General features: G+C 34.0%; 9 protein-coding genes and 2 long non-coding RNA genes across 18 annotated transcripts; 7 read left to right on the top strand and 4 right to left on the bottom strand.

Annotated features, from left to right (window-relative positions):
- Positions 1 to 4,290: 4,290 nt before the first annotated feature.
- On the bottom strand, positions 4,291 to 10,462 carry LOC107484931 (extra-large guanine nucleotide-binding protein 1). The gene is given in 9 exon segments (XM_021126689.2): positions 4,291 to 4,929; positions 4,931 to 5,041; positions 5,597 to 5,760; positions 6,800 to 7,035; positions 7,804 to 7,984; positions 8,292 to 8,477; positions 8,593 to 8,697; positions 8,818 to 8,955; positions 9,057 to 10,462. Coding segments are annotated over 9 exon segments (2,454 nt in total). The 5' UTR covers positions 10,011 to 10,462; the 3' UTR covers positions 4,291 to 4,550.
- A 7,971-nt stretch (positions 10,463 to 18,433) lies between these two features.
- LOC107488991 (uncharacterized) lies at positions 18,434 to 20,796 on the top strand. Its single transcript, XR_001592049.3, has 4 exons — positions 18,434 to 18,552; positions 18,646 to 18,701; positions 18,780 to 18,911; positions 20,774 to 20,796. It is a non-coding gene; the product is annotated as an uncharacterized LOC107488991 (long non-coding RNA).
- A 5,401-nt stretch (positions 20,797 to 26,197) lies between these two features.
- On the top strand, positions 26,198 to 30,288 carry LOC107466730 (uncharacterized). 2 transcript variants are annotated; one of them, XR_008002705.1, is made up of 5 exons: positions 26,198 to 26,891; positions 27,053 to 27,174; positions 29,058 to 29,138; positions 29,305 to 29,395; positions 29,917 to 30,288. It is a non-coding gene; the product is annotated as an uncharacterized LOC107466730 (long non-coding RNA). The 2 variants fall into 2 exon arrangements; XR_008002704.1 differs by lacking the exon at positions 29,917 to 30,288 and having other exon boundaries at positions 26,199 to 26,891; positions 29,305 to 29,651.
- Positions 30,289 to 32,279: 1,991 nt separating this feature from the next.
- Positions 32,280 to 59,233, top strand: LOC107465902 (uncharacterized). The gene is given in 37 exon segments (XM_016085142.3): positions 32,280 to 32,574; positions 32,712 to 32,808; positions 33,205 to 35,396; positions 39,756 to 39,870; positions 40,977 to 41,816; positions 42,008 to 42,281; positions 42,353 to 42,774; positions 42,922 to 43,045; positions 43,122 to 43,246; positions 43,490 to 44,148; positions 44,310 to 44,427; positions 44,519 to 44,635; positions 44,888 to 44,979; positions 45,218 to 45,369; positions 45,812 to 45,867; positions 46,574 to 46,787; positions 48,865 to 49,284; positions 49,359 to 49,636; positions 49,768 to 49,853; positions 49,930 to 50,016; positions 50,147 to 50,405; positions 50,485 to 50,892; positions 50,992 to 51,088; positions 52,548 to 52,843; positions 53,713 to 53,829; positions 53,989 to 54,156; positions 54,360 to 54,482; positions 54,570 to 54,659; positions 54,762 to 54,868; positions 54,935 to 55,083; positions 56,513 to 56,595; positions 56,682 to 56,777; positions 56,875 to 56,997; positions 57,352 to 57,435; positions 57,636 to 57,779; positions 58,469 to 58,667; positions 58,670 to 59,233. Coding segments are annotated over 37 exon segments (9,333 nt in total). The 5' UTR covers positions 32,280 to 32,293; the 3' UTR covers positions 58,711 to 59,233.
- Positions 59,234 to 69,604: 10,371 nt separating this feature from the next.
- LOC107485018 (uncharacterized) lies at positions 69,605 to 70,624 on the bottom strand. Its single transcript, XM_016105583.1, has one exon. The coding sequence runs from the start codon at positions 70,622 to 70,624 to the stop codon at positions 69,605 to 69,607; it is 1,020 nt and encodes a 339-aa protein (XP_015961069.1).
- A 9-nt stretch (positions 70,625 to 70,633) lies between these two features.
- On the bottom strand, positions 70,634 to 71,257 carry LOC107485110 (uncharacterized). Its single transcript, XM_016105640.1, has one exon. It carries the CDS (start codon positions 71,255 to 71,257, stop codon positions 70,634 to 70,636), a length of 624 nt encoding a protein of 207 aa, XP_015961126.1.
- A 5,127-nt stretch (positions 71,258 to 76,384) lies between these two features.
- On the top strand, positions 76,385 to 82,138 carry LOC107467608 (wall-associated receptor kinase-like 14). 2 transcript variants are annotated; one of them, XM_016087116.3, is made up of 4 exons: positions 76,385 to 76,715; positions 77,025 to 77,828; positions 79,632 to 79,706; positions 80,728 to 82,138. In XM_016087116.3, exons 2-4 carry the CDS (start codon positions 77,084 to 77,086, stop codon positions 81,981 to 81,983), a joined length of 2,076 nt encoding a protein of 691 aa, XP_015942602.1. In that variant the 5' UTR covers positions 76,385 to 76,715; positions 77,025 to 77,083; the 3' UTR covers positions 81,984 to 82,138. The 2 variants fall into 2 exon arrangements, with proteins under 2 accessions (XP_015942602.1, XP_020982460.1); XM_021126801.2 differs by lacking the exon at positions 76,385 to 76,715 and adding an exon at positions 78,843 to 78,906 and having other exon boundaries at positions 77,579 to 77,828.
- A 434-nt stretch (positions 82,139 to 82,572) lies between these two features.
- LOC107469084 (thioredoxin-like protein HCF164, chloroplastic) lies at positions 82,573 to 86,288 on the bottom strand. Of its 2 annotated transcripts, none has more exons than XM_016089315.3 (5): positions 85,780 to 86,288; positions 84,727 to 84,998; positions 83,961 to 84,203; positions 83,240 to 83,343; positions 82,573 to 83,097 (listed from the first exon to the last, which is right to left on the bottom strand). In XM_016089315.3, exons 2-5 carry the CDS (start codon positions 84,895 to 84,897, stop codon positions 82,815 to 82,817), a joined length of 801 nt encoding a protein of 266 aa, XP_015944801.1. In that variant the 5' UTR covers positions 84,898 to 84,998; positions 85,780 to 86,288; the 3' UTR covers positions 82,573 to 82,814. The 2 variants fall into 2 exon arrangements, with proteins under 2 accessions (XP_015944801.1, XP_015944249.1); XM_016088763.3 differs by having other exon boundaries at positions 84,727 to 85,001.
- Positions 86,289 to 91,206: 4,918 nt separating this feature from the next.
- On the top strand, positions 91,207 to 94,295 carry LOC107470456 (uncharacterized). 5 transcript variants are annotated; one of them, XM_016091471.3, is made up of 3 exons: positions 91,207 to 91,485; positions 92,422 to 92,508; positions 93,110 to 94,295. In XM_016091471.3, the coding sequence occupies exon 3, from the start codon at positions 93,227 to 93,229 to the stop codon at positions 94,184 to 94,186; it is 960 nt and encodes a 319-aa protein (XP_015946957.1). In that variant the 5' UTR covers positions 91,207 to 91,485; positions 92,422 to 92,508; positions 93,110 to 93,226; the 3' UTR covers positions 94,187 to 94,295. The 5 variants fall into 5 exon arrangements, with proteins under 5 accessions (XP_015946957.1, XP_015945642.1, XP_015946269.1 ...); XM_016090156.3 differs by lacking the exon at positions 92,422 to 92,508 and having other exon boundaries at positions 93,107 to 94,295; XM_016090783.3 differs by lacking the exon at positions 92,422 to 92,508.
- Positions 94,296 to 102,635: 8,340 nt separating this feature from the next.
- On the top strand, positions 102,636 to 105,210 carry LOC107472812 (BTB/POZ domain-containing protein At5g66560). Its single transcript, XM_016092368.3, has 4 exons — positions 102,636 to 102,784; positions 102,868 to 102,937; positions 103,021 to 104,313; positions 104,474 to 105,210. The coding sequence occupies exons 1-4, from the start codon at positions 102,744 to 102,746 to the stop codon at positions 105,080 to 105,082; spliced, it is 2,013 nt and encodes a 670-aa protein (XP_015947854.1). The 5' UTR covers positions 102,636 to 102,743; the 3' UTR covers positions 105,083 to 105,210.
- Positions 105,211 to 106,133: 923 nt separating this feature from the next.
- On the top strand, positions 106,134 to 106,634 carry LOC107485184 (uncharacterized). Its single transcript, XM_016105730.1, has 2 exons — positions 106,134 to 106,230; positions 106,348 to 106,634. The coding sequence occupies exons 1-2, from the start codon at positions 106,134 to 106,136 to the stop codon at positions 106,632 to 106,634; spliced, it is 384 nt and encodes a 127-aa protein (XP_015961216.1).
- The last annotated feature ends 16,180 nt before the right edge of the window (positions 106,635 to 122,814 follow it).

The raw sequence follows: 122,814 nt of genomic DNA on the forward strand, positions 1-122,814 counted from the left end.
TGTAATTTTATTCATGTTTGCTACATTTTTCTCATTTTCATCTCATTTGTGGAGAGAAAATATTTTAGTGGACTCCACACTATTTTTTTTTCTTTCTACTCTATTTTTTCTTTTCATCCAAATAACAAAAAATTTACTTTTTATCTATTTTTTTTCTCCCATTTTTTTTCCCTTCAAATTCCCTCGATCCAAACATAATGCTCATTAACACTATGTTTGATTGTTGATGAAAATGAGAGAAAAAAATGAATGGAAAAAAAATGAGAAAAAAAAATGAGAGAAAAAGTGAATTTCTTTATATGTTGTTTGGATGAAGAGAAAATGAAAAGAAAAAAAATAAGAAAAAAAATTCTTTTGTTTGGATATAAAGAAAAATAAGAAAAAAGAAAATTATTATGAAGTAAAATTATTTTATTACCCTTACATATATTAATTTCACATAGAGATTGAGTTAGGAATTTTACTTTTTGTTGTTAGAACTGTAAATATAGAATTTTAACATTCTTTGGCCTTCTTTCTTCAGTTTTCTTAACAATGAAAATGGGCTTTTCCACCCATTTTCTTCTCTTTTATTTTCCTTCCTTTCAAAATCATTTAAATCAAACAATGTGTAATACTTGGACAGTTAATTTTTTCAAGTAAAAAGTTCGGACTATTAAAGAAAACTAAAATTAATTACATTTGAAATTTTAATTTTTGTATCTATAAATAAAGAGTCTGATATGAAGTATAACACACAATAATAAAATAATTTCCTCCCTCTTTTATATTGTCTTTCTTATTTATTTATCTATTTATTTTACAATACGTTATTGGTACGAAATTCTGATCAAATTTTAGAAATACTCAGGTAATAAATTTTTATTATGTTAAAACTCTCTCATCTTGAATTTAATGCTCTTGATATATCTGGAAACAAATATTTATCATGGATACTAGATGCTGAAATTCATCTTGATTCAATGGATTTTGAAGATACCATTAAGACTGAAAATAATACATCCCAGAAGGATAAAGTCAAAGCCATGATCTTCCTTCGTCGTCATCTTGACAAAGGATTGAAAAATGAATATCTCACATTAAAAGATCTTATAGATCTGTGGAAAGACCTTGAAAAAAGTATAATCATAAAAAGACAGTGATACTTCCTCAAACCCGATATAAATTGGCGCACTTGCGTCTATAGGATTTTAAATCTATAAATGAATATAATTTAACAATGTTTCGAATCACCTCACGAATGAAATTATGTGAGAAAAATATAACTGATAATGACATGCATGTTGGAGAAAACTTTCTCGACCTTCCATGCCTCGAATATGCTCTTGCAGCAGCAGTATCAAAAAAAAGAATTTAAAAAATATTCTGAGTTAATTTCTTGTCTTCTTGTTGCAGAATGCAACAATGAGTTGCTTTTAAAAAATCATAAAATGCGTGCTGCTGGCACCGTTCCATTTTCTGAAGCAAATGCGGCAAATCATTACCTCAGAAGAGGTAAATGGCAAGGTTTTAGTAACAAGAAAAATTATGGAAGAAAGAAGAATTATGTTCACAAGAAATGATCTCACCAAAAGTGCGATAAAGAAAAAAATACTAGGTAACAGAGAATAAATGTTTCCGTTGTGGTGGAAATGGTCATTGGTCACGTACATGTCGTACCCCAAGGCACCTAGTCGATCTTTATCAAGTATCTTTGAAAAATGACAACAAAGGAAAGGAGACGAATTTCGTTTCAAATGATGCTGAAAATTCCACCACTCATTATGATGTATCTGATTTTTTTGAAGGTCTTGAATGAAATATTAGTCATTTGATCAATGATGGAATAGTTTAATATGTGGGATTGTTAAGTATTCATGTAAATAAATAATGTAAGAAACTTATTGTTAAATTTTATTTTCTATGCATCTGAATTTCAAGTATGATGTATAATAAAATATTTATGAATTTCAAAATTATTGAATGTGCCAAGATAATAATGATAAAATTTTTAGTATATACTATATTTCTTAAAAAAATATTTTCAATCAAGAAATAATTTTACTGCGCAAATATTTCTACTCATTTTATTATTATTTGTCTTTGAAAAAGATGGCAATGATATATAGCGAAGATGTATGCCTGCGAATAGTGCAAGTTCGCACACCATTCTTAAACGTAATATATAGTTTACTCATCTTATGCCAAAAGAAAAATATATTAATACTATTATTAGCTCGGACAATGTGATAGAAAGCTCCGGAAGAGCTATAATTTTATTTTTCAGAGAAATAAAATTCATAATAAATAATGCAACTATTGTCTACCAAGTTTCTAAAAAACTTGTTGAGTTTTAAAGATCTTTGCCAAAATGGATATCATATTGAAACAATGAACGAGAAAAATCATGAGTACTTATGTATCACAACTCATGATTCAAATAAAAAGGTTATATTAAAAAAGTTACACTCACCTTCATCTGGGTTGTATTATAGTAGAATTAGCGCAATTGAATCACATGCCATAGTAAACTCGAAGTTTACAAGCACAAATAAATTCATAACTTGGCATGATCGATTGGGTCATGCGAGAACAACCATGATGTGGAGAATTATTGAAAATTCCTATGAATATTCACTAAAGAACTAGAAGATTCTTAAATCTAGTGAATTTTGTTATGCTGTATGTTCTCAAAGAAAGCTAATTTTAAGGCCATCACCAGTAAAGATTGGATTTGAGTCCCCTAAATTCCTAGAAAAGGATTTAAGGCGATATATGTAGACTTATTCATCCACCATGTGAATTTTTTAGATATTTTATAGTCCTAATAGACGCATTTTCGAGATAGTCACATATGTGCTTATTATCTTTTTGCAACCTGGTGTTTGCGAGATTACTTGCTCAAATTATTCAATTAAAAGCACGATTTTCAAAAAAAATCAAATTAAAGCAATTCATCTTGATAATGCTGGTGAATTTACTTCCCAAGCTTTTAATGCTTATTGTTTGGCTAACGGAATAAGTGTTAAACATCTAGTAGCTCATGTTCACACACAAAATGGGATCGAAATAAGACAATTGTCAATGAAATATTTACATATAATATGACATTAAATATCATGCATGAAAGTAAGGATCTTGAACCAAGAATAGTCGAAAAATGTCGACAAATGAATGATTGGCCAAAATAGAAAGAAACTATGATGGCTGAGCTAGACTCACTTGCAAAACGTGAAGTCTTTGGACCTATAGTCCGTACACCAGAAAATGTAAAACCTGTTGGATATAGATAGGTACTTGTGAGAAAACAGAAATGAGAGAAATAAAGTTGTACGCTATAAAACTTGATTTGTGGCACAAGGTTTTTCACAAAGGCTCGGTATAGATTATGAAGAAACATATTCCCTTATGGTGGAGGCAATAACATTGCGTTATTTGATCAGTTTATCTACATACCATAAACTACATATGCATTTAATGGATGTGGTAATAATCTACTTATATGGATCCTTAGATCGTGATATCTATATGAAAATCTCTGAAGGACTAAAGATATCTAAACCATCCAATGAATATTCACAAGGGTTATACTCAGTCAAATTGCAAATATCTTTATATGGTTTAAAACAATCTGGACGAATGTGGTGTAATTGTCTTACTGAGTATCTGACCAAAAACGGATTTAAGAATAATAATATCTGCCCATGTGTTTTCATAAAGAAATATGCATCTAGATTCATTATAATTGCTGTATATGTTGATGATTTAAATATTATTGGAACTCTTGAAGAGATTCCAAATTTTCAACAATTATAAAAACTCTAAAAAAAAGTTTGAGATGAAAGATCTTGAAAAGACTAAATTTTGTCTCGGCCTGCAGATCGAATATACAAAAAATGGGATATTTATTCATCAAACAACATACACAAAAAAGATCTTGAAAAGATTTTATATGGATAAATCACATCCATTAAGTACCTCAATTATCGTAAGATCTTTGGATGTGAAAAATGATCAATTCCATCCTAAGGAAGAAAATGAAGATATCTTTGATCCTGAAGTACTATATCTTAGTGCAATTGAAGCACTAATGTATCTTGCAAATAATACACGACCCAATATGTCATTTGCAATGAATTTACTAGTAAAGTATAGTTTTTCTCCAACCAGAAAACATTTGAATGAAATTAAATAAATCTTCGATATCTTCATGGAACGGTTGATATGAGATTGTTTTATTCCTATGGATCCAAGTCACACTAATTGACTATGCAAATACAGGATACTTATCTGATCTACATAAAAAGATATCTCAAACAAGATACCTGTTTACATATTTATATATCATATAAAAATGAATTTGAACACTACACCTTGATATGTGGTGGCATGTTTTAACACAACATATACTCTTAACAGATATCTAGTGTATATTACAACAGAGTAGCCTGTAGAAGGAATGTGCTTCCACGTCATTGGCACTGCTCCCTTGTAAACATTTATATGTACAGACAGAATGCAAGTCATACATGAGTTATGTATGGAGTATGGACTAACCACCATGAACTGAACTAACATTCAGTGAAAGAGAATGAACTGTCCTCAGTGCTATACATAGAGTTATCACTTAAACTAAAGTTTAGTCTCTCTTGATTCCATTTTACAATCTCTCTAGCATATTTAAGTGCTGCATCGACACTATCTGGCTCCAAGCCTTTCACCAGAGATACATACAACTTTCTACCTGTAATAGATGAATAAAGCCTCTTGAACTTAACTGCTATGTGATGGGACGCTAGCTGAGCAAGAGAAGAGTTATTATTAATGCTGTTTTTGTTGTTGCCGGAACATTGACGACTAATTACAGGGTGAAAATCAGCGAACCATTCGCACCGAGTCAGTGGAACTTGTTTTATTTTCTCCTCAAACTGATCTAGTTTGTTTAGTATCATCGTAGTCACTCAAGGCAACAGAGAAGACGACCATGCCAACATCCTCTAACATCTCTAGCCACTTGCAATTTTCTCCTATTCCTCTTGCATGCGCTGTAATTAGTTGATACCTGTAAACCAAACAATGAGTGAAAAGCACACTACAGATCAGAAAGCTTTCACATCCGCTCTGCACATGTCATTCTTTCCACTAAAAAACCTTTCATTTATGAGGGCATATTTAAGTTCATAAAAGTAACATTTTTCAGATGTTTAAAGGTAGTTTTCCAAACATTTGAATGCATCATTCTTGGAAACATGGGTCAACTTTTACACAATAAACCTGACTGTTGCATTTTGATAGCATGCCTCTGTGATCTAAGCATCAATGAAGTAAAAGAAAAAACCGTTCACCAGATGTCATTTGACTATAAATACATTCATGTTGGTAGAAAGAACCTCCATTTTGTTTGATAAACATAATAACAGCAATAGCAGAGAACCAGAGCATAACACAATCACTTTCCGATGCATTTATGATGGGGATAAACTTTCCATCAACTTCATAGACACCCTACTCCTACAGTAGGTACGCTGTATTATGCTAAAACATGATAACAGCAATAACAGAACATTTCTCACATATCATAATTGGCAACTAGTTAGGCACAAAACTTTTGGCTTACCTAGCAAAAGAATCATGTAAACCGATGGTATCAACAGTTTCCTCAGGAGCTGATGGGGGAAATGAGAACTCCACACAAGCCAGTCCATTGGATGAAGTAACTCCTTCAGCATAGAGAATATCTAAATCTGATGGCTCATAATCAGCCCTCAATATCTCAACAACCTTAACAAAGATTTTACATGTCATAAACATTGTCCTTGGGCAGCACAAGATTCTCAAGCCACTCATCAAACAATAATTTTCAAAAGAAAAGTAAAGAAATATATGCAATAATTATAAGAATAGATAGAAATATGGTGCAAGAACTTCATAGACACTCCTGATGAAAAAATATTCGCTTAAAAGAAGAATAAGTTTATTGGTTTGGCATCATATAGATTATTTAGCTAGCATAACTAAAAGCATAAAAGAAAAGGGTTGAGGACCAGCCAAATAATTGACCTGAGAAAGTATAAAGCATATGCTAGGCTCATATAAACTCCCTGTATGGAACTTAATGCTTTCTTTAGCACAACCATCACTTCCTTTGATTAAGGTTCTCTATAATAGAATGTTCTGAATGCAGTAACCAAAACCTTTGACTAGAATTAACCTAAGCAACAAGTAAAAATCATTGTCCCTACCCTCCATCAGTTTGCTCATTTTTTATTTGCACAGGGTCCTAATTGATCAAAGATAAATCTGTTTGATATAATAGATAGAATTTCCTAAACTACCAGAATCAGACAACATATTTATATATTCAAATAAATAATAATTACTCTTTGGAACAAAATAAACATTACAAAAAAGATTATGTTGTGAAAAGTCATTGACATTTTGAGATTTCTTATACCCAGAATTTTAACACAATATCATCCATAAGAAATTCTTGCCTAAGCACAAATTTACCAGCCTGGAGTTCTTAAAGAGTGCCTTAATTAGCTGTTCCCTTTCATTCATATCATAGAGTTAAATATTTATTTATCCTACTCAATAGAGGACTCCAGTATCTAGTCACAAAATCCACCTGTCTTTCTTAAAGTTCTCTCACCGCCACCAACTCAAAAGACATCCTGCTCTTAGCATTTTCATCCATAAGCAAGCAATTATATAAATATGTAAATGTCAGCCATACGATCATATGCAATCAAAGTGTCAAGAGCACATGTACACACTAAATATGTTAATTAAAAAAAAATACAAAAAAATGAGCTCATACCCGCTCTAAGAAATAACTAGCAACACTTGGTAGCATTTCTATTTCTCTTCTTCTTTTGTAGGTAGCCTTAATGGCTGCACTACTCCACATCTCCTCAATCAATGGTGCATATTCACGAGTAGCCGCAGGAAAGATGGCATCAAGTTTGCCTGAAGCCATAGTTCTCAGCAGCCAATCAGAGAAAGCTTTTAGCCTTGTGCCAATGGAATAGATTGTCTTGTTGTTTGAACTGACTCCTGTTGTTAACCACAATGGAATCATCCAATCTTTAGTACAAATGGACAAGCAAAATTTGATATTTCTCTGGTTGATATACAGTATTTCCTTTTTACAATTTTAAATTTAATTCGAGCAGCATCCCATAGTAATAAAGTCCTATGTGTGTGTGTGTGTGTGTGTGTGTGTGACAATTTTCAATGTTCAGTCTACAGTTGTCACTTTGGATGGAACAAGGTAAGATATAACTATTTCATTTTAGTACACACTAAAAGTTGTGACCCATAATGGCACTTAAAGACATTTTAGACACTAATAATAAACACCAATTCTGCACATATACAAGCTTGCTGCAAACCATTTTAATAGGGCTGAAGAAGGATTGAGTTGAAGCAAAACAGAAAGAATGTGAAATTGAGATAATTGACAGAATTGAAGATTTTGTATATTAAATTGAATATGGGTTTTCAGCATATGACCTAGTAAATTATGATGAGTTTATATACAATTAGAGGTTACACACTTCACACGCATATAGTCTTGCATAACTGAAGTAACTACCAATTGCTCAAAACAGAATTGATAACAGATTGAAAACAGAATTATGGAATTGGTAAGCCTCAGTTGCTTGTCTGTGAAGGAAGTCTCTAAGCTTCATTACATTTGGATGACCAACTAGATGGTGACCATTTGATGCATATTAAACCATGTCTATGGTGCTTTAGAAGGAAGAAAGCTAGGTCAAGTAGTCAATTTAGTAGAAGAAAAAGGAGAAATTGAACTCATACCTGTAGAAGAATCAAGTACATCAGATTGTCTTTTCTTCATATTCCACAGACTTTCTTCCTCAAAACGCTCACGACCTTCAAGTAGTAAGCCAATATAGGAATATACGTTCGTTTGAATGGTCAACTTTATACTTTCACGTTCTTCTTTCGAGAAAGGGATGTCTTTGTAAAGTATCTTGGCCTGCCATAACCATTTACATTCTCTAACTATATTTATTTCTTAGCTTTTAGCAACAGATATCTTATTCACGAAAGAATCAGTACAAAGTAGGAAACTGTTGCCCAATCAACTACACTACAACATATCACAAAAAGAATTATGACTAACTAAGTTTGTATTTATGTTTAAACTTTAGACTACTACTCCCAAAAGAATTTCACATGTCAGTTTTATAAGTTACATGAATTATCATTTTGTTGAGCACACTTACCACCCACATTTGTCCAACATAATCTTCCCAACTAGTAACTAACAAATGAAAAATCACCTGCTTAAAAATAGTACTTGTTCCAGATCCACCATAGCCAACTAAGAGGAGCTTCTGAACTATTCCATGCTCAAGGTAATCAGGAACTCTTTTGCTAACTGGACTGGAGGTTCGTTCCCCACACAAAATTGAACATTTAGAAGGAACTGGCAGGGACAGTAAAGCACATACAAGCTTCGTTCCAGACTATACAAGCATCAGAATAGTGGGTTATAATGGAAGAAAACAAACAAAATAAGACAAATAGTCCTCACAAAACAAAAAATAAATAAAGAAATAAGAAAAAAAAAAGGAACATCACCTTTCCCCATATATTCCCTCTTATATTTTTCTGTCCCTCTTCTTGGTATGAACCATCCTCATTAACCCAAAAATGTGGGTTACCAGCGCATTGAACTCCTGCCAACTGCCAAACAACAGCAATTTTGTTTAACAAGGAACAAGTTATTAAGAGTTTAAGGCACATCCTTCTAAATTCCTTCAAAAAATATTTTCCTATCATATAATTATGGAATATAATTTCAACCTGCAACATTCGGAGCTCGACTTTTGTTATTTCCCTGCCATTGATGTAAACCTGCGTGTTCCCATTGCTAGCATCCGGCTTGATTGGACCCCCAACATTCAGATGGGGACTGATAATTCTGCAAGGCTTCTGTCCTTCCTGTGAAATTCACAGAAAACAATCATGATCCACAACAAATCACAAGCAGTTAACCAATAATCAATGATACAAATGCATATAAAAAAACAGAACAAACATACCTCTCCCCAAAGACCAGATACTTTATCATACCAATAACTCCCCGGCTTAAGCTTCTTCGGAGGAGCAGCGCAGTTCTGCAACGTAACCAGTTCCTCAAACGAAAGTGGCCTCCCATTGACACAAATATACTCCGGAGGAAGTTGATTCACCTCACAAAACCTCTCAGCCTTCATTATCTGCCGAACCTCCAACTCATTAAGCAACCTCCTGAAAATCCTAGAGCACTTCCCTAAACTCTCTCTTTTAGACTCATCAATTGGATACCCAATACAATCAACACACTTTCTTCCTTCAGGCATTGAACCCATAGCATCAAGCACGCAATTCCCACAATACTTTGCAGAACAAACCAGACACACCTCTTTCTCCGTGAACCTGCTACCCTTGAAACACCGGTAGCACAAACCTTTGTTTCCTTTAGTCACAGGAGCCGGCTTAACCGGTTCACATTCATCGACCAAAGCTTCATTACGATTACCATCACCATCAACATCATCATTATCTGAATCATTATTAACGGTGAAAGTATGAATAGGTGCACGTTTAACATCACACGCATATTCACGTTCGTCGTTAAAATCTGCGTTCTTTGCAGATGATTGACTAGACGATTCGAAATCCAAACTCAATAAGGAATCGGTGAACGCCCAATTTGAATCGTTGAAATCTGAACTCTCCTTCACGCCATGCAAGTTTCTCAATTCGTGCGAGTGTTCCTCGCTGCTGAACTCGCCCGCGTCGTTGCTTCGACCGGCGCCGTCTTCGAAGGCGATCACAGAGGTCGGAGACACGGTGGTATTGCCGTCGCCGGAACCGGCGTTGCTGCTTCGGTTGAAAGCTCTCATGGAAGCAGGAGAAGACGCTGGTTCTGTGCCGAGCGGTTTGAGCTCCTTGGAGAATCTCGTGCTGCAGTTCGCCGGCGACGGCATCGGATGCGCCATTGGAATAGACATAATGTCGGAGAAACGGAGCCGATGGAGCGCAACCGCCACCGGAATCTTGTCGACGCTTAGCGACACAGCCCGGGGAATATCGAGCCACGATTGATGAACGTAACGGAACCGTCAACATGGAAAATAAAAAATGAAGCTCTTCAAGCACATCTAAGGTTCGAACCAAAACCACACATTAACATTTCAAAATAAAGGGAAAAAGTGTGAGTTTTCTTTCTCTCTTTCTTTCTTTCTTTCTTTATTTCTAAACCAAAAAAAAAAAGTCGCCTAGGAGTTTGGAATCTGATGTAAACAAAGAAAAAGAACACCGACTGTCGAGTAAGAAGAAAGGTGATGAGTGAAAGTGAGAATGAGATTTTCTCGAAAACGCGGAGCAGCAGTGTAAAGTATGTTTGTATATGGCATCATATATATACACGCTGGGTGTGAAGCGGTGAAGGCTAAGGTGACTAGGTGAGGCTCGAGGATTTGGGGTCAGCCATGAACCTGGCTCCTTTTGACTTGCTACTGCAAGTGGTGACAAAGTTTTTAGCACTTGTATATCTACTTTGACCACACAAGAAAATTAAAAATAAGGAAAACACTATTGAATCAAAAGTCAATATTGTTTTAGGATAAATTATCATTTTAAAGGCTCTGATTTGGATGGTCCAAAACATATCAGACTTTTATTGGTCTGGTTACAAAAATTTTTTTTTATTATTTATTATTCATTATTCAAAATTTCAAATTTTCCCTCCATTAGTGTATCAATTTACGCTATTAAAGGTGTTCATAGGTCGGGTAAAATGCAGCAATTCATTGACCAGCGGCAAACCCTTAAATGGAGCTCAGTACCGCGACGGATTAGTCCTTGACCTGTCGGGTTGGGGGATACCGTGGGAAACCAAAAAAAAAAAAATTGGGTTTGATGTGACTCATATTTGATCCGAAATATATACTAGGCATATTTGTTAGACCCGAATTCGATTCTAAATCCGATAAAATCTACACACTTTCGGGTCACAATTATACCGGATGAAAACTGGGTCGTTAATATTACTTTCTTGTAACCTAGCATGTGAAAATATCCAAATTTTTACGACTCCCACCATTATTTGACATGGTAAAATTCACTTAGAAAAATATAACAAGAACGAACCCTTCTCTAAAATTAAAGTATAACCACAATTAATACTAATATTGTCTAATAACACTAAATATTTAAATCAATACAAATAACACAATATTATGCATTAGCCTAAAGTCTTATGCATTTTAAACATAAAACATTAACTTATATTCTTATAATGACTAATAACACAAAATATTAAGGTTTACAATAGTTAAATTCCACATAAGAATAGTCATCATCTATCACTAATAACACAAAATATTAATTATGTATGATGACCGGGCCATCGGGTTGAGTTCGGGTGACCCGACCTATGGCCTGGACCCAATTCAAAATAATGACCAGATCTATTTTTGAGATTCTTACCCGATCCTAAACCCAATAAAATCACACCAAATTAACCCCTAAAAAATTCAGAATCGGACCGAATCATGAACAGCCTGCTTGCTATATCATTGATTAGTTTAACATGAATTTATGAAAGTCTTTTTTTTTCATTGCATCATTGTAATGGACATGGCCAATTCTATAGTGTCTATTAATTGTTGTCTAATTTTTGCCTAATTTATCTTTTGTGGTAAATTTTAAATTTTTAAAAATAATTTATTTTTATATCTTTTTAAATTAAATATTAATTTTTAACTTTTTTTAGTAAATAAACACTACTTTTTAGTCACCATAGTATTCACCCATTATAATACCAAATCATTATCTTTGTGATAAAGGTTATTTCAGGATAATAATATAAGAAATATAGGACCAACATTTTTAGTGGATAAAAATGAGAAATCGACTGGTATTGATTCATAAATATATAAATAAAAAAAATAAACTCTATGGTATAGAAATAATCTTTTTTTACACATGAAAAAGTTAATGTGACATGGATTTAAAAGTGATATTTATCTTTTACTATTATTGCTTTGTTAAGATCTGGCAGACAAATGTATAAAAACCTAGATTTTGTCTTTTTTAATTAAACACATTAATCCTAACAAAACATTAATTATAGATATATTTTTGTTGTATTGGGCCAAAAAAAAATAATTTTTAGATTGTAATAGATTGCTATTAAAAGAACATATTTTATTGTGTTTACATTATCAATAAAATTAATCAATTTTTATTAAATATTCTAAGTATACAATAAATAATGTAAAATATTACAAACAATAAATATTAAAAAAATAAACATTTTAATTCAAAATTTAGTCTCTAAATTATTGTGTATAACACTTAACTTTTCTTACATTTTGCATAAGAAACTAATAGGTATTATTTTTATTTTGTGAGAGTAACTTTAAAAATTTTTGTCATTTGATTTATGAATGGCTGATTTTTTTTTATATAGAATTATTGTTGTATTATTTTCAATTATAGAGAAGTGGTATGTTTTAATTTAGTATAGAGGTAATCATAAATTAGAGAGTCCCTTTTTGTATTTTAAAAATTTTAAAAAATTAAAATTTACATATCAGAGAGTCAGATTTGTGTAAGTTCAGGAGTAGGAGAATCGGTTTTATGTAAGTTCACAAATTAGAGAATTAGATTTGTATACGTTCACAAATCGGAGGGTCAATTTTGTGTTTTTAAAAATTAAACTTCACAAATGAAAAGGTCAGATGTGTAATCTTCATATGAAAAAAATACACCAAATTTTATACGTTATTAAAAAAATACTACTATGAATTCAATATCAAAATTAAAAATGTTTTACCAATTAGTTAAAAAAATCTTTAGTCCATGAATTATTTATTTTTTAAATTAATTTATAATATTTTGATTTATAGTATGAATGATAATTTATTTATAATTACAAATATAACAACAAAGTTAAATTTAAAAAAATAAGAAAAAAAACTTAAAAAACAAAGCTAAAGTTTGGAACATAACTAAAATTATTTGGTGCATATGAGTATTTTAAAAATGTTCAATATTTAAAATTATTTGGTGCGTATAATATTTACTTATGTTCCAGTTTTGCGTATGAATATTTTTTTCATTTTTTCAAATTTAACTTTGATGTTATATTTACAATTTTAAATAAATTATCATTCTTATTATAAATTAATTTAAAAAAATAAATAATTCATGGACTAAAGAATTTTTTTAACCTATTCATAAAAAATGATAAAAAAATTTTAAGCTACTCTCCCAAAATAAAAACAACACTTATTAATTTTTTATACAAAATATAAAAAAATTGGTATTATACACAATAATTTAGAGACTAAATTTTGAATTGGAATGTTTGTTTTTTAATATTTATAGTTTGTAGTATTTAACATTATTCATCTAATGCTTAGAATATTTAATAGAAACTAATTAATTTTATTGATAAAGTAAATACAATAAAATATATTTTTTAATAGCAATCCATTACAGCTAAAAAATTATTGTTTTTTCTCGGCCTAATACAGCAGAAATATATGTAATTAACGTTTCATTAGAATCAATATTTAATTGAAAAAGACAAAATCTAAACTTTTATGCATTTGTTTTGACAAATCTGAATAAAGCAATAATTGTAAATTCCATAAAATTAGTGAATAATTAATCAATTTATTTTTAATTAAAAAAATTAGGAATACTATTTTTATAAGTTTAATAATATAGAACTAATTAAAAAAAGAATCTTGACACTAATTTTAAAAAATTTGGCTCAAAATTCAATCAAACGAACCAAATCGAACAAACTGAGTCCAAAATAGGCCCAAGGCCCAATTCAACCCAGCCACTTAAGCAAACACAACTGCCCTTTTACCCCGTTCATCCTCATTTACGTTGGAAACATTTTGGAAAAGGGGGAGGAACGTGTGACAACTCCAAACCCTTGTCCTCAATTCAATTTGCTCTATCTTTCAATCTGGAGCTCAAATTGATGAGCTGTTTGTGGTCATGCGTTTGTCTCAAAGTCCTCTTCAATTCTATTCGAACAAAGTGGTAAGTCTTTCTCAAATTCATGTCCAGTTCTCTGTGCCCCTTTTATGTACAAAATTGGTTTGAGTTTTGAGTGAGTTTGATGATTTTGGTGGTTTAGGTGCAATCTAACATTGAATAATTGTTGGATTATACTCCAATCATCAATGGGTAAGATAAGAAAATTCTAAACCCTTGTGATTTGCCAAATTTTGTGTACACTAGTGCTAATTTAGTGAATTGTGTAAATTAGATTGAATTTATGTTAATTTGGAGTTTGAGTTGGTGAATTGGAGCTCTTGGAACAATCCTTGGTGGCTGGATTTTGGAAGTGGAACTTGTGAGCTTGCCTTGTGGGGTTGTCTTGGGTTGTACGAGAAAATTGGTCAAGGTATGGTTTAGGGTTCTCGTATTTAATATGTAAGGTTTCGTGAAAACTTAGGTTAGATGACCATAGGCTAGGTGTGAATGTTTGAATGTGTTAAATGTTTAGTACTTTGATAACACTTGTTGATTTTCGGTTGATTTTTAGCTTGATAACTGATGTTGGTGATGGAATATAATGTTATACGGTGAATTAGTGATAATTGGCAAGATATTAAGAAATGAACATATATATGTGATGAAGGATGATGATTTTGTTGTTTAGTTGAGTAATTTGTATATGGAATTGTGCATATAAGAGTAAAATTGATTAAGCTAGGATGTAGAGGTTTTGGCATTTTAAAGTGGTATGTTGTTGTGCTGGATACATGTATAGGAAGTGGGAATTAAGTTTGGTTTTAATGAAAATTGAGGTTTGAGGTTTTTGTGAAAAACTTATTTTTAGCCGAACTTTGGCGAGCCATAACTTAATTTTCGGACCCCCAAATTAGTTTAAACTTATTTCAAATGAAAATTGGATCCGTGAAGTTTACGTCGTTTGAAGAACGGATGAAAAATATTTTAAAACGAAAACATTATACACGTCGAAAGTTCGGAGGGCAAAATTGAAAATCCTGCATCATTCAGCATTTTGCTAATTCTGCACAGCTTGCGTAGGCGACCACTACACGCGACGCGACCAAACTCTTCGGGTTTGGCTGATTGCGTACGCGAATACTAATTTTAAGGGGTTGCATACGCGACCACCTGCACGTGACGCGACCAACCCTTTCGGGTTGGGATTCTCACGTACGCGAGCAGGGTGCTTGCGCACGCGAGCAAGGATTTTCGCACACCCACACGTACGCGTGGCCCACGCATACGTGTGACCCCTGTTTCAATAAAAATGGAGTTTTGTGTTTTAAAGTTTAATTTCAAATATTTAAACCTCTATTTTCATTCCTTTGATCCTAGATTTTGTTAGTAAGCCTAGTAATGAGTTGAAGCTAGGAATAGGTGGTAACTTGGGGATGAAGAAAGTTTGAGAGGTGATGATTTAGGTATTTAGGACCCCTTCTTTGTTCCTCCTGATATTGTAAAATCGCCCCCAGCGAAATGGTGGGAGGTTAGGATCCCCTCCTTTGTTCCTCCTGGACACATGAGAACGTACTTCCTGGGTAGACGCAAGGGTTGTGGTTTCGCCCTACTTGCTCCAGGTTGGTTAGCATAGAGGCTCCCCGGGTAAACGCAAGGGTTGTGGTTTCGCTCCACTTGCTCCGAGTTATGATAAACTATGTATAAAGATGCAAATATATGATGTATAAAGTGATTTTACAGCCATAATGAATGATTATAAAACGATAATGAATGAATATGAAATGATTATCTGAGATACGAGTTTCCCTGGGTAAAGTACCATGGCTTGCCACCACGTGTACCTGGTTGAGACTCGATACTCTGTTGACCCTACAATGTAAGTGTGACCGGACACTTATAAATTCCCAGGGATGTTGACCCCCATTGAGCAAGTTTATATATTTGAGAAAAAGCTATGCATAGACTCTTGGGGATGCGCGTCGAGGGACAGTCCAGGGTTTAGCAAATCGGGCTTGTCGGGTTGGCTTGATAACCGACAGATGAGTCTCATAAGCCATATGATAGGCATAGATCATGTGCATTTTGTTTGTTTTGTTTGCTATGCATTATTTGGGAGTGCATAACTGAATATATTATGTTAATTGCTATATTTGCTACTTGCACTACTTGTCTCCCACCTGTGCTTGCAATTGTCTATTTGTCTATCTTTGCAAACTCACTGGAAATAGAGAAACGGAGGAAAGGTGGACTGGTTTAGTATTAAGATTAAGTTTAAGCTAGGTTTAGAATTCCCTAGATAACCACCCTTTTATGGTTTCTGTTTAGTACTTTAAGGTTTATAATCTGAGTGTCGGCATTTTAGGATTGCCTCTGGCATTCCCAGGACCTTATATCTTATGTGCGTGGCACCTTTACCATGCTGAGAAACTCCGGTTCTCATTCCATACAATGTTATGTTTTTCAGATGCAGGTCGAGAGGTACCACGGTAGGCGTCTGGAGCTTCTGTAAGTATTCTCCGGCTAGCCTTAGCTTCGCAGGCTGAGTTAGGAGCTTGTTATTTCGTATTCTTAATCCTCTATTCCTATTTTCTGTTTATTTATGCCTTTGAACCTTAGTTTCTTCACACGCAAGTAATCTTGGTTCCGGAGCGTTGCGCTTTTTATTTTACGATTCTATTTTATCCGTTTTTTAAAGCTCCTCGTATACTGTATCTTCTTCAATATTATTATATATATTTTTTATTTTAGAGGTCGTAATACCACACCACCTCTATTTTACATCCTAGGTGTAAAACTCTGTGTGATAGGGTGTTACAATAATAGCAAGAGATAGGTATCACTCATAAACCCATGCCACGTTAATTTTCTCATGTGTAGGAAAAATTTTATTTCTACACCATAGAATTCACCTAAAAAAATGATTACTTAGAGAAAAGACTTATATATCATTAGTTTTTGTGTTAAATTCGATTCTTACACTTATGAATGAAAAATATATGGCCATCCATATATGGAAGAGAGTATATTATTTTGTTTATTAATGGTCTTTCATTTTGTAAGCTACTTGCCTGCATGTATCACAATAAAATATGTGTCTCATTTTATGGATGTTCTTTTTTTCTTTAGTTTTGTGAGGTATCAGAAACTGAGATGATAAAGAAATGATGAATAAAAAAACAAAGGAAGAGAGAGAAATGAAGAAGAGAAAGAGCTATTGTATTGAGTGGTTTTGAATCTGTATTTTTTAACTAAATTTTAGTTTATAAATTTGTACTATATATAGAATTACTTAACGGATTCTAATTAATTGTGCTGAGTTGGACATACAAGCAGACTTGCTAATTAACTTTTTGGTTGCTGCACATGCTTCTCACTCTCACTACTTCTATCACCAACATCTACCCGACTACTTGGACTTCTAACATTGTTGTTGACACTTCTATTACTAACTTCAGCCCTACTATTGAGACTTCTATCATTAACTCTGTCTGAATTTTCTATGCTCTTTTCACCAGTTTTACTCCTTGGGATCTTCACACTTCTTCCATAATTCTAAACTTTGATATGAAATTGCTTGACAGTGATTTTGTTAGTATGTCTGCAATATGGTCTTGTGAGGAAATGTGTGAAATGTTTACCTTCTTTTGTATTACATAATATCGAACAAAGTACAAATTATCCATGGTCAACAACCACAACACCACGCCAATCACTAGAGCTCAAACAAGCCCACTCAGTCAGAATGCCTTCGTTGCGTTCTCGGCCATAAAACTTCACGATAGCAATTTCAAAGCGTAGAAGAAGCAAGCGTTAGCATGCATCAAAGTTAACAAACTACGGAAATCACCTAGATCCAATAAACATCCCAGTCAAGTTCACCTCAGAAGCATATCAAAGTCATGGAATAGAGACTTCAAAATACACAGAATGGGAGATCCAGACCAATGGCTTGTAGCGTGTGTAAGAACCGCAACGAATCAACCGGTTAATTAAGTGAATTAATTGCCCAAATTAGATTCCGAAAGGTTAGAGAGAGAATTTGAGGATTTAAAGGTGATTTTTGGACTCAGTGGGTCTTTCTGAGTCAGAAAATGTGCTTTCTACGAAAAACCGTGAAAAATTGCGAACCGGCAATTGAACCGGTTGAATCGGTTCAAGTCTGCCTGGTACCGCACGAGAAAAGTGAAAACCATCAAAAACCTTAGAAAAACATTAGAAATGGAAAACCGGGCTTTAATTTTAAAGATTTGGCCCGAAGTTAGGCCAAACGGGCTAAAAATGCTAACGGGTTGGACCGGACCCAAGTTGGGTCCAAGCCCAACATATAAATACACTTAAATGAACCCATTTCAGCCACTTTCACCCTCATAACCTAAACACAACAGCATCTGAAGTGAGGAGAGAGGTGAGAGCTTTCCACCATTGTTACTATTCACTTCAAACTTCCCAAGCTCATATCTTGAGCTACGGAGCTCCGATCGCTGCACCGTTTGCGGCTACGCGTTCCTTGTGAAGAGCTCTACAAAACCCACCCAAGAAACCCTCAAGGTAATCACGAAATCCTTCCAGTTCTGCTCTTCAAAATTTCGGGTTTTATTAGAGTTTTGGGTTAAATGGATTTTTGTGATTTTGGATGTTTAGGTTTGCTCTAATCCTTTCTTAGCTTTGGATTTGTGTTATCAAATCTGTTGGGAAAGGTAAAAGCTCTTAAACCCTTGTGAGATTATGCTTATGTTGAACCTTAGGTTGATTTGTGGTGATTTATATGTATATAGTTTGATTATTGTGGCTTTGGGAGCTTTTGGAACTTATTTGTGCTTGTTGGAGTGGATTTGAAAGCTTGGATTGTGGTTGGAAGCTTGTTGGTACTCATTTTGAGCTTGGGTGCATAAAGGGAATCGGCCAAGGTATGGTTTCGGTTTCCTCTATGTAGTATATAATATTCATGGACACATAGGCTAGTGACCAATAGGATAGGTTAAACTAAAATGATGGTTGGTGTGTTAAATGTTGATGAATTGATGAATGTTGAGTTGATTGTGATGAATTATAATGATATGATGATGTTGAATGATTGTATGGATTGGGAGTTGGTTCATATGATAATTGTAGTGTTATGATTTATGAAATGGTGGGTTTGATGGTGATTTTGATCATAAGTGTTATATAGTTGATGTTGGAATTGAGAATAATGAAATAAGGAGGAAAATGTGGTGAGGTTGATGTATTATGCTATAACAAAGAATCAATGGATTCTATTCCGACATGATCGAGAACCAACAGATGATTAGCCGTGCTGTGACAGAGCATTTGGACCATTTTCACTGAGAGGTATGGTGAGATAGGGTGGTAATTGCGAAGTTGGAAAAATTGATTTTTTGGTGAACTTTGTTCGATCATAACTTTTGCCTCGGTTTTCGAAATTGATTGAAAATTGTTTAGAATTAAAGATGTTTAAAAACTCTTTGAATCAGTATAAAGATTGTGAAAATTGGAATTTTGTAGAGGAAGTTACGATCATTCAAAGTTGGTGTTAAAAACCTAGTTTTGAGTATTAGAACATGGGATATAAATTAAGGGCTCTAGTACATGATCTTAAGGTAAATTAGAAAACGGAGGTCTAGGTTTCTGGCGTGCTGAGAATGGTTTGACGTTAGGTGAAGGATAATTGGTATATGAGATGAGGAATGATGGATCTATGTATACTGAAATATTTTAAGACATTTGGGCCTAGTTTTGAGTATTAGAACATGGGATATAAATTAAGGGCTCTAGTACATGATTTTAAGGTAAATTAGAAAACGGAGGCCTAGGTTTCTGGCGTGCTGATAATGGTTTGACGTTAGGTGAAGGATGATTGGTATATGAGATGAGAAATGATAGACTTTTGGTATTTGGAAACTGAGTTATAAAGGGACAGTGGTTGAGATGAGTCGGAGACTCGGATTTAAGTGATGGATATATGTATGCTGAAAATACTTTTGAAAACCATTGAAATAATATTTTTACATGATATTTTGAAACGCTATGCACCTGGCGGGGACGGTGGTTAATCCCGCCTGTCGAGGTAGCGGCGGCGGCGTAAGGACGGTGGTTAATCCCGCTTACGTTGAGATGTGAGGTCTGAGGCAAGAATATCCCGCTCGCATCCCTTCGGATCTATAGGGCGAGCAGGCGCCGGTACCTGGACAGTGATCCGGGCACTATATCTCGGGGGTTCCCATATAAGAAATCCGAAGGGCGACGTCTCCATGGAGATGTGTCGGGTTGGCAGTTGAACTGACAATGTGATATCACAGCCAGTAGGGCAGGCATTCATCATATGCATTTCCTATTTGCTTGTATGCTTTGTCTACTTGTAATGGTTTGCCTAATTGAATAACATGCTTACTTGCTATCTGAATTATTTGCCATACATGCTACTACTTGTGCTTTACTTGCTTTGAACATTATCTGTGTTTTCTGCTGGGATTGAGGAGGTTCGGAAGGCGGTGGCGATGGAATCGCATAGAGGATCGGTTGGTGAAGGCTGTGGGACAGCGGTGTTTGGTTAGAATAGAAATTCCTTAAGATAGATAACCTGGTTTATTTAAGTCAAGTTGGTATATTATGCTTAAATGTTTTATAATGCTTTAAGTTGAATCTTGTGATGGATATGAAGCTTAGGATTGCCTTTGGCGTCCCGGGGTCTTATATCCTATATCACTGAGAACTGTTACCATACTGAGAACCTCCGGTTCTCATACCATATTGTTGTTGTATTTTTCAGATGCAGGTCGCAACCCATCTCGGTAAGAATATCCCGCTCACATCCCTTTGGATCTATAGGGCGAGCAGGCGCCGGTACCTGGACAGTGATCCGGGCACTATATCTCGGGGGTTCCCATATAAGAAATCCGAAGGGCGACGTCTCCATGGAGATGTGTCGGGTTGGCAGTTGAACCGACAATGTGATATCACAGCCAGTAGCGTGGCTCATAGCATCCATGGAGTCAAACTTCATCATTCGAGTAGTGGAGTATAAATAAGCATATCAGATCTGGAATGTTCTTGAAGAGTACTTTGAAGCTCAAGTCAAATCGAAAATTAAACAACTGAAAATGTAGTTGAAATCATTCAATAAGCAAGGTTCAACATTCAGTGAGTATATGGCCAAAATCAACCAAGTAGCAAACGCACTGAATGCACTAGGAGCACCACTTTCCAGTGAAAAGTACATTGAAGCTGCAATAGGAGGACTCAATGAATAATATAGTGCCTTCATCAGAATGGCAAACGGCAAAATTGACCAAATGTCTGAAAAGCGAGTTTGAATCACAACTGCTAACACAAGAAGAATTGCTAGACAGATTCAAAAGAATAAATATTGGGCCGGTTCAAGCAAAGGTAACACAAAGAGATGATAGTCAAGAAAGACCATAAGAAAGAAACTACAACAACTACAACAACTATAGCAGTAGAAGAGGATTTTAAGGTACTAGAGGCAGAGGCGTCTTGGTGGCAAGGCAACATGCCTCAATGCCAGCTTTTTGGAAAGGTTGGCCATATGGTAATGCAATGCTTTCACCGATTTGATCAGGAATTCATGAATCCAAAAAAGCAACCACTAAACATGACACAACCACCATTAATGGTGTTCCACAATGGCTCAATCTCATAAAGAACTCAACAAAATTACCCAGGAATAAGGCCACAAATGCAGAATTCGAGAGCATCATCTCCCATTCCACAAGCATTCCTTGCGCTGCCTTCGACAGTTCCAGATACGGTGTGGTACCCTAACTCTAGGGCCTCCCACCATGCACATCACGTTTGACCAAAAAAATCTCACAAGGGGATTTGATTATGAAGGTGCAGAGAAAGTCTATGGAGGTAATGACCAAGGTATGAAAATTGAACATGTTGAAAGTTCATTAATACATGCATCATTGTCAGATAGACCTTTTAAGCTGAAAAACTTTCTACATGTTCCTACTATTTCCAAGAACCTAGTTTGTGTAGCTAAATTTGCCTAAACAATTGTATGTTCTTCGAATTCTAACCTTACTTGTGCAATGTAAAATGCCAGATAACCAAGAAGATTCTTCTTTAAGGACTACTTAAAGAAGGATTGTACAAGTTTGAAGGAGTCCATATAATTTCCAAAAATATCAAAACCAAAGAAACCTTTCTTGATAAACCAACTTGTCACAATATAAATGTTGAAGATAGGAGGATGATGCTGCAGAAGTTTGCTTAAGTTCACAAGCAAATAAAGCTGCCAATTCAGAGTCTGATGCTTACACAAGCAAAATGAATAACAGAGTCTATTTGAGTGAAGTTGCTAAGCCTAAGCCTAATGGTAATGGAATTGTACACATAGAGTCCAAGAACACATAACAAATTAACAATTCAATTATTAAAGTTACTAGTTCAAACACTGTTGTTGAGTCTGTTAATAATGTGCTTTGTCCAGTTATTAGCATTGTTGCACATCTTAACTGTAAAAATGTAAGTCCTATAGCTCAATTATGGCATAGAAAATTAGGTCATCCATTAGAAAATGTGACTAAACTTGTAATAAAACAATGTAATATTTCTGATTCAATGAATAGAGAAAGCCTTGATCCATCTCTATGCAACACTTGCTGCATAAGCAAAATCCATCAATTACCTCACCTCAATTCACATACAACATATGATCCTTTAGAATTAATTTTTTCTAATATTTGGGGGCCAACACTTGTTTACAACAGAGCAGGTTTTAGGTTTTACATCTGCTTCACTGATGCTAGAACCAGGTATACAAGCACGTATCTGTTACAAGCAAAGTCCAAAGTCTTTAATGCATTTTAGCAATAAAAAACAGCCATGGAGCTGAAGACATGTGTGAAAATCAAGGCTCTACAAACAGACAATGGTGGTGAACATTTGTCTTCAAGCTTTAAATAATTTCTGGCAGCAAATGGAATATAACATAGGTTCACATGTCCCTACACTCATCAACAAAACGGCATAGTTGAAAGAAGACACAGACACATTACTGAAACCACTTTAACCTTACTAGTCCAAGCCAACCTTCCTCTAACATTCTGGGATGAAGCTACCCTCATAGCCACATATCTAATAAACACACTACTAACCTCAACTCATAACAACCTATCACCACTTGAAGCCATCACCAAAACCAAACCTGACTTCAACCTACTCAAACCATTTGGATGCACATGCTACCCACTTCTTAAACCCTATAATACCCACAAATTTGACCATAGATCTCAAAAATGTATCTTTATAGGCTATGCCATAGATTACAAAGGCTACAAGTGTCTTTCATCTAATGAAAATGAGTTTATCTCAAGAAATGTCATATTCAATGAGCATGAATTTCCATACAACCAGTTGTTCAACATTCAACCACAACAAGTATTAGCAACACCCCAAACCCAACACAAACATCCAACACTCCATCCACTCCCAGACCTCACCAACTTTATTATCTCAAACCCCCAACTTTATCAAGAACCTCAACCCCCAGTAACTAGACCTTCTACTCAACCAACACTAACCTAACTGCAAACAGTCCAACAACATCTTCACCCACCCAACTCACCTTACTCATCTCACAATGCATTACTTTCATTACATGAAACTTCTAATGATGCTAATCACATATGTGCACCATTATCTGTCATAACTAACTCTGATACCATGTGAGGTATCAGAAATTGAGATGATGAAGAGCCTGGGGTTTGGTCCAAGGCTTGGGTTGATGGATGGGCTTTCTTATGGGCTTATGTGTGGGTTGAGGTGTGGGCTGTGAGTTGTTCCTTTTTGGCTGAGGAGATTTTTTTGTGGTCTTACAATCTGGTTGAGACATTGCTTCATTGTGGTCCTTATTCAATTTTTCTGGAGGATCAAGGATAGCCTGCTGCATAAATTTAGGGATGGTTGGCAACTGTAGTACATCATCATCCTCGCTCATGCAGTCAACCATGTGTGGCTTAGAAACTACATGCTCAAAATAGATGTTTATCAGATGATGATTCCTCCTATAGTCCTTAACCAATGCCAACAAATCAGCATCATTTTCTAGCTCCTCAAGCCATCATCCAGACGTGTTCCAGGAACCTTCCACAAGCAATTGTTCATCTCAGCATATCCTAACTCCTTATAATATCCCTTCACAAAAAACACATCTAAAGTGTCTTCTTCTACACCCATTAATACTTCAGTATTATCTGGTTCATAAAACAGATATCCTGATTCATCTGTTTTAAACTTTTCACCATGGTGAAATACAAAGGTCATAGTGGGGCCTTCCATCTGCAACCAAAATAGCAACACACTGAACTATTGATTTTTTTTTTCAAAATCAAGCAAAGCAAAGTCATCATCAACGACAAAAATAAAAATAAAACACACACATGCAGCTATATAGAGCACAAATATTGTTCTCAAATATCGAAAAAAGAGTCATTCATGGGTCACCACGCAAGCCTTAAACCTAAACATATTTTTCAAACCCTAACATTACAAACAGTAACAATGGATTTCCAACGATCATAGAAACACGTTAACGAGGAGACAAGATGACAATCCCTCTCAGAAAATAACGAAAAAAAGGCAACTTATCTCTCCGCAAGGCAATGGTGTGCCCTCTTCGCTTGACCAACGTTGTCGCAAAACTGTCACCTTCAACTCCAACACAATGTCGTCGTCGGTTTACGCTGACGATCGCCGTTCAATGCTTTGTCTTTGTGGAGGTGAGAACCAAAGACGAATGATGGAATTAGAGAGATGTTTTGTTTTGAGAAGAAGGATGGAATGGATTATAATGAAACATGGTTAGAAAATGAAGCGTTGTAAGGGGTGACAAAAAAAAACGACGCCGTTGAAGCTTTTGCTGACATGTCACACTAATGGCTAGATAAGCAAATGGTAACGTCGTTAGTCAAATAATAGACAGAAGAACTAACGTGTCCATTTTTAAATCTTTTGGGAACAATTACGAGTAATTTAATCTTTCGGAACCAATTTGACACTTTTTATTTTTATTATTGTAATTATGCTGGTGTTTTTAAATAATGTGGAGAGTTGGTGTGTTTTTTTTTTTGTATGGATGATCACAAATCTGACCCTCAGATTTGTGGTTTAAAATTTTTTTTTGTAAAATTTACAAATCTGACCCTCAGATTTGTGCTTTAACATTAAAAATTTTTTGAAACATGTAAATCGGACCTTCCGATTTGGGGTATTTTAATTTTTTTTGTTTTTTTTACTCAAAACTTATCTTCGGTTTTCTATCTCTATCCAAAACTGAGGCTCGGTTTTCTACTCCTACCCAAATCTGAGCCTCTGATTTATAGTTTTTAATTTAAAAAAAAATAATTATCTTTATATCTATAAAAAATACACCAACTCTCCATAACCATGCATAACACACCTCTCCAATTCATTACCAAAATAATTAGCCCCAACTTGAAAATCAGGAAATTTTTTATGGATCAATTTAATTATTTATTAATTATCTTTTAATAGAAAAAGTAAAAGAATGCTTTTGCAAAGCAATTAAAACCAAATAAAAAACGATTTATCAAATTGCCTAAAACTAAATGTGCATGTGATCCTATAACATCCCTTAAAAAGAGGGTTCTTAGATAGTGGAATTCCAACGTGGCATCCACCACATTAATTCTCACAAGTTCTTTCTAAGGTGCATTCTAATATATGTAGTTCACATGGTCCATTCCTACATAAGTCTGAGTGTCTGACTCAGGGCCAGTTTGGCTAAACTTTTTAAATAAGTTCTTTTGAAAAATGAGTTTAAAATATAAGGACTTTTATTAATATTAACTTTTAAATAAGTTATTTTGAGTTTGGAAAATTATTATAGAAGTCCTTATTTTAAAGTTGTGCATTAAATAGGAGTGATAAAATAGCTTTTGAAAATAGGAGAAGTCACATTTTTTAACTTCTTCAAAAGCTCTTAAATAACTTTTTGAAAAGTTAAAAGTTTATCTAAAAAATTGTACCAAACACATTAATATAACTTTCTATAAGTCAAAAGTTAAAAAAAAGTAGCTTTTTGGTGTTTCCCAAACGGACCCTCATTCTTATGCATTTCCTTTTGTCCATTTCCCTTGCCATCCAATCATGTCTATTGTTGCCTAATTTCAAAATTTCAAATTTCAAATTTTAAAATTTTCAAAGTTTCATAATATGCAATGTCCAGATGATTATTTATTCAATTTTTTCTTCTTCACACTCTAGCTCTCCCTTTTCTTAATATGAAAAACTCATTCAAATGCCTCCATTAACCATAATACCCCGGCTAATAAATTCAATTTTCCTCACTTCTCACGCTTTGTGTCGTCGATGCTCTCCGTCGTCGATTTAGTCAGCTGTGGTTGCAGATGCTTTCGAACCGCCTTCATGTCGCCGCTGATGTGCGTTGATCCCAAACCTGCAATCGCGCTGCCGCCTGGGTTCTCGCCGCCTCGGTGATAGGTGGACTCCTCTGTCTAGGTTCTGAAGCTGCTTGTCCCCTCCCAAGTAGTGACCGCTCTGCCCCCGTATCCATTGGTTTGGTCTAGAGTACCGCCCCCAAATTTGGCAGATCGCCGGCAGATTCGGTGGAGCACGTAAAGTTTTTTGAGAATCCCTGACGATGATGACATCCCCTTTATCAACCTTGGCACCCTTCTCCCTCAACCTAGCGCTTCTCCGTTGTTGCCATAACAAGACCGACGCTACTTGGAGAAATAACCAGAGAGCGCTATTTGAAAAGTATTGAGTGTCGGGGCCACATAGAGCACATACAGCGAGACTATGAAAGCAGAGATCATAGCAACTGCGACCAGAACAGAGCGGGGAGATCTAACCGACGGCCAGAGCAGATTTTCATGGTTGTTATTTTTTGTGTTTTAATTAATAAATTAGATAAATTATGTGTATGATTATTATTTGTTTAATCTACAAATTCTAATTTTTCAAAATTTAAATTTTGAATTGAGAATTGATTTTAAAAAAATTCATTTGTATATATTCATTTTCATCATCCTCACAGATCATGTTTTCCAATTCGTGGGCACCCGGCAAGAAGGTTCAGCTCTTGGAGTCCACGATCCAGAGACATTTTCTTGCCACGGCCAAATTTATGGGATCTCCAAGCTCCCATTTAGATTTGTGGTACTCTAACTTCTTGCAATCCCTGACTCTACTGCTTTTTTTCTTAATAACAAGTGAATATGTACAATTTTGTGCATCTCTTACTGTACTGCTTTCTTTGTTGCAATCCCTTTTGTTTCGGTCTTCTTCCTTTTTGTTTTTAAGTCGGCACTTGATTGATGGATTATTGCGCTTATTTTTTATTTTAATTTTTTCTAATACTGGTTTTATATTGTTTTAATTTGAGAGTGACATTACTATTATGTTCTTCAATATGTTTTTTAAGCATATTTTAAAATTTTGATTTTCATTTCATATAACTTCTCTAGAATCTTATTTTTCCAATGCATTATTGACTAAGATTCTTAATATTCCTCCTTTTGAACACCATTTTTCTTTTGTTATCTTTTTCTTAGGCTTTAGTATGAGATTGGGGTCTATTCTGATATGAAGAATTTTGAGCACAAGGCGCTTGATAGTAAATTTGATTATGTTGAGAAGTTCCTTTCTGCATTCACAAGGGTTGATGAGAATGAACATTCAACCTATATCTACATTAATTTGAATAAACAAGTAAGTTTCCATAAGATTTTTTAGCGGTGTAACTTTGTGTATGTTCTATTATGTCAGTCATTAATTATTCATTTCAATTATCCCTGTCTAAATATTTTATATCTGATTTGATTAGTAACTATGGTGCCAAGACTTTAAATGTCCTCATGAAAGAACTGTGGATCGTTCTAGATTATCAAGTGACAAAAATAAAAATTGCTTTCTTTAGTGTGCATGCAGAAAATTTTTTATATCTCATTCAAAGCAAGATTCTACTTTTTAAAGAGGACAAGAAAACAGAACGAAGAACAAATAAAACACAGAATTTGACGGTCTTTAGTTTCTTTTTCCTCACTTGAGGGTAGATGAATGAAACAGGATATGACTGAACTTATTAATAAAATTAACAGATCCTCCATTACCATTCAGTTTATTAATAAGATTTGAAGAATTACAAATGGGGCCACTATTTTATTTGTGGGTGAGTTCGTTCTGGTTTGTTTCCTTCTAGATTAATGGTATATATCAATTGCTTTACAACATTAGTATTTGATATTCTTTTTTCAGTGGTTATGTTTTAGTTCGATGAGGTGGATCTGGCTGGTGCAAAATTTGAATATTTATGGTTTGAAGTGAATATTTTTTCACGAAACTTTTTATCAAAGCCATTGCTTTTTTACTGCTTTAACTTTCTTTAGCTTTCATTATTGTATATTCATGCTCTAACTACACATGCTATATTTTTTCAGCTAATTTTTGTTTTCTTATGATGAATTTGTCTCTTTATCTTGAAAAATTTATGTGTGGCAAATATATGCATTTAAACCATTTTTTCAATTTTTCTTTACAAAGCCTCTGTTCCTATAGAATTAAGATAGTTCTTTCTTAGACTCTTTCATTTTGAGAACCTATTATTCTACATAATGAGAGTTTAGAGATCAACCATTTTGCATTGTGTGCATTGTGCATCCTGTTTACTAGAAAAATAACTAAAGTTCTCAAAACACTTGCTTACGTGACTGATAAATCTGATAGGAGAGCCCTTGAGCAATTAAGTGAGTAAGAAGATTCAGTACTTTGTTGTACTTAATGTTCTATGCTCTTTTTTCTTTTTCATTTCTGTTGAAGTCATATGCCTTCTCTTGCTTATTTGCTTTTCATAGAGTTATGTGCTGATTTGCCTATATATTATGACTTAATTTTTTTCATTTGATGGATATAATTTTGTTTTATTGTTATTGTTATTGTTATTGTTATTGCAGCTTACTACTAATATTGGTTGAGAAAGCCTAGGATGGATCTATCTTAAGATTCACTTCTTTTAGTTTTATATAATGTGTTTAAAATTCCAGCGACATGGATTGAAGACCAAATGCAACAGATGAATCTGAAATTTTAACAAGGGTGTACTGTGTTTGAAGCTTGCTAATGAGGTAAACTATTGATGATTTATTATCTATTTTACAGGTATTTTATCGTTGTCATTGTAAGGTTTATGGGTCACGCTTCCAGTTTGGCTTATTACTTAAAGCCTCACCAATTGATTGGGTTTGTAGTTGATGATAATTTTCTTGGTGCGACTTGATTTTGATTTGTCAGAGAACCTCACTGATTGTATGGATGTTCAGATAAAGAGATGAGCTGCAGGAAAACAAAAAACCAATATGCAGTACTATCATCATTATAAGATGTATGCTCTTTGACATAAATTTTGTATTGCTCATATACCATTTCTCTTTAGGATTTTGGAATGCACCTTTACTACCCTATGTTCTGAAGATTGTCAAGAATGAAATTATTGTCAAGAAAGAAATTATAGGCAAGAATGATCACTGAAGATTGTAAATTAGAAAGAATGCACCATATATGTAAATGAATGTTGTTATTTTTTATTAAATTATTAACCATGTGGCATGTATCATATTATGCTATGTGTCTTTCTACTATTATCATGCAACCAATCATTATATAATTTAACATGTTATTTATAATGTTAATACTGCTTTGATACTATTCAAGCACATTTAGTGAGATAAACTTAGTTATATTGTTTATTTAGCTCCATTTGCCCGATCCTTAAGTGTTGCATCCAATTGCACAATCTTTCCTCATGTATGCAATTGTTAAATTTTGGATTCTGTCACGAATTCTATCATTTTTTTTCCTGTTTTAGTTAGTAATTTTCTTTCTTTGAATAATGGTTAATTTCAGGGATTTGTTTGCCATGGTAATGGATGCAAGAAGTTAAGAAATATGATATTAAGTGACTGTTATTTATTAAGTCACAAGGGTTTGGAAGTAATTGCTACCGGATGCAAGGAACTTACACATCTTGAAATCAATGGATGTCACAACATTTGAGCTTTGGGCCTAGAATCTGTTAGAAGATTTTTTTGTTTATTCTTTGTTATTGTTTGCTGTGTTTGTTTCTCTGTGTATTGCTAATATACCATTTCATTGCTTTTTGTTTCCTGTATAGCATATTATTTTTTTAATTTGTTCTCAATCTGGCTTATGTGTTTGTTACATATCTTTGGTTGCTACAAACATTAGCTAAATATATGTGATTCAGGCAATCGTCTATTTATTTTTTAATCTTTTGCTTTTTTTGGATTTATTGCAAGTTGAATAGAACTTTATATCATTGTTGGTTCTAACTTTTTTCTTTTTCTCTTTTCAGGTTGTTTTTTTTTCAGATTTTTTTTTATTATATGATTCATTGACTAAAATATTTGAGATTGCTTAGTGCTCGAGTTTTCAGACAGATTTAAACTATAAATATAGCTAAGTTTGAGTATAGTTTTGATAATTTAGGATTAGGTATATTTTGAATTGTACTCAAAAAATAAAAATAAGATTAATTTCGAGTAGTGCACCTTTATCTTATCATAATTGTTTTATTTTGTTTTAATTTTTCATATTAGTAGAATGATTGGTTTTATGCTTTGTTCAACTAAAAGATCACTTGAAATAAAAAAGATGAATGTTAATGAAGATAAGTAGTCTAAAGTAAAAGGTAAAGTGGTGTACAGAATAGAAAAAAACAGTATAAGAAAAAGCTAATGGAGATATATTGCTAATTGATTAGTAAATATTATACAATTCGTTATAGAAAAAGTAGATGTCAAAGATGAGGATTTAAAAGTGGTATTAGATAACAAGGAAAACTCAAAAGTCAAAGAACATGTAATTCGGAATTTGGATTCTTGAAGGACAAGACTACAAAATAATTAACCTCAAACATATAAACTCAAAAGCCAACTTAAAAAAAAAAGACTGAACTGGTTCTATTCTGAAAGAAAAATGAATGAGTTAGATGTTACGAGAATATATGATTTGCTAAGGAAAATGACATAATGTCGATCAAAACAGAATGTTTAATGTTAATGATTTTAGAGGCAAAATGATGAGATATGCATGAAGGGCATGAACATTAGGAGACTATTTTGGAACTGAATCCGTTCTAAAAGTAGAGTGATGTTGTTGGATTTTTTTTCTTAGTTGATTTGATTACTACACCCTATCTAATAGTTGGAAGAATTATTCTTCTAACACATTTTTGATATATATATTAATCACTTTACTGTTAAAAATTTTAGGGTGAAACGATAGTTTATATCAGTATAGAATTTATCCTTTTTGTATTTAATAATAGAATTTAAATTATACAAATTTTAAAACTAAATGCTTAAAACTTAAATCAAGAACAAATTAGTTGAGGACAATATAAGCTTATGTTTAAAGAGAATATAAGATTTTAGTTTTTTTTAATAGTCTATCTACTATTATAAAATTACGTAAATTAAATTATTATAAAAAATATTTTGTATTCTAAAAATTTATTATTATTAGCTATTAGTTATTTCATTATGTAAGTTAATTAAATACTACTTCTATGTATTACTATTTCAATTAACATATATAATATATTTAACGATTTTTTTATTATTTTTATGTCATGCCCGTGCAACGCACGGGTCATGCACTAGTAATTCTTTAAATGTAAGCTATAGAATCTGAACGACGAAATGAGATTCCCATTGAGAAGAAAGCGAAAATCAACTAAAGGAATCAGAAAAATTAAATGGAAAAAAAGTTTGAATTGAAGAGTGATTAGGTGTCAGTTCAAGGGAATGAATGGTGAAAGAAGGCACTTTCTAAGGGAAGTGGACAAAGTTTACCTACATATGATTAGTAATTAGGTTAAATGATTAAGAAATTGGTTCCAGCTATGTCAATAGGCAAGAAATCATTTGAATTGATAAAATGATTAGCTTTAAAATTTGAATTTTGTGTGTACATGCAGCAATTCATTGAAAGAAGATTGCAGACGCTTCCAAGCGGTAAGGATGCTGGAGAACTCCCCTTTTCTTTGCATAAATAACGGCAGATTGAGCATCAGACGTGTCGATCACGAGGAATGCATTGTCGTGACATTGTACTGTTAACTGCCAAATGCACGGTCTAGCATAAACTCGAGTCTTGACTCTTGACACAGCTGAACAGGCGATTGCCAAATTGACACGCGTTCCACTGGGTTGAGTCTCTGACAAAAAGATGTGGAGCCCATATCACTATCACACTCATTATGCCATTGAAAAGCTTCATCCGACGGAAACTACTCTCCCTGCTTCAGCCATGGTTGAGAGAAGAGCCCGAACTCGACATCCAGTTAGGGTTCCGTCGCTCCCTCGCCGTCGCCGAGAACATTCGTTTTGACGTCTCTGTTCTCAACCGGCTGTTCGACTCCCCTTCTTGCCTCTTTATCAAGGAGCTCACAATCGAACACCTCACTCTCAGATTCTCGCCCTGGCACTCCGCAGCCTTCGACATCGAAGTTCGCGGCGTTCGCGTTGTGCTAGCTTTCGAGTGTGTAGCTCCAGTTGAACAGTTTTCTGTTATTTGGCGGTTTCAATTTTTTTTTTTTTATCTTTCTTGTTTTATTTCTGTTTTTGTGATGCACGTACTTTTGTTAACTGGCGTGACTGTTTGGTTTGTTCTTGAAGGATGCCGGATGAGGAGGTAAGCGCCAGGAGGTTGCGTTTGTCGAAATTTGATTATACGGATTATCTTAGAAAGCGCCTTGAGATTCTTGATCCTGAGGTAATGGATGAATTCCACTGGAAGTTAGAGTTTAGGATACTATTCAATTTGTTTGAATTGGTGAAACTTCTTAGTTTTCAGTCTAATATTATAGGTACATGGAATATGAGTTTAATTTGCATGCTCGTGGCAATACTATTGGAATATATAAAGCATAATGAAAAATAGTACTGAAACTACCTAACGCGGAGAACTGTATAGTAGTGCGTGTTTCAACTTTCAAGCCATCGTCTTGACCGTTTATAGTTATATGTTGATGCTATAATGGTCATTTAGGTTTGATATATCATTTATGCTCTTTGGATTATGAGGGAGAAAGATGTCTTAGCCGCAAACTTTTGTTATGAGAAATTAATTTGTTAATTATAATGTCATTATTTTTTTGTTTGGATTTAGGGATGTTCTTTGCATCATGTTTTGGAGAGCATAGTTTTTGCTGACCCTGAAAGGAAAGATCTTACATCATCTTTCTTGAATCTTATTATGAAGTCGTCTCACCTAGAGGCACATGACATCAACATGGAGATTCAGTTTCCTATCTTTAATGCCGAGTTTATGTGTTTTGGGGAAGTAAAGAATTTTAGTGCAAGATCTGATAATCTTGATCAGAAATGTCTTTTTAGAGGTTTCCTTACTACAATTTTGATTCCAGTGAGAGAGGGCTCATATATGTTAAATTGCACTGGATTGAGAGTCGGATTTATTGGTAAAAATCAGCCTGACCGTGCTTTGCTTTCATCTGATGTGCACATTTTCATTACATTAAGGGATCTTCAGCTGGTTGATTGCACTCTCTCTTTCCCAGAACTAGGCTTTTCATTTACTCCAAAAGATGTTTCTGTATTTCTAGTTATTCACAAATTGCTATCTGATAAGCACAATGAAGCTAGAAGTGCTAGAGAATTATGGAGAATAGCTGCAAATAAAATTGGCCATATGACTATAATTCCTATGTTATCATTGCAAAGATTAGTTGGTATTATAGGTCAATGGAAACATTATGTTGATGCTTATGAGAATCTCTTGCTGCTAGTTGGATATTCTACTGGCCCAATGTGGAAAATGTCCATTTCTAAAATGTTTCAGAGAAAACAGGTTTTCAGTTCTGCTAGAAACAACTGGAAGGTTATATCTAACATTGAGAAGAAGTTACCCGTTGAAGGCATATCACTAGCGAGGCGAATAGCTCGTCATAGAGCAGCATTGGAAGTTCCCTCTGATTGTCATGAGGAATGTTTGGCCACGAGTAAATTTGTTTGCCCTTTTCTTTCTGTTTTGATGCTTATTTGGAAAGTGATCTCAAAGATAATCTGTTGTTTCTTAAACATATTTGGGGAAAAGATAGTGGAAGATTCAGATATTGACGGATGTTTGCGAAGCTCTAGTAAAGATCTTTATCAAAGGTGTTGTTTTGTGCTAAACTTTGGGAAAATCATAGTAAGATTGTCCCAAATTAATGAAATCCAACCTTCTGCATATGAAAAGTTGCATGCACATACTGGAATAGCATACTCAGATTTCCTTCCAATATGTTTCTGTATTGATCAATTTTTACTAGTAACCATTAAAGATAATTTTGGACAGAGAGTCTTTGTGTCATGTGGGCAAATGAAGGTTGAACCTGCACCTTTGACAGTGTTTCCAGAAGCAAGTCCAATGAATAAGCTTAATACAGATGAAGAAAATGGAGAGGAAGGCACCCAGGGATCAATTCTGTGGTGTGAACCTGCAAAATCATTTGTCCTGTCAGAATCTAATGTAGCCCAGGCTGAAGATACTTGTGATTCTCATGTTCATAGCTTTATGGGAAAATTGTCTGCTAGTTGGAAGGGAATTTGTAGTAGTTTTAGTGAAAGTGAGATTGAGTATTCTGAAAATCCATGCCTTCTCTGTAAGTTTGAGACATCTTCCGCATATCAAGACAATAAGAATCCCTGTTTTGGGTTTTGTGAATTTGGTTTTATGCTTGGAAAGATAAATTTATTTTTGACTCACTTTTCAGTATCATCTGTGTCTCTACTTGTTAGTCAGATACAACATGTTTGCACGGCGGACAGGAAGGAAGCATCCGATGCTCCAAACTTAGTGCATAAAGCAGAAAATGTCTGGGTCGACACATATGAGTATTATGCCAAACAAATGATTATTTACTTGCTTCAAAAACTACCACAGAATCATTTCCATTTTGGAGCATTTGTTGATGGTCCATTTGTAAGATTTTCACTCAAAAGAGAGGCTGGTCTTGATGGCCAAGACATTGATGACATTGCCAGCCATGATAACTTTGACATCAATTTTGATTTTCATGATATTGAAGTGGCTGTTGGTTCACCTTCATTATTAGATATGTCACCATTGACAGATCCGTTTGGGCTTGATGATGCCAAAGCAGAGTATATTACATTGGAACCTTGTGTGGTTGATATTCCAAAACCCGATAATGATAAGTACGTATCTTCAGGAAAGATATCAATTGGTTCCTATATTCATCAAAATGGCTTAAATGTTTATTTGGAGGAGTTAGAAGACAAACATCAGATTCAACTTTTAGTGGTAAAACCAATCATTGTACAGATATTATCAGTCAGGTAGATGTTTTATTTTGATTATCCATTTTCCTCAATTTATGATGATGTCCCAGCAAGCATTCTTATATCTTGATGAGTTCTTTCTTTCTTTAATATCCCCCCCTCTATTCTCTTGTTTATCTGCTTTCTGCAATATTATTTGTGGACTATTGTTTATTTGGAACTTAAATAATTCTGATGTTGCAATTTTGCACGTGCACATATCTTGACATTGGCATTGGCTGATTCTTGTCTTCATGTATGTTCTTCTTTTAGGCACATCTCTATTTAATTTCTTTTAATGAAAATGGGAATATCTTGAATTTTGAGGTAGCTTGGCATTTGCCATTTCTGGAATAGTTTGTTTGGTCCATTAGACAAGAATTGGATGTGTTATGTACCTTCCATGTCTTATATTCCCCTTTTTTTCAAAGAATTTGAGGGTACAGTTGGGTTTCTTTTTTCTTTTTAAGATGGGGCAGGAAGTGAGTCAAATTGGCTCGGAAGTTAGTTTGAGCTCAACTTATTGATAGCTTGGTAAGCTGTGCTCATGAGCGTGTGAACTGAACTTGAGAATGGATTTGAGCTAATATATTTAATGAGTCTAGTTTGAGTTTAAATAAGGTCTGGTCGTGTGTGTGTGTGTGTATATATATATATATATAGGCACCATAGCATGTACGCTGGAGTTTATGATGCCTATGGTTATGATGACTATGGTGGCTATATAAGTTTGGCAACACTTAAAGTCACACTTTTTTAAACATTTTAGTAACACTTTTTCCTTTTATTTTTTTTAAATTTAAAAGCTTTGTTAAATAGTAAAAAAGTGTTACTTTAATTTTAGCAACACTTTCTAAATGTTGCTAAAGTTGTATAGGCACCGTAGCCACCATAACCATAGGCACCATAGCATGTACATATATTAGTTATTTTATACTTTGAATTTTTATATATGACATTCATGTTTGTTAAATATATGATGGCAAATTATCTTTTATTTCTGCCATTTTAAAATCATAATAATTTTGTCTATTTTATTGTAAGTTAAATGCTTCATGTATGATAATATAAATAATCTAACTAGATTGTTTATGATATATGAGTGAAACATGATTATATTAATGTTTTGATATAAAATTTATAGTTATCATTATAATTCAATAAACAATATTTTCTGAATATGCATGCTGCATGCAACTGTAGTTAGGAAACAAGGGATCATTTGAGAATTGAGATCCAGTAGAGAGCCTAAAGTTACACTCGAGCCTCATAGTGGTCCCTCAAATTAATAGTATTTATCCTTGAAGTTGCACTCAGGACTCAGAGTCGTCCTTTAAGCAATTTCCGTCAATGAAACGCCATTGGAAAGTTGATGTAGACAGGATTCCGACACACTGGCAAGCCTAAACGACGTAGTATTTGGTTTGGTGCCTAAATTTTGCCAGACGACGTCGTTTCATTTGCGTAAGTACATTAACCCTTCCCTAATTCAACATTTTCTCTTCCTCACAAAACACAAACAGAGACCTCCTGCAAATATCATAGATGGCTTCATTGTCCAAGAGCACAGCGACATCAGTGTGCTCGAGGAGAGAATGACTGGAAACAACACTGTTGTATGGCGTCCAAACCTGAAATCAGAAATTAGAAAGGGGAAAACAACACTGTTAATTTCAAGCAAAGCAAACCCCAAAGTAGTGATTAGGGAATAAGAACACGTGAGTTAAATTCTTGAACAATAAATCTTCAAGTTATACCTGACGGGAAGGATAGATGGTGAAGCCGAGCTTGGACTTCTTGCGGTAATCGACGGAGAGGCACTCAAGGAGGAGGGAACCAAGGTCAGAGCTAGTACCGCCACCGATGGTGTTGAAAACGAGGAAGCCCTGGAGGCTGGTGTAGTTGTTGGCGAGCTTGCAAACGTGATCAAGGCAGAGGTCGACGATCTCCTTGCTGACGGTGTAGTGTCCCTTGGCAAAGTTGTTTGCGGCGTCCTCCTTGTCGGAGATAAGCTGCTCTGGGTGGAAGAGCTGGCGGTAGGTGCCAGCTCTGACCTCGTCGCTGACGGTTGACTCCAAATCGATGAAGACGGCATGAGGAACGTGCTCGCCGGATCTTGTCTCGCTGAATTAAGAATGCATCGTGCGCCACCCCAAAGGAAGTGTTACTGGCATTTACAGAAATTAGATTGAAGAATTGATGAATCGAAAAGCGGAATTGGAATTGAAATTGAAATTGAAACCTAGTTAGTTAGTTACCTAGGCATCGTACCATCAGGCTGGATGCCATTGATAGAGGAAGGCTTCGTCATCGTCATCATTCTTTCTCCTAGTGAAGAACAACTAAGAAGAGAAGGTCTGAAGCAAATTTGGGGATTAGGGTTTTTAAAATTGGTCCAGGGACTAAATTGCCATAGAAAAGTTTCGTCCTCTACATCAGCATCAGCTAGTTGTTATCTTGCCAACATGTCAAAAACGAGTCCACATCAGCTTTCTGATGATGCTTGTTGACGGAAATTACTTGAAGGACGACTTTGGGTTCCGCAGGGCAACTTCAAGGCTGAATATGAGTAATTATTAACTTGAAGGACCTCTACAAGGCTCGAATGTAACTTCAGGGACTACTTTGAGGCTTACCTCGATTCAATAATCTGTATGGCATTCTTGCTGCATTTTGGGTTTGTCCTTCAACCATGGAGTAGTGCCTCAAACTTCATAGCAGTTTTGAATCTATTATTTGGTATGGAATACATTTTTAAGGGAAAATAGTGGCAGTTTGATTGTTTAGGATATCATTTGTGTTTATAACATCTTTTTGGGGGTTTTTTTGAGTTCTCGTCCATGAGGCTGTGTTTGGTTAGTATGATAGTGTCCTCCAGCCATAAGGACATGGAGACACATAGACACAGAGATATGGTCACAAAAATACACAAAATTTTGAACATATTTGGTGATGATACACAAGACACAGCAGTCAAATAAAAATGCAAATTTCACCCATGCCATAACCACCATTTCACCACCACCATTGGTTTTTAATCTCATCCCAAATCAAGTCAATCACAAGATCAGTCTAGAAATTCAGATTTAACCCAAAAAAAGGAGGTGGCATGGATCTGGGAAGAGCGATGATGTGGGATATGCAGACGAAAATGAAGACAGGGCTGCGGGAGGGAGGAAGGAAAAGTGGCGGAGGCAGATAGGTGGTGAACAGAGGGAGGATGAGAGGTGGCGGCGGTTTGGGGGAGGGAGAGAGGAGGGTGAGAGGAAGGAATGGGAGAAAAGAGGTGTGTATTAGGGTTAAATGTGAAGGGCAATGTTAGGGACTTGGGTATTATGGGGTGCCCAAAGTCCCACGTCGAGTAGTATGGGATGCTTGATATTGTATTTAAGGAGAATGATTCTTCCCTCTTAACAACTAGCTTTTAAAGTGTGGTTTTCCACTTTCTTTAGATACTTAACAATGGTATCAGCTTGGTTGTTGGCGCCATGGAAGGGCTACCTATAGGCTGGATTAAGGTGAATACCGAATACTGGTAGCCGACCGTTGGATCAGTGTCGATAGGTGAAGCCGCCAAAAGAGTAATGCTACACATCCAAGTCTTTTTATTAACCAAAAAGCAAAATTTGAAATAGGAAAAGAGGTTAAGGGTAAAAGTGTCAAAATCTGTCTCGTGTCAAAATCTGTCTTGTCCAAAGTCTGTTAGCTTGAAGGAGAGACGCTGAAAATGTGCACTTGTATGGCACTGTGTCCATGAAAACTTTGTCCCAGCAAATGAACAATGGACATGTATCACCATGTCTATGTTTTCCATGGACATGGACACTAACCAACACAGCCTTAGTTACAGAGACAATGGAGAGTTTTGTTACTTGTCTGAGCTAGCTAGGCACACTGTTAAGGGATGGCAAAAAAAACCCACCAAAACGGGTATCTGCGGGGATTACCCTCAAATTAAATGGGGACCTGTGACGGGATGGAGCGGGAATGGGGAGCATTTTCTTAAACGGGGATGGGGAACGGGGGAGGGTTACCCGCCTCCCATGAGTACCCATTGCCATCCCACTGTTTTCGTTTTGTTTATCCTTTTTGAATAATATCTTATCTCCTTCCTCTGTTGTCCTCTGTCATCATTCCCCACTTCTCTATCCAAATTCTCTTCTATGATCTAGTTCTACAACTGAAACTTCTATACATGTCTTTTCTTTTTACACAGGAGTTGTATTACTATTAACATAATTGAGATTATTTTCCCTTAAGTTTTCACTGCATGATACCTTGCTTATATAAGTTGTGTTCTCGTGAGGCAGAATTATTTTATGGTAAACAATATCTGGCTGTGACTGGGATAGTGATTTGATTGTTAATTTACTGCAGGAATTACATTTACTCGTTGTGCACAACAATGTCTGCCTTTTCAGCTTCTTGGGACATAACGGCTGGAGGGTTCACTGTTTTCTCATTTTTAGATGAGGTGTATATGATTTGTAAGGTAATAAATTTTGATTTTCCCTGCTTATGTCAAATGATATTTATTGTTTTCTTATGTATTATGCGGGAATGAATTATTGCACATAAGTGTTAGGTATGATTAATGTAGGCTCTAGTACTGCAATTTGTATATGTTATGGACCATCTCTACCAATCGTATAAGCAATAGTCATATCAATAAATGATTATTTATTAGGGCACCCTCACGCAAGAACCCTTTGGTCTTGAAATATGGATAGCGTATGAGTCCACCATACCTTATATTGGAACTTGACTATAATTTAGAAGTGTGAGGAAAACAAGAATTTAACTCTTGACCATTTAGTAATAGAAGCTTTGACACCATGTTATGATCTATTTCTCCAAAAGCTTAGGATGTTTGATTGATGCACATGAATAGGGGATAAGTAGGGGAGGAGAGAGTTTAGGAAGGTGCAGGTGTGGTTGTGTAAGGTGTGGTGGATATGAGTTGGTTATGATGCTGGCAGTGTATGTGTTATTGATATGTGTTATTGATATGCAAAGAGAATTGGAAAAGAAACCGAATGTATGTGTTATTGATATGCAAGCACTCCGGCCAGAGAATATATATTGGGATAGGAACCGCCTGCTGAGCAAGCTACAACAGGGGTAGAATGGCCTTTTCATATCCTAATGCAGTTACAGGTAGGTTAGTAGCTGCTGTCACTAACAATCACTGCTAGAGGCAGTTACCTACTGCCATGAGAGTAAATATACCTACACTGGTATGCTGGGGCTGTGATAACACTTTCCGAACTCTCTTGCTTTTCCTCTTAATTTAGAATAGCCTAACTATTTCACGCATATGCTAGTCGTTTGATGATCTTTATTCTTTCATATTCATGCTAGCATGGTGTTCCTTGTATCCTTGGTGTCATAGCTTTAGAGGTGCTTTTGAGAATGGCTTTATGTAGAAGGACAATGCTCTATTCAAAAACTGAGGTGGCACTAGAGATAATTTTTAACAACCAGTTATTGTTGCTTTTTTTTTTTGTGTGCACAAAGAAGTATTTAATAAATGCAGTTCTATGGAAATTTGTATATGTTTTACCAAGTTATCATAAAGGGTCTTTTTCCTTATTACAGGCTGTTGCACACTTGTCATCTGTGGTATCTTATATGTTTAGTAGCTCTGAAGATGTTGATTGCTGGCATCCTGAAATCTTGAAGCAAGAAGCAATGTTTCCAGAACCTGATAGCTGCGAGCCAACCATAGAAGGAGCTTTACCGACAAATAATATCTGTTCATTTTTTATTAATGGAACCTGCAGATTTGAGTCTATGGATATCATTCTTCATAATTCTAGAAGTTATAACGGAGATGGTCGTACTCCAGTGGTTAACTTTTTGACTGGAAACAAACTGGCTGTGCAGAAGTTGCCCGACTGTGGAATTTGGATTTCCATTCAGCAGACCTCTGTTGTAGTTTCTGGTGAAGAAGAGAAGATGGACATCTTCACTGATTTAGCAGAAATCATATCTTTTCTTTTCACATACCAGAACTCTATTGGAAACAACAATGATCGAATTGTAGCTGAAAAATTGCTATTGCAATCTGTTGACTGCTTACATGAAGTATCTCTCTCTGGTTGCACATTTACTTTGTGCTTGGGTCTTTTTCAAAATACCTCAGTTGGTAGCTCAGATGCTAATGGTCATACTGACTTGGTGCAAGGAAACAATTTGACAGCCTCTGAAAGGTTAATCACTGAATCCCCTCATTCAATTACAGTGATGGGCTCTCCTACAATTTTCGGGACGACAGCTTCAGCAAGGCACTGTTTTCTAGTAAATGCTTCAGTAACTAATGTTGTCATAGGAAGATGCTCAACGAAAAGGGTTCTGGTTGAAGCACATCAATCGAATAAGTTTATGTGTATGCTTTCTGTTGGTGGAGAGTTTCAGATGGTTTCCTGGGAGATCCAGGTAATATTTGAGGAGCTAAAGATGGCATAATATTCTCAGGCATGTACCTGTGTCGTTGTTTTGAGCCATCTATTGCACATTGAATATCAAGTATATGTCTTTTAATTATGAAGCTCCTTTATGTTAATGCAAACATCTCAAGATCCAGAACTTACAACATTTTGTACTAAACTTTAAATGTTATTGTTCAGGGTGGACTTATTGCTCTTGAAACATCATCTTTGGCAATGGCGATTGATAATTATACTTCCTATCTGAAACATATCAGAAATCTTACATCTGATGTGATGCAACATAATAAAGCCATCAATCAGGCAGGGCATGGCGAAGAGAGCTGTGATGTTAATGATGAGATTCATCAAGAGATTGTTTGCACATCTCAACGGACTGAGAGTGAATCTCCCAATTCGTTTGACTTATCATTGTCTCACTTTGCTCTTGTTTTTGCACATGAAAATGATTCCGGTAATTAATCTCTTCGTACTTCTGTCCTGCAGCTGGGAATAAAAGTTTAACTTTGCAATCAATTACTGCAGGTGGGATTAGAGAAATCATACTAGAGGTTGACATCCATTTGAAATTTGAATCAGCAACTACTGGGAAGAAACTAAAAGCTGAGCTTTCTCATTTGTCTATCCTTTCCCAAATTACTCACGAGAATTTGGAACATGAAACTACAATTCCTCATTTTTCCTCTGTTAGAATGAAAGATTTTCCATCTCAGCTTGCCTTTTCAGAGTTTCAGAACTCTGTTGAATGTCATGCTGTTAGCGAGGGAAGTAGTTCAAGAGGCCCTGTTCCATTTCACCTGAGTCATCAGAATCAAATTCTGAAAGATTTAAGAGCTTCCATGTCACTAGAGAGGCCAGCTGATGGCTCATTGCATTTATGTCGATGTTGGTTTGGCATTGGTTCTATTTCAGGTTTTGACATGACACTTTCTATATCCGAAATTCAGGTAAGTTCCTATCATTATTGGTTTACTATAATTTTGCTGTTCCATACGTAACTCTTCTACGGTCTTGTATTCTTCTTATTTTTGTTAGATTTTAATGTGTAGAAATGCTAAAACTCTATTGCGTTTCATCAAACTTTATTGTTGCAGACAATTTTGTCAATGGCCTCTTCAGTTTCTCTGCTATCACTTCAAAATACAAGAGCATCAGAAAGAAACCATTGGTCTACTAGCCATAATGCTGACAATAGTTTGGAAGCAATGATTCCAGATGGTACCAAGAGTCAAGCTTTAAGTTAGCTGTTTATAGTCATTTGATTACATTTGTAATTAGCTTTGATATTTTGTAGGGGCTGTTGTTGCTATTCAGGATATCAACCAGCACATGTATTTTACAGTTGAAGGTGAAGAAAATTCTTTCAGTATAGGTGGCGTCATTCATTACTCTCTTGTAGGAGAAAGAGCTCTTTTCAGGGTATGAAATAAGTTCAGCATATCTTCTCTAGTGTTTTCTAAATTTGTATATCAATTGCGGCAAATTTTGCATGTTTCTTTGGCATAATAAATCCTTGAAGTTGTCTTCAAACTTAAGCTTATTTACTTAAGCAAATACAAAGATTTTCATGTAATCTGGATTCTCTCTTGATGGGAAAAATTGATTGTTCATTTTCCTTGTGTCATCTGTAGTAGCAATTTAATACTTAGAGCTATGCTTCAGGTGAAACACCTAATCCAAAGGAGATGGAAGTCTACAATTATGTGGTTTTCCTTGATATCATTGTTTGCAAAGAACGACATGGGTGTGCCTTTGAGATTGAATTCTAGTCCAGGATCATGTTTTGTTGACATCTCGTGTCCCAATGATGGAAGTTGTGCACTTTGGAGAGTTTTCCCTCCTGAGGGTGGAAGTTATGAAGGAGTTACTGACTGGGGGGAGGCTTGCAATCAACCAATAAAGAGAAGCTGCTGCCTTGTAAACAAAAAGAATAACTGTGCTATTGCTTTTGTTGATGGTGCTCCAGAGTTTGTCATGAAGCCTGGAAATCCAATCAAGTTCAAAATTTTTCATGATCTTTCAGTCGGTTATGATGCTTCAGATACAGTTAGGTACCCTAGAATGGCTCCACAAAGTCGTCCACAGACTGATGAAGAAAGTATTTTGTTGCAAGGAGGAAAACTTCCTCGTATCGATATTAATATTGAGAAAATTACTCTGCATATTGTTCATGAACTTTCAGATACAAAAGATCTTTTCCCACTTATATGCTTGTTTATCAACAATACACAACTTATTGTACAAAACTTAGCCACAAAATCCCGGGTCATAGGCACCTCAACTGCGGGTGTTCAGTATTATGATGCTCTGAGAAATCTATGGTTAGTCTTAAGTCTAAGTGCAAATTAGAATTGAAAACAACCCTTTTGTCACTCTTTTCTCATTTTTCCTCATGCCCTGGTGATCCTACCACTCACATTTTAAAAAAATATTGTTTGTTTTTCTTAAAAAATGATCCCTTTTTTTTGTGTTTGAATTGTAGGGGAGAACTTCTTCATCCTGTTGGAATCTGTATTTTTTACCGATCTAATATTCAAACTACGCTTCCTGAATATGCATCTCATACAGTTCCTGCACATTTCTTCTGTCGGGCCAAAGAGGTTGTTAAGAATTATATCTGATATGATGGTTCTTTGTTTTCATTCGAAAGTTATATCGTTATTTTCTGAAATTTCTCGATCATCTGGCCAGTTGGACATATCCCTAAGTGAGAATTCATTGGATGTTTTGCTCTTCATGATTGGGAAACTAAATCTGTCTGGTCCATATATGCTGCAAAGCTCCATTATTCTGGCTAACTGCTGCAAGGTGACCTCTATTTATTTTTAACTTGAAACAAATCGACTTAGTTTATTTTCTTTCTATCAGTTTGCATTATTAAGCTTAACCACAGTTTTTGGTTTGAGACTATCTTCATCTATTATGTCAAATATGTTAGTTTATCTTCTTTATCATAATTTCTTATTTGTTATGCAAATATGTTAGTTTCTTAAGCACAGCCAAAGTATTTGTTTCGATGGTTGTCAATTTGATTAACCCTTATATATTGCTATTTGGCAGGTGGAGAATCAGTCAGGATTAAATCTTCTTTTTCACTTCAAGAAGGAAACAGCAACAATACCTAGAAAACAGTCTGCCTCAATTTCATTGAGGTATGATATATATATATATATATGGAAGGACTTGAACTGAAGACTTCTTAATTATAGTTTGAAGTATATACTATCTTGATTAATCCCATATTTATTATTTCCACACACATAATAGATCAAAAGGTGGATTAAAAGACACTTTCCTATTAATACACTAGTCAGCATAGTCAACATCATATTTTTAGTGGGCAGTGAAACCTTTAATGATAATTATGAATTGGCCAATGTTATGTCACAGGAGGCATTCTGATATCAGAAGTGAGGACTCCGATGCTGCAACTTCTGTTTCTATTCAACTTGCTGATTTTGGTTCATTTGCAACTTCTTCAATTCCCCTCTTACTTTCACAAACACAGATAGCTTGGAGAACACGGATTAGATCAGCTGAAGGTCTTTTCACTCAGCTGGCCTCATTGCCCTATGTGAATTGAAATTATGATGAGTATCTAATAATGTGCTCTATAACTGTTAGATATAAAAATGAGTAACGATTCTTGTTCCTATTTTATATCCTCCAGTGTATCAACTATTAGAATCATTAAATGATAAATGACTTGCAATATCAGAGTCTAATCATTAACAACTTGCAATGTTAGGTTTAAATCATTCATGATGCTGCATCATCTTTGATCATTAATGACATAACAATATATCATATCATATCATGAAGGAGAATGTGTTAAAACCAGTAATTTTTTTCTGTGCAGTTCCACATAGCTAGAAATTGGGTGGTTTGGGATGTTGAACGTCCTGTATATTTGTAGTTGAATTATTGAAGGTATATATATGACCATAGTAAGCTGTCTTCATTCTCTGATAAATTTTTGAACAGGTTCACGAACTTTCCCTGGGCCAATGATTGTGATTAAGATTTCTAGAAATGCAGAGGTATGCTCAGTCCATTGTTTTTCTGGTTAAAACTTATTTTTTTCAAATTTGAATTTTGGCTAACATGAACTTTTAAAATAATATACAAAATTAATTATAACATCTAAATCTTGTCCTAATTGGTGGGGTCAGCTATGGACCAAACACTATATTATCTATTAGTGACCAAAGTAGGACTTTCCTCCGTCTAATCTACTCCCCTAACTAGGTCCATAGTGTTATAATCTAAACCTTATCCATGCTTATACCGTTTATTAGTGATTCCCCCCTATAGTTTTCTGAATTCTCCTACTACCTTTAGTTGTATGATTAACCTCTATTTGTTCCACTTTCTTTAGTGGGTCCTTCTGGCAGCACAATTTATATATAGTTGTCTTTGTCTGTAGGCTTTGGACACTATGCTAGTATGCTTAGATAAAGATAAATAACAGAAAGGCTTTCAAATCTCGTCTTAACTACACAGCAAGCCTGGATTAACATCAAACCGAGTAAAAACTACAAAGATAACTATATACAAGAATATACAATTTGCCTATATACATGATTTGACATTCTGGTTATCTTAAGAACAAGTTCTAACAGATTTTATGATTAACAGCCAAGATTTACTCTTTGTCTCTTACTGATTGACACAATTTATTTCGTTCAGGCGATCACTGTTATTTACATCTATGAACATTAACCGTGTCTGTTTATATTTTGATAGGTTGGTTTGTCAGTTGTGGTTTCCCCTTTGATTAGAATACACAATGAAACTGGATTTCCTCTGGAACTTCAGTTCCAACGAGCTGAACCACAGGGAGATGAGGTTGCATCTGTGGTATTAGAACCAGGGGATTATATTGATGATTCTATGGCAATGTTCGATGCCATAAACTTCTCTGGTGGAGTAAAGAGGGCTTTAATGTCTTTAAGTATTGGTATGCACTTTTATCCACAGTACATTATTTATCTTCTCTCCCATTATGTACTAGCCATGTGAAACCATCATACTTAGAAGTTCTAGTCTTACCTCAGATATTGTTCTATCACTACTTTTATAAATTGCCTTTTGCTATGCAACATATGAATATGATTTTGTTAGTACTCCTTATGTTTATGGATCTTGTTTGTTGATAATATTTCATTTTCTCTCTCTATTTTTTATACTTTTGTCAGTTATCTCAGTTAGCATGTTGGTTTATAGACATTTAGTTGGACTAGAACTCACTATGAAGTCTTGGATTAAGTTCCTTGACAAATGAAGGCATTGAAGCTAGAAAGATAAGAAAGAAAAAAAAGAGTGATAGTGTATGATAGGTTCCCTTCGGAGGATCTAGCTCTCTCAACTTGCTGTGTTTACCATTGTAACTGCCTAAGGATAGGTTTGTCTTTCTACATCTTTATAGCATGCTCATCAAGCTAATCAAGCCCAGCTCTATATATACTGTATTTTAAGGCCCTTATTGGTAAAATGGCTCTGTTCTAGGATAAAGTTTGCCCAATTTTCCGTCCACTCAATAACAAGGGACAATAGAGATAGGGACAAAGATATAAGTTTTCTCTGTTTTTGTATTTCTAAAATTCTCTCTAAGAATCTCTCCATGAATATAAAGTTTAATTCATGCAATCATATATGGAGTTTAGTTAATCAAAATAGATATAAGTTTGTAACACCAGACTCTCCCCAAAGTTTAAATGATTAGGTTACGACACCTAAATGACTTCATTATTTGTCTAAATGCAAGAACCTGTTGGTCTTTAAGATTAACCAATGCATATAGACCAATTCTTGTGAAAGTTTAAGATATTAGATAAATTAAAATATCATTAATGGTGTTATATGTGTCATATTCCTTGATGCCAGCATTTGGTGGACAATATTCTAAGATATGGTTACAATATTACTATATTGCTAGGTTACATATATTCTAGTACTCCCCTACCTTCACTCCCTATCAACTTCTCGTATGTTTTCATTGTTCATGCTTGATTGCCTCTCTCACTATTCCTTCATTAAGCTCCTTAGCATGGATGTTCCAATTAGCTTCACATTGCTTAGTCACAGTCTATTTCTGATTTATATGGCCATATGGGGCCTCCTGTAGTTATGCAAAGTTCATGCTATAGATGGCTAGTTATGGCATGTGGGGGTGAGTTTGGTCTTATGTTGCTCAAGGGTATGCTCAAAATAACTGTGATTGAAGCTTAGGATTTTCTCTTTTTTTCTATCTTCGTATCATGCACACTAGTTATAGGGGGTCTATTTATGCTAATGTTGGAAAGAAGGAAGAATTGCATGAAATAGAAACAACCTGCAAATGAAGAACATGATGAAAAGGTTTGGGTAGCATTTTTAAATTAAAGGCACATTTGAGTGGCAACGAAGAATTAAAGTCTTGTTTTAAGATGAGAAATTGAAATAAGCGTGTTAGAAAAGAGAAAGAATGCAAGGAATGTATGAGTTCATTTGATGGGGAATCCTTGACAATATGTCAAGAATCTTAAGTATATGCTTCCAGATTTAACCTCTCTTTCTAAGAGAGAATTGTAGAACCTCAGTCTCTCCACATTTTATTGCAATACGATAAATACGTCGCCTTAATCCGTACTCTCTCCCTGTTTACATCACCGCCTTATTGCCAGCTCCCTCACAACTTTTCCCACCTAAACCAGTAAGTTCCCTGAACAGAGTTAGTTGCTGCCGGCCAAGCTTGGCCTACGGGCTCTCCTTTTTGGGCTTTCTTCCTTTTCCTGTTATAACCACAGTAAGGGGGAAATAGGGTTAAAGGTCATTTTCTTGGCTTTTTTAGATATTATGTTTACAAACCATTTGTATGCCTCAGTCCAATAGCTTAAACTTTTGGAATAAATGGTTCTTGACATGGTATCAGAGCCTTTATGATCAAAGGTCTAGAATTTGATTCTTCTTGTCCCATTTTTCCAAACAAAATCTGAATTTCAGCTCAAGGTGGGCCTCTCCTCATGAGTTGATGTGGTTTAATCATTAATTTTCAGGTAACTTCTTATTGTCATTTAGACCCCGAATGACCGAGGAACTCAAAAAATTTGAACGATCTCTTTCTTTGGAATGGTCAACTTATGTTAAAGGTGGAAAAGCTGTTCGTTTATCTGGAATATTTGAAAAGTTAAACTACAGAGTTCGCAAGGCATTATTTTCAAAATCAGACAAGTGTTCCTTCAGCACAGCACATTGCATCCTTATGTCTGAAGGTGAAAGAGTTGCCAATATGCATTTTCTCATCCAGACAATTTCAAGAGATATTCCTGTTGCATCACCTGAAAAGTCTGCAGCTCTGTTAAAGAAAGAGAGTTTGCCAGTTTCATTGCAAGAACAGAAGGAAATATATCTCCTTCCTACTGTACGAATGACCAACTTATTGCACTCTGAAATAGATGTTATTTTAAGTGAAACAGGTAAAGAAATGCATGCTTTTGGAGGTTTTATTTCATTTAACCTCAATTAACTTTCAATTTTTGTTGTGCTGAAGATCAGTTAAGTACTGTTGGCTATGACAGTATTGGAAAGCAGGCGACAATAGCATATGGTTCAACAGCTGTCTTTTATGCCAATCCAGATGTTATATACTTCACAGTGACTTTAACTGGTTCCAATTCAAGTTCCAAGCTGCTAAATACTGGGGAATGTGTAAAGAAGTTACTAAAGAAGAACAGAGATGTCCAACATGTAGATCTGAATTTGGACTTCGATGGAGGAAAGTTTTGTGCAACCTTGAGACTATACCGTGGGAGCACGGGCATGCTGGAGGTTATCATTCTAGCATTTGTTCATTAACATTGAGTAGAAGTAATATTTGATATGGTGTAGGTTAATAGTGATGTTCTATTTTACATGTTTGCACAGTTAATCTTATTGTGCATCTGTGGAGGTTGTTGTAGGTTGTAGTTTTCACATCCTATTCCATGAAGAATAATACAGACTTAGAAATTTATGTTCTTGCTACCAAAAGGTGGCCTCTATCAAGGTGAGTTCTACATTTTTAGACTACTATTAAGCAAATGCGTACATTCTTGACATAATGGTTTGCTCTCCATATGCAGAATTGAATTAGACAATTTAAAATCTCACATTCCTTCAGAGTTAGGCTTATGCTTGCCTCCAAGAACAACTAGATCCTGGTTCTTAAAGTAAGATGGGTTATTATCCGTCACACTTTCATTTTAATATCTGAATTTTATCTTTTCCTGAAATCCTATCTAGATTTTTTTGTTAGTTTTCTTTATTTTTATAGTGACTTATATTTCTCTGGTTGTACAGACCCAAAAGCGTTCAGCTTAAATTGCTGGAGGACAACACAGCTGAGGCACTGCTAGACTTGGATTCATTATCAGGCCTTACGGAAATAAGCTTTAAGAAAGAAGAAGGATCTGGTGTCAAATCTGTAACAAAACTTGGCATGTCTATAGGTCCTTCAGGAGAATTTTGTGTTCCATCACAAATGGTGACAATTGTTCCACGATATGTTATTTGTAATGAATCAGAAGCATCTATCACTGTTCGTCAATGCTATTTTCAGGTATGCTCTCAGTTCATTCCTGATAAAGAGATCATCTTTTTCTTCAGTAATATGTTATAACAATTTAGCTGCTGTGAAGGATGAGATGGCGGGTGTAATCTCCATTGGAAGCAAACAGCGAATGCCACTACAGCTGAAAGAAGGATTTAGCAAGACAAGAGAGTTCAGTGTATTTGAGCATTTTATCAGAAAGCACCGATCCCCTAGTGACAATTCTTTGTTATATATTCAGTTTGAAACCGATGAGCCTGGATTGGGATGGTCAGGTCCAGTGTGTATAGCCTCACTAGGACATTTTTTCCTGAAATTCAGAAAACAAACAAAGGAAATTGGAATATCAGATAGCAAAATGACAGAATTTGCAGCTGTTCATGTTGTTGAAGAAAGTTCTACTCTTATTTTGAGTTTCTATAAGCCCCCCAATATAAGTCTGCCTTACCGAATTGAGAATTCTCTGCATAATCTATCAATAACTTACTACCAAAAGGTTGAGGAATAATTCTATATTTCTATTAATTTTTCACTTTTAGTTGATTTTTCACTGATTTTCTACTTGCTTCCCTCATATCACTGGATAAATTTCCAGGGTTTATTAGAGCCAGAGGTTCTTGGACCAGGATCAAATGCAGATTATGCCTGGGATGATCTGACTCTTCCACATAGGCTGGTTGTTCGCATCAATGGTGCTCATTTGATCTTCTTTACCCCTTCCTACAATTTTTTTTTTCAATATCCATAATGCCTGAGCAGTGCTATTGCTGTGAATCTAAGCAAAAGATTAGCAATTTAATAAAAATGGTTGCTGACGGGGTTAAGTGAATTGAATAAACTAATCACTATAAGCATTACTAGTCATTCAATAGTTTAATGTTCCTAAGTTGAATTGTTCTCAGACACTCAGACTTAACTAATTCATGATTCTTCTTTGGTGTTTTTCTATTTACCTAATATTAAACTTATTACTCTAGTTTTGAATTTCTTGTGATACTTTAATAGAGCTAAGAAGAACACTAAATAACATAAACATACTTGAATGGAATAGTTTTATTAAATTCGTCTTTGTTTACAAAAACCAAGGAGGGACAAAAAGAAAGTAAATGACTGAAAATATATTGCTGGAATCGGTAAAAACCCATAACACTGAGTAAAAATGGTATTGGGGGAAACCTGGTCCCACACTCCTTTCCTAAATGAGAAAAAAAAGTAAATGATCATCGTATAAGGGTACCTAGACCTCCCCCCTCTGCCCTTGGGTGACAAGACAACACCTTTCTGGGGCCATTACTTGATTCTGGGTATGTACCTTCTCTCATCCGTCAGCACTTCCTCCTCTTATAAACCTTGGTATATCCTAATAGAATACACTTAGCTAGCCTAAATGAGAATGTATACTAGTATCATAGGGCAAGGCAAACCATAGAGGATAGAATCTCCTCATGACAGTAGTGCCAACTGTGACCGTAACTGCCTAATGTCAAATGGCCAGTATACTTGTAGCTTGCTCAGCAAGCCAAGATCTTCCTCTAAATATTCTGTGGTGTAATAGTTTGCTATCATAATCAGAATATCATTTCCTAACAGAAAGCTGTTTTCTCTCTCACTCAATTCATCAGATCCCTTCATTACCCCATCATGTAGGATTTTATCACGATTTAGATGCTAAACAGTACATTTATAAAGCTTCTGCGACCCCATTTTTATACTTGAGTCACTTTTGTGGTTTCAATGGCACTCTATGGATGATGGGTTTCTTATTTTAATACATGCTTATGTGGTCTTACAAATAAGAAGAAAGAAATATAAACACAATATGATTTCAATGTTAAGTATTTAGGGTTGAATTGGATCCTCTAAAGTGAGGAAGTTAGTAAAGTGGTAAAGTGAAGGGTTAATCACCATTGATTTTGTAATTTTTATGAATGTGTGTCCCACTATCTTAATTTAAGGGTGATTAACTCCTCACTTTACCACTTTACCAACTTCCTCACTTTAAAGGATCTTGATCCATTTAGTATTAGATGTTTGGACCCTCCCTTATTTTAGTGTGTAGGTGAATCTGAAGTTCAAAGTAGGTTAGTAGTACTGCAGTGACCATTGTATATTAAATCTAATAGCATACTTGAATGTTGATTTTTCCTGTAGGTAGCCTACAATTACAGGAGATTAAATTGGACAAGGTGCGAGCATGGAAACCATTTTACAAACTTGGTAAACAAAGAGCTTTGTCTACACATTTGGTTTTAGACAAAAGGCCAGGCGATCATGCCATGGAGATGGAAAAAGTGGGGTATGAAATTTATGCAGAAGGGCCAACCAGAGTTTTGCGAATTTGTGAGATCTCTAATAGTTTCAGGGGAGATAATGTTCTCAATTTATGTGCAAAAGTTCAAGTTAGAGTTTCTCAGTTTGCAGTTCACCTGCTTGAACATGTGAAACAGGTATTCTTGCTTTTGTGGAGTGGTTGTATTCATCAATGTTTGATACCCATACATTTTGCTGAGGCTTCATCTTTATAATTTAAGGATGCTTAAATGAGTCTCTTGTGAAATCTAATAAAAACTACTTCAGTTTCGTAACTGATACATAGATTGTTACCTGTTGATCATTTTTGTGTTTCACACATTTGGAATGGCTTCAAAGTCTGTCCATTTGAAATAGAAATTGAATAGGGAATTTGACATGTATCTATAATTAAGGGTTTGACATGGATAATTTGTAAGCAACTCAATTTCAAACAGTGTCAATATTACTAGGTGGAAACTTGCATGCAGTTGTCTTTATGTGAAGTTGATCATTGATAACCTTTAGATGATAATTTAGTCAAATCTGTCAAATCATCTACCGGTTTTTGGCTATCAACTTTGCATGAAGACAATTGCATGTGAATTTTCACCATATTACTATATTAATGGTTTGGAAGCTTTATTGTCCTTAATTGTGTTGCTCTAGGGAGAGGCATAAGTTATAGAATCAGTTCATGACTAGGCATGGTAAACGTGGCATTCCTCTGTTTTATTTTTTTATTTTTCTCTAAAGGAAAGTTTTAAGCTCCAATTTTCTATGTGAACTTTTAGGTAAAGGTATAAGCATAGTTTTTATATGTAGCACAGAGTTCCATGCAAGTGCCCAAGTGTGGACAATGCTTAGACTCACCTTACCTTTATTAAAATTAACTTTCATCTAGAAATAAAGGGGGCAATAGGGATTGAACTGTAGGTCACTAGTACCATATAATAAATTGCGTAGAACTTGCTTATGTCTAACAACGTGCTAGTTGCTATTGATATATTTAAGTTGCTCTTGCTAGGAGGGTGATGAGAATGAGCTGCAAGATTTTACACCATTTTCAGTAGTGAAGCTTGGGAATCTGCACATGTTTATGGTTTCTAATAATGATCAGGTGTATAATCAGTTCACTGTACAGGTATTATGATTCATTATATTTTACTCGACTGCATGTCTGATTTATACTCTTTATTGCACAAAATTCACGTTTTCTTTTTCTTCCCTGTTCTTCACACACCAAGTCTCTGGAAAATTTTTAAGAACTATGTTGATCATATCTTGTAATTGATTGGCCCAGGACGTGAATTTTGAGCTTAAGTGGAATGGAGCTCCTTTCGCATCAATGCTCCGCAGACATCAGTTAGATTACAGTGGCTCAAGTGATAGTGTGCTGAAGATTGTTTTTATTCTACTTAACTCTAGTTCCAATCTTAAGCAATTTAGGTATTCATCAATTTTTCTTCAGGTAAAAGTTGGAATGGCCCTATCTCCTTTGGTTCATATTTATCTGGGTTAACCTAGTAGAATCCCTCATCTAGTGGGAATGCTTAACTCTTGTTTTTATTGGAATAGAAGAGAAAGCTATTCAATAATGGAGAATGAATTTAGCTTCTAAAGTTCATATGTTAATTGATCATACTCATCAATTTGACATTTTGGATTGTGTAGCCAATTGATTTGAATCTTGATGAAGAGACATTAATGAAAATTGCATCATTTTGGAGAACTTCTCTTAGTGACTCAGAGAGTCAAAGGTTTTACTTTGATCATTTTGAAATCCATCCAATAAAGGTTTCCTTCTTCAGTAACATCTTTCGTTCAGTTTGAATACTTTCCCTTAATTACTACTCAATGTCTATCCTATATTTTGTGTTGTAGATCATTGCAAACTTTATTCCCGGGGAATTGAATTCGAGTTATAGCTCTACACAGGAGGCTTTGCGGTCCTTAATTCATAGTGTTGTTAAGGTTTGTTTAACATGCTCCTGCAATAATTGTTTTTTTCCCTTGGAAACCGTGATGTATACTCAATTGATTAGTAATGTTAACCATTTACTTTTCTCCTTTCAGGTGCCTCCCATAAAAAATATGGTTGTAGAACTAAATGGAGTCCTTATTACCCATGCTTTGATAACAGTGCGTGAATTATTTTTTAAATGCGCACAACATTACTCATGGTATGTCTTTGGTATAATTCTATAACAATTGTGTGATTTATGGCTAAAAATTAAGGGCTTTTCCAGGTACGCAATGAGGGCTATATATCTCGCTAAAGGAAGCCCCTTACTTCCGCCTGATTTTGTTTCTATTTTTGATGACCTAGCTTCATCATCTCTTGATGTCTTCTTTGATCCGTCCCGCGGTTTCGCAAATCTTCCCGCATTCACTTCAGGTATCAGTGTCATCAATCATTCAATCATATTTTTGTGACTTATATTTTATAAAATGATTTAATTAAAAATCTAAATGAAGAAATATATTTTTATCTTTTTCTACTTCATTATACTCTTAACTTCTCATAATTTCCAATTTATTTTGAAAATACATTAAGGATAAACTGGAAATAAAATTGTGATAAAATGGAAGTTAAATTGTCTTATCCCCCTTTATATTGGAGTTGACATTGTGGATTTATATATTCTTTACCTTTATCTTAAATGCAATTGTTTAATATATTTCTTTTCTTAAGTATTTTTAAATCATTTGAGGTGAGCTTTGGAGCATCGATTAAGTTGTCTCCATGTGACCTTAAGGTCACAGGTTCGAGCTGTGGAATCAGCCATGGATGCATTTATCAAGTTAGGCAGTCCTGCTTAACCCAATCACACAGGATGCTTGTGCAGCGAGCTGCCCTTTTTTGTTTAAATCATTTGATAAAACCCAAACTGTTTCTAACAAAAAACTAAACAGGCAGTTGTAAGCCTCTGGTTATGATTAGAGTGAAACCTACAATTGGCCCTGACAATTCCTATATCATAGACAAAATTAACTTCAGACAAAAAAAGTTGACAAATTAGTCCCTAAAAAAATAAATGGACAAACTAGTCTCTTATCTTTTAAAATGTAAGACAGTTTAATCTTTCAATCACATTATTTTTTATAAAAAAAAAGGACTAATTTGACACTTTTTTCAGAACTCTTCATGCATTTTAAATGATAATGTTTCAGACAACCAAGTTTTATGGGATGAGATAGACTTCTGGCATCTTTTTTATGTAAAGTTCACGGTCTTTCTAGAGGAGTTTCCTTTTCTGAAATGTTAATAGACTTTCCTCGATAGCTTTCTCTTTTCTTATGTTTGTTTTCTTCTCTTGTAAGGAGACTATTATTATTCTCCTACCTAATAGCATTCTTCTTTTAGGGCCACAGACATATTAATGAATGAGTGCAAAAGGTTGTCCTAGATTTCAGTGAGTTTAAATTGAATCCTGAAAGTTAACTCATGGGGGAAGGGTTGCTCAACCTTTGAAACCAGCTCATGGAGGGAGGATTTCCCAAACATTTATAGAGGATATCATAGCTATATCCGTTAGTGGAACTCCTAACAAGTTTGTAACTTCTAATAGAGTTAAAGAGAAATGTCACACCATGGAGTTTTTTTAATTGACTCACATTCTAATAAAAATATTCAAAATTAATTAAAAAATATAACAGAAAAATAGACTTCAGTAAAGTAAAAGGAAAGCCAAAAGAAGCTAGTACATAACTAAATGTGCTGAATATGTTCTTTGGTTTTATATGACATTAAGGCAAGTTACTTTTTGTTGTTTCTTGTTTCTTCTGCTTATTTGTATATTTTTACCCTGTTTTATGTGGATCAGGTACTTTCAAATTAATAAGTAAATGTATCAAAGGTGAAGGATTTTCAGGGACAAAACGATACTTTGGTGATCTAGGGAAAACTGTAAGTCTGTAAAAATTTCCCCCTTTCGTTGACTAGCATGTGATTGTGCTGTATCAGTATATTAATCAAATTATGCCGGCTCGCAGTTAAGATCAGCAGGTTCAAATATAGCCTTTGCAGCTGTAGCTGAGATATCAGACTCTGTTCTGAAAGGTGCAGAAGCAAATGGTTTCAATGGATTGGTACAGAATTATTACCTTATGTTCCTTCATTTTGCTACTTGAATTTTAGCAGTCCTCTGTATCATTATGCTTTATATATATAAATTCAATTTTGCAGGTGAGTGGCTTTCACCAAGGAATTCTAAAATTGGCTATGGAGCCATCAGTTCTTGGAACAGCATTGATGGAAGGTGGACCAGATAGAACTATATTACTTGATAGAAGTCCAGGAGTCGATGAGGTATTGCAAAATATATTGCTGCATCAATTGTAGACAAGTAAATTCAATCACATTGATACTCTGTCATTCCCTTTGGTTCATCACTATACCATAGTAAAAAATCTTGGTTGTAAATTGGTTGTTGGTATTTTGATTGTCTGGAAAAATACAATGGTTGTGGTCAGGTGCAAGCTCTTTTTCACCGTGTCAAATAGATCCTCTCCTTGCTTATTGACTATAATGTTACTGCCTTCTTTTATTGTTGTGCTTTTATCCATAACAAAAGAAATATTCATCCTTTCAGTTCTCTCGTGGTGTTTTTTGAGAATATTGATTCTTTTGATAGTGACTAACTAGATATGTGGGCTGCTGCAGTTATACATTGAAGGATATATCCAAGCCATGCTGGATACGGTTTATAGACAAGAATACCTGAGAGTTCGAGTTATTGACAATCAGGTAATCATTGAGTGAAATATAAACTTCGGAGAACCAAGAAGGACTAAAAATTGTCTTGCAAGCTTGGCTTTGTTTGAAAGAATTGCTTGAGTGTGTTTTACTTTAATAATATAAGAATACACACAGCGAAATAATTGAACAAGATATCTGAAAGTATGCTCTTCTCTCTATGGTTGTGATGTTGTCCTGTACATATTTAGGTTATCCTGAAAAATCTCCCACCGAATCATACTCTTATATGTGAGATCATGGATCGTGTTAAGGAGTTTCTGGTGAGTAAAGCATTGCTAAAAGGAGATCCCTCAAGTATGGGTCTCCCTTTACGCCGCCTTCGAGGAGAAAGTGTAAGTTCTATTCTTGTGAGCATACTTATATTTAATTAATTAGAATGCATAGTGGCATGTGAACTTGACTTGAAGCCTGGTCGATACTCTCAACACATCTGTTGAGTCATAGCTTGTTATATGACATAAGTTTATTCAAAAGGTTATTCGATAGTATAGGTCATGCCTAAATATTATCAAGTAAGCCTTGATTATTATACTCTCCAGCTTTAAATAGACAACATTAATAATTTTTTCCCACTGAATGGAAATAGTTACAAGAATGAGAGAGCAGAGTTAATAAGTGTAATATTTAAGCCAAAGGAATGGTCTAGTGGAGAAGTGTTTGGGTAGTGTGCAAGAGGTTTGCCAGCAATGTACCGAAACAAAACTGAGAGGAGGGGGAATCAAAATATTTCTAATCAATTCCTTAATATGCATGTTTATAACTATACACATACTTGGACAATTTTTTATAACTATAATGCTTGGAGGTCCTCCAAATGTCACATGATATTACTGTGTTATGCATAATTCATATTGGGTGCTTTTTTTACTTCTAAGAGTGAAAAATACTTCTTGATGAATAATTCATATTTTAAGTGTGAATAATTCTTTATACTTCTTGATATGCAATCACTAGTTGCATAATCCTCAAGTACCCTTCCAAGTTGTACCTGAATTTACTGATTCCGGTATATCTGTGGCAGGAATGGAGAATTGGACCGACAGTTCTGACATTGTGCGAACATCTTTTTGTTAGCTTTGCTATACGTATGCTACGGAAGCAAGCAAACAAATTTGTAATCAAGATAAAGTGGGGAAAGCAATCGGAGGTCGACAGTCATAAGGATGCTCCTGCTGAGTCTAATAAAATGGGGCAGAAATTGGGTTTCATTCGAAAATGGGGCATTGCCAAATTTGTCTTGTCTGCCCTGTTGGCATATGTTGATGGACGTCTATGTCGTAGTATTCCCAATCCTGTTGCCCGTAGAGTAGTTAGTGGCTTTTTGTTGAGTTATATTGACAAAGATGATGATGAATAAAATCTGTAGTAGTTGTTCCTTCCATTTAAGAGAAACAGGTAGTGGCGCCGTGGCGGGTGAAATGCTGTTTGTGCCTCAGCATTTGGACTCAGCATCTTATGTTTCCGTATGAAGCTCATATTATATGATTTGTATATATTTTTGCATTCAGATCCAACCAAGCGGTATGTTTTACGTGCATGTAGATGGCTTTTGAGCCCCGTGTGGTCTGTGGTGTGTATTATACATCTGGACTTTGTGAGAAAACCAGAAGGGTGACGCAGTGCACTCCAAGGCTTGGTTGAATTGTTTGTGTGCCACCGTGGCTCTGTAGGTATTGCTAAGATGATAACTTGGGAGTTATAGCACTTTGTTCCTATACTTCTGGTCTTCAAAGTCTTGTATATATGTTCATGGTAGCATTTTAAAGAGTCGTTCAAAACCTTTTCTTTTTGCTGTCTCTTTAATTTGTTCTTCGATATGGCTATAAAAGACGCTTGCCATTTGAGTTGAAAATGATTTTCCTGTTTTGTTTTGTGTAGAGCAAAGGAGAGAAGCTCTTCAATAGCATTGGAGTCAAAATACACCGTTTACATGAGTTGACATATTTCAGATTAGCATTTTAGTGGGAACGTGACTTTGGTTCACTTCGGTTCATTTTTTACGCTCGGCAATCTGCTTTTGAGGTGGCCAGAGTATTTTAGAGTCGCATTTGAGGTTATACAATCATTACATGATCCATTCCAATTTTAGTTCTACCTAATTTGTTTTGGATTACTTAAGGAAAAATATTCTTTAATATGTTTGGACATTTGAGAAAATGTTAGATGAAATACATGAAAATTTTAAATTATATTTGTGCTTTTTAATCATCAAAATTCATTGAGATATATGCAGAGCTATCATAAGAAACGTTGAAACTAAAAATGATCAACATTTTCAAGAAGAAAAGGGAACATATAATGAATTAAATTTTAGTTCCCTTGTTTCTGATTTAAAGAGTAATATTCAAAAAGTGTTTGGGTAATCTATTAATTAAATAAGGACAATTATAGGGTACAGATGTATATATACAGATATTCTCTTTAGTTGAATACAAAAGTGACATGTGGATCTATGCTAATAATTAGGGGGACAACTTGATCATCTTTCTGAGCAGTTTGCAGTGTTTGCAGGGCTCGTTTATATAGTTCCATATTGAAGCTAAGCTGGTGGAAAGAAATATCATGGATGGGCTTATCATTGTTGGGCTATTATTTTGTTATTGAAATATTGTGTGGGTTTCATCACTTAAATCAAAATGTTGTTGGACATCACTTATTTTTGGATCATATTAACTGATGCTATGCATATCACTTTTTTTTAATTTTTTTTTTTTGCCATATGTATTTATATTTATGAATGTAAAAATTATATTTTGTATAAATATAAATTCTAATTTATTATGATATTTTATTGAATAAGTACTTATGTAATAACAATTATGTTATATTATAATTTTTTTATAATAATAATATAAATTTTAAATTTATTGTAGAGTCAAAATATAAAGTGTATATTACATTGTAACATTTAAATTAATATAAAATATTGAAAAAAGATTTATTAGGTTGTTTGAATCAACAAAATAAAATAAACATAACAGCAATACAATTGTTTTAAGAGACTTGTGTAAAAAACTAATATTAATATGCATTTACAGATAAAGAAATTCTAAATGAGTTTAACTCTCTTTAATTCTAGAAAAATTATGCTTTGAGTTAAAAAATTATGGCCTATAAATGAAGCGGACTTAAACAGATCAACCCATTTAATTCGCTCAGTTAATTTAATTTTCTTCACTTAACTTAAAATTTTGAATTATAAAATTTTTAATTTGAAATTTAAATAGATATAATTTACATGAATGATTAAATTCAAGGTTTAATTATTCTGTTGGTCTCTATAGTTTCATAAAATTTTTAATTAAGTCCCTATACTTTTTTTTTCTTTTTAATTGGGTTCTTGTACCAATTTTTTTTTCAATTAGGTCCCTCTTAGTAGTAATTTCCTTAATTGTATAGGGACTCATCTAAAAAAAATTGGTACAGGAACTCAAATAAAAGGAAAAAAATGGTGTAGAGACTCAATTGAAAAAAAATTAGTGCAAAGACCCAATTAAAAGAAAAAAAAAAGTATAGGGACCTAATCGAAAATTTCGCAAAATTATAGGGACCAACAGAGTAATTAAACCTAAGTTTAATTGAGTTAATAGTCAAATTAGTCCCCGAAAGGCGAGACATTCTTTAAATTCTGTAGAGACTCAATTGAAAAAAAAAATTAGTGCAGAGACCCAATTAAAAAGAAAAAAAAAGTATATGGACCTAATTGAAAATTTCGCAAAATTATAGGACCAACAGAGTAATTAAACCTAAGTTTAATTGAGTTAATAGTCAAATTAGTCCCTAAAAGGCGGGACATTCTTTAAATTCATCCCTAAAAAAATTTTTTCCATCAAATTGATCCTTTAAAGATTACAAATTAATCATATTTGCCCTTCAATGATTTCATTAACAATTTTCGTCAACAATTAATAATAAAAATATTAATTAACAACATACATAATACTTGACATAAATAATTAGATTTTAACTAGATATATTTATCAAATTCTATTAATTTAGTTCATTTTTTCAATTACATAAACTATATTTTCAATATAACTTAATAACTAAATTGATAAATTTTCATAAACATGTTTGATCAGTATTTAAATAAAAATTGTTAATGAAGTTACCGAATGACAAATCTATCTATCTATTCTATTATATAAAAATCGGATTTTTACACTTAATAATAAAGTTGACGTGGCATGCTTCTAAAAGTATTTTTTGATTTATTTCTTTTAACACATTAAATATAATTTATTATAATAGATTAATTATATCAATTAATTGATTTAATTAGATATTTAAATATTATATAATTTAATATTATGTATATCAATTAATTGAATATAATTATTAGAGTATAATTAAGATAATTATTATTATTATTATTATTATTTCCCTTCCCTATTGCTTATATAATTATATGTTAGTTTAATATAGCTTTCTTTTCGGACACCGTATTAGTATCAGTATTATATTTAGACATTTAGTTAATGTTGGAAATTGGAATGTTTTATTGGTTTGTTGGGGAATAGGATCACATATATGCTTCGGCTCTTTTTTTTTTTAAAAAATAAAATTTATTAAAATTAACTAAAAAATAATAATTAAAAACTTAAATATAAATAAAAAATAATTAAATTATAATATAATTTTTTATTATTTTTTAAAATTTTTAACTTTAATAAAATTATTTAAAATAATATTTCTTTGGCGGTACGGGTTTGGCGGATTTTTTTAATTTGGCGGGCTCTAAATCCTAGCCCGACCCACCCTTTTTAGCGGGTTTAGCGGATCGGCCCGACAGACTCGATTCGTTTTGCCACCCTTACTTTTGTCACAAGAAAGACACCTTGCGTGGATACAAGTTTAGTTTCGATCTAGTGTGGATACATATATTAGTATTTTTATTTTTTATTGATATAAATGATCATTTATTCAATAAAAGACTAATAAAACTATTTTAAAAAAATTAACACAATTAAGTTTCTTGCTATCTCATTAATCTCATACAAGTATTAGGATTATGTCTACAAACTTAATATCTTAATGTAGTAGATCTAAAAATATAGATCATTGCAAAGTTATATATAAACTTTATATTAATTTTTCTATTCTTGTGTTTCAATCTTTAAATTTTTTACAATTTAAATTAAATGTGATATAAATTTTGCTATTTTAAAATGAATTTTTTAAATCATTTCGATTTCTCGAGATAAAAATAAATAGTTCTAAATCAGATAAATATTAAAAGAATTAAAAAGTATTAAAAAAATAAATTAACATGAAGGCAGCATAAATTTCCATTTGAGGCTCTGTTATTACTGCTGATTGCTAAACATGGGCTGCTTTCTCTTTTTTTTTTTTCTATTAACAAAATCCAAACATTTGAGGTCCAATTCATTATTTAGAACATCTAATCCAATGCTGTCACAACTCAATCCAGAAATTCACCAACTAACACTAGCAATGGATAGGCTTGGCTCAGCCACAGTCACCATCATCCAGACAAGTCCTCACACTAATTTCTATCTGTTGATCTAATAGTGAACCAAAAAGAATATCTGTATATCTGTACCAACTTGCATCTGTACCGTAGAACGACCCAATAAATAATCTACTGAAACACATTATATTTAAAATTAGATTATTTTAAAATTCACTTCAAATATGATTATTAATGATCGCAGTTACAAAAAATTTCGTGGAGATCTTATAGTGAAATATTTAAAGTGTACTTTTGAACAAAATTTTTATATAAGATTAAATATATAAGATCAAATATTTAAAATATCGGGGGTTCGAATCCTGCCTTGTGCATGTAGCAATCCATTGACCAACAGTAAACTTTTAAATGGAACTCAGTACTGCGATGGATTAGTCATTGGTCTGTCGGACTAAAGGATACCGTGGAAAATAAAACCACCGTCCTTTCCGTGGGCGGGATGAACCACCATCCCCACAACATCAAAATATTTCATTTAAAAAAATTCTTATCGAAAAATTACTCAATTTAATCTGTTACAGTCACACCCAATTGTTAATCCAATCTACAAAAGCTGCACAAGCCCTTTTATCATAGTCACTCCACTATTTCTTTTTTAAAGCATCCTTAATTTCATTAAAATCGTCAGTTATCATCCAAGCTTCATTAATGTTGGCCACTAGTGATAAAACTTTTGGCCAGAATAATCTTCTAGTTTGGGGTTGAAGATTGACATAAATGGCTGTGAAATACTATTCCTCATTACTATCAATCGTGATTTTCGTGTGTATGAATTAAGGGAGACTGTGATGTCGTTTACTTGCAGAGACAACTGTGTTCTAAAATTGTGGCAATGTGATTTGGCAATGATAGAATTTCTTTAGCGGTAGTGTGAGGCATGACTGAGAGCTCACAGTGGTATGAGGTATCCACTAAGATGTATTTGCGATAGCTACATGAAGATGTTTTGGAAGAGGTGGTTGCAACTGTCCTTTTTATGGAAAGCAACAACTCTGGCTTTATAGGATTGTAGAAGGAGTGCAGTTTTATTTGTTCAAGTTGATTTACTTGAGGATGATGGTGGACTCGTTTCTTGGCATGTATTTAAAATTTAAAATTGAACAATTTTTTGTAGTGACTACCATGGATGGTGTTAACCAAAACAATTTGAGCTTGACTTTTAGTATTGTATGTTCTCCGAACTTTTTTCTACTTTTATTGGCATTAATGGCAAAATATTAGTAGTTAGTCATAGGGAAAAAAAAAGCGATCCTTGAATGGTGATGTTCTTGGTAATCAAATAGGGTACAACTAACAACAGCAATAGAGGCGCATCCGTGGTTAGTAACACCGAGGTACTGGGCAATGATATATGTTCCACTATTGTTCGATGAGCAGTATCAAAAAATTGAGTTGCCATGAATTTTGGAATTGAATAATTAGAATAGTTGAAACTTTAGGTATCTCCATAAGGATTTGTGATGTTGTCAGTTGTTATCATAAGTAAGTGGTAAAAATTAACTCGAAAAAGAGAATTACAACAAGCAATTATGTTCTCAACAACCGCGCCAATGTTTCAAAAGTGGATTTAGGATTACAACTTGTAGTCATAGAACATAAATTTGTAGAATAAGGACAAAATTATGATAAATCTCCTTGTTCTGGGTTGTATCTCTGTGTTGACATTTTCACATGGGTGGGTACTTGCAAAGGAATTTTCACGTTTAAGTCACAAGAATCTTTGAGGTGAAATAATGGTAATATGAATTATGTGGGTGTGAGAACCGTACCTGAAAGGATTATTATTGTTTGTATCGTAGATTCTATTTGGTTTTGAGAATAAAATAAGGCATCACATTAAAAATAAGATACAAAGGATAGATATACTAAAATTAATGTTCTTATATTTTATTTAGTGATAAATTAAATATTAAAAAATAAAATTATGAAAAATTAATAAGAATAATTAAAAAAAATAATTTATGTTTTTTTTTAATTTTTTTGTATCTTTTCTATTAAGAAAAATACAAAATATATTAATTGATATAATGTGTACGTTCATTCATGTCTTGTTTTTTAAATATAATTTTGTATTTATATATTTTTATTTCAGTATTTCGTTTTTATAAACAAATACAATTTTAGTGTAGGTGATGAATTTAATTATTTTTTTCTTATGTTTGTAAGAAAGTTTAGATAAGATACGTAAATATAAAAATATTATTTCATATCATTTGAATTATAAAAATCGTTAGTAGTTGTTATTCAAGATCTTACAATCATATCTAGTTTGTACTATGAATTAAGTGATTTTATTGGTTCAAAAGAAATGTCTGAAACACTTATAAATTTGTTTGGTTCTACCACTGCTCTCAATAATCATTATATAGTAAATGAAGCTTATTAATACATTGGGACTCATCAGTCTCTGCCTACAAGCCACGAGATTAGTGTCGTGATCAATCGTGAATAACTGATTACGAACTAAAGAATTAATTAGTTTGTACATATTTTTATCTTTATAAATTTAATTGCATATATTCTCACATTAGCGAATAAGGACGCTAGGAACAATATTTAATTTTATGCTTTTGAAATTTATAAATTATAATCGTTTCCTTTTATGTGCTTTTGGTGCAACTGTTTGGCCATAACGGTGAATTTAATTAATTAATTAAAGCTTTTTCATTTTTGGTAGTGAATTTGATACATGATTAGATAGAATGATAGTGGAGTTGAAAGATGACAAGTCCAATAGCGAATTTCCATTGCCTCAGCCAACCGGTCCCAAAGACCAAACTAAAACGCGTCAGTGTTAATGTCCTGCTCCTTTCTTTTTATTTCACTTTCATATAATTAAAGAAGACTAGAAAGGTGAGGTAGTTAAGTCATTGGTAATTAAATTTAATCAAATTTTGTAATACTGTGCTTTTTAATAGAATTACGGTTTTTTTCTTATTTTTTTCCTCCTCTGCGTTGCCTTTTTTTTAATATTATTTATTATATTTTGTGACTTTTTTTTCTTTTTTTATTTTTTTTTCTTCTTTAACATCTTCTTTCTTATTATATGTTGTGTTCAGTCATCCATTAGACTGGTGATGAAAAGATCGTTAGAGACAGTGACAGATTCAAAAAATTTTGGTAGTGGGGATAAAATTTATATACCATGATAATAATTTTTATAATAAAAATAGTATGTATATATAAAAAATTAAATATTAAATTATCTATTAACTATTATATATCTATATATAAATACATGTATTGTTTAACTTATTTTAAATGTGTATTTTATATTTTAATATATATTTTATACAGATAATTATTTTTTATATACATATAACATGATTATTGTTATGATTATATTTTGTTATTATAAAATATGACTAGCCTTCAAAATATCTAATATGCAAATTAAAACACTTACATAATAATTTAAATAATAATATATAATTTAAAATTCTATTTTTTTAGGTTTTATATTTTTAAAAAATTAAGTAATTTTTCTCTTAACACTACCATTAAAATTTTTCTCTTTCCATATATATTACTAAACAATTATTTAAAAATTCACTTCTTAATACAATTAGAAGCAGACTCTTATTGATATTCATAGTTAAAATAGTTTTTTTCAATTAATATAGTTATTACGCAAAAATTAAAGCTAATTTAAAAAGAAGATAAATAATATTCTTTTGAGTTGATTTTTATAAAAGAACATTAATTTCGTTTAAATTTGAGAATTGATCATTCTAACGAATATCTAATATAAAATTTTTAAATTGACGATTAAGTACCAAAAGTTGAATAAAAAATTATTATGAGGTCAAATTTAATAATCTAATAGAAGCAAATAAATATTATTATCATATACTACTCAAATAAATATTATTAAGTAATTCTTGTTGGAATGATTTTGAATAATAAATTAATGGTTCAACTTAATTAAATTTAATTACTAAAATCACTTGGTTATATATAAGTATCTTTTAGAATAGTTCGAATTTTATTGCTAAATTCAACTGTACTTATAGAGTTTTCATTATCCATTCACGTTATTGCATCACAATTATATTATTAGAGTTGGTCTTAGGAGTAAATGACAACATAAATTAGACAGTTAATGATTAGCATGCAATATGATAGAGTTTTTTTGTGTAGTTTTTTCTTTTCATTTATTTATGGGTTATACTAAGTAACTAATATTTTTTTTAAACAATATAAACAACCATCAATCAAATAAAAATATATTATATTTTTAAATTATTTATCTAAATTTTAATATTAAAATAATTATCGCCAGCCATAGTAAAAATAAACATCCGATAAAAAAATGGCACACAAATATAGAAAGAGTCAAACTACTAACAACGGAACAAATAATAGACTAATAGAGCCTTGTATCTTATTGGTACTATTATAAATTATGCTTGCATTAAATTCATTTATACTTAAATATTTATTGATGAGTTCACTCGTAATCTTCTTAGATTTTTCCTTATTTTTTATGTATCTTAGTCATTGGATTATCTTTCTTTTGGTTCAACTTTTCAACTGTATACTTTTCTAGCATTATTTTCCTAATAAAAATAATCTTAACAGTCACTTTTTTTGTGATGTGGGGATTTAAATATCTTGATGTGATATTATTTTGGGAGGAGAATATAATATTAACCAGTTTAGAAGGCGTTGATATATATATATAACTTCTTTACAAGCTGGGGTTGGACATGTTTACCCTTCATCTCACAATGAAGTTTTAGAGAAAATTATGATACTTACCGGTTTGTTACTCGAGTTTCATTAGCGTATAGTATGATCCTTACAAGCGAACACAGCTTCAGAAACCCTAACACATTTTCAAAAATCTTATTTGCCATTTGGATCTTATATATTGTCATGAGTAATTATTAGCTTTACATATTTCAATTTATAATGGTTAGAATAAAATAAAAATTAAATGATTGTAGATATTTAGAAAATATGTATTAAATTTACATTAAATATATTTTAAAAGTATTTAATAATTCTCTCAAATAATTGCTTGTTTAAATTTTGACATGGGCCAAACACTAACTAATAAGATACTTTCAATTATTTAGTATTCTATGTACTTATCTAAGTACCCCCTCGGTTTTAAATTAATTGTCTCTTTTTAGTTGCTCATAAGTATTAAAACAATCATTAAATTTTATTAAAAATATAAACAATAAAAAAGACCAAAGTATCCTTAATACTATTTTTTCTCTTAACTTTTAGTCTTTTAACTTTCACTTTTTATTTAATAATAAAGGGCATAATAGATAAATTAATTAATAACTTCTTAAAATTATAAAGCGATATTTAATTTACAATAAAAACAAAAATGAAAAAAGATACTTATATGAAACAGATGAAGTATAATTAGACAATAATTATATGTCATATGAGAAAGAGAAGTGATGACTTTTTATTTAAATAAAAAAAAAATTTTTATTTGTGTAATTTTTTAAGGATTTACCCTTTTATACGTTCTTTCTGTATTTTACTTATGCGTTAAAATTTAGCCTGTAAAATATGAGAGAATTAGTTGCACAGCTTATTGATATCTTTTTTATGTGAGTTAAAAAAATGATTTAATTATTCTGTTGGTCTTTATAGTTTTGTAAAATTTTTAATTAAGTTTTTATATTTTTTTCTTTTTAATTGGGTTCCTGCACCAATTTTTTTTTCAATTAGGTTCCTCTTCACAGTAATTAGTTTAATTGTATAAAGACCCAATTAAAAAAATAGTGTAAGGACCCAAATAAAAAGAAAAAAATATAGAAATCCAATTAAAAATAAAATTTGGTGCAAAGACTCAATTAAAAGAAAAAAAATATAAAAACCTAATTAAAAATTTCGCAAAATTATAGGAATAATTAAACCTAAAAAATTTTTAGGTTTGAATTGTTATACCATTTTAACAGACTAATTAGATATATTTTTTAAAATAAAAAATTCCAATATAATTCTTAGATGCTCAATAAATCAAAAGTCCCATTAATCTTAAGTATTGCACGACTTCCGCTTGGCTCGCTAGTTCATTGTGATCACACTTTATTCTCTAAAATAAAATTCAAACTTTAGAAAATTCAAATTTTTATCCATTATTTTATATATTATAAATATGAAAAGATATAGTACATTTTATAATTAAATACAATATATAAATACAAATTTAATTAATTTCGGTTTAAATAGTTCAATCCATGATCTATTGGTTGTTCTATTGATCCAATGATACAGTAATGGTTGATGCTCGACTTGATTTTGATAACTCAGGTCTCAGGATATGCCTTTGTAAGAATTTGTTCAACATATTAGACTAACTATAATGTGGAACCCAACTAAACTGTGTCCACTTAAAAGAAACAACTTGAATTGATTTTGGGAAGATTTTTTTTTTTGGAAACTTTGTAATGTTATTAAATGGATTATTTAGAAACTTATTGATCCCAAACGTGATGGTTGACCCGCATTTTTTTTTTGAATTAAAAAGTACTCAACACAATAAGATAGAACAAACAGAGACAAGAAACATAAGAACAACTTAAATACAAAGTCAACAACTCCTTGTCATCTTTGGCATTGCTATTAACAACTAAAGAGAGTATCACCAAATCACTCGTCGGATAGCGAAAAGGACCTGTTAATGATTTCCAACACTCATGAGCCATGATTATTGAAGACACGATCATTCCTTTCTAGCCAAATTGCCCAAATTACAGCAAAGAATTCAATCAACCACCTCTTTCTCTCAATCTTTCTCTGTGAAGCATGCGTCCAGCTCTCAAAGTGTTGCTTCAGTGTTCCTAGTATGGCCCAGGACCTTCCAAAGGCGAATAGCCATGCACACCACACCTGCCAAGTGAGCTCACAGCCAAGAAACAGATGAACAGCCGACTCAACAACCTTGCAACATAAAGCACACATATTATCGAGCTGGCCAATAACACCTAGCCTAGAGAGTCTTTCTTTAGTATTCATCCTCTCAATAAAGACAAACCAAGAGAACAGTTCAACCATTTGCGGGACGAAGCCCCTCCAAATAACACTAGTGAAGTTATAGCTAGTTATTTTTTCTGAGAGGACTGCTTCCTGCAACCCCTTCACAAAGGAGTTAGTTGAAAAAATACCAGTTCTATCAAATTTGCAAACCACCTTATCCTCTCTCTCCGTTGTTAGCTTAACTGAATGTAGTATCTCGTGGAGGTGGTTCAAAAGTTCCAGCTCCCACCGAAACAACTGTCTACTCCACTGGAAGCTCCATATCCACTCTAACCCATCCCAAAACCCGCAGTCCCCTACAACAAATCCTTTAAGGTTCGAGTCCGAGAAAAGTCTTGGAAAGAGATCTTTCAAGACCCCATCAGGGAGCCATACGTTCTTCCAGAACCGGGTTGTTCTGCCGTTCCCAACCTCCATTGATAGGCCTCTGATCATCGTCTCTCTAACTTGCGGCTCTCTTATTTGAAGCTGACAAATATCCTTCCAAGGACCCCCTCTTGGGGGAACAGGTTGCCCATGCACCATCTCAAAAGGATTCATGCTATTATAAGAACACACCACTTTCTTCCAAAGGGAGCACTCCTCTTTCGAAAACCGCCACCACCACTTAAACAGAAGAGCTGTATTCCGAAGCACTGCATCTCCTACACCCAAACCACCTACCTTTTTAGGAGCCATCACTACCTCCTACCTCACTAGTGGCATCCCTATCCTCCCATCCTCTTTACTCCACAAGAACCGTCGTTGTAAGAAAATCAACTTCTCTGCTACTGCCTTTGGCATCTTGTACAAGCTCAGATAGTATATAGGCAAGCTATTAAGGACAGATTTTATGAGCACCAGCTTACCCGCTTTATTGAGTATCTTTGCTTTCCACAGGCTCAGCTTGTCTTCCACCTTATCAATCACTGGTTGCCACGTTTTCACAAGCCTTGGATTCGCTCCCAATGAAATGCCCAGGTACCAAACAGGGAGGGCTGCCTCCTTACAATCCAGCAAGCAACACATCTTCTGCGTCCATCGCTGGTCACAGTTAACCGGAATGAAACTTGACTTCTCAAAATTAATACTCAACCCAGACATCAGCTCAAAGCACCGCAGTAGACGCATCTTCTGCAGAACGATGTCAACGAAGCTCCATTTGACCCGATCATACGCCTTCTGAAAATCCAGTTTAATAATTGCTGAGCTTCTTCTGGACTTTAACCAACGCACAGTTTCACACGCTATCAAAGTCCCATCGTGGATTTTCCTGCCCTGCACAAAAGCACTATGGGTCTCGCCTACTAAACCTGGCATCACATGCCGCATCGTTCGAACTAACACCTTAGATATGACCTTATAAACGCACCCACCATACTAATTGGATGAAGATCTTTTATCTCTGTAGCTCCGATGAACTTCGGTGCCAGTGCCACCAAAGTGACGTTCGAGCCCCTAGGTAGCATAGCTGATTGGAAGGACCCCAACACTGCTTCCGTAAATTTTCTCCCAACCTCTGCCCAACACTTCTTAATGAAATTCATGTTATAGCCATCACTTCCAGGAGCTTTTGAAGACTCACAATCCCACACTGCAGCCTTTATTTCTTCAGCACATGGCATCAACTCCAGCTCTATTGCCTCCTTCCCAGTTATTCGCCTAACCAGCTCATCCCGGATCCCTATATTAGGTGAAGTTTCCTGGTGATATAACTCTTTATAAAAATCTCTTATAGCTACCTTGATTCGTGCTTGATTCCTTACTAATCTCCCATGGATCCGTAAGGCATCAATCCGATTGTTCCTCCTACGAGCCGAAGCGAGATTGTGGAAGTATCTAGTATTTTTATCCATCTCCTTAGCATGCCTAGACCGTGACATCTACTTCTAATGGATTTCCTTCCTGATATACCATTTCTTACAAGAGCTCACAAGTGCCTTCCTTCTCGCCTCCATTGTTCCATCATATACTCTATGACTCACCATATCATCTACCTTCCTGATCTCCTCCTCAAACTTGTTAATCCTTATGTCCATATCACCAAACTGCTCTCTATGCCATCTCCCCAGCGGGACCGTCATAGCCTTCAACTTATCCATGAACTAAATCTTCCCGAGGCTCCTCCATTCCTTGCTTACCATCCTCAAAAATTCATCGTGAGTAAACCATGAATCCAGGCTCCGAAACAGTCTCGGCTCCCCTCCCAACCTAGTTACATTCATAATCATTGGACAATGGTCTGACAACCGTCTTGGACCTCCTCGTAACCTTGTTTCAGAAAATTCTTCTAACCACTCCAAACTAACCATGACCCTATCAATACGACTACATGATTGGCCCGCATTATTAATAAGAAATTAACGGTATTATTATGTGTTATTTTGTATTCCTTCATGATATAATTATAGATAAGATTAATGTATTTTCATTTCGATCATTTTCATTTAAAGGAGAAAAGATATGATATGACACTTAAAATTGACATGAGTAAAAAAGGTATATAATAGAATAGAATGAAATTTTATTTCATTTATAATAAAAAATTAAATTTCTGTAATGAATAAATAGGATGGATAAAGGACTGTGTAACTATAATTTCTTATTTTATTATTGTAAAAAAAATCTCTACTAATTTTTAGGCCAAAAAAGTGGCTCCAACAAGAAGACCCTCTTTTTTCTCTATTTTTTTTGTTTGTGTAAATTTTTTTTCACAAAAAAAAACAGAATAACTTATTACAAGAATTTCGATTGAATAATAGATGTTCTTTCATTAATTAGCTACCTATTATTCGTAGATGATTCTATTCTTTTTGGAAGAGCTAACAGACAAGCATGTGACAATCTCCTGGACATTTTATAGAAGTACAGTGAGCTGAGCGGCCAACTTGTTAATTTAGACAAGTTGGTTATTTTTTTCAATAAGAATACACCACAAGAAATCAAGGCAGAGGTAGCTAATTCAATTGGGATTCCTAATATTATTGAATAGAACTGTTATTTGAGAATTCCATCAATTATCAGTAGATCTAAAAGAAAAATCTTTTCTGTTATTAAAGACAAGGTAAGAAAGAAGCTGTAGCACTGAAAAAGAACAATATTCTCAGCGAGCAGAAGAAAGATTTTAATGAAAGCGATTGGATCAGTGATTCCAATCTATTCTCTAAGTCGTTCCAAGCTTTTAGATACTCTTTTAGATGAATTCCATAAAATGATGATGCAATTTTGGTGGAGACAAAAATAAAAAGAGAATAAAATGTATTGGATATATTGGGATGCAATCAGCAGAGATAAAAATTTAGGAAGTTTGGAATTTAAAGATTTCAAAGTTTTTAATTTATCTATGCTAGCCAAATAGAAATGGAGACTCCTAACAAAAACACACTTATTGGTATATAAAATTTACAAAAATAAATATTTTTGATATACTTCATTTTTGAAAGCAAAAACTGGAAATAGGTCCTCTTAGGCTTGGCAAAGTCTCCTTGAGAGTAGAAAGATCTTGAAAAAAAAAAATCAAATTCAAAATCACCACCCATAGCTCCACCATAATAAGAGAGGATACATGGTATGAAAATCATCCACCATTTCAGTTTTCTACAGTAGAAGGCCAAATTTTGAAGATGTATTGAGTTAGACAATTGTTGAATTAAGATATTAACTAACATAATTGATTATAACAAATATTAATTTTATTAGGCTAACCATCCAATTTGTTTTTATTATTTTGTTTTAAGTGATGCATGCCAAAATTCAATAATGCAGCCGCCCAAATAAATGGAACAAAAATCTAAAAGTTACATAATGTGCAACACTTACAAATAAAGCCCAATCGAATTATAACAAAGAAATAAAACGGGCCAAATGAATCATAGCCAACCCAAGCCTAAATTGATCTCACTCAAAGCTGATCCCTGCAAAGTACTTTCACCAAAGCCAACGTTCCTTTTCCATTTCTGTCAGAACTCAGAAAAGAGAGAGAGAAAGAGCTTCATTCTTAAGTCAGTCACCAAAGAAGAAAGAAAGAGAAGGGTTAAGTAAAAAAGGTTGAAGTTTAATCACCCACATCAAACCATATCAAGCTAAGTCAGAAGCTAAAGGTGATTCATTTCTTTCTGCATGCAATTTTACTTTTTTCTCTTCTTCCATGAGTCTCTGCCAATCCAATTTGGAAAATATGGAATGATCTCTGATAAATACTGTTGTGAATCAAAGGCCAAAATTATTTCTTGGAGACAAAATTATAGCTCAAGTGTTTAGATCTGGGTTTACCATTGAAAATATTTTTCTTTGCTGTTCTGATGCATTCGGTCAAGCAAAAAAGATTTGTTCCAGAATTCCTGAATTGAAGATTAATGAAAGAAAGTGAAAAGTTAAGTTGGTAGCACACAGCTTAAGGAGTTGACTTGGAAGAGAGCAACTTAGCAACATGCACGGAGATACAAAAGAAAATTTTTCATCCTTCTAAGGTAAGGAGAGAGAACCAGGGTTTGAAGTTTTTGTTCTGAGAAATTTTCTCTGAAGAGTTCATCAACTTGGACAGTACTCTCTAGTTAAAGAAGCATTCCGCCAGAATGAGAAACTCAAACAAAGTTAAGTAAATTCGGTTCAACACATAGCAACAGAATTTGTTGAAGCATCAAACAGAGTTTGTAATTTTCATTTTAATGTATATCTTTGTGTAATTTTTTGAGTGGTAAAAGGTTGAAAGAGAGAGCTTATGAAAAAGCCAAAGAGTGATAAAAGGATGAATGATACACTTGAGTGAAAAGGCTAAAGTACTTCAGATTTCTTTAGGTTGTTTCTTTTGTCTTGTATCTTGTACTAGTGAAGTATACCTTTCTTAGTTGGGTAAGCACTAAAAGTAAAGAGTTAGATATTAGTATAGCCAAGTCAAGTTAGGTGAGAACTTGAGAGGTAAAAGATTGTGTCAATCCTGAAGAATTGGTGTATGTAATACCTTAACTATAGTGAAAATTCCACTACTGTTGTGGTGAAGACTGGATGTAGGTTGCATTGCACAAGACAATTGAACCAAGATACATGATGGTGTCAGATTCTCTCTTTCCTTCTCTGTTCTATTTTCTGATATTCACGAGACATCAAATGCTGTTCAAGCTTTTTCAAAACCCTTCTGCTCATCACTATTTAATATGTTGAACATTAATAATTTTCCTCATAAATCGTGGCAGCTTACGGAGGGTTTATGAGTTTAAAAAACTCTTCATAAATATAAGATTTTCTGGGTATATTTCTGCATTGCTATACCGTTGTGACCTACCACGATTTATGTTCAACGCCATTGTATGCTACGATTTACATGTAAATAGGAAAGCGTGGTTAGCTCCCACTAATTACATAATAACAAAAAAGGACGTGCAGGTAAGGAAGTTCTAATTGTTGCAATCACGTAAAGTTTTCTCTTCTTTTATTTATTTGAGTACATTGTCCTAAAAATTTAGTCAAATTATTTAATAGCTCTCAATTATAAACTTCACGTTAAATTGATTGCACTTGAGTTCCACCTAACTTGTTTTAGTTGTGTTTTTTATTTTGTAGCGAGATAGTTTTTTCTTTCTTAATTTTGCTATTAGAGTGTGCGGAATTAACTAGAAAAGTTTGTATTATTTATTTTGCTCTCCTTGACTGTGCAATTGAGATTTAAGAATTGGTATTGCTTTTTTTGTAGCCTATAATTGTAAAGTAGTTTTACGAGACAATTTTAGACAATTTTGCTGTCATAACCAACGAAAATAAGACTGAGCAAAATTGTCGTAAACTACACAAAACCTTAAATACTTGTAATTTTGTATTTCATCTAAACTGAAAAATAAATATTTTTTATTTATTAAAAAAAAAGCCTTGCACTCCTTCTATACAATTTTACACGGGAAATTACCCATCTGAAACTTTTAATTTGATCAGTTCGTTCCCATACCTTACGTTAAGCCAATTTGGCTTGAGGGGGTGGGCCATTTTTCTGTGCGAAATAAATTAAAATATAATAAAATAAAATAAGACTATACTTAGGGGTGTTCAAATTTAAACCGATTTAAATTAGACCGCTGATTCAATTCAATCCAAATCGAAAATCGATTAAAACCGCACTAATTCGGATTTGATTGGATTCTATTTTTTGCAAATCGTTGGATCGGATTTCGAATCTAATTTTTATAACCGATCCAATCCAATTTAAATCGCATAATGTACTATAATATTATTATTTTATTATTATATTTACAATTATACTTATAATATGTTCAATTTTTTATTAGTGTTCAATTTTTTTATAATATATCCAATCCAAACCACATTACAAATAAAATTAGTATTCGAATTGAATAAATTTTTTGACTCAAAACCGATCCAAACAGCTAGGAAACACCCTGGCTATACCTATACTACTTGTCATTAAATTAAGAAAAGAAAAAAGTGAAAGGAGGACATGTATTTTACGTTCCAGTTAACAGGTCAACCCCCTTGACGCCACAGAACATAGAGCATGAATTTAAACTTTGAAAGAACCTTCTCAGAACAACACCTCAATTTGCTCTGCTCGCCATGCTTCTCTTATGAAACAATTTCGTTTTATTATTTTCTTGTTAATTTCACTTTTAGCTAAACAACTCTCTCTTCTTCTTTCTCTATATGAATATTCGAAACTCTATTTACAATATATATCCATATCACCAACCTGGATCTTCAAGTTTTTCGGTGAATTACTACTACTTATCATCCCACTTATAGCGTCATTAATGTCAACGTTGAAGCTATGCACATGTTGTTATTGGTATGGTTACCTTTACAAGTTACAAACCATATGTTCAATTTTCATTTTCTTTTTTTTTTTTTTATGGAACAAACTTAAGGCTTTTATAGCTTTTTTCACCTGGCTTGTTGGGCATTTATTGAGATAGATGGCTCCCCAACTGCATCAATTACAAGCCTTTAATTTCTCAATTAATCCTTCAACCTCATGCTTAGAAACATACTTATATTGTTTTCTTTCTAATTTCTTAAAAGAAGCTCAAAGCTTTCTACCTATGAGGATGTTTATGAATCTATCTATCTATCTAACCATTTTTTTTTTTATTTGCAGAAGGGTGATATTATTGATTAAAGATTCCCACATACCCCAATTTGAAGTTTCGTAAAGAAATGTTTCATTTCCATACAAACCTTTCTATTCTCCTCCTTCTCACAACAATCTTGGTGTTGTTCAACACAACAAGAGGCAAGAACCACAATAACTGCAACCGTAGTTGCGGAGAATATTCCTTGCCGTACCCTTTTGGTTTCTCCGATGATTGTGAAATCAAACTTAACTGCACCACCACCAACAGAAACAAGAGAGTCCAAATTGGAAATCTGCAAGTCCAGAACGTAACATCTGAAAGCATATTCATCACTCTCCCGGCCGAATGCAACCGGGGAAAGGATTTTATAGAACCCCTCTTCGGAGAAAACTATGGTCCAACATGGAACAACAGCTTCCTCGTACAAGGCTGTGAACACGAGCTTGGAGGCTGCAATATCCCAATAGCTAGTTTCGTTGGGAGCCAGAGTGAGATTAAAGGGTGTGATAGAAGAAGTGAAAACATTAGTTGCTTCACAAAACCGCCGCAACAAAAGGAACGTGCCGATGTTGTGAGTGTTACGGATTGGCGAGGAATTGGGTGTAGGTCGTTGTTTTCTGCTTTTGCTTTTGATAAGAGTAAAGAGGTATCGCTGCAGTTTCAGGTGGTTGAGTTGGGGTGGTGGCTTGAAGGGTCGTGTGGGATTTGTTCTGAGAATGCGAATTGTGATAAGGTCAATGTTGGAGCAAGTAAGAACGGGTTCAGGTGCCACTGCCATGACGGTTTCAGAGGAGATGGCTTCAACAACGGTATCGGTTGCCAGAAAGGTTAGTCCACTCAATTTGTTTTTTAATGAAATTTTTTTTGTGGAAACTCAGATGCAGTCGACTTTAAGTGAAATTGATATTTGAGAACCGGTAGATAATTTATCTGATTTGACTAAATTTTAATCTAACGACTTTCAGATATCAATTTCACGTGAAGTCGACTTCACGTGAGTTTTCACCAATTTTTTTTTATAATTGTAAATAGAGGAGTGTTAGAGCAGCAAATTTTGTAATTTATAGTCATTAATTAGTTATTATTAGTGTTTTTAACAATGTGAGATTACATCCAATGATATGAGATTACTTATTTTTTTTTATCGTTAAATACTAGTCAAATTTTAATAAAAATGTTGGTTTTTAAATTTTTTTTTGTAAATATTCAAAAATTATTATGCAGATATTTTTATATAAAATTAATAATTAAATAATTTAATTAAATTATTATTAACTATTAATTTTATATAAAGATAATACAGTTTTGATTAAAATAAATTAAAGTAATAAACATTATTCATTATGCTAAAAATTAGATTTTGCGACGCACATCCTGATAAATTGTTTTATGGAAATTCTGGCTTTTTAATAATAATAATAATGGTGATGATGATGACGATGATTAATGGATTTCAATGATGAAGTGGTTTTTGGCAACTGGATGGTGCTTTATCCTCTGGCCTACCAAGCAGGAACACTTCAATTTTGAATTTTTCTTTTTTAAATTTTTTTCTTAACTTTTAGTTTTGGTTGGGGAATAAAAATTAGTGTGTGCTTTATATGCTCCATAATGGCGAGCTTTAATTTTTTTTCCCCTGAAAGGAAGAGAGGGGTGGACGTTTGATATATATATATATAAAAAAAAAAAATACTTAAGCATAAGATTCAATTTTTTTTTAATTTTTTATTTTTCAGTGGAATGGAACCACTGAATAATCATGGCTCCTTTCTGTGTGCCAGTGCAGCAATTATTTATTTAGAAACAAATTGAAGCTAATTGGGTTACCCTGGATTTTGCAGAGATTATGGAACCAAAAGCAACTGTTTGTTTCTTCTTTGTTTAATATGATCCTTCTTTTGAATGGTAACTTGCCAAAGAAAGACTTCTTCAAAAGTCAACATGTATTTTGTTCCTTTCCATTATTTATAGATCACTATTAGGTATAGCACATGTCTTGTTGGATGCATTTGATCTTTTTCCTTTAACTTTCATTTTATTATTAGTAGTCAGACTCAAAAGTGGAGAAATTATTGATAAACTACATTCACCAAAACTAGTTATCTTTATATGTGATTTAGTTTTATACATACACTTAATCTTTAATTAAAGGATAAACCTTCGTTTTATTATGAGTAGTTATTATAAGGGGGAGAAGTTAGGGATAAACTAGTTCACCATATCACCGACACATTTTATCATTTTATTTAATTATTTATTATTGTTGACAAATTGACTGTGGCATGAGTTATTCGAAAACAAAAAATCAAGTAAAAAATATGCTTTGACTCAATCAACAAAGAACATTGAAGATAATGCAGATCCAGTTGCACATATGGTGGCAGATGTGGGATATGAACTCCCTGACTTTTTTGTTCAGATGTGAATAAAATATAATGATAGATAATGATTAATATGTACACATTTTTTAATGTGCGTTGAATACAAAACTATAAGACGTGTAAAACTCAGCCGCATCATATAGTGACCTATGCTATGTTCTAACTACTTGATTTACTTGAATAAGTGAACTCTAGGTTTTAAAATATGTTTGTTCACATTTCTAATTCTGTGTATTGTTTTCTCATCAGTTTCTTATTGCAAGGGCTCAAGATTGAAGTTTGGAAGATGCGGGGAAGGAATCAAAATTGGTGTCCTTATTGGAGGTAGAATCTCACTAGCCTTCTGCTATATATAATGTTGAACATACCTAAACAACGGTAAATAGACAAAAATGCACATAAAATAATTTAAAATGAATAAAAATACACACTATTTGTTCATCCATTCTAACTTGTTCATGTTGAGTTAAATCTCAATTTGCCCCCTGAAATTTAGTCAGAATGACTCTCACAATTTCATTGGCCTCAATTAGAATCCTAAATTTGTAATTGTGGCTCCAACTTGCCCCCTGCGATCATCTCCGTCACCAGAATGCTGATTTGATGCAATTGCATGACACGGTGGACACTACTTAAATGACGGCGCATTGGTTTCGCGCAGAAACCCTTTGGAAATAACGTCGTTTCAGTCTTTTGTGGGTTAAAACTCTCTTTCTTTCCACTACGAGGATCATAAGTTGCCAAACATAAAAAAAAAACCTTATACTAGGTGGTTTCCAAAGGATTTGCACGCGAAACCAATGCGCCGTCGTTTAAGTAGTGTCCACCATGACATGCAATTGCGCTAGATCAGCATTCCAGTGACGGAGATAATCGCAGGGGCAAGCTAGAGCCACAATTATAAATTTAGGGGTTCTAATTGAGGCCAACGAAATTATGGGGATCATTCTGAACATGAGACCAAATTTTAGGGGCCAAATTTGAGATTTAACTCTGTTCATGTTATTTTTATTCATTTACAGTCTAAAGTACACTTAGACCGGGTGTAAGTGAATTACATAATTGCGATCTTGACTTGGATTCATATAACTACATGCCAATTTGAGTTTCTAAACAATTATGTACAAAGAACCATTCTATAGTTGGATTTGGATTTTCTACCATCACTGCATCAACATAGGAACTGAAAAAAAAAAGGGAGAAGGAATCACTAATAATTGGAAGTCATAGTGGATTGCAATTTTCTCCTTATCTTGTTTACAAAGTCACACACTCTCTCTTTCGAAAAAGATTTTCATTATCAAAGATTTTAACCAATTCTGCATGATTCTTTCTGTGATCACAGTTGGTGCCTTCCTGGTTGCAGCTGTGTCTCTGGTATGTTACTTCACCAGGCGCCGCGCCAATTGGCTGCGAAAACAAGTTCGAGCAAAGCATATATTACAAGAAGCTGCAGGCAACAACAGTGTCCCTTTCTACCCTTACAAGGAAATAGAAAGAGCCACAGATTTTTTCTCTGAGAAAAACAGGTTGGGAACTGGGGCTTTTGGTACAGTTTATGCTGGAAACCTTCACAATGATGAGTGGGTTGCTATAAAAAAGATCAAATACAGGGACACCAATAGTATTGACCAAGTAATGAATGAGATCAAGTTACTATCTTCGGTGAGTCATCCGAATTTAGTCCGCCTCCTCGGCTGCTGCGTAGAGGAAGGAGAACAGATACTTGTTTACGAGTTCATGCCGAATGGAACTCTATCACAACATTTGCAGAGGGAGAGAGGTGGAGTACTTTCTTGGACAGTAAGGCTCACAATTGCAACTGAAACCGCCAACGCCATTGCATATCTCCACTCTGCAATAGATCCTCCAATTTATCACAGAGACATAAAATCCAGTAACATACTCTTGGACTATAACTTCCAATCAAAAGTTGCAGACTTTGGCCTTTCCAGGATTGGCATGACAGAAACCTCTCATATCTCGACAGCGCCGCAGGGGACACCTGGCTATGTTGACCCTCAATACCATCAGAATTTCCATCTTTCTGATAAAAGCGATGTGTATAGCTTTGGAGTGGTTCTTGTTGAGATAATAACTGCCATGAAAGTGGTTGATTTCGCAAGGGCTCGTAGCGAGATTAATTTGGCTGCACTTGCTGTTGATAGGATTAGGCGTGGATTGGTAGATGAGATCATTGATCCCTACCTTGAACCACATAGAGATGCTTGGACTCTCTACTCTGTTCACAAGGTAGCCGAGCTTGCGTTTCGATGCCTGGCTTTTCATAGCGACATGAGGCCAACCATGATGGAAGTTGCCGAGGAGCTAGAACACATCAGACGAAGCGGTTGGACGACTATGGAAGAAACCATCTACATGGCTTCACCGGCCGTGTCCGCCTGTTCGTCGCCTCGAAACAGAAGCCAGAAGTCAATGAATAGTGTCCATTTTGAGAGAGCGGGACAAGAGAGTGAGGCATTTAGTGTTGTTCCATTGGAAGAGGTAAGGGAGAGTTCCCCAGTTTCTGTGCATGTTGCTTGGTTAAGTGGACCTAGCTCACCCTCAACTAATAGCTTGTTGGGAAATGTAGTTCAGTGAAAGTAGTTAATAGTTGTGTTCTCTTTGCAGTTGTGGGATATAGCCCATTTTTGTGTGTGTGATTTCAGTTAGGATCTTGGTTTCCTTTCCTCTCTGAATTGTGCTAACGATATCCAATGAAATTCTTCAATTTTCGGATAAGCAAACTTTGAATAGTTGTTGTGTGCAATCCTTATTAGAAAATAGAAATATCCAAATCCAAGCCGCCTTTGATCTTTCTTTGTATTTTCTTTGCTCTTGAATAGAAAATTGTTAGATAAGATAGTCGGTTTTGCTATATTGTTGGTTTGAACACTTGTCTGATGTCTTAATGACGTGTCACTTGCTTCTAAGGTATTGAATTAAAAACTTCACATCTTCTAGGGTGGGTTGATCATTGTCTTTTTTAATCGTTGTCTTTTAATTTGAACTTTTAGCTTATTATAAGACAAATAGAATTAATTTATTATAAAAATAACAGATTAAGTCAATATTAGTATGAATTTTTACATCAGTATTATTTTTTAAAAGTTTGTACCTTTTAAGTAATATAAAGAATAGCAAATTTTGTTCTCATATATCATAAGACTAACTATAATAGACTAACTACTAAAATAACATGTAAGCATATAATTGTTAAGACTGAGATATCATGTATATACATATCTAGTCTAGATGGTTTTCTTGGATACAAACATTTGCCCCAACAATTCGGCATTTGGGTTGAGGAAATTATGTTCATGATACAGTAAACTTGTTATGAACATGAATGCCAGCATACAAGAGAAATGAACTGCCTCTTCAGAAGCAGTTTCTTAGGAACAACAACAGAATGTATTTTACCAGGGAAATTTAGCCATGACTTCTAGGATCAACAACTTGGTGCACCTTTCTTGCTTCAGCACTCGAATATTGTCCCATAACACGAGCATGTGGCACTGAATTTTCGCCACGAGCAAGCGCGTCAACATTTTCGAGCAGGTACTTCCTTGGGAGCCTCCCTACCACATTCCCCTCCTCATTTCCATCTTTGTCAAGGAAGGCAAAATGTGGAATACCCTCAACACCAAACTCATCAAGCTCTTGCTCCCACTTGGTATTATCCACATTCAACATAACAAAATTCACTTGATCCCTGATGCCAAGGTTCTAAGTCAATAATAGGTATACATGAAAAATTACGAGCTGAACAATTTTATGAAATTACGCAATATATCTATTTTTACTGACGAACTAGCAAAACAATAAAAGTGCTCAACATCAATAGAACTTATTACTTGTATTGCTGCTCTACTTTGTACACATCTGGAGCTAATTCCCGGCATACTTCACACCAATCTGCATAAAACTCCACTACAGTGGGCTTTCCATTGGACAGTGCCTGATACCCAACAAAGTATAAATAATACAAGAAAATTTGTTTCTATATATATTACTACAGAAAGTTCATTGGCAGCTGCATACTTTTACATAGTTGCTAATTTATCTTGTTATGTATTCTTAAGAAAATTACTATTTTGGTTCCTAAAAGACAGTTAAATAGGTGACTTCAGTCTATACTCTATAATATATCCATGTACTGTTCAAAACAAGTAAAAATTTATGTGAATCCCCATGTGCACATTTGGAACGAGTTAAAATAAAAACTGAATTGAATTATAAATCAAGCTTAGTGTTAATCGTGTAAATGTAAAGGGAAGTGAATTGATCTCTAAATCCATGGCATTTAGCCAGTTATGTGTTTTCAAATTCAAATAATTTTTCCCCACTCTTAAACACTCCCTATTATTGAGAGACTAAATTGGCCCTTCTTCACTGTAATTAGAAATTAAACTTATGATTATTTTTTCAAGGAATAACTCAAACAAGATTGGTGTCACATTGTTAGTAGTCATTACCCATCTCTCAAGAAATAAATTGATGTCAATTAAACTTTAACTTTTATTCTTTTTATTGCTGGAATTAGAAGACAAATAGTCTATAATGGAGAGATCAAACCTCTTCATAGGGCAATGCAAGGGCAGTGAGATCCTTCAAGGAAACACCAAAATCCAACCTTGAAGACAAGAAAAGACCCCAAGCAGCTAAAATAGAAACAATTGCTATCTTCCTGTTAGTATCTTTGTTCGGTAATTCAGGAAGGCCAGGAGGGGAAGAAGAAGAAGAAGAAGAAGAAGGAGGAGCAGCATCTTTGGGGGAACTCGTTCCCTTACTATTGCTTGGCTCAACAACCAACCTTTCCTAACAACAAAATTTTAAAGGGTATTCTATTATTTTCTTTTTGATAAATAGCAAAGGTTTCAACAGCAAGCCTTAAATTGGTCCCTAGACCTTAGTATTGGTCGCCGACATTAAAATAGTCAAATCTCAATTATATCAATTTTGTTTCTGAGATTGACAAAACTGCTTCATGTTAGTACCATGGTAACATGAATTCATCGACTAGGTAGCATACTGCGTACCAATTCGTGCGTACACTAATTCATATGCGTACCGGAACGTCATATGTATAAAATATTTTACATATGGTCCATGTAACTATGGTTAGTACTTCAGCCCAAGTGATTCATTTAGCTGTTAGGATTAACATACTGCACGTAATTGGTACGACTAGAATATTGAATGCTATTTTAATGCACGTGACCAATCTCAAAGATCAATGTGGGTATTTAACTCAGCAAAAAAAGTTGCGCAGGGAGTACCTAGTGTACTTAAGTTCATAATAATAAATAGATAAACAAATAATAGTAAAAATAATGAATACCTTTGTAGAGGTATCGTCGAGGTTTGGATTTGTTTGGCAAGCTAAGGTTATGAATTTCCGGGTTCTCTTGAGACGTTGCTGAGGATTTGCAATGATTCGAGGAGGTTGAGGGATTTGAGGGCATGGTCCAAACCTGTTGAGGCTGATGGGCCTTGGGCAGAAGCAAGCCATTGAGGGAGAAAGACAAAATAAATCCTCTTGTTTCTTTTGGCAGGTTACTAGGCTCCAAGGAAGCAGGGAAGCACGAGGTAGAGACCACCTGCAAGCAACTACTACTGGTGGTAGTAGCGTATAAGGAAGGTGAATTTGACTGAAAATCTATTTCTACCAAGGTTGAGAGAACCTAACCAGTCAGTGAACCGATCAAGTGACTGGTTCAATAGGTTAATGGTCCAACAGGATCAAACTGCGTTAAACCGGTTTAATTAAATATAAATAAAATTATTAAAAATGGAATATATAATTTCAAATATTTAAATTCAGTGGTTTCTATACTAATAAAATTTCATACTTCACAATTTCATCTAATAACTTATCTAAAATTTATAATTAAAAGTTCATAAAAAGTTCAAACATAATGACAAACACACTAACTCAGAAAACAGAAAACACACTAAACTAGCCCATGAATCATGATGCATATAATCCTTTTGTATTTGGAAAACAAACATTGAAAAGTCATCCTAATCTTCATTGTGTTTGACTTCTGTTCCTATAACTACGCATAAACTTAAATCCAATGTCAAATTTCAAATTTTGAAAAAAAAAATGAATCTGAAGAAAAATAAACAGATACTTGGTGAAGCATCACTCCCAAGAATCATGATGCGTGTAATCTTAAGCCAGCCCTGAGAACAATTTCAAGGAAGGATTTAAACCCCCTGTTAACTCAGAAAACACACTAAACTCAGAAAAATTAACAACAATGAACAATAATTAGTTCAGAAAACAATAACTCAGAAAAAATCAACAATCAATATTACATCAGAAAATTAACATTAACTCAGAAGTCAGAACAAAATTAACATTAACTAAGAAGCAGTAGAGGCTTACCAATGGTGAGAGAGAGTGAGCTCGGATGGAGAGAACTTGAAGAGAGAGAGACGCGGAGGAGAGAACGAAGGTGACGGCGAGGAGAAGACGGCTGGGCGCAAGCAGAGACGTTCGCGGTGAGAGAGAGTGAGCTCGGAGAGAGAGAGCGCTTGAAGACAGAGAGATTCCGAGGAGAGAACGAACCACCGCTACGCTGAGAAGAGGACTGGGACGGAGAAACGAAGAGCGCCGGCGGGAAAATGGATGACAGGAGCGATGTGAGAAACGGGAGAAAACAAAGGACCCCGTGGGTTCTGTGCACGTGAGCGACGCCGAGAGTAGAAGGTGGAGGCTCGATTGAGGCTAGGCCGACGGAGACGACACCCTCCCGCAGATAGAGAGTAGCTCGGCGATGAAGAAGGTGGGGGCGTGGGGTTGAGTGGTACGGTTTAGGTCTCCAGTCTCAGGTGTGTGGGAGATAGGTGAGAGACTGAGAAGTGAGAACTGAGAATGAATGGGTGAGAGACTGAGCAGCGTGGAACCGTGGGATTTTAAATTATTTTTGCTAATAAAACGACGCTGTTTTGGCATGGTAGAAACCAGGCGCAGGCGCAGTTGGTTTCTCGTAAAGTTAATAACTGAGAGCTGTTAAATTAATTTAACTGATTTGACTAAATTTTTCATCTAGCGACTTTCAGTTATCAACTTCACGTGAAGTCGACTGTACCTGAATTTTCATCTTTTAGCATATACCGGACAATCCGAAAACGAACCAATTCACACGGTTCAATAGTTAGCTTCTGATTTGATCAATTTTTTAATTGGTTATTTATCAGACAGTTTTTAAAATCAATTAAATCTCTCCAAGAATTGATTCTCGATTAAATGGTTAAATTGGTCTTTAAAATATTATTGTTTTTTAATTTAGTCTTCAAAATATTTTTAATTAAATTTATTTTTTTAAAATTTTAAATTAATCATGTTAGTTTTTTTGTCACTTTTTTTGTTATTGATAATATTAAAATTTGTTAAGGTGGCACGTTAAGTGACACTACAATACATTCTTAGGAGTCTCAATTGACTATTAACATAATAAATTTATGAAATTAGATCAAATCAAAATCTAATTAAGAGGAGAACTTGAGGTATTAGAGTTCCTCAATTTGGAGTTAATTTGATCTAATTTCTTAAATTAATCATGTTAATAGTCAATTAGAAATATTAAGTGTGTGTTGTGATATTACTCAAGGCTGCATTTGTTTGCTTAGACATGGACATTGGTACATAGACACGGTAGTATACGTCCACTGTTTGTTTGTTGAGACACGAATTTTGAAAGACACAGTGGTACACAGATACACACAAAATACATGTTTTCAGTGTCTCTTCTTAAAGTTGAGGTACAACTTATGAGACACAATTTTTTTCACTTTTATCCCTAGTTAATTTCAAAAATTTCAGCCTCATCCCTACTTCAATCATATCCTAACTCCTTTCTCTACTCCCTCTTCCTTCTTCGTCAGTGTTCTACCTCTCTCCAGATTCTTCTCCTCTACCATAGATTCTGTTGCCGCCGTCATGCCTTCATCCTTCGACTGTCCTCTCTCTTTCCATCGTCGCACTCTTCTTTCTTGCGTTCTTAAATTTGTGTCTTTTTCGCGCGCTCTTCTGTCGTCGCCTTTCTCGGGTCTGCACCGCCTTTGCATCGCTGCCGCCACTCGTCCGGATCTGTCGACTTCGCTGTCCATCCCTCACGATACAGAGGCACAGCACCGTCCAACCCTCTCGACACAGCAAGTTAGTGTCACCATTTAATGCTCGTGACCCATAAAATTACAGCACTTTTCTCTGCTCCTTCTCTCACTGTCTCTCTCATCTCTTTCGTTCTCCTGTGATATTTTTTTAATTTTAGTTATGGTTACTGTGATTATTGCCTCTGTCTTTTTTGTCTTTTTTTAGATAAATGGTAATTATTAAAAAATTTATTAGTGATTTTTTGGTCATTGTAAATGATGATGAAGATGATAAATTTTATAGTGGTAGTGATGGTAGTTGTAGATGGTGATGGTGGCTGTGGATAGTGGTAATTGTGGATACAGTGGTGTTATTGGTGAGGATAAATTTGTTATTTTAATAAATTTATGTATAACAATGTACTATTATGTATAATGTTGTCAAATAAGATAAAAAATTTTGTGTATGTTCATATCTATGTGCTATTGTATCTTTGTGTCTTTATCCATTGCTGATTAAGACAGCAACTAAACAGAGCCTAATGTACCACATCAATAAATTTTGACACTGTTAGCAATGAAAGTGATAGAGATTAACATGATTAATTTAATCTTTAAAAGACAAATTTGATTAAAAAAAATCTTTCGAAGACCAATTTAGAGAATGAGTATTTTTCAAGGACTAATTTAACTATTTACTCATTAATTCTCAGATAAACCAATTGAATCCTACGGTCCACTCCAATTTTCAAAAATATAATTTCTACTTTTTTTAAGTGAGAAGGAGGAAGTCAACACGGCCATAAATAAGAGGAACAGAATCGACCATAAAAGAGTTAGAGTTGGAATAAAATTAATTTTAAATATTTAAAAAGATGGTTTTACCAACTTTCTAATAAAAAAATAATAAAAAAGATAATTTATTTTAATAAAATGATTAGCTAATAAAATTACACAAATGTCTTGATTTTAATTTGACTTGTCTTAATTGAATCTATGTACATTAAATTGGTTGAGCTGGATTTATCAATTGAGAAAAGCTTAGTATACAAGCGATTAGGGCTTGTAACTATTACAAGTTCATTAACGCCTAATCCACTAAAACGCGCTGCAACTCCTACGTCACTTACACGCACTATACAAAGATCCCGCGTTTGTATAACTACCAAATTTAAAAGATTTGTTTCCTTCTTTGTTTTCTTTCTTTTCAAATTTCATCGTTCTTCTTCTCGCGCGTCTTCTCCTGGTTTTTTTATCGTTCTTTTCCTCTCCTTTCTCATTGGTTTGTTCTTCGTCATTGACGTTAGTTTTTCTCTCTGTAACTCCAGCTTCGTTTTGACATGGTGTATTTATAGTTTTTGACATGGTGTATTCTGCAACCTCTCTGTTGTTGATGACCAGTTTGTTCTGAAGGTTGGAATGACCTTTACCACCATTGAAGATGCTGGAAAATTTTACAAGAACTATACCAAGGTTGCAGGTTTTTCTACAAGAGTTCGGAGCACAAATAGAAAGGAAAACGAGATTAAGAATCAATTGATTACATGTAGCAGAGAGGGAAAACGAAACTCTCATAGCAAAGACTCATTTGATAGGAATTGGAATGATTTTCTGCTAAACTTTGGTCTTGTGGACAACAAGTGGCTTTCAGGTAGTGTTGGGTTAAAATCTGCAGCAGAGGTGTAAATTTAATTTTTTATCGGGTGTATTTATAGTCTGTGTTTGTGTGTATTATGTAGATCTCTATGCAGACCATCATATATGGGTTCCAATCTATCTGGATCACCACTTCATATTATAGTACCTGTAAATCAGACATTTTGAATACACCAGAGAGAGTTTAATTAATTTTGGTCTTGTGGACAACAAGTGGCTTTCAGGTAGTGTTGGGTTAAAATCTGCAGTAGATGTGTAAATTTAATTTTTTATCGGGTGTATTTATAGTCTGTGTTTGGGTGTATTATGCAGATCTCTATGCAGACCGTCATATATGGGTTCCAATCTATCTGGATTACCACTTCATATTATAGTACCTGTAAATCAGACATTTTGAATACACCAGAGATAGTTTAATTAATTTTGGTCTTGTGGACAACAAGTGGCTTTCAGGTAGTGTTGGGTTAAAATCTGCAGCAGAGGTGTAAATTTAATTTTTTATCGGGTGTATTTATAGTCTGTGTTTGGGTGTATTATGCAGATCTCTATGCAGACCGTCATATATGGGTTCCAATCTATCTAGATCACCACTTCATATTATAGTACCTATAAATCAGACATTTTGAATACACCAGAGAGAGTTTAATTATGGAAAAAAATTTACTTATAATTGGATCAAATATATTTACACCATGTGTTCAATTTCTTAGAACAAGAAGATCAATAAAACCTAGAAGAACATAGAAGAACAGTAAAGCATAGTTCTTCGATTTCAAAATCAGAAACAGAAATGTGGAAAATGTACAAGATGAGTAAAACAATAACGTACCTTGAATAATATTTTGTTGATGGTTTCTGCTATTATTCACGACGAGTTCAAATGTCTATTCAGTTTGGAATGTTGCTCGAAACTTGAGGATTTGTGTTATCTTTGAAGGAGAAGAGGAAGAGTGAGGCATAACGAGCGGTTTTTTCGAAGCGTAATCGTTCGAGTGACGCGCGTAAAATTGACGCTCCATTTAAAGGGAGGAAGTGCGCGTGGATTAAACCTGAGTTGGGCCAACTTGTAAGGATTGTATGCGTTATTTGCTTGTATGTGTAGCGGGGCCTTATCAATTTATACATAAATTAAATTAGTCAAATTTAATTTATGCTCAAAAGCTCAAAATGTGTAAATATATCATTTTAAATATATCTATTTTTTAATCTAAATCGACCCAATATGTATTAATATGTTCTTTATTTTTCATTAAAACGATATAAATCGAACCTTAAATAGGCAATGCAAGATTAAATCGAATTAACCTATGCGGATTTATGTATACTATTCTTTATGCATATTATTCTTAAGCGAATGCCACAATATATTTTATATAACGATGTCATTTTGGTTTTTGCACTTAAATAGTTCAAAAACAATTTCGTAAAGAATTTTATTAAAAATTTTCCTTCTAAGTAAAATGATATCGCGTATTTTTTAAACTACATAATTATGGGTTTATGGAGTACTACATTAACGTGTGGGATAACTTTTACTCAGTTTCAGTATAAAAAAATTCAGACAGTGCGAATTTTTTATATAAAAAAAGTGATGATCAAATCAGAGGGTCCGATTTATATTTTTAAATTTTTTTATTTTTAAAAATAAAAATCGGAAGGTGCGATTTTAACATTAATATTTTTTTTTATTTTCTAAACCATAAATCGAACCGTCCAATTTATGATTGTTTGTTTAAAAAACCAAAACAATATAAAAAAATCGGAAACACATAATAGTGTAAAATACTTCTCTTCTCACACCATCCTGCCATACACGTCTCTCTCCCACGCGAAAAAGAATTTGCGTCCCAGTGTATTAAAATGAGGTGAATTATATGCTAAAAATGTAAGTTTACAGATTTTTTTTTAATAGATTGAAAGAGAGATTAATAATAAAATAATAAAAAATAACTATACAAAAATTATATTTTTTCTCTATACCACTCCAATCTATTCTATAGAGTACCCTTAAAATTAAATTGTTTCCTTGGAACGAAAACATACTTTCGCCCAACCCAACTTCCCCTTCCCCAACCCAAAAAAAAAAAAATAGTTGGGTTTTGTATAACCCCAAAATAAGCACAAATTCCTCAAGAGGAAGGGATTAGAGGCAGGTATTGTCGTCGCCGATGAGGTTGCTGCCGCCGCTGTTGTTGTAGAAGTTGTGTTCTCCGCCGCGCAACACTCTCAGCTTCACCACCACCGTCCACCCGGAGCAACCCCTTTTTGTACTTTATTCAAACAGCAGTGAAGCCCTTGGGTCGCCGAGTCGCCGCTATTACTTTACAACAATCACATTGTAATTCTTTTCCTCTCTAATATTTGTCTTCCTCGCCATATATAATTGACAGAACTTTCGTTCGTGTTTATGTGTTATTAGGAGTTGATTTGGCTGTGTTTGTTTTCCATTTTGAGTCTATTTGTTTCTGTGATTATTGTGTTTGTTTTGTGTGCCTTGATAAATTTGCTCAAAGATCAATACTGGATACATCTAATCCAATTGAATTGTCTTTCTTATCTTTTTGTTATGTTCTGTAACGTTTTCTAATCCATCTGCATTGCAAGTAAATATTATATTATCATGATCCAGTGCTAGTTAGGGCCTGATGTTACTGATTCAAGTAAATATTCATGTTCTATTGCTGCTTTTCTTAGGAAATTGCTTTGTTATCTTTTCTTCAACCCTGAAGAGAACTACTGCATAAGATTGCTCTCTTCTTGATTTTCTTAATAAGTTGGTACCAAACACTGTAAGTGGTTAGAGACCTTTTTAATTTGAGATGTTACAATTTGTTTTTTCATTAATTCCCCTTCTTGATGTTCTATTTAGAAGTTATAATGCTACTCTTGTAGAATTACTTTCTTTCTTTCTTCTTTTTTAAAGCAATTTAACATTTCACTTTGTATGTTTCTCTGTTTTCTAGCACTTTTGCTTCTATAAAAATTAAGTTTCGGATTCTTTGTGTTGAAAAAAAAGGAAAAAAAGAGCAAGATCCACATCAGAGAAGCCACTGGATGCAAAGGTTTATTATATTATATAATAATATAACAGAAAAACAATGTTATTGGTACAAAAATATTATATTCCAAAGTCTCTTATTTTTTTTTATTTGAAAATTTGAATATTTCCTATCATCCCCTCAATCTTTTGCAACATTATTGTGTTCTCTTTTACCCTGTGGCAACTATTTGTGATCTTAACGCTACAGAATTGTGTTTAATGTCATTATTTCAGCCTAGAAACAAAATTCTTAGACAAAATCATATTCATCCTTGGTTACAAACTCAAGTATATGATTGAAAAGAGGGACTTATAGCACAGGTACTAATGATGATGCAATCATGCAAAACAAAGACTCTTTAAAAAAAAAGATGATTTTGCAAGTAGAAACTTCTTTCTCATCTTTCAATTCTTTAACCTTAGAAACAAGGCCGCATTTTATTGGGTGCAACAAGCTTTGTTAACCCTCACATCCATGCCTCTACAATAGCAGACCGTTATTTTTATCACCACTAAAAAGTTTTCTGTTATTTGTTGAGAGCTTTCTTTTCTGTTTTCAAATGAATGTTGGAATGCAAATAGTATGGTGTACCTTAAACCTGTGATATTATAAACAAATGGGAATGATTAGAAACAGTGAGGAATAACAAATGGGAAATGATTAGGAATAGTGAGGAATAAGAGTAGTATGGCGTACCTTAAACCTGCAACCATTGCTCTCCGCATCTCTCTATATTTTGTTTGTCCATCACTTTTATTGGCTATTGGCATATTACATTCAATGTCATTGGTCTTTTGTTTTACATTGTTGATAGGTTAATTGCATATATACCAAACTACAAACATTCCATGCATTGTGAAAATATAATATTTGTATAGAAATGATTAATTTTGATGTGTAATAACTTCTATTATGTAGCAGGAGGAAAGGAGCTTCTGTGCAGATATTTGGTACCAGGAACAAATCGTAAACCCTGGCTTTTGTATAGGGTTCATTATTCTCTATTCCTTATTGCTTTTCTCTCTTTATTAGTTCCTCATGAAGCCTGTGCAAAGCAGCAACACTGCAAAAAGCAAATTAAAACTATCCCAAAGGGCTAAAAGCAAACGGAAGAGAGATCTAAAAGAAAAAGATGTTGTATTAGCGGAGACCCCATCTCAGTTCTCATTTGCTATAGCCAGAACTGCAGTTGCTCAGATCTGTCAGTCAGTTGGATATAAAAAATCTACACAGGGTACTCTTGAAAACTTCACCAATGTTGCTATTAAGTATCTCGAAGCAACAGCAAGAACAGCTGCCTCTTTCGCCAACACTTCCAATCGGACTGAAGCTAATCTATTTGACCTCATCAATGGCATTCATGATCTGTACTCTGTTCAAGGGTTTCCCAGTGGCTCAGAGATGCACAAGAATGACTTACTAAGGTCTGGAGCTTTGAAAGAGATTATGAACTTTGTAAAGTACTCTAATGAAGTACCTTTTTCCAAACCAATTCTACCCAAAAATGTCTCAGGAATTCCAAAGTTAGAATCAATCACTGATTCTAGCTCCTCATGTTCTAATAAAACAAAAGGTCAAGATTTTCATATTCCAAGATGGCTCCCAGATTTTCCCGAGGAAAGGTTGTACAAGAATTGTCATAAGGTTTTGGTTAAGGAGAGGAAATTCGGTGAGAAACTCTGGGAACATTCGCTTGGAGCAGAACATTTCAGTGGTAATTTGGAAGAAAATAAAAGCGAATCACAAATCAATGGGATTAATGGGAAAGAAGAGAAAGATACCAGGATTGGTTTGGCACAGGGAAGAGGAAAAGTGAAGTTTAGGATGGGTGGAGTGGGTGGGGAGGAAGAGAAGTGTGTTGATTTAGGTGTGAATATGATGAATCGTGTCTGCAAAGGAAGGAAACGAGTTTCTTGGAATCTTGATAAATTAAATAACTGTATGGCTGTGGAAAATGAAGATGACATGAGTGCATGCAAGAGAACGAAGATTGCATAGCTTTTATGTGATGCTGAAGGGTGTGGCTGGGCAATGAGTGAAAAAATTTTGATAGTAATTAGAATGTAATGTAGATAGCATTTACATATAATAGATTTTGATATATGGATTTTCCTCTGTCGCCTACTCAAGGAGTAGAACTCGTTTCATTGCAATTGATGCAAAAGGAATATTAATTATTTTACTAAAAAAATATGATATAACAAAGTTACAAAATGAGTTAAGTACTCTGTATTAACTAAATCATTAACGAGATATAAAGTGATAATTTGTAATTCTTCATCCAAAAATATTTTAAGTGAAGTTGTGTCAATCATGACATCAGTAAAAAGAGACATAATTTTATTTTATTTTAATAATATAAATTAGTTGTTATAATTTACTGTTAATAACTAGTTTTTTTTAACTTGCTATTTTATTAAACCACTTAACAAGTTGATTCTTGACAACTCATGTTTTTTTGTTGTTGTTTTTCGTTAGAATCAACCATGAAGAACCATTTATTTTTTAATTAATAATAATGTTTAAAATTTAATATTTTTAGATTAATCTAATTTTTATATTTTTAAAAGAGGTGAACAAATTTTAGTTGAAAAAATTTAGTTAAAAAATACAATTTTTTAATTATTTAAAAGTTTGTGAATGACCTATAGAAGACGGGTTGAATTTATGGCCTCTTTTCTTCAATTCTTTTAGCTTTTTGCTTTTGTCTGGAATTGAAACTTAGTTGCTGATGCATCTGTAAGATAAAATTCATGAGACAATTTTATTTTGTCTCTTTACAAAGCGTTCAGAAATAGAGCAACAAGTTACTTTCGAATAGCTATGACTTCTGAAAAATATGTAATGTAAGAGACACTTTTATTTTATCTCTTAGTGAAGTGAAATAGAAGAAGGGTAGAGAAGAGAAAATCACACATCCATATATCCTGGTTTAGCCATCATCTGCAATGTGACCTATATCCAATTTTTTCCACAACTATGGAAAAATTTTCATTATCTTTCACAAAGATTACAAACCCCAATTTTTTTATGATTAAACACAATCCTATCTGGAACAAACCTAGCTTCTACCTAATCTAGATTTGACTAGGTTCATTTCCTAAATTTTTAACCACTAAGTGTTCACCCAACTTAGTAAAGGAATCCCCTCATGATCATGTGTACAAAACAGAAAAACATACAAAAAAAACTTTGACATAAATTTATGGCTCTTTCTTATATCTATCTTTGCCTTTTCTCCCAATGACTTTTACTGATTCCTCACTTAATGCCTTTTTTCATTGAGAAGAAACAAAGAAAAAATGGACATCGAAGAACTCTGAAGGATAAAAAAGGGATAGCTTGTAAGTTATGAAAACCCAAACAGTGTGCTCACTCCTTGAATCAATCTTTGGTCGTTTACCCCTTTAATAGAGGAGTAAAGTTTCCAAAGCTTGAAACTTGGTGAAAACTTTTGACTTCTTTCCCAAATATTACAGCAACAACACTAGCACAAAAGACAGTAGCAATGATTAAAGCCAACATGCAAACAAACCTTACTGCTTCTCTTTCATTATTTTTCAATCCTTTTCAAGGATCTCAGCCGTATATCAAAATTTTGACTCTAAATTTGATTGTTGATCCTTGATATATAGAAGAGTTTCATAGCCTCCACTTTCTTCAATTTTTCAGTTCGGTACTTGAGGGAGAATAGCCTTCAATAAGTTATCAATGAAGTACCAAGTTAAAAAAAAATTTTCAATTTACCTCTTGAATTGATCTTAGCTTTTTGAACCCTAGATTTTGACTTATTTGAATTTGGTAATCTATTTTTTTTTTATTTGAAACTTAATCGGACTTCTTTTTTCTTGCTTTCCTTTTGGAGTGTTTCATCTGGATGAGAGAAGAGAGAGGAGAAAGAATGAGTTTGGTCACAAATTTGCTTTAGATAGGAATGTGTTGTTTCTTTTCTTTTTGGATAGTAATATTCAACAATTCCTTGGGCCATTAGTTGGTAATTGAGTGTTTATGGGCCTGAACCATTTTAGAACTTTGTTAGTTTATTATTGGGCCTTATTTAATTCCAATAATCTTCTGCATAATAAACAAACTAATCACCTACATAATTGAGTTTTTAATCCAATAATAATATTTAGTCATCATCACTTAATTTATTATTTTTCTAAACTTAACAATCTCCTCTTGATAACAAATATTATAAAATAAATTTGTAAATAAAAGAAATAAGAAGAGTTTAATAAATTTTCCTTTGATGTTTCAATTTTCAAGTTGAACTCTCCCTTTTTTTTTTATTTTAAAAGCTCCCTGAATGTGAGCTTTTTCTTAACTTGTGATAATTATTTAAGCAATTTCCATACAAAAAATAAATTCACAGATAAAGTTAATTATCCAAAACAATGCAACTAGCCATCTCTTTTGAACCAGCTCAATAGCTTGTTTGTCAGAAAATGTTACAAAATTTTTTAGTTCTCAAAAATAATTATTCAGCATCAATCAATCATAAAGCAAATATCAATAAGAATAATGATCAAAAGTATTTTAATTAAATTTCACAATCAGAGCATTAAATTTCACAATCAGAATTACAATAATTCAATATTTTCAAAACAGCAACCTCAACCAATTAGTATCAAATAATTCACAAATAATTCATACTAAAAACTACCGTACTAATTGTTCATTAATTAAACATCCTAACAATTTATTTTACTCACTCCCTCTTTTATTATCAAGGAGGAGTAGTATTTTCTGTACAAAAGTTTTGTTAAGCATCAAAAAGTGTATAAATTCAAGTTAAAAACCTACGAGTAACTATTACAGTTATTCAAAACAAACAAGAAAGTATGAAAGTAATATAATGGAAACATTAGACAATAATTTTTTAGAATTAACATCATCAGCAGCATTTGACAAGGAGCTAGACATTAAATTTATCATCCGTCGTTCTTAATATATTTTATTTTTTCTCAGACATCATTTAGTCATCTTCTAATGATTCAACGTACTTGAAAAGTACTTCAATTCTGCTTTGAGAAATTCTTAAAGAGCTTTCATTTTGAATTGCAAGTCTCCTAACTTGTTCGCTAGAGTTAATCATATGCTTGGTCAAGTTCACAAATTCCTGTAGTAGAACATCTTTCACAATTCCATTGACCAAGTATTTATTAGAAGTTGATGTACCAGCAGCAGATAGAGGAGGGTTACTTTTATCTTCTTCTTTCGTAACTGTATTTCTGGCAGCCTTAGTCTCTGTTTTCTTGTCTGTTTGACTAGCTAGTAATTTGTCCAAGTTTTCGAAACTTTGAGCAAATTCAGCTATGTCTTAATTTAAACCTCTAATCACTTTGTGCAATCTCTCATCTTCATCAATTTGGTCCTGTAAATTAATAACTAAATGCTTTCCTTTAAGTTTTTCAATTTCAGTTTTAAGCCTCTTATTTTCTTCAAGTAAATCTACTGCATTTTTGGCTTTACTTAATTTTTCTTTGAGGTATGTATTTTCAATTTTTAAAGACTCAATATTACTTCAAGGTCATGACATCTATCCAAACCATTTCTAATGTGTTCAGTTAATTCATCAATCATTTGACATATTTCATCATTAGTTAGGATAGGATGATCTACCTCATCAGTTAGTTCTCGGTCAGTCATGAAGTAAGCATGAGCTTCATGTTCAGATTCTTCTTCTTTTTCAGAATCGTTCTCCAAGTCCTTCCAAGATGCCATCGGAACATTTTTCTTGTCCTTCCTAGTTCTGTCTTCTTTCTTGAACTTGGGACCGTCATACTTGTAATGGACGGTCTCCTTGCAGTGATGACATATTATTTTGCTGAGGTCTCTCATTTGTTCTTTTGAGCTCGATCCTTTACTTCTTCTCTTGCTTCTCATAAGTCTCCTTAGCCTCCTATCAAAAAATACAATTTCGTCATTTAATAAATCATCATTGAAATTATCTTCTAATGATTCAACATTAAATTTCAAATCACTCCTTTCTTTTTTTTTTCATCACAGTTTAGGTATGTGATTTTATATGCAAGGAGTTTTTTACTCAAGTCATGATAAGACATTTGTTTTAATTTACCACTATCAGTAATGACTGTAGCTTTAGTTTTTCATTTTTTTTAAGGCTTCTTAATATTTTTCTCATTAGCACTTATTCGGTGTGACTCATCCCCATAGTATCCAAATTATTGATGATGATCGAGAATCTCTTGAATATTTCATCAATGATTTCTCTTTTTTTTTATAGCAAACATCTCATATTCTTTTTTCAGCATGTCGATCCTTGTTTTCTTCACTTGTTCAATGCTCTCATAAGTGACTTAGATTTTATCCCAAATCTGTTTTACTATTTTGCACCTTGATACCTTCTGGTACTCCTTAAAACTAATTGAGCAGTGGATCATGTTGATTGCTTTGGCATTTAACTCCACCTTGTTCTTGTCTTTATCAGTTTATTCAACTTCTTCTTTAGGTGTCACCACTCCTTCTGCACTTATTTTTGTTAGAATCTATGGATCGTTCATGTGATATTCCAGATATTATAGTCAACAGATTGGATAAATATCCGCATTCTTTCCTTCTAGGAGTTGTAGTTCTTGCCGTTGAAGAAGGGAGGTCTGTTGTTAGACTGACCTTCAGTGAGTGTGTAAGCCACGACATTAGAACTTATGTTGTTGGCCATTCGGATCTTTTTTCTAAGCTGTGAAGCTTGATCTCGTGAGACTAGACTCTGATACCAATTGAAGGTTTGTGAATAATTTAGAGAAGGGGGTTGAATCTATGGCCTCATTTTTTTAATCCTTTTAGCTTTTTACTTCTGATTGGAATTGAAACTTAGTTGTTGATGCATCTGTTAAGATGAAATTTAAGAGACAATTTTATTTTGTCTCTTCACGAAGCGTTCAAAAACAGAGCAACAAGTTACTTTCAGATAGCTGTGACTTTTGAGAAATATACAGTGTAGGAGACATTTTTATTTTGTCTCTTAACGAAGTGAAATAGAAGAAGAGTACAGAAGAGAAAATCACATATCCATGTATCCTAATTCAGCCATCATGTACAATGTGACCTATATCCAGTCTCCCTTACAACTATGGAGGAATTTTCACTATCTTTCACAAAGATTACAAAACACCAATTTTTCTAGAATTCAACCTAATCCTATCTGGAACAAACCCAACTTCTACCCAAACTAGATTTGACTATGTTCACTCCCTAGATTTTCAACCACTAAGTGCTTACCCAACTTAGCAACGAAAATTACGAAATCCCCTCAAGATCATGTGTACAAAACAGAAAAACACACAAAAGGGCTTTTACATAATTTTTTTATTTTTTTATATCTCTCTTTGTCTTTTCTCTCAATAATTTTTACTAATTCCTCACTTAATGTCTTTTTTTTTTCATTGAAAAGAAACAAGAAAAAAAAGATGAATATTGAAGAACAGAAAATTCAATGTAAAACTCTAAAGGAGAAAAAAGGGATAGCTTATTAGTTATGAGAACCTAAACAGTGTGCTCACTCCTTAAATCAATCTCTAGCTGTTTACTCATTTAATAGAGGAGTAAAGCTTCCAAAACTTGAAACTTGGCTAGCACTTTTAACTTTCTTTTTTCCTAAATATCACAACAACAGCAGTAGTGTAGAAGACAACAACAGCAATTAAAGCCAACATGCAATCAGACCTTGCTACTTCTCTTTTATTCTTTTTCAATGTTCTTCAAGAATCTTAATCGTATATCAAAATTTTGACTCCAAATTTGATTCTTGACCCTTGATATGTAGTAGAATTTCATAGCCTACGCTTTCTTCAATTTTTTAGTTTGGTGCTTGAGAGAGAATAGCATATTCAACAAGTTATTAATGAAGCACCAAGTTGAAAAAGGTTTTCTAATTTACCTCTTAATTTAATCTTAGCTTTCTAAACTCTAGATTTTGACTTGTTTGAATTTAGTAAACCCTTTTTTTCTTCTTTGATTTGAACCCTAATCAAACTTCCTCTTTTTTGCTTTCCTTTTGGAGCGTTTCAGGTGAACAAGAGAAGAGAAGAGAGAGAATGAGTTCGGTCACAAGCTTGGTTCATATGGAAATATGTTGCTTCTTTCCTTCTTGGATAGTAACATGCAACAAGTTTTTGAGCCATTAGTTAGTGAATGAGTGTTTATGGATCTGAACCATTTTAGGGCTTTGTTAGCTTGTTATTGGGCCTTATTTGATTCCAATAATCTTTTGCACAATTAACAAACTAATCACACAAATAATTAAATTTTTAACCCAAAAATAATGTTTATTCATCATCACTTCATTTATTATTTCTTTAAATTCAACATTATTCATATAATTTAATAAATAAATATATTTATTATTTAAATACGATGTTATATTAATAAAGGATAAAGTTGTCTATTATAAAATTTTAATTCATTTGATAAATATTCTAAACACTAGGATTCAATTCAATTATATAATTTTACTAATTTATTCCAAACGCTAAAATTCAATTCAATTTTGATTGAAATTCAATTCTTGGTAGAATTTAATTTAATTCTATACCATTAAAATTTTTTAAACCCTCTATAAAATAAATAATTTAGTGAGTAGATATGAAGATTTTACAATGAAGGAAGAAGAAAGTATAAATGACATTTTAACTAGGTTCATGAGTATAATAAACTCATTAATGTGTTATTTTAGTGTGAAATCAAGAATTTTTTTTTTGGAATTATTGAACAAATATTCCTCAGTCAAATTATCCATGATTGTATTATCCAGCCTAACTTTTCTATTATAAAAGCTGCATTAAATAAGTTATCCAAATTATTGTTGTCTTGATAAGTGTTTTTAGTCATTTGTCGAAATTCATTTTTGAGTAGTCATATAGTGATATAACACAATTTCTTTCTATACTAAATTAATGACCAGGTCTTATTTGCCATGGCCTTTTAAGATTTTCATTTTCTCTCACTTTCCAAGGGTGTAGAGATTACGGTCTCTGTTCTTGGACTGTTATCATGACAACTTGACATGTTTTATTTTCATTTTTCAAACGTCCCAAATTTGAAATCTTGAATTATACCCTTCATTCACTTTTAACTCGTGATTGGTATTATAATGTACCTTAGAACGGCTGTCTACACATTACAGGCAGCAATAAATTCTAAGAGAGGATGAATTGAGGGGGTAGATATGCTAACATAAATGAAGGCATGGTCACTACATTTTAAAATTTTCCTCTTGTCCAAAGTCACGATTCTCACGAACCAATCAAGGACCAGAGCTTGAAAGCTTCAGAAGATTGAAAATTAATAAAAGATCTCAACAAATTATGATTACCATCAACGTTCATATCAAGCAACTTGCTTTAAATGATGTGTACTACACGTTTGTATATATATGGCCACTTGATAAAGGAGCAATTTTTTGAACCAAAGCTACATGAAAGATTAATGAGCTGTTGGTGTTTGGTAGTGGTCACCGAATCAAATTTCCTATACCCAATGAGTCACTTTTTAACCTCTAAAAATAGATGTGTGCTGTGTTAGGTTTCCCAATATTGTAACAATCTTACTATGATCAATTCTTAGTTGACAGTTAAAAAGTGAACAGATCTTACTACTTACCAATTACAAGGGATTTAATATGCATAGTTGCATACTAGTACCTCAATTTTGTGATCTTGAAAAGGCTATTTATCACTACATTGATTAACAGAGACAGTTATCTCACCCGTTCAGCTTAATATAACGCTAGTGATTTATTAAATTACATAAACTGGGTCAACAAGTCAGCAAATGAGGATTCCACATATAAAATATAAGATAGGATTATTTACTTAAGTACAAGAACATTGTTGGCAAGCAATGAGATATGGGGTAATGGAGGATTATTGTCGGATTTCAAGAAAAAAATAATTCAAACTCTTTAGTGACTAGACACATCGGAGCAGTAGGTGAGACCAAGATTCTGATGTGTTTCATTCAAATAAAAGAGATAACAAGAAAGGGCAGAAGGTTTGGTAAAGGAAAGTTTTAAAAAATAAATAAAGGATCCAATATATAATCCCCTTTTGAGGAATTTGCTCAAGGTCCATTTGTCTGCTTTGAGTTTGTGGATTCCATTGATCTATTCTGTTTCGCGTCCTTTATTTAATTATTTATTTTCTTTTCTAAAAGTTTATCCGTTGTTTTCTCTCATAAAAACCTCAACGAAAAAGCACAAACAAACAATTTCTCTCATTCTCATTTTCATTGTTTTTCCAACTGGTAGTGCAAGTCAAGTCCACTTCATCCTCAGCAAAACGCACCAATTCTGGGTGTTCCCAAAATCCAGTCCCCACTTTCATGTTTCCTTTTTTTTTTAAATAATTCCACACACCCATACTCCAGTAATTTCTTACGCAATGAAACTTGCCAGTGTTTTCAAACTCCTGTCCCAAACCGAAAAATCATGTGCCCCCTTCGCATGGTCATGGATCTGAGTTTCCAGTAACCAAGCCTAAGAGTCTCCCAGAGATAGAATCATCGGATAAACAACTAACAGAAAAGAAAAAAAATGTTATCAGCAGAAAAGGGCAGCACAAAAGGACAAGCATGGTTAGAATTATAATACCTTTCTTTCTCCTATTTTGTTTCGTAAATTCATTCTCTTAGTAGATTTCACATACCTTACTTTACAGGTTCTGCACCACTGGATTGCCAAGCGACATTGTAGTAGAAGTGGATGACATGACCTTCCATCTTCACAAGGTAATCTTCTCATGTGCATACATTAACAACATTGTAGTTAAACTCTTTCTTTTCTTTATTTTTTTTTTCAATGCCAATTTCAGTTCCCTTTGATGTCAAAAAGTCGAAAGCTACACCAACTTATAACCCAGCAAGAAGCAATTTATTCCTCTGTCGCAAGAACCCAAACAAAAGATGAAGACGACTACGATGAAGACGAAATAGTGGAAGAACAATGTCACGTGACTTTCACGGGGTTTCCTGGTGGCTCAGAGGCGTTCGAGACGGCGGCAAAATTCTGTTATGGCGTGAAGATCGACCTGTCCCCTTCCAATGTGGCTTCACTCCGTTGCGCTGGCGAGTTTCTCGAGATGACGGAGGATTACTCGGAGGATAACCTGGTGTCCAAGACGGAGAGGTTTCTCTCTCAGCAGGTGCTCAAGAGCCTCAAGGACTCCGTCAAAACCCTAAAATCATGCGAGAGAATCGTACCTATGGCGGAAAACCTCGGCATCACGCAGCGCTGCATCGACGCCGTGGTTTCAAGAGCATCATCTTCGGATCCCACGCTGTTTGGATGGCCGGTAAGCGACGGAGTTGGCGAAGCCGCTCGTGGATCCGTGTCCAAACAGGTTCCACGGAACGGAATCGATGCTGTAGCTGGTGGGAGAAGGAAAGGCGGTTCTGGTGGAGGTGGTGCGGATTCGTGGTTCGAGGATCTCGCGGTTCTTTGTTTGCCGTTGTTCAAGCGGTTGATTGTTGCGATGAGAAGCGCGAATCTGACTCCTGAGATTATTGAGAGCTGTGTTATGTTCTATGCGAAGAGACACATTCCCGGCGTTTCGAGATCGAACCGGAAGCCGGTGCCATCATCGTTGACGGAGGCGGAGCAGAAGGAGCTTCTGGAAACGGTGGTTTCGTACCTTCCTTTGAAGAGGAGTTCGAGATTGCCGTCGGCGACGGCGACGAGGTTCCTGTTCAGGTTGCTCCGAACGGCAAACATACTGAACGCTTCGGAGGCTTGCAGAGACATGTTGGAGAAGAAGATAGGATTGCAGTTCGAAGAGGCCACACTCGATGACCTTCTCATACCGAGTTATTCGTACCTCAATGAAACGCTTTATGATGTGGAATGCGTAGAGAGGATCTTGAGTCACTTCTTGGATGGCTTGGAAGCGAGAATCGAAGCTGGAGAAATCGATGGTGGTGGTGAAGGCAGTGCCGCGAGGTCACCCGCGCTTATGCTTGTAGGAAAACTCTTCGACGGTTACCTTTCCGAGATAGCTTCGGACGCGAATCTCAAGGCTGAGAAATTCTACAACTTCGCGATCTCACTTCCGGATCAGGCCAGGCTATTGGACGACGGTCTCTACCGTGCCATTGATGTGTACCTCAAGGTATTGAACTTGGCATTCTGCTATAAAATTCAGTTTCAGATTTAGTGTCACTCAATTTTTAGGGGAAGGATTCGGTTTGATATTTCTATTTCTTCATTTGCTTATTCGGATTCGGATTCAGCTAAGGATAACGAAATTCGATTACTGTTTTGATTTTTAGGCACATCCATGGCTATCAGAATCGGTGAGGGAGAAGATTTGTGGATTGTTGGATTGCCAGAAACTCACACTCGAGGCGTGCACGCACGCGGCGCAGAACGAGAGACTCCCACTGCGAGCAATGGTTCAGGTGCTGTTCTTCGAGCAGCTTCAGCTACGGCACGCCGTCGCCGGAACACTGATAGCGGCGGAAGCGGCGACAGTGGAGCCGGGGAGGCTCTCCGCGGCGGCGCTGGAGAGAGAAGGGGAAGAGGAAGAGGGAGTGGAAACGATAGACTTAGAAGATGGGGGCTCACAGGTGCAGGAGGAGAGGAGTACGTGGCGGGCTGCTGTGAGGGAGAATCAGGTGCTGCGCCTCGACATGGATAGCATGAGGACGCGGGTGAATCAGCTAGAACGCGAGTGCTCCTCTATGAAGAGAGTGATCGAGAATATAGACAAGGCGGGCCCAAATGGAGGCGGAAATGGTGGTGGTTGGAGGGCGGCGCTGGGAAGGAAGTTCGGTTGCAAGTTCAAAACGCAGGTTTGCGATTCGCATGAGTCGACGGTGGTTGATGCACGCAAGGGACGCCACCAACAGCAGCAACAGCATCATCCCCATCATGAATAGGCAGCACGCTAAACTTGCTGTTTGGCTCGTCACGTGAGGATCTTATTGTTGGAGTAAATTTGATTTGATGGGATCCCCCTGTAATTTTGATTAATTAATATAAATAAACTTATCATATATTTGTTCCATTCTGTATAGTACACAGTTATGAGAATCGAATATATGGAGGTAAGCACTCGAATCTTAAAATGATCCATAAAATTAATAATTTTTTAAATTTGTCCGAAAAATTACCCTTATTTTTCATTCATTATAATTTTAAAACAACGTTATTTTGAACCAACAACAATAAAAAAAAAAAAAGACGTAACATAGACCCCCAATTCGAACGAAAAAATAAAAAAAGTGTAGCGTAGAAACCCCCTCCCTCCCAATTCCTTTCTGTTCCATTCCCATTCTCATCCCCAACCTTCTTCTTTCCCTTCTCCTTCTCCTTCTCCTTTTCCTTCTCCATCCCTATTCTCTTTTCTTTCTCCTCCTCTTTCTCCATCTCCTTCTCCTTCCCTTAGCGTAGAATCACTCTCTTCCCAATTCCTAATCTGTTCCATCCCCAACCTTTTTCTTTTCCTTCCCCTTCTCCATCCCCAACCCCTTCTCTTTTCTCTTCTCTTTCTACTTTTCCAACCTTCTCCTTTCCCTTTCATATAATCATATATATCTTTTGGTTGTTGTTGTTAACGCCGCTAGATGAGAAGGTGAAGATGAAAGAAGAGGAAGAATTAGAGGCCGGTGATTGTTGGTGCTGCGCGGCGAAGGTTAAGCGATGGACAATGTGAGAGTGGAAAGAATAGTGTTCAAGATTTTATTGATTTCATAAATTTTGTTAATAAATTTGCTATTTCTTTTTGGTTTGCAGTGATGGTTGTTGATAGTAAAAAATTTTAAAAGAATTTTCGGTCTGAGACCCTAGATGGCGAAAGTACAGTAGCCGAAAGTATCACTAGTTTACGCTCTGACGCGAGTAGCATGGGGCACATAAAATCCCAGATGAGTTGAATGTTTTGAAAATGAAACTAGTTGCATGACCCGTTTAATTAGAAGAGGAAGGAGAATGGGAAGGAGAAGGAGATGGAGAAGGAGACGGGTAGGGGTGGAAACAGGCCAGGCCAGGCCAGGCTTTGCTCTTAACAGGCCTGGCCTGTCATACAGTTGATTGGCCTGAGCCTGCCTGACAGGCCTATAAGGCTAATTAGTAAGCCTGGACCTGGCCTATTAATGTATTAAGGCTTTTAAAAGAGCCTGGACCTGTACTTATTTTATAACAGGTCAGGCCAGACCAGGCCAAACACAGGCCAGGCTGCAGGCCCCTGGCAGGCCGCCTGGCCTTTTTCCACCCCTAGAGATGGGGAAGGGGAATGGGAAGGGGAAGGGGAAGGTTGGGGATGGGGATGAAACATTAAGAATTGGAAGGGAAGGAGAAGGAGAAGGAGATGGAGAAGGAGATGGGGATGGGGATGGGGATGGGGATGGGGATGGAGAAGGGGAAGGGAAAGGGAAAGGGAAAGGGAAAGGGAAAGGGGAAGGGGAAGGTTGGGGATGGGGATGGGGATGAAACAGATTGGGAATTGGGAGGGGGAGGGGCTGGTTCTGCGCTACACTTTCTTTTTTTTTGTTCAAATTGGAGGGTCTACGCTACGCTTTTTTGTTCAAAATGACGTCGTTTTAAGGTTCTGATGAACAGAAAATGTTTCAAGCAGAAAATGTTTCAAGCACTACTATGAGTTTTGGAGTACAATTTCGAGGACGAATTTAAGGAATTATTAATTTCAGGGATCACTTTGAGATTCGAGTTAAAGTTCAAAGACTACTTTAAGACTTAACTCGAATCTACGATCAAACTATCAGATTATTAGGTGATTAAACTATTAGATTATTAGATCGCTGAATCATTAGTTCAATTAAAATTTGGGTCATTAGTTGATTCGATTTTATATAAATAAAATATATAAAATAATAAAATTTAAAATATATATTTTTATTAATATTTTAATTAAAATTAAATTTAAAATTAAAAAAACTAATAATATTGATAATCTAATCGGTACACATTTTTACTAATATTAATACATCACTTAATTAATACAAAGTGTATCATCTAACCATAATATATGTGATTTTAATACTAATATCAAAATAGATAATCTTAATCACAACACTAGCATTAAAATAAATCAAATAAATTAATAATTTTTTAATAAAATTTATATTTCTATTAATAATGATACATTATTAAAAATAGGGTTTAACTAATATGTGTCTTAAGATGGTTAAGAGTACAATAATAAGCTTATTACTAGTGAAAATTTTTAAATGTTTGTATTTAATGAATATGAAATAAATGCATTAAAAACTTAAATTGTTTATGTTTTTAATCAAAAAATTATTTTGTAATATTAATATATGTTCTTAGGACACATAATAAATCCTTAAAAATACAATTAATTTAAAAAATAGAGAATATAAAATTAAAATTAAATTAGATATCTATAAAATTATTTAATTCAAGGTTTACTAAATTAAATTAGCTTATTATCAGCGGTCTTACTTAATCTTAACTAAATTTTGTGCTGTTATGCTCTAATTTACTCCTTTTTCTAGAACTTTTTTACTCTCTAAAGACTCTGCTAAATTCATGAGAGTTTGTTATCTGCTTTTACTTCTAAGAATAATGAGTATCTAAAGTACTTATTTTTATGGATTTTGTAAAAGAGTGTGTGAGTGCTTGTGAGAAGCTCTCAATCCTGTTTGTCTAGTATTGCCAAGTTGAAAGTTTTGAGATCTTTGAAACTCAATTCTTATATTTTTTTATCTCGGCTCATGATATTTCAGCTTACCCAGTATATTTTCTTTTTATTAGTTTTTTTGTTGAATAAATCCCCAAAATGATCCTCGAGATTGGGTTCGTGCACCAATGTTGCCCCTCAGTTCCTAAATACTCTAAATGCACCCTCCAATTTGAGCTCCGTGCGAAATCCTGGTCCTTCCACTCAATTCCGGCATGACTCAGCAGCTAGAGCGTTGAGCTGGCGGTTCCACCACCTCCACGTAGGCTTCATCACCCTCCACCATCTCCATTATTCCTCCAATTCTCCCAACGGAGCCATTACCCTTCTCTTTTATTCTAATCTTCCTTTCTCTTTCTCCCTTCCTCAAGCATTGTAGCCCTTTCCATTGGTCTAAGGCTGAACCACCACCGCGAGCCACCATAGCCTCCATCATTTGCGACCACTGCGTCCAACCTCCTCCCTCTATCCTCTCCTTCCCCATCAGGTCCAGAGTCGTCGAGCTTTCTTCCTGGCGAACCACTTCCGTCGGGCCCGAGTTTACTATCGCCGCCAATCTGCCATCTTCATCACCCTCTTCCACGCACCGAACCCTAGTCCTATCGCAGCTTCCAGCATCTCCGTTGCCACCACCATCACCTCCGCGGCCTTTACCCAACACCGCCACATCTTCCTCCCCCATTTCCTCTTCTCAGCTAAAGAGTCAGGTACCTTCATCTTTGTTCCTCATCACCGAACTACTGCTACCGCAATAGCCGCTGCAACCACTACTCTGCCGGTGTCCTCCCCTCATCTGCTTCTCCTTGTCATTTCCATCACCTATGATGACTAACCCTCCTCTCCTTCCTCACGTTTCAGTTTGCCTTCTTTTCCTGTCTGACCACCTCCAACTTCCGCTATTAGTTTAGGTTTATTTAGAATTTAGTTTTAAGCTTAGTTTAGTTTAATTATATGTTTTAATTGATTTTAGGTGGTTATGATAGGTTAATTTAGTTTGTTGGATTCTGATTGTTGCTGAAAGTATATGGAAATATTCTCCAAGCTTGAGGAAGAAGAGAAAAGAAGAGAGAAAAAATAAAAGAGAAAGGGTTGCGGCGGTAGTTCTGAGGTAGTGATCTGAAGGCTGGTGAACTGAGAAAAGGAAATGACTGAAATGCTTGAGGAAGGGAGAAAGGAAAGGAGGATTGGAAGAAGAGAGAAGGGTAGTGGCTCAGTTGGGAGGAGAGGAGGAACGATGGTGATGGTGGAGGGTGATGAAGCCCATGTGGAGGTGGTGGAACCACCAGCTCAGCGCTCAGGCTGCTGAGTCATGTCCGAATTGGGTGGAAGGACCAGGATTTCGCACGGAGCTCAAATTGGAGGTGCATTTAGAGCATTTAAAAACTGAGGGACAATATTGATGCACGGGTCCAATCTGGAGAACCATTTTGGGAATTTACTCGTTTTTTGTTCCCACAAAAATTGCATATCGTCCTATGTAATTTTTTCAATAGTGAATCGGATAATTTGAAGCAACTTAAAGTATATTCTAAAATTACTGATCCTACTGCCTTTACAAATTTATAAGTTGAATAGTTGATCATTTAACATAACATGATTCTCATTAAAAATGACAATGGTAACTACTTTTTAGTAGTTACTGCAACGTTAAAATATATAATTTTCTACTTTTTAAACATATTAATTAATTTACTAAATTAGAGGAATGGATATTCTTAATTGTTAAAAAGAAAATTGAAAGAGGAAATGTAATTTCTAATCTTTTATTGTTCTCTCTCTCATATTTTTTCTTAGTTCCACTTATAAAATTAATGGTGAGAAATTATACTTTATTTCTTCAATTGTTAAAAAAAATTGAGAAGATCTGTTCCCTAAATTAGAGAAAAATAGTTCAACACAAAACAGTTGTGTTTTGGAAGAGGCTTGGGAGTGGTTTACCTTGAACTGTTTAGTCGCTGAAATCGCTTTTTAATTGCAAAGGCTAATTGTTGAAATCGCATTTTAATTAGTTTTTAAAAGAGAAATATTAGGCGATTAATGGTTTACGTTGTTTGCTTTACATTTAAACATTAGCTGACTCTCATTTTTTATTTTTTACACTAAAAATATTGATCCCTTGGTATTTTTCTTTTTAAAAAACTATGCATTATTTTAATTTTATAATATTATTGTTTATACTCTGACCGATGATTCAACCAAACCCAAATTGAATAAAGTCCAATCTGCAGATGTTATTTGGACTAATATCTATCCGATCTCATAAAAATCGGTCATAACGACATGAATTTAGCCCTACTTATCTAAATAAGTAACTGATTTCTAGCATCTCTCTTATTAATTTAGAAGGGAGATCTCAACAAATTTCCTACCAAAAACGAATAATCAATCCACCTTTAAAGGTGTGACTACTCAAAAGGTGGTTATTGACTCTATGTCTACACTTATAAATATCTTAACAACTTCAGGTATAATTCGAACTCTAATCTACAAAAAATCTGCCTAAAATCCTTGCTAACTTAAATATCAGAGTTCATTGCAGGTACCATCCCTACCTCCTCACGAGGAACTCGAACGACAGCACCTCAACACCAGAAGACATCGAACGCTACCACAAAAGGAGTCTAGACCTCACGTTCAAGCCCAAACTCATCTGTTTCAGATGATCATCGGAACATTGGCTCCGTTACTGGGGACCTGGTATTCAACATCGCACGATGGCAGACAACATTCCGAAAGATGGATACACGACTTCCGATTCTGAAGCCCAAGAAGAAAAGCAATATAACGATGAGCGAGCATTAGTCATACCTCCCCAAGTCGATAAAGAAAAATGTGTTGCCAAAGACGCACATCCGTCAAACCCAGAAGGAAACAGGATAAGCTCAAAAGTTCATCGACTTGAAGGGTCCGGGTCAAGAGATCTCACAAAAACATGGGACTCATCCACGAACATCAAAGTCGGATGGAACAAATCGAATAGGAGCTAGAGAGACAACGAGAATCTGAAAGATCCCTGAGAAGGGAGGTATAACGGCGAAGGAAATTAGAAGAAAACTCTTGAAAATAGAATCCGACTTAAAGAATAGGAGAACCCGAGCTGACCGAGAAGAAATGCCTCTAGCAGGGGAAGATCCATTCATAGAATAAATCATGCAAGTCAAAGTTCCTCGAAACTTTAAAAGCCCAGACATAGACCTCTATGACGAAACGACCGATCTAAGACATCATTTGGGTAATTTCAAAAGTCGTATGTATTTGACAGACGGGTCGGATGCAACTCGCTGCAAAGCTTTTCTAGCAAAGTTAACCAAGGTAGCAATGAAATGGTTCGATAGTCTACCACCCAAATCGGTAGACTTGAAGGTATCACACCTATACTTCGCTATAAGTTTTCCTTGTTGACATCTATCGAAAGATTCGTCACACAAAAGATTCCACATCCTAAACCAATCAAAAACAAAAAAGGCAGAAGTCGATCAAAATACTACAAATACCATAAAATCTATGGCCATTCTACCAATGATTGCTATTATTTAAAAAGTGCGTTCAACAAATTGACTAGAGAAGGTGAGTTGGATAGATATTTAGCAGAAATGTATATTTTTTCTATTTAAAAAATATGGCCAACAAAGAGAAAAAATATTTATTCGTAAATAGGAATTGCAAATATTACCCCACTTTCTCATAGGAAACTTGAACAGTGACACCTTGATACTAAAAAATGTCAAACACTACCTTAAAAAGAGTTTGGACCTCATGTTTAAATCCAAACTCACATGTTTAAGATAACCTTAAAAACAATTATTTATTTAAATGTTGTTAAAATATCTCATTTTTCTTATATTATTGGTCTTAAAAAAACCACTTAAGTAAATCTGCTCTCTTTTCATGTTCTTTATAAAATAAAGACTAAAGATATAGAATCGTTAACATTTTCTTTAAAAAACTATTGGTCACTTAAATTTTATATTATAGAATTATAAAAGATTTAAAATCAATTATATATGCACTTTAATTAGGAGGTTTTTTTTGGTTGAATTTTTTTTAGAAGTGAAAAAAAATTAAAATTTAGTTAGAATACAAAAGAAAAAATAAAATGTCGAAATATTTGATTTAAAAATAATCCTAATTAACTTTTTTTCCGCACAATACAGTTAATACTTCTCTCTATGCCAATTCCTTTAAATGAATAACCTAAGTTTTGAAATCCGAATCAGTTATCCAACCACTCTAATTGCTAGTTCACTAATTCAGTCGTGAACTTGTGATTCAACTAAAATAACATATAAAATTATAAATATACACAAAAATATAAATATATTTGATTATAAATTCTAAAAATATACTATTAAAAATATAGTACCAAACAACCAACTAAAATTTTATAATCTTATATAAGTAAAAGAGTCAAATACAAAAGAAAACAATTAAATATTAAAGATCAACATCAAAATTTATATCTGTATAAAATTTATGATACTATATATTATATGTTATTGAATAACAAACAATAAGTACCACACACAAAAAAATAATCAGTATAATTATATCTTATTCCAAGGTTTTTTTATTTAAAAAATATATTTTACATCTTTTACTTTTTAATATATATATATATGTATTTTTAAATTAGATGTATTATATTGATAATATCTTAAAGATAGATGCAATTTGTCACAAAAAAATAAATATTGACAACAAATCTTGTGAATAATAATAAAAGCTTTGTTTGTAGGCCAAAGCTCAAATGCCAATGAATTATAACATATTTTTAATAAACCATAATTATCAAAATCAGCTCAATTTGGTTGGTTCAATCAAAATCCTAATTATCCAATTATTTGGTTGGATCGAGTCATTTGTTGGATCATCTAAGTATTAAACTCGTAGAAAACTAGGTCGATTCAATCAGTTTTTAGCTAAATTGGTGACCTGATCAATTTATATTTACCCAAACCAAAGCATGCTTAAATTTTGTTTAAAAAAATTTGAAAATGGTGTCGTTTCCAGGTAAACCCCCAACTCCCTAATGCCCTAATCTAATGCTGATCACCCACAACCCTCAACGTCTCTCTTCTCTCTCGTCTCTTTCTCGTCACTCTCTCCCTTAAGCTCAAGTTCTATCACAGTCTCATCTCTCTCACTATGGCTCTCACACTCAAGCTCTCAGGTTTCTGGTCTCTCTCAGTACTTCGGTCTCGCACCTGATTGTCGTTGTCACTCTCTACGTCGTCACTGTCTCGCACTCAGTCACATGCATTTCCCGCAATTGTCATCGCTGTTGGCAGAAGTAGCAAGTCTCGAGGATGGTCGTCATCACTCTCTGCCTCATTGTTGTCTCCCACTCAGACGTGCGCATTCCCAGCGCTAGTCGTCATCGATAGCAGAAGTAGCAAGTCCCCGTGCTGATTGTTGTTATCATCTTCCTGTTTTAAGCCTCGCTATCAACTTCCACCTCCTCGTTACCTTCCTTCATGTAACCAGAAGCTGGTATTTGATTTGGTGAGTTTTAACAAAATTTTTTGTTCTTTCAGTTTCAATTTTGTTGCTGAAAGTTGAATTTGCTGCTAAAAATTAAATGTGTTGCTGAAATTTGTTACTGAGTATCATAATTGAACCTTGAATTTGTTGCTGTCTTGCTGAAATAATCCCTTAGCTTATAATTTTTGTTGCTAAAAATCATCACTAGCTGAATTTGTTACTGATTGAACTTTGAATTTGTTGTTATCTTGCTAACTAATTACTTAGTTAAATTTTTTTGGCTACAAATCAACACTGAGTTGAATATGTTGTTGATTATTATCAGTTATCCCTGAACTTTGAATTTGTTGCTGTCTTGTTAAAATAATTACTTAACTAAATTTTTTTGTTGCTAAAAATTATCATAGTTGAATTTGTTGCTGTACGAATATATTCGAATTTGGTTTCTAGTTAGTTTGTTAATCATGAGCAAAATGTTTGTCAAACTCCAAATTTATCCTATGAAGATGTAGACGCCAACTTTGATATTACCCCTTGGTAGGGATGGCAAACGGGTCGAAATCCGCCGACTCAGCCTGCGTAACCCGCCATAAAATACAGACTGGGTTGAAAATTTGAAACCATCAAACTTAAAAAGCTCATCTAACCCGCACCGCCTAATCAGCGGGGCAAGTGGACTTTCCGGATGGGCTAGGCATTTTTTTTGTCATGGCCATTTTTTTACAAATTTTTATGATGTTATTGATCTATAAGAAAATGAAGATGATAATTGAAGATGTTTTAAGTTATATTTTGGATTATGTTTTATGTTTGATTGATTATAAACTTGAATATGTTTAATTATATGTTTTGGACAATGTTTGTTTTGCTTTGTATAATGTTGGTTTTATTATTTTGTTTCAAAAAACTTAGTTTATGATTATATCGGTTACATATTTATAATTATAAAGACTTTAATGTTTGTGAATTTAGAAATTATAATTTTTTATATCTTTAGAAATTATATATATTGTTTAATATTTAATAGTTTATAAAAAAAGAGAGAAATTCAAGACCGCCTCACTAGGCGGGCCAGCCCAGCCCGCCAGATGACGGGTTTTTGGCCGAACGGGACAGACTTTTTCGTTTGTCACCCCTATTCCTTAGAAGTACTTTGTACTAGTGACTAGTTTTTTTGTATTATTAGTTATGTCTAAAAATTGATACTTAATTGTTATTAATATTGTTAGAATATAATTAGGATCAGTTAGAATCAATTAGTATTATTTAGTATATCTGAATATTTATTATAGGAGATTATGTCTTTATTATTACAATTTTTTTAGTACCTATAAATACCCTTTATATTGTATCATTCCAGACAACTTGAATAGACAACTTGAATAGACTCAATAATACACAAATCCTTTCTCCAATTTAGTCTCTTGTTTCTAACAAATATGTTTATAAAGATATGCGTTTAATTTAATTATATTTTTATATTTTTATATTTTTATTTAATTATAATTGAATTAAGAGAATAAACCAATAATCTATCGATTAAATTAGTAATTCAATGACTCAATCATATAAGTGGGTCACTTACGAATTCGATTCTGATATCTATGTAATAAACCTTTTCTTCCGCATTAGCCACCACACTCATTTCAAGATATTTGCATCATTTCATTGATGTTTCCATCAACTCTTACCTCTCATTGCTGCCCACAAACAATGGAAACAAAATAAAAGAAAACTTTTTCTTCCGTATTTGGCTCATTCTCTCATTACTCATCGATTTTCTCACGCACATCATTTCGCCACTGTCCTCACCTTCCTTATAATTTCTGTCTTATTTCTTTTGCTACTCACGCTGCCGTTGTCTGCCTTGACTCTTTCTTTTCACCGTCTCTAACTTCGTGACTAATACTATTTTGCCTTCTTCCTTTTCTTGCATTTGATTATCTATATCTGTAGATCTGTCTCTCAGTTCCTCGCGTTGATTCTTTTCTTTTTCTTTTTTTTCACCAACAAAAAGCATCATTTTGTCAAAACTGTCCGATTTTCAATTCGATCCAATTTACCAATTTTTGGATGATTTTTTGGTTTACCACCGATTCAAAAATTAGATGATTCTAGTGACGAATCGAACCAGATTAAATATTGATTTCTAATTGATCTAGTTTGATCGGCTAGTTCGCACGGTTTCAAAACCTTTTCAATAACTAGTAGTTTATCTACATTTTTTTTTCTTTTTTATATATGGTATATATTATAAAATGATAATCATTATTAAATTAGTCAAAATTTTAAGAATAAAAAAGAATATATTTGTTGCATCCCGGCCCAGCTGATCTCATAGTCGATCCAGCCCAACACATGATCTGACCCGACCCGAGCGGACAGTCAGCGGGACACCACACGCCCGGACCCTGACCCAAACACCTCTCCTCCAGGGAGCCAGCTACTTGACAGCTAGGGTTAGGAAAGTTCCAGGAAGGTGGGTCTGCCCTCGTAGGACCCACCCCAATGGGGAGGACCCTACCCCTCCCCCAAGGTACGTCACTACCACCACTAGTCACTGCCATATGTAATATTTCCTGATTTGAGCGTCGGAGTGTCATTGCAAGTGACTTCCCCCATACTTCGCGAAGAGTTCGGGAGATCGTCTACCCACACGTCTCGTACAAAGGCTAAGATCCAGGCTAGTATCCACCTCCTTACTTGGAGCATCTCCTCAACCCGTCCGGAGTACTGAAGAACCGAACAATATTCAACATGTTTATAAATACTTTTTGATATTTCTAATTTTTTTAATTGTATATTTCAAGAATAATATTAGTTGACCGATATTATTTTCTTATTTTTTGTCATACATTTAAACCATCATCAGCCAACTCTTTTTTTTTTGTTTTTTACACTAAAAATATTAGCCTCGGCATTTTTCTTTTAACCTGTGGTTCTATCTCCATATATCGATATATAATATTTGTACGTGTAGTTCTTATTAGAAAATCCAAGACAATAAATTATATAGGAAAAACAAACAAAACAAAAGATGAAACATGAATTAAATACCCAAAAAACTTTGTTAGCCTATATAACATAACAAGCATATATTAATGTTCGTCATCGCACAATACTCTATATTTCTCACATAACACATACACTACTAATCTGTCTCTCGTTTCGAAAAAGGTTGATAGCGGTGAAAAGATCAATAAAACCAAAGTAAAACAAAAAAGAAAGAAACACAAAAATTGATACTAAAAATTACGAATTTACTTTTGTAAAGAGGAAAGGTCGTATTATGAAAAAGGCAAATGAAATAAAAACTTTATGTGATACTAAGACATGCAGAATTTCATTAGCAAAGATGGCACCACCAACGAGTGCAAATCTGTAATGATCAATATTGACATCACATAAAGTTCTTATTTCATTTGCCTTCTTCATGTATAACCTGTTTTCTTTGCAAAAACGAGTTAAAAATTTTTTTTAGTATCAATCTTCTTCATCTTTCTCTCTTTTGTTTTTCTTTGATTTTCATGATCTTTTCACCACCACCCTTCATTTTCAAAACAAGAAGTAGATTTGTAGTGTATGTATTATGTGGGAAGTATGGAGTGTTGTGTGATAATGAAGATTAATGTGTTTTGTTAGGTTTATATAGGCTCATAAAATTTGGGTATTTAATTCATGTTCTATTTTTTTGTTGTATTTGTTTCTCTCACATAATTCATTATTTTGGATTTTCCAAAAAAAAAAACTATACACGCAGATATTAAATACCAATATATGGAGATAAAATTATGGATTAAAAAGAAAATGTTGTGTAGCCAATATTTTTAGCGTAAAAAAAGAGAAAAGTTGACTAATGTTGGTTTAAATATAAAATAAAAATTGTTATATTAATATATTTGTGTATAAATATATGTGTGGTTTAATATATTTTCAATATATATTTATATTTTAATATGTATTTTATACTGGTGGCTAATTTCAGTAGCTGATTTTAGTATACATATAGCTATCAATAAAAAAATATATGTCACCTACTATTTTTCTTTAAAAATATAGTTTAAAAAATTATTACAAATATCTTAAAAGTATTTATAATAATGTTGAATATATTCTTTTTTATATATGATATATATTATAAAATGGTAATTAATATGAAATCATTCATAATTTTAGGAATGAAAAATCAAAAGCATTAATTAGAAGAAACTATTGATTTCTATCGTGAAAAAAAAATTAACTAGAATTACTTTTAAAGTAAAATAATTTGAGATTTTATTTTGCCCCTTTTGTATTTTGACTAAATTTTAAAATTATTTCAATTCTAAAGAAAACCAAGCGAAAAATACCTCTTATTTCTGTGTGGAAGTGAACTCCGAGTTATAGCTTGTTCTGCTAGTCCTTGAACTTGCTTTCCTTGGTAGTGAGAGGAAGGAACATCGTCTTCTTATAAGGACGACGGGCACCTGCAAAGGACTCCAACGCTCAAGCTAGTAAGAATAGAAGATAAATATGAGTGCCTATCTGGGTTGGCTGATTTTATAGGATAAATCCATTAGGAGAGTAAAACATGTACTCTCCACGTACTCCTGATACAGTACGTGTGTATTTCGTTTTAACCGGATTCCGATTTATAGTTTTACCTGAGTCGAATTATAGCCAACGGACGGATCACCTCCTAATTAAAGTGTTGTTTTTGTTCCAATGTCTGGGGTAAGTTCTAAAGTTGTACCTAACGTTTCATTCGTTCTATTTTTGTCCCCAACGTTCCAAAATTGATTCAATGTTACCCCACCGTTAATTTCACTGACGGAACACTAATGGAGTTGCCTACATGGATGCGTTTGTCCACTTTGGCAAACTTTGCCCTTGCTGACCGTTACTGAGAATTTGAAAAAAAATTAATTTAAAAGGCTGATGAAACCCTAATTTCATGGTGCCCCTGGTGTAGCTTCTTCTTCTCACCATCGCCGTCTCTGTTGCAGTTGGTGGCTGACTCCATGGCGTCGCAAGGCTCCCAGGCGGCGCGTAGTAGCAGCGCTTCAGGTAGAAACAGCAGCCAAGGTCGTTGACGGAGAACAACTTGTTACTGTGGTGAGAAGCCAGTGCTTGCAACTTCGTCAACGGCAGAGAATTCGGGGCGGAGGTTCTGGGGCTGTGTTAACTATGGGGTAAGTAGAAAAATGAATCATTGGGTATGACTGTTATTTGGTTTTCTGATTGGGATTTTGCTTTGGTTTTTGCCTAGATTGGAGAAGAGTGTGGGTATTTTGTGTGGGCAGAGTCAGAGCAAGATCCACAAGTTTCTCGATTGAAAAGAAAAATCACATGCTTGAAGGATAAAGTGACAACAGTTGAGAAGATGTTGACAATGACAGTAGCAGTTGGTCTGGTTGGATGGACATGTGCAATAATATTACTGTGTGAAAAATTTTCATCAACAAGAAATGGGAGGTTCTTTTTGCAATAAGGCTACAAAACATAGTGGCTAGTGTAATGTATTGGCAATATGTTGTCTGTATTTTGGGGTGTAATGTAACTTGTTGATTGAATGATGTTGAATGAAAATTTATTGTTATCCACTTTTTTGTGTTCAATTTACATTCTCATGGTACAAACAGTGAGGTAACTATCAGCAGAAATGATTAAATGAAACATTCACCCAGATCAAACATAAATCATTAACCTCAACCATATGGCATAGATAGGCAATAGTCAGCAACTTAACCAACATACATTCCAAAGTAGATGCCATAGAACTGGAAATATAAATAAACCTAGATGCTAAACTGTGTTTTTGTTATAGCAGCAACAAAACCAAATTTAAAAAAGTGAAACCAACAACTATAGTTTTTAGGCTGATACAAAATGCAAAATAGAAAAGTTGTAACAAGTCAAAGAAAGTCATTCCACATTCTTCTATGCTCTTGGTGGAGTCTTGGCCATAAATCTGAGCTGGGATTGGGTCACCCTCTTCACTGGGCTTGGCAGAACTGTTTGAGTTGTTGGGGCTGGTATAGAAGTAGTCTGTGAATGAACCACCTTGGTCCTTTTCGAAGCAGCTTGTGATTGTTGGGAGCTCACAGCTGGCTTCCTCTTTGGGTGGAAGGTGGTATGTTCTTGTTGTCCTTTTGCTTCCTACTTCCACTCTCAGTAGCCTTACCAGAAGCTGTCTTGGCAGATAGTCTGGAGCTTTTTCTGACCCCTTGCCGAGACTTCCCCTTTGAAGTAGAAGTAGCAGCATTCTTAACCTGGGCACAAAACAGATGGGCAGATAATTCAATGACCGCAACAACCAAACACACAACTAAAGAGAAGAATAAATAAGTAATGATATATTGTTACAGTTGGGTTTGGAGTGACTTTGCGCTTCTTTGGACAACTCCTTTTGTTATGACCAGAGCACAAACAATAAGAACACCTCTGTTGTTGCCCTTTCCGAGATAGTCCAGTCCTAGTAGCTTGCTCATCAGCACCTCGTGCCCTCTTCTTCTTTGGCCTCCCAATGGGTTTTCTATAAATTGGAGGCAACACATCCTCGAATTGAGTTCTCTCCCAAAGGTTGGGCCCATTAACAGGAAAGACAACATGCTGGTAGTAGGAGATGTATGCAGTCTTTTTGTAGTAGTCAGCCACATAGATATCCACAATGAAGCACATTTTTCTTATACATGTCATTGCATGTGCACAAGAAATTCTAGACAGTTGAAACTTTCTACATGAGCACTCATGATGCCTAAGATCAACCACAAATTTTTTCTTACCCCCCTGGATGCTAACAACCTCATATCTATCACGTCCAGCATACACACTCACCCAATTCGCACTTAGTTCTGCATGTTTTTCTACTTTAATTCTAATTCGGGGTAAGACATCTCTGTTATAAGGCACTATTCTGTCCTTATTTTTAGCACAACGTTTCATTATGTAAATCTTAACACTAAAATAACTCATCTCTTCCGCTACTTTTCCTATTACAAACACCATAGAAAAACGGTAATCAATGTGCATGGCAGAAATTGTAAATCAAAAAATTCTACTTACATCAACAACCCCAAACCCTAACAGCAATAACATTGCAATCGCAGAAACCCTATGCATTAACATCTTTACTTGCATGAACTATTCCAGTCAAACGAAAATCAAACATACATTGTACATACCTTTTCGCTCTGTGTCGTTTCAAAGTTTTCAGTACCACCAAGATGGGGCAAAGCTCTCGTTTGTAGGTAACACCAAAGCACGAACTCGCTTCAATCCGTCTTCTTCCTTCGTAATCGAGCGCGAAAAAAACAGGATGAATAATCGATAGGATTCAAGGAGTGTGGGTGGAATGTCAAGTATTTCGTTTTCCTTCCTCTCCTCTGAATGCAAGCGTTTTGTATGGGGAAAGAAAACATTACGCGCGAAGTGAACCCAGGGTCATCACACACGTTTGGGATTACTAACATCTCGCGTCCACGTAGGCAGCTCTGTTAGTGTTCCGTCAGTGAAATTAACGGTGGGGTAACATTGAATCAATTTTGGAACGTTGGGGACAAAAATAGGACAAATGAAACGTTAGGGACAACTATAGGACTTACCCCCAAATGTTGGGGACAAAAACAACACTTTACTCTAATTTATTTCAACCTCAAAATTACATCAATATCCTGTTTTATGATTCTATATAAGTCAAAATAACTGAACTTAATTTACACTCCTTCAATGTAAATCGAATCAATTGATGTCAATTTAAAAATATACCTGATAAATCAAATGAATTGGATTCAATTTAGTGTAGAAGCAATCCGTATTTAATGTAAATCATACAACTAGATTTAATTTATTACAACATAAATATCAATAAAAAAATACTCCCATTTGAATTCAAATAAAATATCAAAAAATCAAAATGAATTAGAATAAAAATCCAACTTTTGTATTTTAGTTCAAATTCCTAAATGTCTACATTTTATAAAATTATAAATTTCAAATGGAATAATAAATAATTTTTAAAAATTTATTCAAAAATATCTTTTGAATAATTAGTATCTAAAGAATCATTACTGGGACTTTTGGTGTTAAAAAAATTAATATAAAGTATAGCCCTCCAAAATAGCATAAGAGTTAAAACTTGAATTTTTTTCAAATTCAGAAATAACATATAGTTATACATTATAAAATGGCCAACTATATTTATATAATATATGCTTTGAGAAATAATTAAAATACTATCTTAATTAAATTATTATTTAATTTATGAAATTAAGCTAAATATAAAACTTATCCTGTGAAAAATTTAAATTTAAATTAGAAGTAATGTCATTTACTACAAAATTATTGTTTGACTTAATAGTATATTTTATTTATGATAATTTTAAATAATATAACAAAAATTCCCACTATTATAATACTCTTTCAAAATGAAACAATTTCAAAATTTAGTCAAAATACAAAAATTGAAAAAAAATCTCAAAATATTTGACTTAAATGTAATCCTAATTAATGTTTTGATTTTTTTTTCACGATATAGTTAATGCTTTTCTCTAATTAATGGTTTTGATTTTTTCATTCCTAAAATGTTAACTAATTAGTAATTTCATAAAAATCATCCTTTTATAAATATTTTTAGATTTTCTAATTATTTTTTTAACTATATTTTTTAAAGAGAAATGTTACGTGACATAAAATGTTTTCCTTTTTTACCTTATATTTAAACCAACACTAGCCAACCCCCTTTTTTACACTAAAAATAATATTGGTTGCACGGTATTTTTCTTTTAGGGAATTATTAGAATAAAGATGTTCAAAATATTTTTTTTAAGATGTTTTTTAGTAATTAAAATTTAATATATATAATCGATTAAATCGTATATTTTTTATTAAAATTAGGCCAAACAAATTAATTTGACCAAAAAAATAGTAAATTAAATCTTGAACTGGTATAAATTAATATTTTTTTTTAAAAAATTAGAGTCATTTTATATAATAAGGGTATTATAGTTATTTTTTATAAAAATATTAATTTAGACCGATTCAAATTTTGATTTACTATTTTTCGGTTAAATTAATTTGTTTGACCTAATTTTGACAAAAATAACACAATTTAATTAATTTGTATTAAATTTTAATTACTAAAAAAGTTTTTAAAAAAATATTTTAGACATCTTTATCTAACTGACTCCCTTTTTTTTAACCCATGATTTTATCTTCTTATATTGGTATCTGATATTTTTGTGTGTAATTCTTTTAGAAAATTCAAAATAATGAATTATATGAGAGAAACAAATGAAACAAAAGATGAAATATCAAATATGAATTAAATACCACAAAAGTTTAGAAGTCTATATAAACGTAACAAAACACATTAATCTTCATTATCACATAACACTCCATAAAAGTTTTATGTGATGCTGATATTGATTTGAGATGATAATGTCCAAGGTGGATATGCAGAACTTCATTGAAAAGAGCAATTCACTTATG

The sequence above is a fragment of the Arachis duranensis genome, chromosome 1, assembly GCF_000817695.3.
Source record: "Arachis duranensis cultivar V14167 chromosome 1, aradu.V14167.gnm2.J7QH, whole genome shotgun sequence".
Taxonomy (NCBI): domain Eukaryota; kingdom Viridiplantae; phylum Streptophyta; class Magnoliopsida; order Fabales; family Fabaceae; genus Arachis; species Arachis duranensis.

Bases quoted from the DNA above. Each gene is read 5' to 3' on its own strand.
- LOC107485110 (XM_016105640.1), bottom strand. From the start codon at position 71,257: ATGCGGCATGTGATGCCAGGTTTAGTAGGCGAGACCCATAGTGCTTTT.
- LOC107469084 (XM_016089315.3), bottom strand. From the start codon at position 84,897: ATGGCTTGCTTCTGCCCAAGGCCCATCAGCCTCAACAGGTTTGGACCA. The intron at 84,204-84,726 runs GTATTCATTATT...TTTTGTTGTTAG, and splicing joins TCGACGATACCTCTACAAAG to GAAAGGTTGGTTGTTGAGCC. The intron at 83,344-83,960 runs GTTTGATCTCTC...GTTGGGTATCAG, and splicing joins TTGCATTGCCCTATGAAGAG to GCACTGTCCAATGGAAAGCC.
- LOC107485018 (XM_016105583.1), bottom strand. From the start codon at position 70,624: ATGGCTCCTAAAAAGGTAGGTGGTTTGGGTGTAGGAGATGCAGTGCTT.
- LOC107485184 (XM_016105730.1), top strand. From the start codon at position 106,134: ATGGGAAGGAGAAGGAGATGGAGAAGGAGACGGGTAGGGGTGGAAACA. The intron at 106,231-106,347 runs GTTGATTGGCCT...ATTTTATAACAG, and splicing joins CAGGCCTGGCCTGTCATACA to GTCAGGCCAGACCAGGCCAA.
- LOC107470456 (XM_016091471.3), top strand. From the start codon at position 93,227: ATGAAGCCTGTGCAAAGCAGCAACACTGCAAAAAGCAAATTAAAACTA.
- LOC107472812 (XM_016092368.3), top strand. From the start codon at position 102,744: ATGTTATCAGCAGAAAAGGGCAGCACAAAAGGACAAGCATG. The intron at 102,785-102,867 runs GTTAGAATTATA...CTTACTTTACAG, and splicing joins AGCACAAAAGGACAAGCATG to GTTCTGCACCACTGGATTGC. The intron at 102,938-103,020 runs GTAATCTTCTCA...TGCCAATTTCAG, and splicing joins TGACCTTCCATCTTCACAAG to TTCCCTTTGATGTCAAAAAG.
- LOC107467608 (XM_016087116.3), top strand. From the start codon at position 77,084: ATGTTTCATTTCCATACAAACCTTTCTATTCTCCTCCTTCTCACAACA. The intron at 77,829-79,631 runs GTTAGTCCACTC...TTTTCTCATCAG, and splicing joins CGGTATCGGTTGCCAGAAAG to TTTCTTATTGCAAGGGCTCA. The intron at 79,707-80,727 runs GTAGAATCTCAC...CTGTGATCACAG, and splicing joins AATTGGTGTCCTTATTGGAG to TTGGTGCCTTCCTGGTTGCA.